The 144,179-nt window shown below is 38.1% G+C and overlaps 2 protein-coding genes and 2 pseudogenes across 2 annotated transcripts; 2 read left to right on the plus strand and 2 right to left on the minus strand.

The window, feature by feature from the left end:
* Positions 1–964: 964 nt before the first annotated feature.
* Positions 965–7,803, minus strand: LOC122147141 (annotated as a pseudogene).
* A 7,317-nt stretch (positions 7,804–15,120) lies between these two features.
* LOC109091846 (otoraplin) lies at positions 15,121–16,299 on the plus strand. Its single transcript, XM_019105630.2, has 4 exons — positions 15,121–15,338; positions 15,605–15,744; positions 15,827–15,937; positions 16,020–16,299. The coding sequence occupies exons 1-4, from the start codon at positions 15,215–15,217 to the stop codon at positions 16,041–16,043; spliced, it is 399 nt and encodes a 132-aa protein (XP_018961175.1). The 5' UTR covers positions 15,121–15,214; the 3' UTR covers positions 16,044–16,299.
* Positions 16,300–39,700: 23,401 nt separating this feature from the next.
* On the plus strand, positions 39,701–96,664 carry LOC109050932 (annotated as a pseudogene).
* A 2,492-nt stretch (positions 96,665–99,156) lies between these two features.
* Positions 99,157–115,817, minus strand: LOC109065369 (filensin). The gene is given in 8 exon segments (XM_042768290.1): positions 99,157–100,196; positions 105,569–105,660; positions 106,038–106,258; positions 107,200–107,313; positions 108,850–108,936; positions 112,298–112,395; positions 113,219–113,277; positions 115,322–115,817. Coding segments are annotated over 8 exon segments (2,100 nt in total). The 5' UTR covers positions 115,711–115,817.
* Positions 115,818–144,179: the final 28,362 nt, after the last annotated feature.

A 144,179-nucleotide genomic window follows, 5' to 3' on the forward strand; every position in this document is an offset into this window, starting at 1 on the left:
TGCGTCATTCTGTTGTTTATCTTTTATTATATCAGATTTTTAAATCTTGACAAATCAGTATCGGAAGGCGAGTCTATATTGTGTTAGAGCAACACTGCATACATATAATACAACAGAAATGATAAAAATCAAGAGTTGGTGTCAGACGAAATTACAATTTCTCAATGTTATGTTCTCAACTAACATTACTATATTGGCCTGTTGACCATCTAAGTGCATTATCTGCTTTCAGTCAATCTGAACTGTATCTTAATAGCTGACAATCATTGATGAGACCACAGCTTGTCTGAAGTTATATTGTTCATCTGTAGGTAGACAAGTAAATAGATAATATCAATTTACAACAGGAAAATGCATAAAAATATTCAAAGGAGTTTGGGTGTCACCTGGACTGACATATCCAAATTTCTCTCAACTGTTTATGTTCCCTTCAAACATAAACATTACTATATTTATGTTTGACCATCTAAGTGCATAATCTGCCTTTCAGGTCCATTGGAAGCTAGCTAATCTTAATAGCTGGACTATTCATTGATATGAGACCACAGCTTGTCTGAAAGAAGATACTGTCATCTGTAAGGGAAGACAAGTAAATAAAAATGGAAAAGACAAAGCAGCAGACAGAGACTTTTCCATCAAACAGAAAGACTGTCAGAAAATCACACAATGTTAGCTAGTCAGCCGTTTATCTAGCCATCGTTCAGTTCAGAATATGGAGGAAGACTCACCTTTCCCTGCGGCCCCAGTGGCCGTCTGGTCTAATGTTGCCCACGTGCCCGTCACCTGGAACCCGTTGTGGAAAGGTTGGGCATGGAAGGTAAAACGATTCAGCCTTCCAAAGCGCCACGCAGATAGTGGGGTTCATCTCTGGGGCTGACCATCACCATGCCCTGCCAAAAACACTCGTCACCTGCTGTCTGGAAACCATTAACATGTGCTCATAAGTGTAAACAATACATCCGGTTCACGTTTGAAGGAGCTCGTGTTTAAGATCTGGTTCCGTTTTCATGGGAGTCATCCACGCCTTTTTCGGAACTAATGACGAAACTCGAAGTCTACCGCGACCAGAGTAGCGGCCTGGACCGGCTCTCAGCCACCCTGCAAATCCGGAGCGGATTCTCTGGATACTGCACACCGCCAGCTCCCGAAACTTCCCCTCGTCTGTGGGTCCCACCACCCCAGCTGATCGGCACTCGCGGGCAGATCCCACTGCACACCGAGAACAGTCAGAGTTACACATAGTGCCTGTGTCTGTAATCGGCCGCCACAGACAAGAGGACGTACTGGATCAGAGTCCCACCATACTACTGTCCCACATCCTGGCACCGTGTAGATCTCATCACATCTACAGGATCACAAACCCACACAAACTCAGAACGAGACAGACAATGATCGACAACAACAAACAAAAAACATATTTTGCCTTAAGGGATGCACCTTAATATCAGAAGTCATCAGAACTTGAAGTTACCAGCTTTAAAACGCAAACATCGCTACGGCCGATATGCACGTACGCTAATCTGCCTTGCCGATGAGCCCAATAAAGGGCTGAGCTTTAGGAACTTTTCGCACCTGCATGGTGATTGATTCACTTTTTTTTGGAAGCACCATCCTACACCTTAACACTATTGCCACTTATATTAGATGGGTTTAGGTTACATTGTATTTTAGTGATTGATTTTATTACATGTTTCAAAGCTTTCAATGCACTCTCATTATGAGAAGAACTTTAATCAGGCATGTGATCAGCTAGAGACAAAACTGACCACGCCCCAGCACTCATTATTAAAAATATATATTTTAGCACATTAAAAGATATATCTTGAATTGTAAAAATACATACTGTCCTGTAAAAAAAAAAAAGCAGCATTTAATAATCATATATTGTATATTATAGTAAATATATAGAATTATTATTATTATTAAAGTACCTGCCTTAAGTTTTGGAAACTTAATTAGTTATTTAATGATTTTGAAATAACGATCTTCTGATCATCAAGGCTGAATTTATTTGATCAAAAAAAAAAAAAAGCTGAATTTATTACATATTCCAATGCAAAAAAAAGTGTTTCCATTTGAAACATTATAAAATGTATAGTTATTCCTGTGATGCAAATCAGGAACTTTTCTTCTCAGTACTCCAGTTTCCGGTACACATGATCTTTTAGAAAATCATTACAATAATTTGACTTCAAGAAACATTTATGATTATTACAATGTTGTGAAACAATTTTTGCTGCTTGTCATTATTTTTGTGGGAAAATGCTGATGCAATTTTATTCTTTCAGGACCTTTGTGATAAATTATCAAGTTTTAATGAAACAGCATTTATGTTGCATTTATCCAAATCTATTTAATTAAAGTGTTGAACTAGAGTGAATTTAGTTAACATAGGAAATCTTTTTCAATAGATGTCTTCACTAACACTTTTTTGTTCACGTTTCAATGCATTTATGGAATAAAATTATTAATCTTCTCTGCTCTTTTAAATCTTATACAAATGTTTGAGTGGTTATTATTGTCTCACAAAAATATGAAGCAGCAAAAACTGTTTACTAAACATTTTTAATAAAAATGGAGAAAAGGTTTCTCTTGGAGCAGCAATCTCAGCTTACGGAACTAGAGAGATGATTTTCTGGAAGCCAATCCATAGTGACAACCGATGTAAATTCTTTTGAAAACAGCAAACAGATTTTATAAACGTTTATAAATGAAGAAATGTTGCGTTCCCAAAATGCAAATTAAAAGCCGTCTTCAAACCAAGCAATCATGTTTAATAATGTGTATGTAGGTTCTAACAAAGGTATTTGGTTTGCGTAAAAGGATAAGCAAAATTCAAATTAATGTTGTTCATAATTCCTCCTCTTGCACAGTTTGGGGGGGGGGGGGGGGGGCGACGCAGTGTGTTGAGTTCCAAACAAAAGGCAAATATTCACTGGTATCAGCAGCTGGAGTTATCGTCCGAAATGAGTTGAAAAATACGAAATGAGTTGAAAAATAGCAGCAAAAGCTAATTTGAGATTTGCCTATCCGGTGTTTGTGTCGCATGCTGACAGGAATATGTGTGTCGAAAGAATAGATTGAAAAACTATCAAAGTGGAGAGGAGACCTGTGAACCTGTCTGCAGTGAATATAAACATCTTTTAAAAGAGGCTCTTTTTAATACAAAGTTTAGTTCACGTTTTGTCACGGTCTGTGTGTTTTCTTGACAGCACTCAAAGCCTAAACAATATATATAAACAATAATAAACTGGTCAAATTTGTTATAAAACGCAAAGTATTCACTAAAATGTTTAGTGGAACTGTGTAAAAGCAACTTTGTTTAACTGTTAGAAACTCTTGATTTGGTATTCTGGTCTCCACCCTTTTTCTCACTCACAAACATGCCAAACCCTTTAAGGAAACAATTCAAGACCTTTAATGAGGAATCATATAAGATTCCGTGTGAAGTGCACAGCTGTAACTGAAACGCTTTGTGAGCTGCTGAATGAGCTCCTCCTGCTCCTTGCTGTTGCTGAGGGGAGGCAGACTGTTAAAGACGACCTTCAGCAGATCCAGACTCTCTCCTGATACACTGGACAGGTGCGTGGTGAAGATGGGGGTGATGACTGCAGGAGTAAGCAGACGACAGATTCTGTGAGTTTAAAGCAGCAGTTTAAAGTCAAATCACGAGAACATCTCACAGCTATGTCTTCTTTATGTGGTTGCGGATGACCTGGGTGACTGCAAACTTCCTGGGGCCTAACGGCGTGTTCTGGGGCGGAACACCAGCAATGGGGCACCTTGTTGCCGCACGGCTGCTTGAGGATGCGCTCCAGCTGCGACGGTGCGCTCACCGTAGCCTTTGGTGCACAGGTACACTTTACTCACACAATGAAGCATGGGCACCTTCAGAGCATGGCCAGACACAGGTGCTCCCGCGTCGTCCGCGGAGAGACGAGCAAGGACACATGGAGGAAAGTGTGCGTTTAATAGGCAGCGAACGTGTTGTGTGGATACCAGAACAAGCTTCAGAGAACAAGCAACCAGGTAATACGTTTGTAACTCTGATCTGGTCAGTACTGCAAGTTTCACATTCTTTAAAATCATTAGTGCAATGGTAACGCCTACTGACTGACACAAACAATAGATGTTCCTGATCGAGGAACTGTCTTGACCAGGCCAAGGTGAAGTGACACCCACGTTATTCATCTCGTGAGAAGTACAGGAACCGTTTTGGAAAGCAGTATTATTAATATTTTGGTAGGGCGATCGTGTTCTCCTTCCCTTCGCCCAATCTATCTGCTCTTATTTCTTGACTCAACTACTGTCCCCAAACCAAAAACAACATCGTGGCATGTCAGCGTACGCTCCAGGACAAGAACGGCCACACCTCCTCTACACAATTTAGTCAAGATTTTTAAGCAAAAAATGTTGCAAACTATCACTCATGAAAACTAACTGGTCTGGTTAGGGAAATGATAGGGTTATTATATGGTTAATGGCAGCATGAAGATGCTTTACACCATGTTTGTGTCCACATTACACAGTGAAATCACTCAATCATAGGCAAAACTGAACATATTTGATGTTTAACACGCAGCTTTTGCCTTCTCAGATGTTACTTATGGACGACGGCACCCATTCACTGCAGAGCAAGTGATGCAATGCTACATTTCCTCCAAATCTGATGATAGAAACAAACTCATCTACATCTCGGATGGCCGATGGTGAGCACATTTTCAAGCTTATCGTTAAGCTTTTAGGTGAAATGTGTTCCTTTGAAGGGTAATGAAACCCGACAAATGGCTTGCGTACAGCTCTCTGCACCAGGAAGATGGAGTAAATTACAGGCCCTGCGGCCTGCAGTCACAACTAGACTGCCACGTCTCAAGTTTCCCTATACTTTCATTCAAGACCCGCTTTGGTCCAGGACCAGAGCAGCCCTGAGGTATTTTGGTGTTTGGAAGATTGAAGGATTGGGGGGGGGGGTGGGCACTTAAGAGTGTACATAAATTATATGCTAGGATTATTGAGTAGCCAGAGAACATCTGATTTATTGCTCCATGCCAAAAACATTATGAGGTTTATTTGTGTCACTAGACCTGCGTGACGTTGACATTTATTTGAACACCGCCACGTTATCTGAGATAAACAGCAGCACAATGTCAGACGTGCTGTAATGCTTAACGATGCCGGTGGTTGGCGTGCCCACGAGCATGGCAAAGTCTGGACAGTAGCATGTGTTAAGCCAAAGATGGTGGTCTTGAGATATTTGTGGTGGCCTGCCAGGTCTATGAAGGTGATTCATCTTTGAGCGGCACTCTTCACAGATTTCCTCCGCCGTTCGAGGACTCACTGTAGTTCACCACCTAGATTAAGAACAGACCTGATGATGATCCAGGGCTGCATGGACATTTAAACAGTTGAATCACAATTATCTGCTCCAAATTAAATCACTATTTAGTTTATCATTTAAAAATGTGTAACTTTAATCAGAAATTACTGCAATGGTCACATAAGCAAAATTAAAAGAAGGTAAACTTGCATGGTTGCTTTTAGATTTAGTAAACGACTGCATGAAAGGAAAAACAGACTGCCTGTATTAACACTTGTTTTATTTTATACTCCAGCTTACATGTTTAACTCTGTATTTTTCAAGCTCATGAGTGCTTTTTTCTGTAATGTAGAGCAGAGTGTGTGCGCATGCTTGCCAGGTTGGAAAGAGTAAGTAAACCAATGTGCAAAAAGGTCTGATTTAGGAAACAGGTCTGTTTGGGGGATTTAAACTCTTGACATCTGGCAACCCAAACCATGAACGCGCAACCATGAACACTCCAATGCAACATAACACAAAAGTCAAAGTAAAATAATATGTTGTCAGGATAAATAACCATCAGGCAAATATCAAAAAGGATTATGATTAATAACCGAGAGAAGCATAAATCTTAACTCATAGATTAAATGTGATTTATTTCTGCAGCCCTATGATAAATCCATAATACACCTTCAGGGTGAAGTTACGGCTGGCAGTATGTAAGTGTGGCAATTGACAGTAGAAAGGGTGTAAACCATGATACAACAGTAAATATATATTTGTGTGGGCTAGACAAGACTACTGCTGCAAAAACACAAATCGGGACACGTCCAGACAAGTGTCCAGACAGGCAAGAACTTGATATAAAAGGTGTTAGGCACATTTTGAGCTTAGTTTGTTTACAGTTTGGCAAGCAACAATGAAACTTGATCTTATCGTAGAAATGAACTGAGGTGTGATCACGGAAAGAGAACACTCTTTCCACTTTACGGGTTGTCTGAGGCACACAGTGCAGCAGTCCTCACCTCTTCCCTCTGCTGTCGAAGCCCAGGATCTCAATACTGATACTCGAGGTCCGTCCCGTCTGGATTTCATGGAGGTGTCTGAAGAGGTTTAGTCGGCTCTCCTCCTCTCCCGTTGTCCAGCTCTCCTTGTGTAAGCACACCAAGCAGAGTGGACTTCCCCGAGTCCACGTTACCCAGCACTGCTACCCGCAGGTCCAAGAACTGCAGACGGGTCACATGATGCCATTAACACACACCCGAGGCATCCAACACATCATGACACACTAAACACGCGATCGTCTTACCTGCTGATCATCTGGCACTTTTCCTGATGAGCACCTCAGCTATTCTGTGAGGCTCGGTCCGAGTCGTAATCCACCTCCCTCTCTGCTGAGAACCGTGATGTCTGCACCCACCCTGAACACACACACACACACACACACAGCATTCACACACGACTCTAAAACACGCGTCCCATTACCCTCAGCCAAGCTTCTCGTCAAAACAAGTACACTTCAGCAGACTTTAGAAGTTTGCTAATTACTGAAATACAGAATATACTTCAGCAGCAACGGAATATAAACTGACCCATCGTTTATATTTTGAATATGGTTAAAGTACTGTGGAATGTACTGACAAGGCATTTATGATAAACTAAAAAACAAAAAATACTTTAATGTAATTTCTATTGAAACATGCGTGTCATGTAGTTTAAATATATTTGTAATTACACATTCATAATGGTGGAATTTGCAATTAAGTACATTTAAATACATATCTTTTAATGAATAATAACATATTATGGTTACAATTAATACTAAGGACTTAAAATATGTTTTAGTATGTTACTCAATGCATCAAAATAAGTGCATTTCTTCAAAGCACAACAAAGATTGATAAAACAAAGATTTAAAATGTACTTTTTGAACATTACAAAGTGCACTTTTAAAAAATGTGTATTAAGTGCAGTTAAGAACAGTGTGTGCAAGTGTCTCTCTTTAAGTGTACTTTCAAGACCTTTTATTCATTAACGTGATCTAAAAAAAAAAAAAAAACACTTTTAAAAATACTTTTAATAATTGACGTACAATACAAATGCACCAATCAATACAATAGCAGTCGCATTATTTTTTTCACAATTTGTGCATTATTTTTTTAATATATATGCAGTACAAAAAACAGTACAACATGCATAAATATTTTACAAGGATATTATTATAACTGCATGAGAACTTCCTCTGTTTACTGTTTCGTGGTGAGTGTGACCTATGCACGCTCCTGACACGCTTCGTGAGATTCAGCTTGGATCTGACACATTTATGAGACAAAATGAGTGTGTGTGGTGTGTGTGTGTGTGTGTGTACTTCTCAGCCATCCTGCGCAGTGTTTTGAGAGAGGCCTTCATGTCTTCCTCTGTCAGGCCCACCACAGCCCGTTGTCCTCCACCCCGATCTGATACACGGCCTCGCCGCGGCCCGCCTGCAAGCGCCACTCCAAATTCATTCATCTGCGTGGACCATTGCTGCGAAGCGGGTACGGTACATTCTGCTGTATGAGGTTCCACCACTTCAGCTAAAACACACACACACACACACCCACTGAAGATAACACAACACAGTCTGGCTGAAGGTAGACATGGGAGTTGTTTTCATTGCGATTTGGGCCTCAGCAGTACGAACATAATGCAGTAATGATGGGTGTGTCAGCACTGTTTTGTTAAAGTGTATAAAAAGCTCTGCTAATCTACTGCTGCATACATTTACACAGACGCTCGGCTTGCTAGCTACTAACAATGCATTGTGGGTAACCTATGCATGCATAAAAAGCAATACAAAATATTATTGACCAGGTGTAACAAACACTGATGCACAGCCTCTCGCTCTGCTGTGGTTCGGTGACACATCTGGTAAAAATATGTAAATAAGGGGAGTTTACCTTGTACTCAATGTTTCCCTCTTCAGCCTGAAACACAAGACAGCACAGAGTTAATGCTGAACCCAGCTCAAAAACGTCACACAGTTCAGGATTCATGGAAGCACAAAGACAGAAGAGAATCAGTCTCTTACTGTACATGTCTTACTGCCTTAATTTGAGATGCACTTCCCTCACATTTTAAGTGCAGGTCAGATCAGTTAAAGCAAGCTCTGCTATTGCTAACTTCACAACGCGTCACAGTTTAAGCACAGACAGAATGAACAGGGCAGTGCTGAACACAAGCCCTGGGCATGATTCATTTGCTTTAACTAAAGTTGTAACAGTCTGGTTCAGCGAGTCCAGCTGAGGACTCCAGTAATCTCACTGAACCAGCGTTCATCACCTCTCTCTCTCTCTCTCTCTCTGACAGTCAAACACAGCTGCTGCGGTGAAACAACACAGACACAGTGATGATTCAACAGACTGGAGTTCACAGGAGCGGCCCAACCTCTCATCACACTCCTTTCCTCTCATCTTTATTGATGTCTGACGTCCACGTCTTGCTTTGTCTTTCTACAGAAGCTCTCCTTTATTTCCAGCCAAACAAAAGAGTGACAGCCATGAATTTCTCTCAAGCGTTCTGCAGTGTGAGATGCTATAATCCAACATAATTACATAATTATCACACATACAAGCAGTTTTATAAGTAAAGATCATGCTCCATGAATATATTTTGTAAATTCCCTACCGTAAATATATCAAAACATATTTTTTTATTAGTAATATGCATTGCTGAGAGCTTCATTTGGACAACTTTAAAGGCGATTTTCTCAATATTTAGATTTTTCTATACCCTCAGATTCTTTAATTTTCAAATATTGTCCTTTCCTAACAAACCATACATCAGTGGAAGCTTATTTATTCAGCTTTCAGATTATATATTTTCATCTGTCTTAATATTAGCACATATTTTCATACACCGATCAGGTGTGTTGACATTATAAGGGGTGTTATCAACATTTCTTCACGTTATGCTTAAAAACTTTATCACTGCATTTGCATTCACAACTCCTGAACTCTGAAAAATACAGAACTCATAATCTCGATAGAAGGAAACATTGTTGAATGCAGTATCGTTAAAGCGGAAGTGGGGCGACAGTTTAAAAGCAGACATATGTGTTTGTGCTCAGCTAAACAGAGCAGACTCACCTCTGGAGGTAGATAAGGCGGATTATTGCTTGCTTTTGGATATCTAGCGGAGCGGTTTTTTTGCACTTTTTTGCTTCCATTTTTGGCGTTTTTTTTTTCTGCCGGCGGATCCCGTTAGGAGAGCCGGACTTTTTGTGCGGCGCAGCGGCCCCGAAGAGCTCGGACAAACCGCGGTCCATCCCTGCCCAAACCCTGAAATAACAATGACCGGTCTGTCCTACGCCATTCACCCCGCTGCTTCAGAGAGACACAAACACACAGACAGGCGGCGAAGCATCCTAAATAAGCTCGAGCCGACGGGGCTCAACCCCCCACACAACAACAAACCAACGTCCGGTTCAAGTTTGCGGAAGTGCGTCATGCAAACTTTTCTGTTCATTACGTCAGGCTAAAGGGAATAAAATATAAAATATATTTTCTTGTACTGTATTGTATAACGTTATTGCTAATTGAAACGTTGTCATAAGAGTATATAGAATAGAATAGAATAGAATAGAATAGAATAGAACACTAGAAGTGGATCCACAACATTCTGAAGAAACAATACGGAAGTGTTGTTATAATCTGGCTGGTTGATGAATATTCATCATCTCGGCATATGCTGCAATCACCACGTAACCTTACACGAGTCACATAACACACCGTGAAACAAAACATTGCACTGCTTTTACATCAGTTTTGAAATTTGACACACTGAGTCAAAACTTTTTCTCTCGGGACATTTGACTTTCTATTTCCTTTGAAGACGAAATATATTTTTATACATGTCTACATGAGCATTTCTTTATTTAGCATGGTTACACTTTATTTGAAGGTGTCCTTGTTACAGTGGTAATTATACAATTAAGTAATGAGTAAATAATTAACTATTAACTACAAATGTTACTTAATTTTAGGGTTAGGATTAGGGTTTGGTTTAGGGGTTAATTGCATGTTATTATGCATAATTAATTGTTAATAATTAATTGTTATTAAAATGGTAAGTACATGTAACGTGTAACAAGGACACCTAAAAATACCATTTTAAGTGGACAATATAATTGTTACCATTTAGCTTTCTCTGAAATTTTTATAGCATTTTGTTGCATTTGAGAACCTTTGAAATTGTTCTAAAAATGGTAAAAATTGTGGACAGATGCCTAAGAGTATAATAATTAGGCCTATAATTAAAAACTGTGGAAGAAGAAGCCCCCTGGGGCAAGAAGACTCTCACACGTTTAATTTTCCTCTTGAGGAAAATAAATAACTAAATTTATTAATTAATAGGAAAATAAATGAATGAATAAATAAATAAATGACTTGGTAAAACAAATATAGTTATTTTTAATAGAAATCAATCCTGAATTTATTTTTTTTATTAGTTTTTTCCTTTATGTATTATTTTCTGTATTAATCTGTATCTATTTTTAAATGTATTTATTTATTCATGCATTTATTTATTTATTTATTTAATATTTGTGTATTCCCACATGTATTTATTTCCAGATTTATTTATTCATTTATTTCTTTTTACTCTTCTGTGTGTAACATGGAAATGAGCGAGGCGGTCCTTGTGGAGCTCCGGCAAAAGGCCCCTGGGGATGTCTTGCCCCAAAATATAAGCTCACTTGAAAATATTAAAGATAACGTGTTAAAGAGTGAGTGAGAATGAATAAGAGGTATTAGTTTTACCTTACCACCACCTCAGGATGAAATAGTCTGAGGGAAAAGTATTATGGGGGAAAGTGTGTGTGTGTGTGTGTGTGTGTGATATGTTCTTGTTTATTCTACATTGAGGGGACCAAAGGTCTCCACAAGGATAGTAAAACCTGAAATTTTTGACAATGTGGGTACCAATTATGGACTATGAAACTATGGACTCTCTTTTTTCTAGCATTTTAAATACAGTTGCTCCTTTACGCTTAAGGAAGATTAAGGAAAACAGTCTGACACCGTGGTGTAATGAGCACACTCGCACCCTAAAGAGAGCAGCCCGAAAATGGAGCGCAGCTGGAGGAAAACAAAACTAGAGGTATTTCGTATTGCTTGGAGGGAAAGTAACCTATCCTACAGGAAAGCATTAAAAAGTGCTAGATCTGATTACTTTTCATCTCTTTTAGAAGAAAACAAACATAACCCCAAGTATTTATTCAATACAGTGGCTAAATTAACGAAAAATAAAGCATCAACAGGTGTTGAGATTTCCCAACATCAAAGCAGGAATGACTTTATGAACTACTTTACTTCCAAGATCGATACTATTAGAGATACAATTGTAACCATGCAGTCGTCAGCTACAGTATCACATCAGACAGTGCACTATAGATCCCCTGAGGAACAGTTCCATTCATTCTCTACTATAGGAGAGGAAGAATTGTATAAAGTTGTTAAATCATCTAAACCAACAACATGTATGTTAGACCCTATTCCATCTAAGCTCCTATAAGAGGTGGTTTTTTAAGTAGTAGATCCTCTTCTGACTATTATTAATTCCTCATTGTTATTAGGATATGGTCCCCAACACCTTCAAACTGGCTGTTATTAAGCCTTTCATCAAAAACCCACAACTTGACCCCCAAAGAACTAGTTAATTATAGACCGATCTCGAATCTCCCTTTTCTGTCCAAGATACTAGAATAGGTATTATCCTCACAATTATATTCCTTCTTAGAGAAAAATGGTATCTGTGAGGGTTTCCAGTCAGGATTTAGACCGTATCATAGTACTGAGACTGCTCTCCTTAGAGTTACAAATGACCTGCTCTTATCATCTGATCATGGTTGTATCTCTCTATTAGTGCTATTGGATCTTAGTGCTGCTTTCGTGATTTTTGACAACACCATTCTTTTGTATAGACTAGAAAACTTTGTTGGCATTAGTGGAAGTGCATTAGCATGGTTTAAATCATACTTATATGACCGACATCAATTCGTAGCAGTGAATGAAGAGCTTTCATATCGATCACAAGTGCAGTATGGAGTACCTCAAGGCTCAGTACCAGGGCCGTTACTTTTCACGCTTTACATGTTACCCTTGGGAGATATCATCAGGAAACATGGTGTTAGCTTTCACTGTTATGCTGATGATACACAGCTCTATATTTCTTCGCAGCCCGGTGAAATATACTCATTTGAAAAACTAATGGAATGCATAGTCGATATTAAAAACCCTATGATGAGTAATTTCTTACTGCTAAATTCTGAAAAAACAGAGGTGTTAATTATAGGACCTAAAAACTCTCCATGTAATAACCTAGAACACTGTCTAAGACTTGATGGCTGCTCTGTCAATTCTTCGTCATCAGTTAGGAGGGTGTGCTATTTGATAGCAATCTTTCCTTAGAAAGCCACATTTCTAGCATTTGTAAAACTGCATTTTTCCATCTCAAAAATATATCTAAATTATGACCTATGCTCTCAATGTCAAATGCAGAAATGTTAATCCATGCGTTTATGACCTCAAGATTAGTTTATTGTAATGCTTTATTGGGTGGTTGTTCTGCACGCTTAATAAACAAACTCCAGCTGGTCCAAAATGCAGCAGCTAGAGTTCTTACTAGAACCAGGTAGTATGATCATATTAGCCCGGTCCTGTCAACACTGCACTGGCTCCCTATCAAACATCGTATAGATTTTAAAATCTTGCTTATTACTTATAAAGCCCTGAATGGTTTAGCACCTCAGTATTTGAACGAGCTCTTGTTACATTATAGTCCTCCACGTCCACTGCTTTCTCAAAATTCTGGCAATTTGATAATACCTAGAATATCAAAGTCAACTGCGGGCGGCAGATCCTTTTCCTATTTGGCGCCCTAAACTCTGGAATAACCTACTTAACATTGTTCAGGAGGTAGACACACTCTTGCAGTTTAAATCTAGATTTAAGACCCATCTCTTTAACCTGGCTTACACATAACATACTAATACACTTCTAACATTCAAATCCATTAAAGGATTTTTAGGCTGCATTAATCAGGACAATCGGAACTGGGAACACTTCCGATAACACCTGATGTACTTGCTACATCGTTAGAAGAATGGCATCTACGCTAATATTAGTCTGTTTCTCTCTTATTCCGAGGTCACCGTAGCCACCAGATCCAGTCTGTATACAGATCAGAGGGTCTCTACAGTCACCCGGATCCAGTACATATCCAGCTCAGATGGTGGATCAGCACCTAGAAAGAACCTATACAGCCCTGAAAGACATTGGAGACCAGGACAACTAGAGCCCCAGATACAGATCCCCTGTAAAGACCTTGTCTCAGACGACCACCGGGACAAGACCACAGAAACAGATGATTCTTCTGCACAATCTGACTTTGCTGCAGACTGTAATTAAACTGCTGGTTTCGTCTGGTCAGAGGAGAACTGGCCCCCCGACTGAGCCTGGTTTCTCCCAAGGTTTTTTCTCCATTCTGTCACCGATGGAGTTTTGGTTCCTTGCTGCTGTCGCCTCTGGCTTGCTTAGTTGGGGACACTTCATTTACAGCGATATCGTTGACTTGATTGCAAATGATTGCACAGATACTATTTAAACTGAACTGGGATGAATGACATCACTGAATCCAATGATGAATTGCCTTTAAAGCGCTATATAAATAAAGGTGACTTGACTTGACCAACTGCCAAGATGCATAATTTTTTACCAATTTGGTTAGATTTTGCAAAAATACAATTATTAAGATTAATTTGGCCTTTAGATAAAATGTTCTGTAAAAGTCAGATGCCCCCGGGCTTCTTGCCCCAGGTAGGGGGTCATTTTGCCCCAACAGTGGGGCAAGATGACCACATTTCATAATTGTAATTTTTGTGGCATTACAAGATTGTTCATTGTTTCCATTTGATTTTCATAATAGTATGATGGGTGATGCATAACGATCTTCTATGTGTATATGGAGATTGTTCATGGGATTCTTCTCCCATCAAAGTAAGTGATCACCAATCAAACAGCGCAACAGCGCCACCCGTCTGCGATAAGAGAAATAGGAAATATTTCACATTGACCAAGCAGAAAAATTATAAAAATTATTACAAGTTTGCTGACCTGATCAGTTATCTTAAAACAAACAAACAGAGTAATCCAGTAGTCAAGCAGTCACAGTCTGGACCTTGTTTTCTGTGCTTCCCTGTTCTCCCGCCTTGCTTTTGTTCATTGACCTATAGTTTCCATCTCCCCTTGATTTCATTAGTTAGTTCACCTGTGTCTTGTTAATTATCCTCATTTGGTCTGTGTACTTTTCAGTTCAGTTCTTTGTCAGTTATTATCGTTGAGTATGCTGCTTGTGCTGTGTGTCTATTGAATCTTCTTCATCTTGGGTTATTATTAAATGCTTACTGAATTATCTTTGTCTCCGTGCTCCTATCTCTCACAAGAGCGTGACACAAGCATCCCAGTGTCTGACTGTGCCCTCCACAGTATATACTGCCTTTACTGTGTTATTTCTACAGGCTTCAGTGATCATTACAAGTTACTTGAGTGCATTTACACTGCTAGAAATGACAAGGATTTATGCTGCTATTGTTAATTTTTGGAGGGCACTTTATTTGTGGTTTAAATTGCAGATATGGAAATGTGTAATGTGTTGTGAATGTACACAAACAGTGTTATAAACTGTATTGCCTTCATTTATTTCCATACATATTCAGACTGCAGTTCATGAAGCAGCAGAAATGCGAGTCTGTGTTTGTCTGGAGAGTGAGTGTGAGTCCGGAAGCGGACGGTTTTCCCTGAAGCTGGAATGTGCAGCTGGACTCTCAGCAGGGAATGTGCATGCAGTGAGAAGTGATTCCTCCCTTACAATTATCTGAAGATGGACAAATCACTCGGCCTGATCTTCCTGTTGATCTGTGTGGGGTTAGTGGGTCACATGACACACGCCGCTTTCATGGAGAAACTGGCAAACTCTAAGATCTGTGCAGACAAGGACTGTTCATGTGAGTTACACTATTCTTCACAGTACACAACTAATACTGCAATGACTTGGAAACAATATTAAGTTAGCTGTTAATTACTGTTGTCCAAAGCTATTTCTGTTTCATAGATGTTTGTAGCTTACATTTTGTTGTCTTAGTGACAGCTTACACCACACGTTGGTCAACTTGTTTTCAACAAACTGCATATATTCAGTTATTGTTTTATTTTGCTACCTCTATTATCTGTTCCTGTTCTTTGTTTATGAAGTCTGGTTTCTGCCTCACAGACGTGATTTCAATGGCTCAAGCTCTTGAAGACTATGTGGCTTCAGACTGCAGATACATCAACCTGAGACGTGGCCAGATGATCTATGTGTTTTCTAAACTCAAGCCTGCAGAGGGAGCCGGAGTCTTCTGGTCTGGAAGTGTGCGTGTCTTTACATTTGACATTCCTCTCAGCTGATCTGACTGCAAACCCCAGAAATCACAGCAGCAGCTTTGCTTTTCAGGTCTACGGTGAGCGCTATGTGTACCAGATGGGTGTGATTGGATATTTCCCCAGTAACTATGTCAATGAGACACATGTTTTTCAGAAGAAAACGGTTGAGATCCCAACCACTGTGAGTAGTTATCTACTGCTTTTCACATCATAGCCTACTTTTTAGTCTGATAATGCATATTTTGTTTTCTCTCTCTCTGTAGGGCATGGACTTCTTCTGTGCTTGAAGAAAGCAACTTACACTACCGTTTCGACTCTGAGGCCATTGTCCATAGCTCACAACAATATTCAAATAGGCCTAGTTTTGTCTTCAAAACTTATTTTAATCTACTTCCTAGTTTCTGTAAAGTAAAATAAGTCACTAAAATAATACTAATTAAAATAAGAGCTTAACTTTCTTTAGGGATCACACTCTTTATAACTTATTATTTTACACAACTTTTCCAGTCGTTTGTAATAAGAATAAAGGATTGAGGTTTTAAATTCATTGTTTCTCGCAATTTCTACATAAGAAAATTCTTTAGAGCTTGGCATAAGAAAAATTAATGCTCTTTATAAAAGTGCCCAAAACTTTTGTAATTAGCCTACCTCAAATATCAAGACATTCTTCAAAGGGAAAAGAAAAAAAAAGTTGAGGGAAAGAATTGAAATTTTAATTTGAGTTGTTTTAGCTTATTTTCAGGCAGTTTTGTCTTATTTCAAATCACTTTAAGCCATCTTGAGGCACATTTGGAGGTTCGCCCCAGACGCCGGTTGCTTTATGTAATCGTGGTTTTTTTTTTTTTTTTTTTTTACGCATTTCAACTAAATATTTTACTTTGCATCTGAAACTAGCTATGGGACTGTTGCCTTTCTGAACCTTTTCATTTGCTATATTGAGGATGAACTGAATGAGTTATACCTGTTTTTGAAAAATCATTAAGTATTTTATTATTTGGAGCAAATTTTAAATGAATAATGTGACTAAATGGCATTGCCTGGAATAGAAAAGTACCAGAAAGTATTTCCAGACTTGTATATTATGGTGTATCTTTTGGCTATATCTCTATGCACAGTAAACATTATGCGCTGAAACTCTGGAGTAGATCTGAATGACTTCTTTAGCAGGCTGCTTGTGTAAAGTACACAGAGCTTCAAAACTCTTCAGACTCATGTGACACATTTTATAAACTGAACCTACTGCTTCAGAATATTTCACACAAAAGACACATAAAAACAAATTCATCCTTATTTTTCTAAATGTTGACCATGTATTTGCATTTCAAGATATTCACTACTTCATTAGCTCGTAGAAGTCTGCGTGTAAATAAAGGTTGTTCCTGTGCGGATGTGGACGCCGTGGAGGCCAGCGCTCTCTGAATGTGTGTAGATTCATCTCTGATATGCGCTCTGTCCATTCTGATGGAGTTTAATAGCAGAAAATTGAAGGTAATTACCTTGAAGAGCATTCTCTCTCTCTCTCCCTCTTGCTGTAGTGACATTAATGGATATTACCAAATTCAATTTGCCGTCTTCAATGGAGCTTTTGTTTTCCAGTGTCAAGCCTTTCAGTTACTTACTGCTGTGTAGGCAACTATAACCTTATTTCGTGTTTTGTATGTGGATCATATTTTTGTCCGTAGCAAAAGGAACAGAGATAAAGATGCTGCGAAAGACCAACAGTGACTCAAACTCTTCCAGAATATTATAAAAGGGCTCATGAGATATAAAAGAGTAAAAAAAAATCACAAATACAACATCCTTTAGTCTCGCTATAAAAGTCTATTTTTTTGCTGCATCCTGAAATAAAACCCTTTACAAAGGGAACCTTAATGTAACGTTACCCTGATGTCAAACCCAACTCAAGCTAATGGCGCCATATTCATTTGAAGAGCCACAAGTCATCTACACTTTCATGACACGTTTATGATGCCTTTTTTCCTCATTTTGGAGCATTATAGTATCTTTCCCTGTACTATGGCAGTCTGTTTATGCCACAGAATAAAAAAATAATTAAAAAGCAATCACAGATTTTTATATTTCTGTTTTTTTTTTTTTATTTTGATTTGAAAAAAGTTAAGTTTGAAAGATATAAAGTATCAAGATATAAAGATATAAAAAGAGTTTATGACTTGCAGTTAAGAGAAAAAAAAGAAAAATAATCACAGTTACTTATTTATTTACTATTCTGTGGCAGAAACGGGCTTCCATACTATTTACTGTTGTTATTATGTGCAAAAAGCAACCCATATATTCCTAAAACAGGTACCTCGAGGGGGAGAAAATGATGGCAGAGAGTGCTGTAGACACACAGATCACACTCATCTGAAGTCTGAATATTCATTAGGGATGAAGGGGCCGTGTGTGTGTGAAGGCTGAAAGAGATCACATGGAGAGGTATGGTAATGTCCAGTCTGTCAACAAGGACATGTCACCCTTGAAGCTATGCAAATCATTTCCAGCGATGAATAAAAATAGTTTAATAGAATATCAAAACTCACAAAGCTTTATTTTACCATGGCAGTGAATCCATTATAGTGTCACTAATGTTCAGGGCTCCAGCATCTTTCCAGGATTTTTAGACATGTGATTACTAGATGAGGATTTTTCAAGATATCATATAATATTGATATTTACAGAAATTTCATGATGGAAATAATGAAAAAGAACCACATGAAACCGATAATAATGTTCGTTTAAGAATAATGATAAATATAAATCATATTATCTGATTCCCTGTCTGGCAAATAAACATATTTTACATTCTGTGTAACTGGAAACAGCCAGGAATCGTGTGTGAGGATTAAAGTGGTGACGTGGTTTGTGAAAGCAATAACTTTTTCGGTAGCTGATTTTATGGGTGTCTAACGATGTGAGTCAGAAGCCGTTGCTTTCACACACAGATGCGTATGGTCTGCCCTCCGGGCTGGTTATACATGGCCTGACATTTCCTGCTTCATTTAGTAGACCGACTGCAGGAGCGTACTGGATCATCACAGCTCCCCTCCATGTTGATTAACGCTGAATTTTCAATTTCCCTCCCGCGTCATTCATGCTGGGATGTCACTGATGTCAGATCTATGTCTGCTCAGCGGCGTACATCATTATTAACATTGTCTTAATCTGCCTGAATCTGTGTTATTGTAAAGAGGATTTATGAAAGTGTGGCACACAATTGTTCTCTAATTCCTGGCTGATTTTGAGATTCCAACACCTGTTGTTTTATGACGCTAGTGGGAGAAACTTACTTATTACATACTTATTCACTAAATTAAATTCTCAATAAAGTATAATTGTATGTCTCTTTAACTAAAATGAGTTTTTCTAATACTTGAGACAGGTCTTAAGACCATTTTTTCTGTCTTGACCTCATTTGTACTCAGTCTTGTCTCGGTCTCAGACTAAAAGGACTTGGGATTTCATTTCAAGGCCGGTAAAGATCCCAGCTGTGGGGATATCACTAAATTGCTGGTGCATTGTCTGCTTTGTTTGTTAAAATCATTAATGTGATTAATGGTGGAAATGCAATCAGTAATTTATTTTTAATTTTATTTCTTTTGAATTTCCTAAAAATTACTGTGTCAAAAATGTCACAACATTTTAAACAAATGCTCCCAAAAATCAAGATATGATTGCAAAAAGTACTTGTATGAGAACTTGTTTTTCATATTATAAAATATAAAATTAAACAATTCCACAAGAGCAAGAGTGTTGTTTTCATGAATATTAGCATGATTGCAAGATGTGATATTGATTTTATACAAACTGTCACAATCCCTGTCTTGTGTTGAAGGACTTTTAAGTTGAAAGTTCATGCAATTATATTCTGACACTTTAAAAGGTTACACTTTATTACAATAGTCTACTCAATAGTCACACATTCTGGTTACTATAGGTAACTTTGCAACTACATGTCACTTATAGTAAGTAGAATGTCTAAAGAGACTATAAAATAAAATTGCCATTAAAATGTACTATTAGTCTGAGATTTCACAATTCTTTTAAACACATTAATTGTCTGACAGAATGTTTTAAACTTAAATGAACTTTAGATGTACTTACCTGTTCAGAATGGCTCCACAGGGTGACCCAGCTGGGATTTTTGTGTCAATGCTGTTTTGTTTGCCTCTTCAGCCTCTAGAGGGAGCTAACTTGTTTAGCATTTTTAATGGTTTGCATCCACATGAGAAAACAACTCTTTAAAAAAACTTTTAAAGGGCTTTGCAGTAGCACTTTTGCATAAATACATCTTTTTTTTTTTTTTTAAGTATATACTTTAATACATAACATGACAGAATTGCTGCCATGATTGTAAGTTACACATGTTTGGTATATAGTGCAAACACCTTGCTTTTTGTTTTTTCGAGAGTTTCTCTACCTCATATTGTTTTTTTTTCTGGATTTCTCTAAAATGCCAGCCGTACCTGTTCACTCTCTGTGTGCTACAGCCCTGTGCGTCCATGAGTTGATATAGCCAATATCCCATCCCAGCATGCTACATCTCTTTCAAGCCAGTGTCGATCATCAGTTCGCCAGCATCAGCATTGGAGCGTTTCCATGGATACGGAGGGTCCACGAGCAGAGCGGAGCAACAGAGTGATGGCGAGACCTCGATGTGTGTGTGTGTGTGTGTGTGTGTGTGTGTGTGTGTGTGTGTGTGTGTGTGTGTGTGTGTGTGTGTGAAAATGAGGGCAGCAGCTGTGCTCCTTCAGCCTGCACAGTCCACAACTGAGGGGCTCACAAAGAAAATCAATCTCAATCTCATCAGAAAGCATCTGAATCCATTACAGTCAGCCTGATGTAAATATGCCATTCACCAGACTCTGCTCTTTGATTGTTTGTGGGCTGGGAAAATACTTAAAAAGCAAATCCCCAGCACTGTAGTCGGCATTATGCTCGGAATCACAGCTGCAAGCACGTTTTTCTTTTCTGATCTTACCAAAGGGACATGCATACACACCAAAGTCTGACTGACATGAATACTAATGATGGAATGGATTGATATTTGGCCATTTTGAAATGATTGCATTGGCTAATTTCTATGTGCACTTAGCTGATTAACACAAGTGTTCGCTTGCTTCTGTGTCACTTCCCAAATGTACTGACTCTCTGGATGCAGTTGAATAGTTTTTAAGTGAGAAACCCATAGTCAAACCCAAGACAAAAAGTATTCCCACAAAACATCTCATTATTTTTCAAAGTAAACTGTGTAAAAGTACCATGGTGCTACAATATAGCTGTCTGCAGTTGGAAAGTAATTGCCAGTTGTGTCTAGACCCGGAGAGTTTCTATCGAGGTCTGGCTTAATCTAGAGAGCCTTTGTGTTTAAGGAGAGCAGATGCCATTGATAACTGGTCTAGCGGGAGTCTGGCTTGTCATGGTCTGTAGATTACACAAATAAACAGAAGGTCAGAAACAGGGTCATAAATCCTGGCATGGGAATCCAGCGGAATGTGATGTGAATCTCTCTGGAGAACAGAGGTCAGGATCATGGACTCACCGGATAAACCACACCGGGACACAACAACTGTGTGACTTTCCACAGTGAAGAGTAGGTAGGGGTGATACGACTGATCTCTGCACAAAGACAGAAGTTGCTGATCAACACGGCTATTTGGAGAAAGACATTAAAGTGATTGCTTGAACACTTAGGCTCTGGCTTGTTTGCAGGATAATAAGTGTGGGTGTTATGATAGCAGGAACAGCTCTTTCTCCCAGCAGGCCAGTCATACAAGCCTTTGTCTCCGGATGACAGGGATTTCCTCAGCGCTGAGGCTTGAGAAGGATCTCTTTCTCTCAGCTGCTTCCACCAGTAAATTCCCTTACAATATACTATATATGTATATAATGGTAAATTTTGTATAACATTTTGTATATTGTATGATGGTAAAATATGCAGTCAAACACACACACACACACACACACACACACACACACACACATATATGATTTTCTCATCAGCACCTGTGTTTTTTGATGTTTATCAGTGTATTATTGTATAAAGGATATTAAAAAGGTACAGAATTACAAATGTATAAAACAGATTTGAGTACTAGGTTTGTTTTCTAACAATATGTCAGTTAATGAAATATATATTTACTGTAATTTTAAATTCAATCCATGAAACAGTAAAATGTTGCTACCATATTTTTTACCGTAAATTTAACGGATCTTTTTTTTTCACATCTACCATCTGATCAGATTCCTAACATGTGTGCTGCCGCTGTTCACAGGCCTTTTTAGGCCACAAAATAAATTAAACACTTTTATGGTATGCCTGTTGTGAATAATGCATAAGTGAAATCAGAAAAAAACTATCATGACTCAAATCATTATATGAGTGCAATCTTCAAATGAGCCAGCCATCACCATTAGAAAAAGGAAACAACAACATTTTAGGTTTTGTGAAAGCCCACTGAAGCTTTTCATGACAGGAACAAGGATACAAAATGAGTGTGTGTTTATAGCACAGACAGATATAGACATGGAAAAAAGTGTTTTATTGGACATATTATGGGTGTTATTTTCTAAAGCAATGTTACTTACACCTGATGAAATCCTGCCCTGGTCACCATAGTAACGGCCGTGTTTGAGGACGCGTCGCGGTCTAAATGCACTGTGCTCATTGAGAGAAATGGGCCAGAAACAGGTAATGGCAGGCTTCAGTCCTTCCAAGACCAGGACAACTGCTTTCCTCTACCAATGCAAAACAGCACGGTCGTCAAGGGAAAGTCATTACAGGCAGTTTCTTGAGTGAAATAATTTCTTCCGATTCGTAAAGTCACACGTCGTTTAGCGTTTGCCAAAATAAAGCATGTGGCAGGACCTGTGAAATCTGACTGGACTGCAAAACACTTGCCCTTTCCCGCTTCACACGCCTCCTTAGTATTGATTTGTGGGTTTTGCCAGCAATTTGCATTGCAACCAGGCCTTGTTGGTTCCTCAGTGACTTGAACTAAAGGCCAAAACCACCATTGTGACAAATAAGACTGATATCTCGCACTGCTAATGACATTACTTGTGTCTGGTGTGTGAATAGAAGCTCAAAATCTTCTGTGATGCTCCAGTTTTGGTTGCATTTAGATCACTATGCAGTTCAACATTTTAAAAAGATATAGACCATACCTATATGGGTACCAGCTGATTGCATGTAATCTGGTTTACGTTATCAGATTCAAAAATTGAGTGCTTGTGACTGGATTATATTACATGCTATAAAAATGCTCATAATCAGATTACAGTTCATTCTTATGGATTGCATGACTACATATTATGCATTAAATGGCAGTAAATCATTTATAATTGATTGATTTTCCCTAATTCTTCTTTTTCCTCTTTTAAAAGTTTTCTTTCCGAAGATCTCACTGTTTCATACCATTTAGCTTTGACTATATTCACATTATAGAATGGCCGGGTAAATGTCATGTAAAAAAAGCACCTTTGATATAAAGTATTAATATGCCTGAGGAAGTTGATATTTTAATAATTTAACAAGGCATTCACGTGTTCACAGTTCTCTGATGTCGGTTAATGGTCACATTGACATGCTTAAACAAATGAAATATTTCTATCTTTACTGTTCAAGTGTCTTATTTAGATGAGTTTTTTTTTTTTAAGAATTTATTTTTAAGACTGAATTAATTATTAATAGCTTTTTATTAACTCAGAAGCCCTCTTACATTAACTCAAGTTAGAGAAATCCTGCTGAAATATCATGTTTAATGCTCAGCATGATGTTGATTTCAAATAATGGGATACATTTTCTTTCATTTATTATTATTATTTTTTTTATATCAGTATGCTATATTTAATGGTAAGTTTATAACAAGGTATTTAAAAATGTAATCTAAAGTAGTCAGAATACATTAGCTAAAATAAGTAACATAATTACATTACTAAATACCATTTTCATCATGCTAATATGGTATTGGCAGCCATTCACAGCAGTCTAAAGTTTGTGTTCCATAGAAGAAGATTTTGAACAACATGAGGGTGAGTAAATGACAGAATTGCCATTTCTGGGTGAACTATCCTTTTAAGTGAACATCAGAAGTCTGTCTGACATCTTTCAGACACATGGAGGTCTTCAGAAATGACAAGTAGCTACACAATTAATGAAAGCTAATTAACATTCGGGATAAGCTGTTCAGTTGTCACACTGTACGCTCATTTTATTGACAGCCAAGCGTTAATTAAACTACGCTGTTGCTTCTGTGTCCTCAAAAGACTTTCTTGTACAGTTTCTTACTTCTTTCCATTCTGTCTTTTCACATCTCTTATTCTCGGTTCTGTGTATAAATGAATCCTGACTGGAGGGTTTGCATTAGCAGCACATTAATCTAAAATATTGACATCCCATAATGTACAGAAGAGAAAAGAACAAGGATGAGTCATTCATTCGAAGGGTATTTCGTGTGTCTCTCCTGCTCTGCGGGAATAATTACATCACATTCATCTGTCTTTATTCAAAATGCTTATGGAGACCCTGAATCTCACACGGATTCACACACAGTATGAGGATTTCTCTCTCCATAAAACAAGTTCATTTAAAGTCCCTAAAGCATTCTGTGTTCGCTGGATATGAAAACCTCAGGATGAATCGTATCAAAATCTCTTACAATATGCATTACAACAACTGACAGCAGTCATTTTCATTACATATAGACATTTTTTCAACTTAAAAAACACAATATTTAAAAATTATATTGAAAATTTATAAATTACTATCCTTAATTCAACATAATAAATCGACTGAAAGAGTCTCTCAGTTGCCCTGCTGAAGACTGACCTGTTAGGGAGACTCAGGTCTGTGATTCAGTCTGACCTGGATCTAACTGTTTTCAGCTGTTTTGAGTCCACCACAGTAACAATAATGTGCAAACTGTTTTAGGGGCATCCAGCATTTTCCTTTCAGTTTGTTTGGATTCATGTGGGGGGTTGACAAAATCAATAAAACATACTAATCCATACTAAACTTTCTCACCAGTTGAGTATGTCTTTTTTTCAGTTTAAATACTATTTCACAGCTTAACAAAGAATACTTCACATATAAAGCCTTATTCTGACACTAATTGATCCGAATTGATTTGCATGAGTCTTTTGTGGTTATACTCATGCTTTCAGACAGTTATTTATTTACGGTGAATGAGTGAGTTTTGGGATCTATGAACTTGAGAAATCTGCTTCACATGATTGGGGTTCATTTAAATATCTTATGTAATAATAGGAAAATTGACATACTAGCGTTTAAATGGTTTTCTGTCTTCTCTCTCAGATTGATGAATGTCATTTTTAAAATGTGGAAATAATCAAATTAACACAACCTTAAGGTAAACATTTGACCTGGTTACTCTCGGAAGAGTTTGACATGATAATGGATATAAAAATGCAACACATACATGAAATTAGCTGAAGCAGATCTAGACAGGTGGAGTTGGGGAGGTGGAGGGTTTCTGATAGCGTGCTGTAATATGTGCTTACTGAAAATGCAGAAGCACACCATTTAAATGTTAAAGGGGCTGTATGTAAGATTTTGACTCTACTAAAGCATAAAAATCATAATATGTTTGCAGATATTTAAGAAACATGCTAAGTTAACATACTCGTTTATCTGAAAAACAATGCTATGGTCAGTTATTCTTCTTTGAAAATGTGCGTTGCGGCTGGAATGTCTGTGTTTGTTTTGGTTTGTGAAACCCGTCCACTGCCAGTTTACACAATTGTATTTCGGCACCACGGGTTGCCAGTTGGCCGAAAACACAGCGTATTTCATTTCGTTTATCGTCAAGTGCGCTCGTTCCTGTTTGTGTCGTCAATCTGGCAAACTACCTGTGTGTCAAGTCTGAGGAGGAGGGGCCGGGTGAAAAACCCCTCTCCAATATTTTGAATTTGTACTGCAATACCTAGTTCAACCACTCGGTGTCAATCCTGCATACAGCACCTTTAAGCAGCAGATGTAACAGAGACCAATGAGCTCATGCCAGGTTGGGGTGATGTGATTGTTAGCAGACTGCATTAAAGACCTATCAGCCTGCACCATCTACAGTTTCATCAATGAACTAGATATGTAGCCTACACATTTAAAGAAAGTTTTAAAAGTTTGTGTTTTGATATGTGTTATAACAGCTTCTACTTGTTATAACGGAGCAGTGACTTAGTTTTCAGCATTTCTGTAATAGTGTTCATGTTTAAAGTGCGAGCACATTCACACAAAGTGCAAGAGATACTGTACGGTGCTGGCAGTGGTCAAACAAGGATTTACAAACCGACTTCTGGATTGATCCCTTCTTCTAAACTCAGAGATGTGGATTCAGATGGCAATTAAAGTATCACACTACCTTGGTGTTTGTAAAAAAACTGTAATTTGGCCGTGAATTTTTTACGCAGGTGATAGGAGAAAAACACTGACATTCTGTATTTGGACAGCCATAAAATAACAGACTAGACCCTGTAATGTTAAAATCACTTTACCTCCCTATGAGAAACAATTACTGTCTGAACAGTGCAGAATTCATAAGCTTGATTTGTCCTGAAAATTGCAAGCCATGCCCCAGTCATCTTCACTTCATCCAAAAACCTAGTATTTTATTCAAATACTAAAAGTTCAGTAGTCAGTAACTAATTATATTAAGCATTACTCAAACTGAATGAGTTACAGTAGATTTGATTTTCCCAGCATGCTTTGCTTTTGACTGTTAAAGGAGAGGAGAACAGATGAAATAATGTCTTGTTTTGTGTTTTTGCTCAAGATTAATATCTACGGTATCTAATATCTGAATAAGTCTAAAATTAAAGTTGTAGTATTTTTGAGAATAAAGTCTATTACGAGAATTAAATCATAGCATACGAGAATATTAAAGGCATAGTATTTTGAGAATAAAAAAAAATAATTAGAATAAAGTCGTAGCAATAGAACATTAATTGGTTATAGGCATAGCTGTTCACTGATCCCTGGTAGATAGTTCTTTTGGTGACACTACTAGAGCAGAATTTACATGTACTTGCTCACTGACCATCACCACCACAGACACATAACAAGAGCTCCACTCAGCTGCCCTGCAGGCTGCATCTTAATGAAAATGGAAGTGACTCATTTGGAAAGCTCTGCATAAACAGCAACTCATGCATAAACAAAGTCATAATAATAGGCATAATTATATTTAAATAAAGTATGATTTGCTATGCCTACTTCATTACTAAGTTGATACAAAAAATGTAAAATAGATCAGTGGTATATTTACATTTTATTTCAAAGTATAAAATAATATATATATATATACATACATATATATATATATATATATATATATAGATAGATAGATAGATAGATAGATAGATAGATAGATAGATAGATAGACAGATAGATAGATATGTGCGTCATAAATGATCAAATGCACTTCTTGGCCATATGGTAGCAGTGTCTTAGGAAGAAAAACATAGTCAGATATGTTTTTAGTGATTGTAAATCTGATTTGTGTCAAAATATTAGATCCATGCATCAGGTCTTGGAGTGCAAATGCAGCCTAATAGATGCTTCTGCCTCTGTCTATTATGCTGCAAGAAAAAACAAAAGCACTCTACTGCTCTTAATGTTTCATTCCTTTACAAATAAAGAAAAAATGCATTCTTTTGTTTTATTTTCATTTATATATTTTATTCTAGTTTTCTTTTTACTTTTAATATCGGTCTATATTCGATTTTTGATGTTTACTGACATTTTTGTATTTTGACCCTATACTTCTCACACACTGCAGAAACATCAGGTGGCATTTGTCAGATGAAATCACACTTGTCCATCACAGCAGAAGGCCAGCAATGAGAGCCATTCTTCACCTGTGACAAGTGTCTGAACGTCCACAAGCCCAGCTGGACTCATCTGGACTTTAGCAGGACTTCTTCAGCACTGACGTGCCACACGTCTCGATGTGGGACAGTCAGTTCTCTTGGCTACTCTAATCTTCTTTAGTCATGCTGGCTTTTGCGATTTTTCTTTCCCTCGCTGCTGCATGTGAAGTTCGTCATGACAACCAATTAAACATAGCAAGGAGAACAAGCCTAAGTAAAGCAATTAAGAGCTGATGCCGAATTGCGTGCTAACGGCTGTGAGTGATATTTAATTTTTGTGCTTACATAAAGAGGAGCAATTAGAGGAAAAGAATCCAGTGGAAAGACTGAGAGTGTTGAGTCAGACTTTGGTTAGCACTTCACAAAAACGACGACCCACACAAGCGCTCTATGGATGCACAGAAGCAATGCAGTAAAACACTTCCAAATGAGACTGTGAGGTAGACAAAATTGGAGAGCTGAAATGGAGAATTTGGATTTGTCTTGGAGTTGTCTTAACTATTGCTTTAATAATTGCACTATGTAACACTTTGTTTTGTCAGTTTGAATTTGCTCATTCACTAAATGAGTCAATCAAATCATCAAGACAACAACAGATTTCTTGTTTAGCCAATTTTCATCATTTAATCATCAGCTGATTAAACCATACTGACAAACTCTACTGGGTTATTTTTAGTGCCTTAAACCAGAGGTCCCCAACCACCGGGTCGTGACCCACTACCGGAAGAATTGCTACCGGGTCGCAAGAACATTCTGGGAAAAATGTGTATAGATATGACACTCTGTTATTTATTGTGTGTTAATGATTGTTCTTAATATTCAGTATTTTTGTTGTATGTGATTGACATGGAGTAGCAAACTCATGATTTCATGTTAAATAAGTAATTGATTGTGTGTGAGAACAGCGCATATAGAGACGTGTTTCACGACAGTGCAGAAATACAGAGTTGCATATATGTACACTTAAAATAAACGCGTCAAAAACGCTTCACGACAGTGTTATTTGTGCTTTAAACATTTTTTTCTTGCTTATCCGAAAAAATTATCAGATCTGTGACTCAAAAAAAAAACAAACAAACAAAAAAAAAAAAAGACCAATATAATGCTTTGAACCACTATAATACTATATAATAGCCAAATATATGTATATATATTTAGATATATCCACCCCCCACCACCACGTCCAGCCAGTCTGTGAGAAAATTGTCCAAATGTAAACCGGTCCGTGGGTGTAAAAAAGGTTGGAGACCCCTGCCTTTAACTGTCCCACATCTGAGTAAATGTTTTCTAGCCGTTACTCCAGCTGTGCTTTTATTTATTTTCAAGAGTCAGTAGAGCATTTATAGATCCTGCAGGTTTGTTCGGCTTAATGGCCTTTTCATTGATTGAGCTGCAGCTACTTGGTGGACGAGAGCCAGCAATATTCTTTTAAATAAGGATATCTAGGCACCTTTTTGCTCTCTGGTTTTTATAGCTCAGGTTGTGTTTAATGCACGGTTTGTTTTGAGTGCTGCAAAATAGCCTTTATGAGAGTGTTATTTATTCGGCAGATGTCTGATTAAGCCTGGTTTCTGAAGAGGGTATTGAACCAGCGTGCTTTTCATTGCTGTGTTGCTGAGCCTGCCAACAGGGATTCAACTCAATAATGAAATTGTCTTTCCCTGCACTGCAGCTGATCTGTGTGTAGTATTAGTTTTAGTAACATCCAAAACCATTTATTTCTTAAACACACAAATGAGGATCTGCTGACCTGAACGAGAGGGGCCACGTTGTTCATTCAGTTTGGCATATGAGTCACAAAAGGAGAGAGAGATGACCATAGATTATTACAAATATTTAATTTATTTAGGCTGTTGTTGTTGTTGTTCTTCCTCTAGATTAATAAAAGTCAACCTGCTTGTGTTTCATGGATAATGAAATGATAACTAAGTTCCTAGAACTACCTGGTGCAAAAGCCCTATCTGTGTATTAATATCCCTGGTATACCCATTTTTGTTCATTGTACGTTTTTAAAGTCATATGCATAGGATGGTTTCACGATTATGAGTTTAATCTGTACTGCAGAGTGTTTTTGTTTCATTAATGTTGAAAGTTTGAAAAAAAAGCTTAATGAAAGGGCACAAAACTACAAAACAAATCCAAAAACATGAGAATGGCAGTCTACATTTAAATGTAAATGTAATGAAAGAAACAAGACCAGACAAAGAACTGAAGAAACCAGTCACGCCCCTAATTACTCATTCTGTTCACCTGTGTTCCTCACAGTTCCCTCGTTATCCTGTGTATTTGAGCCCCAGTCTGTTCAGTTTGTGTTGGTCGGGTCTACCAGTTGTGTGCGTGTGTCTTTCTTCCCTTCCAAGTGTGGAGTTACCCTGTGTGTTGGATTTAATAAATCACATTTTCGTTTATCCACAGCTCCTTCGTTCCTTCCGGCAGCGTATCGTGACAAAACCAAGGGCTAAAAATATAAAAGAAAACAAGGTGGTCTACAAGACACAGAAACAACAAATAACAGGAGCTGAACAGACTGCAAACTAAAAAGCACAACAAGAACTGGAAGAACATGCAACTCTCATAATTTCTTTCATATATAGTGTATATATTATATAAAGTTTGCATCTGCATATTCTAATGACCTTTTACATTTGCTAAACTCTGCATTGTGGCACATGTATGCTATCATGAGCATAGCTGGGGTCGAACAGGGACACCGTCCCTCCATGTGGAGATTGTTTAATCTGACAGGGCTCGTTTTACCGCCCTCACATCTCTCTGCTAAGAGCTCGTCCTGTCAGAAAGCCTCAGTGTCACTGTTGCTTCTTCACAGAGACTCAAGCTTGACCTCTCGGCTCGCTCTGCTAATGACAGCAGGAGTCGATCCAGGCATGCACTCCACAGGTTTGCATAAAACCTGATGATCATATCAATGTATGTGATTTTTGGAAATCAGTTCAAAAGTGTTCACATGATCGGTGCTGCAAATTTGCTCATTTAAACAGTGAATTGGAGACGTTGTTGTGATAAAACATTTGTAATAACATGCTTTCCATTTCTGTCTCGGTTCATTTTGTCCATTGTTTTATAAACAGGCTTATCAGTGCCGGCTGAACAAACACGCAGTGTCTGTGTACTGCGCTGGGGAGAAGCGGAAACCTACTTAAGCTTTGTGCCTTGGGTTGTCTGTAAAAACCCTGTTTGCTTTTCTAATGGAGTGTGCTCTTGTGCGCTCAGGTGTTGCCTGTGATAGCGTGAGTACCGCGAGCAGACAGAGAACAGTGAGGTGCCATTACCATTTCTGCTAATGTAATTTGGAGGTGGAAAAGAACATCAGCCCACACACGTCTCTGGTGATTTGTAACGCTCCCGTGATGATGATCATTGGCTTTGACCCAAACCATAGGTCAGATGTCTGACATTGCAGTCGATTTCTCTCATTAACCTGAGCATTAGTTTCACCGTCTTATTTTCAGTAACACTAGCAAACAATGTTTCATAATTGATCAACCTTCTAACATTTACCCTATTGAACTAAACTGCATTAACAATGAACTGAATTGAGCTGAATAATCACACTATTGGGCTCTGATTTAAGGTTGTTTCATAACTGATAAACTGTGCAACGTTGAGACTGTTATTGAATTAAATTGGATCAAACCGAGCTGAATAAAGGCTCTATGTTTATTTTTTAGAACAAAAGTAACATTGAATTAATGTGAAATTTAGAAGTAGAAATATTTTAATAATATTTTTTTCTTGTAATACCTACTCCAATAATCTTTGTTCAAAAGTAATTTTTAAAGTGCAGTTTGGAATGAAATATTAACAGCCTGTTCTAAGTTATAATCCAGTCGATTTACATATTTTTTAAGCAGTATTTTTGAGCTGCCTTGCCCCATATACTTCCTTTGTGACTGCATTACTGTAAACATGATTAAACATAATTTACTGAAATGGTTTTGCAACATGTGAATTGTGGGTTTAGGCTTGGGTGCTTTTATATTAAGGTGCTGTTATTTTGGCAAGCATCTTATCATGCACCTAACAGGATATTACTGTTGTGTTTTGGTTCTGTTTTTATCTGGCTGATACAGAATGAGATTATTTTCCTGGAGCATATTCTCTGATGTCAGTTTTATCTTGACGGAGTGAAACAGACCCTGCCGCTCACATATCACCTGCTTTTAAAGGAGTCATTTTCAAAGAGCGGCCCCAAAGTGTCGTATCCTTTCATCCGTGTACAACACAGATGGAGCTCGGAGGACACTTTGTCTTTGAGTCGATCCTCCCAAGCTGTCTCAGAGTTATGACCAGCACTGCCCTTCAGTCACTGCACTGAAGCCTGAGCTGAAGGAGAGCACTATATAAAGCATCTACAACACATGTGAAAGACTCCAGATTCATCTCACTTACAAAGACAACATACGATCCTGAACTGGATATTTTATAGCCGCAGACAGAGCAAGAGTGATTATTGGAGGCATTCATCATTATCATCTGATGTGTTGTCTGAGAATACACTTTTTTTTTCATCGAAACTGAAAAATAATCTAAAGATAATCTACAATTTAATTTATTACATGCAGTGAAAAAATCCATCAATTCTTACTCAAACTCAAAACTAAATGAAGGAACTCCTGAAGCAAGTAAATGGGCCAAAGGCAACATTGTGTCTGTAGGATCCATTAGATGCCAAAGGCAGTAATTTTTTTTTTTTTTCTTCCCCAATCTAAATTTTAATAATCTTGGCATTAAAAAATCTTGGTTTTAAAAAGCTTTACTCTGACATCATAACAATTTTCTTTGATTAGTATAACATTTTTCCTAAAATATGTTAATTGTGTTCTGTGGAACGCCACTGGTTCATTCATTCGAGCCACAAGTGCTATAGAAAACAAGTGCATGCTGGGAGTTAGTCTGATTATTCATTACTCACCATTCCTGTTTTCTTTTCTTCAATTATCCTAAATTCACACAAAGAGCATATACCAAGAATAACAGTGGGGCATCATTTTCATGGAATTTTCCCCTTCCTTCCTTCCTTCCTTCCTTCCTTTCTTGTATACTACATTTATTTAAATTAGTCTATTAAACTAAAGATCAACTGAAAAATATATTGTAATTGAAGGTCAACACAATTTAACATTAACATTTAACATGAAAAGTGCTTTGTTAAAGCTTATTTTAAAGTGAAAATTTGCAGTTATTGTGTTTATATAATTTTATTCCCATTTTAAGGCTGTGTGTCCACCAAAACTTTTCTAGCCAACTGAAAACAGCATGCGCTCTTTTGAAAACGCCTAGATGTGTGCCCTTGAGAGCATTTTGGAGGCACAGCCCCTAGTAATAAAGTAATATATTTAAAATACATTCATTTCACACTTAGAATGGTTCAAATCTGTCAACATATTTACCAACATATTGATTTATTGTTTGTGATTTAATGATTTTTATTTTATTTTTTTGGTTTTTTTGGTTTTGTTCTTTTGATAATTTCACACTTTTTAATATTAAGGTTTTTTAGTGTTTTTATTTATGTGTTTTTTATGATTTTCATATCGATAACATCGGTATTCGGTATAATATCAGTATAATATCAGTATAATATCGGTAAATGTTTAAAGTGTACCTGAAGTATACTTGCAATAGTTCCACTTTAGCACAATCAGATACACTTCAGTATCTTCTGCTAAATTTGAGTTGATTATGTTTGGAATTGTTTGACTTTAGCACAACAAAGTATACTTAAATTTGTTTTTGTTTTTGTAGTATACTTAACATTAAATAAATGTATTTTAAATAGCTTTTAGTAAATTTATTTTTCACTGGGGGCATTTAGCTTGACTCATGGTGTATGAAATGTTCTTCCAAGCATTATTTTCCATATTAATAATGTTGTAGTCCACAGATTTAGTTTCCTGAGAGAGGGAAGCGAGACGGATGGATTCAATTTAATCTACCTCAACCAGTGTTGTGTCACATGACAAATCGTCAGTCACCGTCTTCCACTACAAACTCAATGAAGAGGTGTTTTCTGCAGTCTGAAGGGTCCTGCAGTCTTCTGGATGTGATAGGGCTCCAACAAAACCCAGAGGAGCAACACAAAGCTGACTGACAGCTATGTTGTTAGAAAAGACATGAGGTGCCATTGGTTTATGTTAACTATGGACTGGATGATCAAGTGCATGATTATAATGAGCTGACTGTTTTGATTTTTAAGAACAAGGAATGATACTGGCATGTGATAAGAGTCTGGATCTTCTTCAGCTCCTCTTTTAACCCTCCTTACATTTGGGTCAGTTATGACCTGGAAGAATTACATAAAAATGCTGAAAAGCATTTTAATACTTGAACAAGTCTTTAGAAATGGATTAAGATGAAAATATGCATCATTTATTTGAGTGTGATTTCTGTGCATTGTCCAAAAATAAAAAAGTGGAAAAAATGCATTGTAAATTGTACACCTATTTTTTTCTTCTTCTTTTTTTTTGTCTTTTAGATTGGTCTCAAAAAGTTATTTCCCATATCTCACAAACACTTTTAGCACTGAATTTTGATGGTAAATATGAATCTACAAACATACAAAAGATGTAAGTGGGGATTTTTTACCGCCACCTATTGATGACCCATTGCAGCATAAAACATTCATATTGTTTTTACCATGAAAGTTAAAGTTTCTGCAAGTAAAATGAATATATTCCATTTTAAAAACATTCCAGAGTAATATTTTTGTTGTTTTTGTTAGAAAAAGTCTAAGTCTAGACTTTTTCAAGCAGTCATGTGCTTCAAAGTGTTTTTGATTAAATCAAGTTGATATAATTCTCATAATGTTCCTATAAATTTCAAATCAAATTTCTCATGAATATTTGGGAGAAATTTTTTTTTTATTATTTTTTCCTCATGCTGTAGTTTTGCTGTAGTTCATGTAAAAATGCGAAATTTCAAAGAATTTCTTAATTTTTAATTAATAAAAGTGTATAGTAATAACATGGTAATAACACTGTAATATCTAAAACTGACATTTTTACACAATCATTTATTAATGAGAAGTTATTTGATATAAGATAAGTGTTTTATAAACTCACATTCCGAAGGGCCAGAGTTGAAACAAAAAATGCAAGCTGTCTGCTGTTTTTGAATGAAAGAGAAAGTGAGATAGACATTAGACCCGAAGAAAGGCAATGACGTGCACACAAACCTGCAGTCAGTGTGGATGTGATGGCTGTGATTAAGTGTGTACACAGAGATCAGTCTGAACCCTCACCTCTCACTTAATCTACCATTCAGAGTCAAAGAAAGAAGTCGACGCCTCCAAAGAAGGAATGCTTCTGTCTCTCCAGATGTTAAAGTCCAGCTTGTTTCCCAGGCAACTAACAGTGATTATGCTTTCACAAGTTTTTATTTAGATGCTGTTTGGTGATGTTGCTGTACATCTGAAATCAGCATCTGAGGAAAGATTTAAATGAAACCGCATTCAAAATAAAACGAAGCTACTAAGCTCTGTAGGATATCCAACGATGGCTGCTCAGTGAAAACATCTGATCAATGTGTTGTTATTTTCGGCAAAAGGTCAGAGTGACCAGGTGATATGAATCTGATAGAGAGAAAGGTCAGTGCTCTTCCGCTTCACTCCCAGCTCTGTCACACTGCTGGAGTTTTGTTCGTGTCATGTGATTATGACTGATTCCTGCAGCCGTCTGCAAGCTTTCCTGCATCACTGAACTAGCCCAACCAACCTACAATTAAATTAACTTCAAAATATATTCTGGGTGTGGCAGTGAAGAATTAAACTATAAATGAGCCTTTAATATATTTTATAGCCTATTCCATCCTCAAGTTACTAAATTTAAATGAGGTTTAAATACAACCGTGTTTACACACTTCATAATGATTCCGCTCTCAGCATCATAATGGTTAATAAAATGTACATCAAAAGGTGAAGAAGAATCCATAATATAGACAATTATTCTGAATACTAAATACTATCCCTCTCTACTGCTTCTCTCGGTAATAAAATTAAATAATAAACATTTACAATATTCTCCATGATATGACCTTTTCTTGACCATAGATGAAAATGCTAATCGTCTTTGATGGATTTGTTTATTACAAACATGCAGGTTTTGACTTCTCAAGCCGTTTAATCGATTGCTGGAGTGGCTGTGGGATTATTGTGATGGTTTTTACCAGCTGTTTGAAACTCTCATTCTGATGGCACCCATTCACTACCTAGCATGCATTGGTGAAAACAGTGATTGCCATTGATACATTCATCCAAATCTGATGAAGAAACAAACTCATCTACATTCTGGATGCCCCGAGGGTCAACACATTTTCAGCATTTTTTTTTTTGTTGTGTGAACTATTCTTGTTAATAAAATAGTATCATTAATTACTTGATTAATTATTTTATTATTACTAACTAAAGATGCATGGCTTTTTTCTTTAGTTCACTAATGCTGATGGATTGTTAAACAGAATTCCTGCAAATAGCCCTGTTTCTTTCACTCTCCCTAAACAGAAACAGAAGAGCCCAACCCGCACAGATGACTGTCCTCTCTGCTGTAAATTGCAGGTGTGTGAGTATTTGTTTAAGTGCAATTCAACACGCTCATCAAGATTACGCGGCTACTGGCCCTTCCAGAGTGATTTACAATCGCGCTGCTCTGTTGTTCCATACTGTTATTGTAATACCGGACACACTGCATGGACTTTACCAACCATCAATATCTTGGAGCGCCCGGTGTACTGTAATGCAACTGGAGCTGCATATGGAGTGAGAACTGTGGAGGGAGATGGGATCATTACCATAAAGCTCCTCATGCACTAAACAATCAATGAAACATGCAAGTGCGAGACCACTTTTACATTCTAAAAGGGCACAATCCACATATGTCGATTTTGAGAAGAAGTCATTTAAAAGAGACTGCACTACAACGGTGAAACGATTTTTCAGTCTTCATGCATATAAGCATCCACAAGTAGACATTATTTGACACATTGTAAAGCAAATGTTCCTGTTTATTTTCTGTTGGGTCTCTGATTATCCATTTCATGGGTCCTCAAGAGAGTGACCTTTAGAAAGGGATTTTGTGAGTCACATCAGAAGCATCATCTCCACTCAACGCTCCGTAAATTGGTCCAACAACTAGTCACACTATACTAGTCATTAACTTGCCACAGAAAATGTTTATAGAGTTTGAAACTTCGGATTATCTATGTCAAGTAGAATCGATCACATGGCAACAACAGTACCTAAACTTAATTCTTTCCATGTAAAGCATTGTTCATTTTGATATTGTTGTCGTTGTATTTTATCGTAGACACAAATTCCTTGCTAATAAAAAGTAAAATCACCTCAATATATGTATTCAACATAGGTAAATTCTCTATCTCATCCCCTTACATAATTTAAGTATAATGATAAGAAATAACGCAATAGCCTTAAACAATAGCCTGTTTTCCGCTTAGAAGGACCGTAAAAAGTCCAGTATGATGATGGTGAGTTTTGTGCAGTGCACTACTCTTTTCTATTACAGAAGTGTTTAGGATGCAGCAACAGAGGACCGCTTTCAGAACACCAATCTGTTTGGACCTGCCTAATCCTTCTCTGCGCCTATGTGTTTGATATCTAACTGTTCTAGATATGTATGCGTGTTCTGATGAAAAGAAGCCTTCCGCGCCCTGAATATCATGACAGTGGAGTACCGTCACTGTGAGGGTGATGGATGTTTAACCCATTCTTTGCCTCATTTTACTATGAATAATGCCAAACCAGCAGAAAGCTTGATTTTCCACCATCGAAATCAACAATCTTAACACAGGAATTTCTCATGGAATTGATTATTCCACAAATTTATCTGTGCAACATTAAGTATCCAAGTAAAAAAAAATGGCTCTGTCGTGCATATCGCCATGCTTAAAATTGAAGGCTAACAACTTGCTAACCCCTGCCCAATGTACCGTTTCTGAAGACAGTACGCTTATTTTAAGAGGACATTTTAGTTATACCAACACTAGATTCCACGGTCGTTGCAGGGCCCTTTTCCTATTTCTTTCTTTTCGAATATTACTGTTAAAACAAAGGCAAGCTGCTGACTAACGCATTTGTGAGTGTGAGCTATGTGAGCTTAAGCTTGCACACTAAAACTCCATTAACAACGTAGCCTGGTAATGGCACAGTCTTATTTTGATTTGTAGTATATTTCCACTAATATTGCATGTACATCATTCCCATCATTTTGGAATGGCTACTCACGTGGTTCACAACAATTACGTTCACCGTGTCAATGGAACCAATGCAACACACGAACCCATTAGTGGTAAGTACTGCATACTCGAAAACCACTGACAATCTTAGCTCGACGCCCCCCCCCCTGAAGAAATGCATTTCCTGGTAGCATAGAGAACATATATGCACAACCACTCCCCTTTCAGTGCTAGTGTGGACAAGACATAATAGAAATCTGAATGGGCTAACGCGGTCAGTCACAGGACACCCATTTGAAATGGCTGCTAAATACCAGATAAAAAAACGGGACCTGGGTTTTAGGTCGCTGACTATTATGCTGATCAGACTCACCAACCCAAACACACATCGTACATTTCCAGGTTGGAGACAGGGATTTCTCTGGGTAGTATTGCTGACAAATTTTGGGAGATTCCGGAAATTTCTTGGAAGGAAGCGGTGGGATGTCTATCCAATATCATCTTCAGGCACGTGAATCCAGTGAGCATTTTGACTGTCATAGCTGGCAACATAAGCAAGTTAGTCTTTCAAAGGCTAATTGACCTGAGAAACTTAAGATGTGGGGTCGATTTTCACAGGTCAATGTTACTACTACAATCCCTAGCTCCAAGTTTCAGAACGATCAAACTTTTCTAGCTAGTTCATACTATCTATATTATTAATTGATTCTTTATGAAATTATGTCCAATATTGGTACAAACAGACACATCTCAGAGCCAATATGAAAACAGGCAACAACAACAAACAAAAAAACGTACATTACATACGAAAGAACATGAGAAAGAAAAACATTACATAACCCAATTAACGTGAGTTGTCAGACCTATGTTTTGTTGTGTTTCCCTTCCCGTGACCTAGTTTTCCCATTGTGTTTATTGGTGTTCATTGATTCTCCGGTGTGTCCCATTAATTCCCTCATAAGTTGAGCATTTAAAGTGTGTTCTGCCCTGTACGTCCGGTGTAATGTCTATTCTAAGTTCATTGTGTGCTCCCCCTCTCTTTTGGTTCATTTACAGATTTGGAAGCTGACTCTCCTGCGTTTTCCGTTTCTCCTTATTCCTGACACAGTAGAAGACCGTGACAGACATGTGCTTCATAAATCTTTTTAGCTTTTTTTTGTTTTAATTATTGATCAAATTAGTAACCATGTTGTTCATTTTCTTTAGCCATACTTATGAGAAAATTCACATATTTTGTTTAGCTGGTATTTAAAACTGGAAAGTTTGGACACTGGTTTTGAAATGGGAAGTCACTGATATCAAAGATATAAAAAGGACTTGGGGGGGGGTCGGGGTTTTAGGGTTTTTTACCAAACAAAAATAAAAAAAAAAACCAATACAGCACATAGAGAGAAAAAAAACAATCCCTCCCGATTACTACAAGTTCATCCAAGTCTGGATTCTGGGGGATCACCCCAAATGGGCGATTTATAGCTCAAACTACACAATGCCCTTGTGTGTGTTGGAATTAGCTAACTAGGCACTTCTTTACAACAGTACCAAGCTCATCATTTTATTTTTAAAGCCCTATCGTTTACAAAAATGAGGAACGAGTGGAAATTCTTTTTCCGATGGGTATTCAAGGCGCCAAATCTGAACTAGTCTGGATTCCATTCGATACGAGAGGGTAACTAACTGAGTCGGATGGAGGAATTCTCATGGTGCGAAAGTACACTTCATCCACACTATGATGGAGGAGGGGCGATCAGCCACACCCGTCAGCTTATTGGGCATCTTTCCGGGAAGTCACATGCAACAGCGCCCAAAGTTTATGCCGATGAATTATAGATTAAAGGGGCGGCTGGGAAAAGCAGATTCGGTCCAACACACAAACACGGAACTCGATCGACGCACGGTCCGACTGCGCGCGCCTCATCCACCGATGACTGAGGAGATGCGTCCTGACGAGCCCTGCTGAAGAGCCCCAGCGATCTCCGTTTGACAGCGTTCACTCACAAACAGCACGGCGAAGACAGAAGACCCGCACGATGCTTAGATTCTGTAGAGATGGGACAGCGGTGGCTCTCATCCTGCTCAATGCACTGGTGCTCATAGCTGCAGCAGACGAGGAGGTCATCTTTACTGATCATTTTCTGGTCCAGCTGCACGAGGGGACGAATGAAGACGCTCATCAACTTGCCCGGGAGCATGGCTTTGGGAGCGCAAGGAAGGTAAGTAGCAGTATGCACAGCAGAACGCCTTCAAAACTGCCACTTTGATGCGCTCATGTTCGTTTTATACTTTTATAATAATGCAATCACATATATATCAATCATATCAATCTAAGTACGAGGTGTTCTTGTGTACAACACAAAACAATGCAAATGGAATGAAGTGTACATTCTTCAACAAACAAGATAAGACGTTGAGATTTGGTGAATAAAACTGTCTTATGGTACAGTATGTCAAGTTACCAAGTCAAATGAATAGTTTTTTAATGGTCATATAAATCATTAGGCTTTCCTACGGAAAATAAGGAAAGTGTACAGGAGTCCTACTGGAACTGCAATCCTACAGGGAGTAATAAGAACAATTAAAAAAAATAGCTTTTATTAAATAATACATGTGAAACAGGAATGACAGTTTATCCAGTGGGATTTTTGCCCATATTTGATGTCATGATTGGTTCCAAATTATGATTCCAATAAAAATCTTGGACACATCGCTGTAAAATCATTAGACTAGTGTGGAACTAGGAGGTTGGAAATCTACTACTATCTAAGATATTCAGGTAATTATGAAAACAGCATCATTAGTATGTGGATTTTTAAAAGTCAACACAAATGAATTAAATTTAACAAATTTACAAAACACAATTTTAACTTTTTTTTTTTTTTTTTTTTTTTTTTTTTTCATTAATGGCAAAAAAAAAAAAAAAAAAAAAAAGCATGGCTTATGCTAATATTATTCAGTTGCGTAAGTGTTATGAGCAGTACGAAAATGACTGAGAACGATTCTAGTGTAAATAGTAAACATATCTTTCATCTGACCTCGCAGTGTTTCTTTATCCCATCTCCACGAAGGGCCGTTTATCACTGAACAGAGGACTTGATTAGCCTGACAAATCAGCCTTGTCAAATGTCAAAGCATGGCTGCTGCAGCTCTCACTGAAGTGGAACAGAGCTTCATGTGTGGCCATGCTAAGGAATAACACCTGACTGATTATCATATGTATAGCTTGTTATTTTGACTTTGTTTTTTTTTTTTATTGAAGAGATTTTGTCTGAGAGTCTTCAATTTTTTTAGTTACATCACTTGATCTCATTCAGGGATTTCCCTTTTTTCTTTAACATGGTAAGTCTCATAGAACAGGATTCTAATTTACAATGTCAGCCTGGTGAAATTACTCGGTCCTCCTGAAGTAAGGGAATGTTTAGGAACAAATAAAATGAATTACACCAAAAGGTAAATTAAAAGAGTTAATATTTCATATAAACTACAAAATTATAGTTTAAACTACAGCAAGACAGCTGAGATAAGATTAAAAATACAATACAGCTGCCAAAATATTGCAGGGTCAGAAAGCTCTCGGATTTCATAAAAAAATATCTTCATTTGTGTTACAAAGATGAACGAAGGTCTTACAGATTTGGAATGACATGAGGGTGAGTAATTAATGGTGAACTAGCCCTTTAACATTATCAGTCATATTTGCATCTAATGGGTTTCCATAATCATATTCCACACTTCTTAAGAGTCCAAACTCTCTGCTGCTCTTCTAATCAAGGTGCGTTTTATTGCAGCTTCCTTTTGGAGAGGGACTTTTTCATTTCTACCCATGGGAAATCCCTAAAACCAGGAGGAAACGCAGCCTTCAGCAACACCGACGCCTGGCGAAGGATCACCGGGTAAGACCAGAAACTCACCGTGTGTTTGTTCCCATAGAAACTAGCACCAGGCACTGGAAAACAATAGCCAATCTGATGCCAGAGCCATTGTTTGTAGAAGTTGAAGGCTAACATGCCAATCACCGAATGACTCTGTTTTGATTCGTACCTTGGTTTGATGCTTGAGTGGTATTTTATTAGGTATTATGACATCATGAAGTTTGATTGAGGTTACATTATGAAAATTCTTAGTTGCTGATGGTGCTCTAGTTGCGCTAAAATATAGAATATAGTAACAGAGATGTGTTTGTCTTTATGTTATGATGTGAATGGTTGAACAAAAAGTGTGTAGACTCCGTCCAATAAGTGCTGGTTATTTCACAGACACAAAAAGTGAAATATACACCTGTGCTCCTGGATGTCACCCACTACCATTTAAACACAGTTTTGGTTTCCAATCTGTCTGGAGCTACTACTTGACTGTAGAACTACTTGTTCATAAAAATAAATGAACCATGTTTTTTTGAGACAGAACATGGGAAGATTTCCTATAATCTACCTCCATAAATTCTGTGAGTGGCTACAGCACTGATTTGCACTCACATGAGAGGATCTGTTCACTTTCGGCACTTTTAATAACGAAACAGCTATTAATGTTCAATTGTGGTTTTCAATCGGCCTTGAAGAGTTGAATTATTTATTAGTCCGTTCATCAGGGCTGAGTGTGTTAACTCATCCATTCACATTAAATGAGGGAAAAAAAAGGCATTATAAGAAATTTGTGGATGAAATCAAGCACCACCTCCAACCACCTGACTAATGCCCACTCTTCAATATCCCCTCATTTCCTGATGGATAAAATCAAGTCCGACCCTGCATTTTTTCCTGATTGATTATAATCTCCCAAAATACATCACATGATGAAAAGAAAGAAAATTGTCTCCACTAACTAATGCCCCTGAAATTATACATTGGTAAATATCATGTTGTTAAGTATGTTGTACAGATGATGTCTGATAACTTCCCCAATCTGAGTTTGGATTCAATTAAAGACTGTTCCAACAACCAGGGTAATAAATTCAGAAGTGACAGACCTATCACATTCAATCCATTCATCATCTTGACAAATGACACCCGAGTCTCATTAACACACTGTGATGTGCTTTAGCTCAGCGGTTCTCACTGATGGGCCGAAACCTTAAAATGGACATCAGGTCATGGACAGCTGGGAAAAACTATTGCAAATGCAAATAATAGAAAAAAGTATAACTAACTGTGTGACCAATCAAACAAACAAACAAAAAAACAACAACAAAAAAATTGACTCAAACACTCAGACAGACATGGCCTCATCTGTACTCAGACGTGAACAAAACTACAGAATGTAAAGGAAAATATGACCCAAACTTTTTTTCAGTACATATTCAAATACAATAGGAATAAACACCTTTGCTGGTTTGTGCATGTACAAGAAATGTTCGAAGTGAAAGAGGACACGTGGTTGCATCGCTCTTGGTAGATTGTAGAGCCTATGCAGTGAACTGTTGAAATAATCTAATGGTCCAGTGTTGGGACTTTAAGACATGCTTGGTTTAAACTGGAACACTGCGGCGGAGTGCCACCTAATGCCCAATGGAAACCCAAAATCCGGAGAATAGAAGCAGTGGGCGCGGAGAACCCGTCCAGTGATGATTTACCCCAACAGTGGCGAGTGCGTTTACAGGGGCTCCCATTCATATTCGAACGAAAACGATGCCTTTCCGGTTGACCGCTAGAGACCCTTCCAGAAGCAGTGCTTTATCACGATGAAGGGTAGGTTCCTCAGCACCACAACGATCAATTTCCTCAAGTGTTGGCCCAGAGTGCGGGGGTCATGTGACTGTGCGTTCTTCTTGGGTTCAGTGCTCGTGCTCATTTCCGACACGATCCTCTCATGGCCTGTTTACAACTGAGGCCGCTCGCTAATGTGTGCTTTTGCGCGTCAGTTTTGACAGTCCGACTCCCCTTTCCTGTCCGGTTGAGATTGTATCGTAACAGTCGATTCTTTTCATTATGTTTTCTGAATGTCCTACCCAGAATTCCACAATACATGTCCGTAACGATGCAGTTGTCAATACGTCCGGATTTCTAGTTATGTATTAGTCAAGTCAAGTCTCCTATGACACTGTTATGGAAGGATCATACCGATAACATGCACTACCGGGATCGGTAGCGAAACAATAAGAAACCAGGACTGTATTTTTAAGTGTCATAACATTTTACGTCGATCGTTCTCTTAGAAGTAATCCAGTAGAATTGGTTATAGGAAGAGCGTGTTAAAAAGAGCCTGGCCTGCACAAGCTTTAGCCCCTTCCCCCTGGCCACAGGTCCTAAAGTAAATGGGGGCTTGTGAGACATTAAAAATTCACCAAACTGGACAAATAAGCCCCTGTCCCATTAAACAAAAATCTAGTAAGGAGTTCAATGAATAAAGTAAAAATGAAACCCCTGGTGGATTTGCGGGATTACATTTAGAGTCCTCTGTTAATGATGTCAAGATGCATCAACTTTTCCGTTTACGTGGTTTTCACAGTGTTGCTCATTTTGACCCAAGCACACCCATGTTTTTGGTGAGGTTATGAATGCAGTGGGCCAATCAGATAAGCGTCCCAGTGGTCGATCACTGAAATTTCAGTTACACGCATTGCTGACTGAATTTCTGCATGTGAATTCTCTGTCGATCCGAACCAACAAGGCCAATGATTAATCATAGTCGATGTAAACACGTAGTAAGAGATTAATTTTACACTGTAAGACGAGCTTCAGTGATTGATAACGGAAGAGTTTTTGAGCTTGGCTAAAGGGGGCCAGAACACATGTTTCTGCCAATCTTCTATTACTCTTATGTAACCGATGAGAGTAGTACGCCATCCTTCATTTAAAAAAAAAAAAAAAAACAAATAAAATCTCTGAAGAGTCTTTCGTTTTTATCAGAATTTATTCACGACAGATACAAGCTGTACCGCCCTTGGCTCATGGGATGAGGGCGTGAACTATATGGTGCGGGTAGCTAAAACCTATAGAGTCAACGAGCACTGTCACTTGTGATGATCGGGCCACTCTCCGCATCTGTTTGCTGTTTAGTGCTTGTGATTTTCCTGGAGAAAGTTTGCCCAACCAAGAAGTTCATGCCCTTTATGATCTGCGATCATAGCATGCTATACTTGAAAAAAAACAAAACGTTCCTTAAGGGTAGGTCAGGAGTAATTTTGAGCCACAGTCATACAGTCATACTAGTGTTTTGTGTTTTGAACCTTTGGCCAATGTTTGGCATGAGAAGCCAACTTTTTTTAAACAGTGTGGGGTGTAAAATAACTCAGAATGCATGAAATAGCATAGACATCCCCTTTAAACCTCTCGCTAGAACGAGAGTTCAGTATGGTTCTTTTGATTTAAATTGTCAATACAAATTCCTTTGTTCTCGCTGTGTGTATAAGACGAGCATATTCACTGTTTTGAATAAACCGTGGAAATGAGGGAAAGAAAGCATTTATTCAGTAATCTTACACTGTTTTTTATTCACGTGTTAATACATGAAGTTTAGTTTCATACTATACATAATTGGTGACCATGCAGTCTCTATACTCGGTACTTATGTTACGCTGTTTCCGTGCCCATGAAGTGAAAGTCTGCGCACATTGCCAAGTAATGGTAAACTCGAAACCATAATCCGGAATAATTGGTGCTGCATTTTTATTTAACCCATCCAAGTGCACACACAAAGCAGTGTGAACAGTGGAAGAACACAGCATTTTTCCATGAACACAATAAACTGTACCCAGAGCAAGTGGGCAGCCTCTATCCAGCGCCCAGGGAGCGAGCAAAATGGTGTGTGGCAGTGCCTTGAATCCATTGCACTTCAGCAATGGGTTATTGAGGGTGGGAACGAGAGAGCTGTTGTATTCACTACCTCACACCGACAACTCCCGGCCAGCACCGAGACTCGAACCGTGGCGAATTTCCGGAGTTACAAGTCAAATCTCTAAATACCATTAGCCCCACAGCTGCCCCCGTGGAATGAATAATAATCATAAAAAAGGGAAAAAAGTGTAGGTCTTTTTTTTGCTCAATCTGTTAAAACATGCTAGTAGCTTTGCTAATCATGCTAGCAACATGCTAGTCCATTCTAACAACATGCTAGTAAACCTTGCACATCATGTTAGCACACATGTTAGTAAATTGCTACTCATCTTAACCACACATGCTAAATAACAGCATATAAACATGCTAGTAAAAACATACTACAACAACCTGTCATTGCCTTGCCAATACATCGGGTAACAACATGCTAATACTTAGCTAAGCATTCTCGCAACATGCTAGTAATTCTGGCAATCAGGCTAGTGGGCAATCATGTTAGTAACTTGTTTATCATGATGAGTGTGACATGCTAATTATGCTCGAAAAAACAGGCTGATGACTTGCTAGTAGCGTGCTTATACTCCTAGCGAACATGCTAGGCGCGAACGGCATAATCATTTTCGAAACACAGTGCTAAGTAATGTGCCTTATCAATACTAAAAACATGCTAGCATACATAGAAGAAATTAAGAAAATTATCATATGTTGCCTAAACTTTGGCAATGCTCGTATTTTCTTTATGGAATGCAAAATCTGGTACTTGTTTTTCTATCATTGTATTTCCTCTCCGTTAACTTATTTAACGTTGCGTTGGGTGAAATTGAAACGTGTGTGAAAATAAAAACTGAAGCTCGTTCAAAGAAAAAGGAAATTTACATATGGGGTGTACCTGCCACATATGAAGCGGTTAAGGCTGCCATTTTGAGAACGCCAGCATAATCTGAGTCCGCAGATGTGTGGTGAGAATGTGGGGCATATAGAGGGCTGCTTGTGTATGTTTTTCTTTCTTTGCCTGTACGGGTCTTCTCTTTTACACCGTACTCCGCGTTCTCCATCCACTTTCATACCGGCTATACTCCCTCTCTCCCCTTTCTTCCCCGTGCTTGACAGCTGTTCCTCCCTTGACTGAAGCATTCCACATAGCTTTACGTGCCCGCCTCTTCTCCCCCTTATTTATTTTCTATTTTTCTCAGTCGGCATTACCTCGCCCCCCTTCCTTCATTCTCTCTCTTGCCTCTGTAACTTTCTCTCTCTCCCCCTCCCATGTTTGGGGCCATCCTGCTGTAGGACTCTTCTCTCGACTAGTGCTGTCCTACTCTAATTAACAAAGAAACGATAAGTACATCAATGTTTACATAATCTTCCCTGTCCCACTCCCTTGTTTTTTTGGGATCTAAACCGCTGTTCATTCGGTAAAATTTTTTCACCCCCCAAACCCTTTGCGCGATCTCTCCCTCCCTGATTGGCAAAAATTGGTGTTGTAAATGAATTGAACAAAGGGTAATGTGTGTCGTCCGTCTCCGGCTGTCTTCCTTCCTGGGATGACAGGGTGCTAGTCGATTAAGTTATTTAAGTGGTGAAATTGTCTGCCAAACATGAGGGAAGTCTTAACGATAGAACCCATGTAACCAACCCATATAAAATCCCATGAAGCAACAATTGAATCCACGAGAGAACAGCCACCTTGCTATGCCTGGCACGTTCACCTCCTTTCAGCTCACATTGTCGTACAACGCAAGTTAGCATGTCCCTTCGACATCCCACGTGCCTTGGGTAGAGGCTGCGATTTACACCTCTTTGCGAAAAAGAACGCACGACTTGCCTCTCTAAATTGGCACTATAAAGTAGACATGTGCACAATTGACTAATAATCTCCATATAAGTATTATGACGGTCATTTTTTAACTCACGGTTATATCATGATTATATATTATTTCCTCGAGATTCTGAGGAGGAAGGAAAAGTGGTTATGCCAGAGCGATTTATATTAAAATGGTTTACTTGAAAATATACAACCCAACAGCTACAAAGAGTTAACACTACCCGCAATGAATTCTTTTTCTCTTTTTCCAGATTGTGTTCTACCCTGGCCCCTCGCCCCTCTTATAAGATCCTCTGTGCAATAAACCGCCTTGGGCGACTCCCAGTCTCCCTCTTGAAATCCATGAACGTAAAATACACTGAGGAGTAACAAGGGCATACTTGACCCATACTACGCTACTACCATGCAAAACTCTCCACCATTACCCAATCTGCGTTCATCGTTCTCAAACTAACGTGCTTCTAACTCGAGCTCTCACTATTTTCTATCCACTGTCTTATTTTCACCGTTTATTTCCTGGCGGGGCGGCAATCCAAATGTGCTACACCATTCGCCAGAAAATTACACATGTGGGTTTAGCATGAAATTCTAGAGTTACTAAGCCATGTTGTTAAGCCTGAACTAGCAAGTCTAACTAGCAATGTTGCTTAACATGTTGTTTAAGCCTGTGATTAGCATGTCACTAGCATAATTACACACGTCCAAATTCTGAGGAAAAAAAAGTCTGACGCCTGTATTGGCTTTGCAATTGCAGGGAAAAGAGTCATAATTATTTCAAGTGAATATCAACACAATTCTGAGGAAAAAAAACGTCACGGAACTGTAAGTATCTGTAAAACTCACAAATTGCGAGGGGCAAAGGATAGGAGGGGACTGGAGAAAACCTTTTTGAATTTCAGGTGGCCCGTTTTGGAAGGAGTAAGGGGGGAAAAGGGAAGAGGGATTGGGGAGGAGCGACAAACCCAGATATGGGTCCTGTCTTGTCAACAAAATCTTTTTTAATGCGGAATGAACCACCATTTGTATTTAATATGAAGTAAATTATGATTCATTTTACATTATCAAAGAGAACATGTACTGACATTCAGTCTAGTGCAAGTTTAAACAGGGGAGGGTCTAATGCTATTTCATGCATCATCAAGTTATTTAACTACACCGTTAAAAGAGTTGGAATTCTCATGACTAAACACCGCCCAAAGTAAAAAAAAAAAAAAAAAAAAAAAAAAAAAAAAAAAAAAAAAAAAAAAAAAAAAAAAAAAAAAAAAAAAAAAAAAAATTAGTTGAAAAAAAAAAAAAAAAAAAAAAAAAAATTAGTTGTAGAACAACTTTTTTCAAAGTATGGGCCCTGTATGACATCATAAAGGGCGGGTAATATACTATTCCTTGTAATAACTTAATCCAGAAATCCGATAGTAAATGAGATTGTAGACATTCATGTTGACCTTAGGGAGACATTCGCAGCCTAATTGAAAGAAACGGACGTGTTACATAAACATCTAAACCAGACACAGAGCAGGGAGGAGAGACCAGAGACTGTCCAAATGTAAGAACAAAGCAAACATTAGCAGAGTCACAAAGTCGTAAACAGCCAGAGAGGGATGAGTGTGTGTGTATGTGAATGAGCAGAGCACAAAAAACAAGCAAACAGATCCAATACACCGCGCTCTGTGACAACACTGAGCTGTGTCTAAATGATTGTGGTGATGGAGCAACCTTCTGTAATCAAACGTTCGTAGATCGGGAATAAGAAAGGAGGAGCGGAAACCAGTGCTTAGATGGAGGACACGGGAAAACGACTGGGAAGGGAAACCAAAAAACAAGTCCAGGATTAATCTTGAACAGGGAAGGGTCGGGTAGGGAGGAAAGGGTAGATGGTTACGCCAAGTGTGCTGGATGGGGAAAAGACAAGAGCCACACGGAATAGAGCAATGGTCGGAAGAAAGCAGCAAGACCAGATGTACCTCATGGAGGATGATGGCAACCCTAAGAGATGGAGCCCACCAGACGTAGCTGGAGAGCCAATGAAGAGGAGAGACATTGACTGTCTGCTGGCAGGCTGTGACGAGCCACAGTGATGACCCCTGAGCCAGAAGCAGCGGATCTGGGTGTCAGTGGTTGAACTGGGAGCGACTGACGGGTGGGCCAGCCGAAGCCGAAGGGGTGGAAGGGCCAGCCAAGGCAGTCGCGAATGTCGACCTTTGTGGAGACGAATGACGCAGGAAGCCCCAGTGAGAGCCGCTAATGGCCTGATGTTCTCTGATTACATTGAGGCTGGAAGAAGTTGCAGGCGTAGGAGTCGAGGACAAATGGGTCGAGGTGGAATGGAGCACTCAGAGGCTCGAGGTGTAGGCAGAGCTCAGCAGAACAGAGGTGTAATCACATGACTCTTGAGGAGGATGGGCATGATGGGGAGACAGGAGATGATTGGGTAGCAGGAGTGGCTGAGGGCTGAAGGGGAGAATGAAGAACAATGCCAAAACCACTGAAAAAACAAAGCGCTGCAGATTCGAGAGGTGGTGGAGTTTGGAGGGAGGCTAGACAGAGTTTGCATGACCCAAGACGATTCACATTCTGGTCAAACCAAGGAAACGGTGATTCCTCTCTCCACAATCATCAAAACAATCCAATAAATCCAACCAGTACTCATACTAGTGTTAGGGGCTCGCTCGCTTCTCTGATGTTGGCTCCAGCATCGTAAATGAGGTGCCCTTACCGTTTGCGGCGGGTCGGAAGGGATATAGTCGCTCCTTGCAGCAGGGCGGGCGGTGCTGGTTGGCTTGGCACTGGGTTGGGAGTGGGGCTGGCATTGTCATCTGCTGGTGAACATATTAGGTGAACAGCAGGGATGTCCAAGATGAAAACAAAAGTTAAAAAAAGTCACAAAAGAAAAAAAAAAAAAAGTCTTCAATGCTAACCACTTTTTTTTTAGGTGGGGTATTATGTCAAAGCTCTGGTTGAACAAAGCATCTGCATGACGAGGAAGAAGATACTGTAGGTAATCCAAACAGTCTTTAATAGTCCACAGGTAAATTAATTAAAGATACAGGATGACAACCAAAGCACAAGCTTTAACAATACCCAACAATGAAGAGTGCCAGACATGAAACTTAAATACACTGAGAAAACAAGGGTAATTAATAATACACACCTGAACTAAATGACAACCAATCTGAAAACCATGACAACAAACTTGGTGCAAACTGAAAACAAAGTCCAAAACACTGTGAGAGTGTGACAGTTGTCCAGATTACTGTACTGTGTTTGTAGTCTGAATTATTACTTTAAATAATCTATATTAAGCTATGACATACATTCATCATAACCTTAAGTCATAATTTTCAGTAATGTATTGATAAATAACCTTCTATCGCTCATAATTGTATAAACCACATGGTTCTGTATTTGTGAGGGGTCTTTCCAATTTGTTTGATATTTACAATTCAAAAATGGGCCCAGTTTTCTATTTTTCCCAGTATGGCTTTATGTATCTTAGCATGACCCTTACTTGCAGAGACATCAACTACAGGAGACAAGCTGATTGAATGACTGAATCTGAGAGACTCTGAATGAGTGTTTCATCTGTTGATTTTACTCTCACACTGGGATCAATGGGGTCAAACCGTTCTGAGCTCTCCTGCGTCTCCAGCTGCTGTCATTTATTTGCACGACTAAGAGTTATTTATAATCTCACAGAGAGCTTTGTGTATTCGTTGTTAGTGTTTTTGTTTTTGGTAATGATATTTTAATGGATGTAAAGGTCCAAAAGTAATTACAATAATTGCCACATATTGTGCTCAATGAACAGATTTTATTCCAACATGAGTTGCAAAATTTATAAATGTAGCTACATAATCTGTGTCCTTATTTAATTTATTTTTTTTGCTATAAACATTATCTTCTTACACATTAGTTATGATGTATAGAAGTAAATTAAAACATGTTTCATCCTTTTGCTAGAAGCATGGCCGTGCTATGAAGTCATCAAAGCCCAGACCTCAGGAATTTTTCTGTTCAAAAAAAAAAATTGTTCTCTGAAAGACTAATAATTTGCTGTAAAAAAAAAAAAAAAGTGTTGCGAGATCCAGATCCAGCTATTATAAGCGTTGTTGGACTTGTCTTTTTCCACTTAATTTGACGGTTTAGAAAGGTAATAAAGTGGGAAGTTCAGTTTTAGGGGTTAGCGATATCTTTATCTTATCTCATTTGCAAAAGATTTGAACTAATTTCATTTTATTTTTTGTTTATTTTTCGGTTTGTATTTGTTTTCATAACAATATCTTGCAACACTGCATTGATGGCACTTAAACTGAGAGTAAAATCAAAAAACCCACGGACAGGTTATTGCTGACAGGATACCACATTCAGTAAGGCAAATGCAAAAATCATCATGTTATTATCTGTCAGAAATATTATCAATGCTATCAAGAACAGTAGCATTTAACACTAGTACACAGATCTGTAGGTTACAGAATGAAATGAAATGAAATGAAATATGCAAACACTAGCTATCAGCTATCAGTGTTTTGAGCATTAAAATGTTCTTAAATCTGTTTGTCTTTACACTTGGCGATGCAACCAAGATCAAAAATCTAAATTAACAATCAAAATGGCTGTGAAAATGAAGATGCTCAATTGATGCCAGTATTTTGGTTGTCTGGAGGGCCGGTTAGTGCCACCATCAAAGCTCTCTTTGAATGCTAGTGCAGACTTTGATCTGTTATCTGTGGCTGCGAGTGCACATGCTAATGTGCAAGTGTCATTGGGGTTTTCTTTGTCTGTGTGCAATGGCTGACGTCATGTTTTACAGTGGTGGGCTTCAGTGGCTTCTGCTGCTGCTGAGGTGAAAGGTCACGCTGTGAAGCTGCTTTTAAAGGACAGCCATCCAGCCATGAGTAATCCTGCACTCTGAGCCTCTACAGGCTGTGAATATTGTGCTGTGCTCGGCTGATAAGACTTCATGGCTGATCACCAGCAGATGTTGTGTTTTGGATGCTGGGTGTTTCCCAATAGGTTTTTTACTAGCTTGGGGGACTATAGATTCTACTTAATGAATTTGCTCAATACAAGGCAAGAACAAAAACATTGTTTTTGGGGAGCAGTTAGGGGTTCGGTGCCTTACTCAAGGGCACCTCAGTCGTGGTATTGCCGGCCCGAAACTTGAACCCACAACCTTAGGGTTAGGAGTCAAGCTCTCTAACCACTAGGCCACAACTTCCCCAATTAAGTGTTTATTTTATTGCACTTCTATTTGTATCTGTAGATTTCATTTACAATACACATCTTCAAAGGCTGTGAGGTTTTTCCCCCTCCATTTCAGCAGCACATACATTCATATACTATATTCTGAGGGGTTTGTTCACATAGCATTTGTCTGGTTATATATAACATTTTATTTATTCCAAAAAAACATGCATTTTTTTTTTTGACAGTATTTTTCCGATTTGTTGAGTGATAAAACAAAGAGAAAACCAAAATCCTCTGTATAAAACCTTTAATATGTCAGCAAAACCAAATAAGAATTTTGAACCTGGCTTCATCAAATGTTCAGATTTCTGTAATATATGCAAATTTGTGCTTATTTAATAAGATAATACCTAATTTGCAAATTTAAAACATAAATAATTACAAAAAATTGTAATACAAAAATATTTGCAATTTGTAATGTAAACAGTCAACTAGATAAGTATGGTGATAACCATTAGTTACTACTGTCTTTAACAAAACAAAAGAAAAAAAAAAGAAAAATGAGCACAGAAACATGCTCTCTTATGACTGCACTTTGCTTCATGCTAGCTTATTGCTTGGTACACAATTTGTTGAATGAAAACGTGATATTCAAGCAAAGAACTCTGAGCCTGGAAGGCTGAAATCCAAGGAAATCCAATGAAAGTTGTCTTTGCTTTGTTTTTCAGGTGAAAAATGTGTATCCTCAGGAGGGTTTTGGCCGTCAAAAGAGGGGCTACAGAGAAATCAGTAACATTGACGTCAATATGAGTGACCCGCTTTTCACCAAGCAGTGGTATCTTGTAAGTAATTACAGTTCGTAATGCCTTCATTTGATTTGACCTTCAGCATTGGAACTGATTGCATTGGATTAGCCGGGATCGCTGATACTCTTCATTTAAACCATTTTCCTCATTAGCCGTCACCGTCAACATTGGTGTGTGAATCAGCATCAAAACACACTGATATCTTCCTTATTTCTCTAGGGCTAATCGTGACAGGCATCCCTGTCTGTTTTGCCAGGGAGAACAGTCTTTAATTTTGTTTGTCAGTTATAAACACTGCACAGCAGGGTTTCAGCCACGTGTAATATCTGTGTGACATTTATTTTCCCTCCCGCACCACTTCCCTCATAACATCTCATTTTCGACGCATTGGGTGCTCTGCTTGTGTGACGGTTTGGTTTTGTTTGATTAGATAAATACAGGCCAAGCGGATGGGACCCCAGGGCTGGATCTCAACGTGGCAGAAGCCTGGAACATGGGCTTCACCGGCAAAGGTGTTACCATCGCCATCATGGACGACGGTGTGTGAAATCTGGCAACCATAGACCAGTTATTTAAGACTTAAAGGCTTGATAATATGCAATAATGTAAACACTAAATGTGCAGTAATGTACCATTTTGCCATCACCTTGCAGGTATTGATTACCTACATCCAGATCTCGCCTCAAATTACGTAAGTGGTTTTTTTTTCTCCATCATTTGATCCACATGTTTAATATGATTTGAATCAACCTTTTTGGATGGATGGATAAATTCTATATTGTCATTGAGCACCTTTACTTGCACACCAATACAATGATAACTCACAAAAATCAGCTTATTGAAATAACCAGCTGTCCCAGTTTACATGCAAACCCATAACCCGGCAATGCAATTAAAACACATTTACTTTATTAATAAAACAGTTTATTTCCCAGTAGTGACATCAGTTGATTAGTTTCAGTAAAGTTAACATGGTATTAGATGACTTATATCATGTGAAACAAGAGTCTTGAGTTGTCCTCGGCTCGTGACAGATTTCCCAACTGGCTGTTTAAGGTTAATGTAGAGCGCTAAAAAAGAGCAAATGACAGTGTCGTTTTGCGATTTTCAACCTAATTAATGTTTAATATTCATGTGGCTTATGAAGCAATGCAGCATGTACACAGTGGACTTAATCCAGCGTATGGCAATGATCCCCGTTCTAATGGGTTGCAAAGACAGGCTTTCTTTTGCTCAAAACAGATGACACATTTGCATCCTGTGTGCGATTAAATATGCAGCTGATGGTGGATTTATCTTCTCCTCTGAAATGGGAGTTTGAGGCACATCATCAATTAAGAGATGCTGCCACACAGCAAACCATACATACAGCAGATCTCTTTCCATTTTTTACTTCACCCTGTGTCTCTGAAAACATGCTTCTGTTTTTCAGTCTTGACTTTTCATTGATGTGGACATGCCAAAATACTCTTACAGTGTTTCCTGCACTCATGTTGAGGGCAATGTCACGGCAAAAGCAGTAATGTTTTAGTTATGATGTTTTGAGTTGTGAGCTTGTTAGTCTGATTTGAATGGGATGAGAAAGAGTGATTCTGTGCCACAAAGTCTATGTGTTTCCTTTGCATTGTCCTCACAAACATAACAGCACGACCAGTGTGGTCCAATTCATGAACAAATTGATTATTATGAACCAGCTCTTTTTAAAGAATCTTAAAAATAACTAAAATGTATCCATCAACAATACAGTTTATACATATCCAAAAATTCAGTCATAATTTACTCACCCTTATATCATTCCAAGCCAATAAATCTTTTATGTTTGAAACAGAAATTAAGGTATTTTTAATGAAACCTGACAGATTTCTCACCTTCTGAAGAGACATGTCACAGCCAGTGTTGGCAGATTAGATTGATGATTTCCAGCCCCAAAGCTCTCCAAGACCTGGTCAAAAAATTCACAGCCAAAGGCATGTGATAGAAAGTTTCACCAAACTGCTCCCAAACCAGCCTAAATGTAGTCAACCTGCAAAGTCAAAATCAAAAAAGATTGGTTGCGACTATCTGTTTGTCTGACCAGTGAAAGATAGGGAGAGCGTTTGAAAACATTTTTTTTTTTTTTTAGTTCTGTTTATGTAACAATAAAAGTGTTCTTGTGTTGATTTCTTATTTAGTATATAAAGTATTTACTGGGGAGGTTCTCCTTCCAGACCTGAAAGGAATCACGATGCAATTGAAATATGAGTCGGAAGCAGAATTGCATCCCTGCAAAGTATTTCACAAATGAAATGTGCTAGATATCTGCCAGTGAAATAGAGACATTATTGTTTTGAGACCCGCTGAGCTCAGTAAGCCGCAGGAGCCGTGAAATGTGCACCACAGATGAGTTTAAAACCCAAAAATAATCTGGCTTTGACTGCGGTGGGGGATGATGCTGACGTCTCCAGCCGGGCCCAGATGAGGCAGTAACTCAGCATGTCCTCCCCTGCTACTGTTTTATTTAGCACCAATTACTTCCAGACTTCCCTCACCAGAACTGCTGTTTTTTTTTTTTTTTAGCAGAGCTATACTCGCCGAAAGAGAGAATGTATACGTTCGTTTTAGTGTGTGCATGTGGCTGAAGTGAGTGGGGTTAAAAACAGATTCAGGATAATTGGCCTAATAAGGACTAATGTGGGATGAGGAGTGAATTAGCATAATCGTTTGAAGGATTTTTTTGACAGGGGACTGGATTTAATTCATCGCTTGCTAACTGCAGTCTCCAGGCAGCAGCCAAACGGAGACTTGCCAAAGAACAGAGCGCATCATGCTCAGCTGCTTTCCTCGATGGTATTCAGTTTCCATGGTGATTAACATGTTGTCATACACACATAAGGCCCTCAGAGATATTTACCATGAGACTAGAGTTTATAGGCCCTCCACTTCCCTTTAATTGTGGGAAAATCAAACTGTTTATCTTTAATAAACTTCTTCAGAGTGATACAAGACTAAATTTATTGGGTATAATTTTGCAGGAATAGCTGAGTGCACATTATGTATTTTTCAGCCAAATAACTGCTGAAACTGTATGTATGTAAACAGTATATTTATGACATTTGGAAGTGCTGATGTGGTTTCATGGTTTGGTCTTGCTCTCCATTAATGTGAATGTCATGATTGTGATGTGATGGATTATGGAGACAGACTCAGCAAACTGGTGTGTGTCATTAGTTCCTGTGCTCTCACTGTGTGCAGGGGCTCTGGTAGCCGTACATCTTGGGACCGCTGGCCATTATCATGCTCTACTTTCTCTCAGCGCAGACTCACAGAAAAGATTGGCCTCTCTCTCTTTTTTAAATGTTTTATTCGGTGGCAGTGACTGGCTGGTAGAGATCTAATGGTCTTTAATTGAACAGGTCTTGCGAACTCAGGTCTCATGAAATTTCACATTCGCAACCCCATACGACTTACATTTCAAACCCATTCAACATTTGTTTTTGTTTTTTTCTATGGAACACAAAAGCAGAAATACTGGGAGGAAATCTTTAGTAGTAGTAAAAATTAGAAGTTGTATTAATGATGAGAGTCACAATGAATGGAAGTAGAGACAGATCTTTTCTTCTAAATTGTACATCTGAGTGAAACAGATTATCAAAAAAGATAAGAACTATATTGTCTGGTTTTTGCTCTTTTTTTGCCATCAGTAGGCTAATTATGCCAAACAAAGCCATGGTTTTTGATAATCCACTGTAGACATTCTAGTTACTATGAGTAACTTGAAACTACATGTCAACTAGCATTCATTAGAGTATTAGTTGACTGTTAGGTTAGGGTTAGGGTTAGTAGAATAACAAATGCAATAATAATAATTCAAAGTTACTTGTAGTCAGTAGAATGTGACCATCAAAATAAAGTGTAAGCAGATATTCAGCAGACTGCTAGTTGATGTTTAGCTGCAAAGTTGTTTATAGTTATTAGAATATTTAACATGGACTATCAAAATAAAGCCACAGCAGAACCATTATGATTCTCTGAGCGAAATGCAGTGGTGTTTTGTTACTGAATGAATTTGCTTTTCTGAACTTAAGGAAAAGCGTTGTGAGTTAGTGGTCCAGGACAGGCATTAAACCAGCCGCAAAAACACACTGAGCAAAATACTGTCTAGATGATTTTGACAAAATCCCGGAAAAAATACATATTTTTATTTATTTATTTTTTGGCAATATCGCACTCCTAAGTCTGATATATGTCAACAGAGAGAAACTTGACTCAACAATTCTGATGATGCTTCATGTTCTTGGCAGCCAATAATTAAAAGCTCTGAACATTTGTGGCTGGATAAGGGCATACTGTAGGTCATCATCTACCAGACTTGTTCATTGCATACATTTGGCTTTTCCTAATAGTTAACATGTAGCTGATGCTCATCAATGGTTCCACTAGGATCTCATTTCTGAGGGTCCAGTGTCCATGATCTGCATCATCTCTAGACGGGCAGGATGAAAACCTCCCCCAAGCCATTCTGTCCTCCCAGTTACCTGCTCCAAACACGTCATTAAGCCGAGCCTGGGGAACGAAAGGCCTTGCTTTTGTCTCCCACTGAGTCATCCTGGTAAATGCCAGACTGCATCCTTATCAGCCTGGAGCCACTGACTACCCAAAGTCAAGCATCTTTTCAACTGTGGCCTAACGAAGGTGGCACTCGGGCTCTCCGGATAATGAATGCTTCGGATAATGAAAGAGCATATGGTGGCCCAGACCGTGCTGAGAAAAAGCTGTTAAGACCAGAGCTACAGAGCGAGCGATCATTGATGAGTGAGACTGGGGAAGGTTCTCCGGAGGTTTCTGTCAGCCTCTGCTGGATCCGCTCTGAAGATGAGTTCACTGGCTGAATTTATGAGAGATGTTTAAGGCTCCTGCATCTTTCCTAGTTTTAGGACTGGGTTGTATATTCTGTGTGACAGTAGATAGAGAGATTTCACATCTTTTATGCTGCAGTAAGATATGTCTGAATGGCCATCAGGACAAATTTATACAAGAATGTCATGAAGAAGCACAGAGTAATGCCAAGTTTTTGCACTGATGCCAGACTTTATACATGTATACAATGCCGTTTAAAAGTTTAATGTATTTAAAAAGACGTTTCTTATGCTCATCAAGGCTGTATTTATTTGATCAAAAATACAGTAAACTGTAATATTGTGAAATATTAATGCAATTTAAGTATCAGTTTTATATATATATATATATATAGGCAACTGATGCAAATCTAAATTTTCAGTCTTCAGTGTTACATGATCCTTCAGAAATCAGTCTAATATGCTGATTTATTATCAATGTTGAAAAAAGTACCAAAAAGTACCAATTTTTTATTTTATTTTTTATTCTTTTTTCAGGATTCTTTGATACTGAGATAATTTAAGAGATTCTTTGACAAGAACAAATATTTTGTAATATACTATACCATTCAAAAGCTTGGGGACAGTAATTTTTTCTTTTTTGAAAAAAAAAACAAAAAACTTTTACATGTTAAACACGTATATTGTTAGAAAAGAATGGCAGTGTGTGGTGTGTGTGTCTATATACATATGGCATGAACAACATGAACTTTTAGTTTGCTTAAAATAGAATTAAACATTTTTAATTAACTGGATTATATAAAATGAGTCTTAACATTTGTTCATAAAATTTTCATGCATATTGTTATACCATTACTGTGACCCAATGACTCATACAGTGGTATTAGATTTTTTCAAATCTCGGCCAGACCAGAATAAAGTTCCTCAAGTAATTTAGGTTTCAGTGTCATGTTTCCAGCCGTGCTCAAACATATTACTTCTGAGAGCGGTTGGATAGTTAATTAATGAATAGCTAGACGAATGCTTGATGAGGGGCAATGGAAACACACAGGGATGTGAGCACAATGGAAATTCCAGAGTTGGTTTCAAAATAATGAATGACTAATTATTCAAATAAGGCTCATTGTTTGTTTTGACATAACTGGCTAATTTGTAAGTCTGCAAAGCTTTATGACGGATGTTTTATTTCTTGTCGATGTTTCAGAATGCAGAAGCCAGCTTTGACTTCAGTAGCAACGACCCGTACCCGTACCCGCGCTACACGGACGACTGGTTTTAACAGGTAATGAGCTCAGTGTCGTGCCGCTGTTTCCTGCAGGTGGTAGAGCGGAGCAGTGTGTGACAGCATGGACTGTGTGAATACAGTTCTGATGTGTGTTTGAGTGGATATCAGAGGCCAGGACTCGTTGATTTTCATGTGATGTGAGCATATGGAGTGGGAACAATGCACTGCTTGTGCAGCGTTGCAGGTTTATATTTACTATTTTACAGCTTTGAATGTGACTCATCCAATTGGATTTTTTTTTTTTTAACACTAGTTTTAGTTTTTAGTCTTTTTAAAGTTGTTATGCAACTTGGGTTGAATATTGTGAAGCCACACAATATTCTATAAGATAATGCTATCTCTATCTCTCTCTCTCTCTCTCTCTCTCTCTTTCTCTATGACTTTATATATTCAATAACTATATCATTAATTATTTATTTCACAGTAGCATTGAATTTGGGTTAGTAAGATTTTTAAATTCTTTTGAAAGAAGTCTCTTACCAGTATCTGCTCAATAAGGCTGTTTTTATATGATCAAACATCCAGTAAAAAACAGCAATATTGTGAAAAAGTATCACAAAATTATGTATATATTTGATATTGTTTACACACACACACACTCTCACACAAACACACACGCACACTTTCACACACACACACACACACACACACACACACACACACACACAGACACACACTGTCATTCCTTTCTAACAATGTCATATTTTTTCACAGAATTAAAATAAATGTCTTCTATGTGAATATCTGTTAAACTGTAATTTATTTCTCTGAACAAAGCTGAATTTGCAGCATCATTACTCCAGTCTTCAGTGTCACATGATTCTTCAGAAATCATTCTGTTATGCTGATTTGCTGCTCAAGAATTTCTGATTATTTTTATTGTTGTAAATAATTTTGTGCTGCCCAGTAATTTTGTGGAAACAGTGATGCATTTTATTTTTCTGTATTCTTTGCTGAATAGAAAGTTCAAAAGAACAGCATTTATTTGGAATACAAATATTCCGTAAGATTTTACATGTCTTTAGTTGCTTTTGATCAATTTAATGCATCCTTAATGAATAAAACTATAATTTTTTTTATAATTTTAGAGAGAGAGAGAGAGAATTGCACTGACCCCAAACTTTTAAACAGTAGTTTGCACTACATGCCATATAAGATATAAGATTACTCCTAGCGTGCTGAAGGATTTTGCTCGATCCGCTCTCACCCCTCGCAGGCAGGCAGTGCATTGACCTGCAACTGTGTTTCTCAGCAGTTTCAAAGAAGGACTCCTTGCCTCTCTGTATTGATTTTCCTTACACGTAGCCCCATTAAGTCATCTCTGACTGGCTCTCAGCCCAGCTGCATTAACACAGCAGTCGTGACACAGTGTGCCGAGCTTTTCCTTCTGCACTCTTATCAGAGCAGTATAGGACTGACCAAAACTGTCCAGAGGTGAAGATTAAGAGCTAAACTGTGCCATCATGTCAAGTCGTGTTTCAAAACCAGTGCCAATGCTAACTCTGATTCAGTATTCAGGAGATTTTACTTCACAATAAACTGTAATTCATGCTTTGTGTGATGCAAATAGTTAAATCAATGCTTTCCTCCATTTTCTCTGAATAAATCATTTGATGCTGTGCATGCTGAAACTAGGCAAATCTGAGATGTGTATGTGAGTGAGGGCGTGTGGACAAAAAAGGAACAAAATCTCACCATAAAAATACAGTCCAGTTGATCACATTCTGGACCTCACTGCTCAAGAGTGTGATGGACTTCACTTTAAATCTCTGAGCCAAACTGCATGTGTTATTATTCAGGTAGCTAGCCATAAACATGTGAACAGTTTAAAGGAATAGTTTTACCAATAGAAAATTGGCTGAAAATGTGCTCACCCTCAGGCTGTTCAAGATGTAGACGAGTTTGTTTCTTCAACAGATTTGGATGCTTGCTCACCAATGGATCCTGTGCGGTGAATGGGTGGCATCAGAATGAGAGTCCAGACAGCTGATAAAAACATCACAATGATGGATTTGTTTCTCACAAACACGCACGTTTTGGCTACTCAAGACATTAACTGATGGACTGGAGTGCTGTGGATTACTTGTGGATTATTGTGATGTTTTTATCACCTGTTTGAACTCTCATTCTGATGGCACCCATTCACTGCAGAGCATCCATTGGTGAACAAGTTATGCAATGCTACATTTCTCCAAATCTGAAAGATGTCTGAAAAAGAACTAACAGTAGATTAAGACGGGTTAAATGCTAATGTCTTTGATAGACTTTGATACATTTCCTAATGCAATGGCAAAGCTTGCAGCTACAGTAGGTGGACAACCAGAATGGGTATTACCACCACGTGTACTGCCGCTGCAGGGCCGCGGTGTTAACTGCAAGTCTGTCGCGTGTTAAAATAATTCGCGAAACTACCGCCAGGTGGCGCAAAGGGACGGATTGCAAACTGACTGTAATTATAAAATGTTGGTTTGTAAACGGAGATGAAAGGACGAATTAAAACAACAATAACATTGTAATATTACATTGTAACATCATTAAAAACCATTAGAAAATTTACAGTGAGTTAATTTCAATAGTCTTAGGCTACAGTCTATGTTTTAAAAATTAAAAGAAAGACCTTTACACAAAGGCTCTTACTGCATGCTATTGTTATTAAACAGTCATTACATATATAGGCCTATATGTGTGTGTGTGTGTGTGTGTGTGTGTGTGTGTGTATATATATATATATATATATTATATATATATATATATATATATATATATATATATATATATATATATATATATATTGAATACACAGATTAAAAGTTAAATGTTTTCATTTCGGTTCATTCCTGGTAAAAATAAATAAATAAATAAATAAATAAATAAATAAATAAATCCTTCAGGTTCCATATGCAGAGCGGAATGAGAACGGTCCAGCATTTAGAAATAATTCTTATTAACTCTGCTATTATTCTTGATTTTTCAAACTGCTAATACTTTGGATTTTCGAATTATGCCTTTACTGCGTGACCAATAAATGGAGTATTATCTGTTTCAGCTGTTTGATCGCGCTGGTGCCTCGCACACATATTCATTGGAAAAAGCGCAGCTGTTCACCGTTCCATTCGGCGTGAGCAGGGGCATATTTGGCATATTTTTACTCATTATGATTTTTTTCCGTCGATACTGAAACACGAGTTAACTACAAAGTCTATTTTACCTAATGAATAATAGTTTAGCTTCAAAATGGGCAACATCAGGATTTTGGAAATGTTTGGATTTGTCCTGAATGAGAGAGGTAGCCTTACCTTATGTTTCGCTTTAAATTATTATTATTATTATTATTATTATTATTTATAGCTAAGCCTATATTATTATATACTGAAATTATATTTATCCATTAGAATTATATATTTTAAATTCTTGTTCTGTTCTGATAGTTAAATTTAAAGGATTTGTTGTAAAGTGAGGGGCACTAAAAATATCCTATAGTGTTTATAATGTTGGTACATACCAATGGAAAATAAGGGCTAATTGTGATTCTTTCTCTTTTATTCTTTAAGAAAATAGTGTTTATTCCTGTAGAAAATAAGTGTTTATTCTTTAAGAAAATAAGGGACAGAATAAGTCCAAATCCAAATATTTGTAATGTACAATAATGTAGGCCTATATCTGCCTGCAGTTAAAAAGTTATTTGAAATAACTGTGTTTGTTTAAAACAGTTTTTAAGTTGTATCTCAATGTAATTAGCTCCATAAATTTTTTCAAGTTCACGTTTCAGGTTCCCAGCATACTTTGCATGTGACTGAATAATGAGTGGTAATGTAAAAATAAACTCTATTTTATGCATTTCTATTCAAGATCAGAACAGGAGAAGATTTAATAATGTTCAGTGTTCAGTTCTTTTAGTATTTAAAAGTGTTTTTGTTATGTTGTTGGTTTTTATGAGATTATTGTGCTGAAGAGTAGAGTGTTTGCTAAGATTGAAAACAGACTCACTGGGCATCCTCTTATATGCTGTTTCAATCAGAAAGCATTTGGTTGAAAGTGCTAAAAAAATGGTTATTTCAGTATTGTTTCAACAAAAACCAGTTTCCGTAACCAGTGTCCATGATTGAATCAAATGTAAAACAATGTAAAAAAAAAGCAACTTAGGACAGCTTAGTTAGAACAACTTAATTTTTCTGAGTATTCAACTTAGTAAATTGTGTTAAAACTAACAATTATTAAGTATGTACAGTAACATTTGAAGTGGATCAAAAAAGTTGTCCTAAGATAAGAACACATTTTGGTTTTAGGTTTTAGGACTCCGAAGAATGGTTTTGATTCACTTTAAATGTTGACTACTATATAGCACAATATAGTTTATTAGTTATTGTGACTTATTTTCTGAAGAAGTTGCCTTAACTCAAAAAATAAAATAAAAAATGGTGCAAACTGTTGTGTAATTTTTTTTGTTTTTTTTTGCTGCGTCCAAACAATATTTTTTTAGAATGTGAAATATAAATTCTCACAGAATGTAGCCTATTCATTACCAATATATTGAACCATCTCTTTATGTTTTTCTAAATCCCAAACAGGGTCCAGACATCAGAAAAGTATCCGTCTATGAACATGTTTTATATGACTATTTTAGATTTGGGAAATACACTTGCATTATGGACGTGACAAAAAAGACCCAAGTTTTTGGGAGACAAGATTTTGTAGACTTTCTGTGATTTACAATGCACAAACCAGAAGCAACAATATCTGCAGAATGGAGAAGGGTTGGCCATTCTCAAAACATAAAATATCAATTTTATTTCAAATTTCGTTTTTGTGTTTCAAAAGGAAAAATCACTGTTAAGGCATCTCTCCATTACGGTCCGTTCTGAAAGCAGAATTTATGCAAACGTATAAAATGCTTTAAAAACTTAAACAGAGATGTCTAGAGGGTATTTAATAGGTCTGACCCCTCCCCCCACGTAGATTTTTTTCTAGTTCATTTAAGTCATTATTCAACTAATCACACATTAATATTAAATTTACATCTATAATCCATAATGAGCCTTAATAAGAAGGACCTGTATTACACGCTCAAGCACACGCATTAAGTTTGCCAGAAAAAAACAGGAAGAAGTAGCCTAAAAATTGTGAAAAAGGAGACATTTTAATTATTTATTAATAAATGATTGTTTTCTTGTCGGCTGCAAGATGAAATTCACAGTGCTGACTCTCATCTCCACAGTATACTGTACGCGCCTTTAAAGAGAAATGCAACCTTCACAGATTACATAATCAGGGAGTATTTGCTTTCGTTTTGAATTGGTTCGTTTAAAAGTAGACATTTCAAGCTTTCTGTAGATATATTTCTCATGTATGTGAGACGACCCCATTTTAAGTTATTTCATTATCAGGAAAAAAACCAAGTGATCGAGAGTGCGTCTCCCTGTCATGCATGTGAATTAATAATTTTCGCACAAACACTTGAATATGAATAATAACAGAGCACATTTCTTTTAGGTTACAATATGGGATCCACATTAAAAATAAATCTTCACAAGTCTACATCTGAGACAGATGCAGTTATAACCTGTAAATTGAAGGCTATTTGATGTTTTAAATTTATCTAATGCTGATGTCGCTCCAATTCGTTGATCATTAGTTGTTCTTGATCAAGATTAAACGGATGCATGACTCTTATAAACTTGTTTTAATAAATCTATTTTGCATTAAATAATAAAAAATATAAAGCAGGTTAAATATTATTGTACAAATAATTATAAAATGCTATTGGCTCTGAATAAGATTGCAGTTTCACATTTTGCATATGCATTACAAAGTAAATCATTTTTTACATGCAATTATTAAATTAAAATTAAATTAAATTTATGCATTTAGCAGACGCTTTTATCCAAAGGGACTTACAGTGCATTCAGGCTATCAATTTTTACCTAGCATGTATTCCCGGGGAATCGAACCCCCAACCTTGTGCTTGTTAACACAATGCTCTACCACCTGTAGCTCAAGTGGATCCAAAATAAAACCAAACAAGATTTTTAATGAAGATAAAATATGTAGACCAATAAGAATAAATGCTGCGCATTGCACTCAGCATCATGCACGCTGCGCAAATCTTGCACTCTGATATTTTAACGAATATGATACACACTTGCATTTAAATGCAGCTGCATTCTTTTTTTTTTTTTTACTTTACTCAAATTGTGTGCTCAAGCAGAGAAGGCTCCCTTTAAAATCACTTAAGTTGTCAATTAATCAAGCTCCTTTTTACATTGTGTGCACTTTGTTGATTATAATGGGAGAACTTGAATTTAAACATGAGGACGTTTTATTAATCAGTCCATTCTTTAGATTTTCAATGATTTAGCTAATTCGTGCAGGGTTAAATTTATTCATTTCTTGTTGTAATTAGGTCTAAATAATGGGAGAGAAATTATACAGTGCCTCACGTTTTACTAAAATAAAGGAAATAATATATAAAACACAACAGTTTCTTAATCAGTGTACAGACAGATATCTATTTCCCAAGAAGTTATCTGTCAAAATAAAGGACAGGTAACGAATAACAAAGTAGTGCGTGACAAAAATGCATGCTGTTTTATTAAAGGAAATTTAAAATATAAATTAAAAATGTATTTGTTTAAAGGAAATTTAATTAGAAAATTTAATTGTGTATTATTTTTTGATGTTTTGATTATAAGTAAACCACCATTTCTTTAGGATAACACATAATTCATATTATATAAATATTAATGCACACCTATTAAGTGATGCAGATGTGGCGGTGGCACTCGCGGTGGCAAAAAGCTCATTTTGGTTGGCCACCTACTGTAGAAGCTTTTGCATTCACATAGGAAAAAACATTAAAAGCATAAAAAATATGAGTAGTAAAAGTGCATCAACTAAGAAACAAACAAACAAACAAAAAATCAACAGATAAATGCACTGAATATTTTTTAATAATATATTAAACATTATGTATGTTGTTTGTTTGTAGTTCAGTTTCTCATGATTGAGTGTCACATTTGGAGCCCCATACAGCAGCTTGTCTACAAAAGTGTGTAATTTCTGTGCCACTAGCAAACCAGCTTCTGGAAGCCCTGTTATTGGTTGGACAAATATTTAGTCCCTCCCCAAATTCATGCCATTGGTTGAGCCAGTGTTTCTGATACTCTAACAATAATAGCCTACTTCAGTAGTGATGCAGAGCCAAAACGGTTATACTTTTACAGCTAGAGAAATAAGAAATGAGACTGGAAAATTACATTTAACTGAGCACATCCCTTCTGCTCCCATAAAGGCCCATATAGTGCTATATTCACCACACTAGCCTGATTAAACCTTATTAAAAAGCAATATTCACTCAAGAGAGCCACAATTCCCAGCTATGAACCTGTTCAAAACTGAAAATTATCCAAAACTACAGGGTAGATGTTTTCTTGGCTTGGACGCAGAGCAGTTTATTGTGGAGGTTTGTGCAGCAGGCAGCCTACGCTTTGCGTGATATTTCTCCTGCAGACAGTATGCATGGAGGACAGAAGGTGCCCTACGGGAGGAAGGTCAGTGAAGATTGGCAAGCCTTCTGTCAGTGTGCCGCACTGCTCAAACAGCACACTATCACACCTTCAGAAACGCTCATTGTGCCAAAGACACACTGTAACAAATGCTAATAGTTGCTGTTTTTTATGGGAATTTCTTTTGGTAGTAGTTAAAGTACAGTACATACTTTGATTTGTGATGATATCTGTGCCTTTCTGGTTTAAAACCTGCACTATTTTAAAAACGGTATTTATGATCAAACTTCAGATACATGATGACAAATAAACAAACAACGACATGTCAGATCGAGGTCAGGTGACCAGCCTTATTATACAAGGCTTTCTTAGTACTGGTGAATCTTTCTCAGACTAAAAAAAATTATAAATAAATAATAATAAAAATAACGTAACCTGCACTGATTTCTGAGTTCAGGTCTGAATACAGCATTCTTTAGAATGATACTACATCTAAACCTTGGCGTTATTGATATTGTGTACAGTGCACATCAAGGACAGACACAATCTTATAGAAGGAAGACAAGTGGCTCTTGTGTTTCTCCAGTGTCGGTTGCGGGTGTGAAGCATGCTGGGGCGTGTGCTGAGAGCAGCAGTAATATCATCCGAGCTGCAGACCCACAGCATAATCAGACGCTTATATATAAATAGAAACGCTGTCTGTCTGAGTGCAGGGGAGGAGGACGCACTGCTGTGGCTCTTCCTGAGGACTCTCTGTTCTCCAGACCATCTTAGCAGCTCGTCTTGTGCATTTGTAGGTTGTTATTTAAGAAGTAAAAGGGGTCAAAATCAATCATTTCATTTACATGCACATGAATTCAGATTAATATCGGAATATCATCATATTCTGATCGCCCAAGTGTCGTAAACATATTGACCCTATTACTATTCCCCAGTTAAGCCAATATTCCAGTTTCATTTAGAAATTTAACTGTTGGTAAAAAGGTAAACACCTTATTGCCAATGTATTATTCAATTATGTGTCCACACAAAAGTCTTGCTACATGATGCAGGCAATTTCTGACAGACAGATTTAGACTATGCACATTTAGAGAAATATAATGGAGCAAATAAGCATATTTATCTGAGTAATGGCCTTAATGAACAAATATATATGAATAGACTCTTACTAACCTGTTTTGCCAAGCCCTCCATAAAATCAAGCAAAATAATCACTGAGTTGATAAAAGAACATATGTACACAATTCATATTAAAATGGTATTTCATTATTTGTTGAGTGTGTTTAATAGATTACCTTTTTAATCAAATATTTGCTATTGGTTTGTAAAAGGTTTTTTTTTTTTTTTTTTGGTTTTTTTTTTTTTTTTTGACCAGCAGTCATGAGACATTTTAGACGTTTTAGAATAGTGAAATATTTTGCAAAGTAATTGGTTCAATGAGTTTAGAATAGGTTTGTTTCTCCCATCACTAGTTTGAGCTTCAGGAAGATTAATATCAGGCATTGGGCTTATATGTGATTTTATGACATAAATGCTTATTTCACAAATCCAACTTGTCTAACTTATCTATTTTCTTTTTTTTATTTTCATTTCCCCATGGTTTTGACTGGTCCTGCACCCGCTTGATTGTTTTAGGGATGTTTATTTTTATATTTAGCTGTTCTATATTTCATATTTAATTTTTCTATCACGTGAAACCATTGTGAAATCTGTGATCTCTGAATGGTGTTTTTCAGTCATGGAACCAGGTGTGCTGGAGAGGTGTCTGCAGTTTCAAACAACAACATCTGTGGGGTGGGCGTGGCCTACAACTCCAAGGTAGCAGGTATGTTTCTGATGACCTCATAATAACTTTAATGTTCCTAACAACAGCGTCTCATTTGAGATGTCAAGCGACTCGTCTTGAAAGTCGATCAAAGTAGGCGTCACAGTCAAGGGAGGAACCAGAAAAGCACTGTCAGGTCAGACATAGGCACTTGTCATAGTACCCAGCTGATAAACTTTCAGTGAATGCGGCTTAATTAGTGCTGCTTTTATTTGAAGATGAATTCTGAGAAGAAGAAAAAAATCTGTCCTGATCTGTTTTTCATCCATTTTAGATTTCAGAAAAATCACTGTGTACACAGACATTATTCACTCATATATAATATTACTGATATTAAAGTGCTAAAAAATTAGACAAAGTGTCACAGTTGTCGTAAAGGTATTCTGTGTTTTGTAATGTGGACTTGTAGTTTGTAGTCATGTTTCAGTTTCCTGTTCCCCTCGGTAACCCCTGATCGTTTGCATCTGTAAAGTCTTTTTACTCTGTGTATATAAGCTTTCAGTGTTGCTAACTGAGAGAGTTTAGGAGCTTTTGCACCAGAGGAAGCTTTTCATAGTTCCTAGAACTATTGGCAGAAGTTCTCGCTTTTTGGCGTGTTTGCACTGTAGGAACTAGGAATGGTTTAGTTCTAGGATCTCCATTTGGGGGAACTAAATTAGCCCCTACTTCACAGTAGGGTCTAAAACAGTTCTATAGGAACTATCAGTGACGTAAGTGTACATTGATTGGCCAAACGCATAAACAAAACACCGGCTATCCGGCATTTATAAAAAGCCATGTAAACATATTTACTCCACAAATGCGGAAAACAGTGATAATGGCATTAACCTGTTGTCTGCAGTGTTGTTTTCTTTTCTAAGCCTCGATGATATGTAACACTGCAAGTTGTCATAGGAACGTTTTGCCCTTTCAATGGTATAAATTGTGCATTTATATTTCCATCTGCGTTATCACGAAACCCACGACACAACAAAAACCGCTCCGATCATAGTCGTCCTCCATTCACCGGTTGTTGATTTTTGTAAATGCAGCACATAAAGACATTGCTGTCGGCCGCTTCAGAGTTCCTGCTGCAGGTGCGAATGCAACCAGGAAAACAGCCTAAGAGGGGAATTGGTTCTCTAGGACCCACCCTGCTGGCTAGTTACTATAACTAAGTTACTATAACTAAGTTCCTAGAACTACACAGTGCAAAAGCCCCTTTTGTCACCTTTCCAGACAACTTTAGTGACTTTTTCAAACAAATGACTTGTTGGATAAAGCTTTTCTAGTTTCCACCATTATGACGTCATCGAGCCACAATTAGTGAGCGAGTTTTAGCTTTTTTTCATTGAAAGTTGTTGGTAACCGTCTCCTGGTGTTTCGATTTTGTGCTTTTTGTACTGGCTATTAGATTATTAGGCTTGCTCGCATCAGCATGAAATCACAACAACTGTTTCTGTGCAGAATCTGCTTCTCATACAAACCTAATAACATCAAGAACATATATTCCGTTGCACATGGTGCAGGCAAATTCAGCATGCAATTCAATTCATGTTCATTTGTTTCACGCTTTTTTTAGATGCATAATGTAAGCTTTACAGAAATGTTACAATATACAGGATACAGTATGTTTACAATATACAGTATGTTTCAAATGTTACAATCAAGAAGCAGATTCCATTCAGAAACCATATTCTCCTTAACATGTTTGGTGCTATCAAGACAGGGTTTTATTTAGAATACTTGTATGCTTTATCAGGTTTGTTCTGTGCAGTCAGTAAATATGATGAATGACTTGTCTCCTTTTGAGACATCGCGTTGTTTCTTAGCCTAATGGAATATCAGCTAAATTGATCATTTCTACCCTTCCCCTCTTCCACAACATCCAGCAGCCAACACCAACAGCAGCATCAATAAAAACATCATTTGCGCTCTGCAGCACATTGATTTTTTTTTTTCTTTTCAAAAGGCCACAAAAGAAAAGGAGAGTAACTGATAGCCAGCGAATGTCTTTTGTCCCTCACAAAGGGACACACACATGACTCTAGTTTTACCTCTTCAGCTCACAGAAGGTTTTCTTCCAGGAAGAGGTCAGTATGACGAGTCTTAGTCTAACAGCCACTGGTATCTCAAGACACAGAGCAGTGATATTCCTGGAGTGCCTTCATACATGGATTTAAGCTTAGACTTTTCTGTTTAGTTGTATACAGTCTTTTCTATATACTCTTATCATATACTCCACTTTTGACCAAGATTACATTTAAGCTTGCAGTATAAAAACTACTGAACTACTGTATGACTTTCATAGACAAAAAAAATGGGTTAGAAGTATACAACTAGTTAACTGTATACCAATAAGTTTACTTAAAGTAAACTTTCAGGAGTAAAAAGTTTGATGTAAACTAGTTTCGCATATACTGAAAGTTTACTACTGTTACACTTAAAAGGATACTTTTATAAGCTAAAAAGTGGGTCAGTTTTCCAGAGGAATCTAGTGAATTGATATTAGTATACCTTCTAGTACTATTCTATGCTTAGAATATTAACTATTATTATAGTTAATACTGTACATAAAGTATACTTGAAAATGCTTGAGAATAGTGCGAGTAATATGTTCACACTGAAAATTTGGAAAAGCAAAAAGGGCACTTAAAATACCTGGATGATGCACTTAATTAACTGAAACAATGAAGTATGGAATGTTGGACACTTCATGCACTGAACTGTTGCAGCTTTAAGTATGTAGCGAAGGGGAAGGGGCTATCAGACTCCGATTGTACAAAGTGCATAAGTACATAGTCTACTGTATAAGTGTATAGTGTAGAGTGCATCATTTGGGACACAACTTTGAACTTTACTTAAGTTTTCTTAATAAAATAAACTTCTTTTTTAAAAACTTTTTTATTCCACTTTGAAGCTGATTTGAAACCTTGAAGTTACTCTGAGCTTGAACACAGAGGATTATCAGATAGATTGTAAAACATATGCTATCTCAAAAAAAGCTAATGTGTATGAAAAATAGGTTACTCTATTACAACATTAAACACAACTACAAGCCAAGTATACTTAGAATACTAAATTATACTTTAAATATATACAGTATCAATCAAAAAATTAATACAAGTATAGGCCAAGTGTACTTAGACTTTTCTGTATACTTGCTAGCATTAAAGCATTTATAAACTAAAAAGTAAGCCAGTTGAGTCCCAAGATGACATAATACACATACAAGTATACTAAAGTACAATTATTTTAGTCTACTTTCTAAATAAAGTTTACTTTACTTTAGAATACTTGAACTTTACGTAAGTTTGCTTAATAAAATTAACTTGCAGTATACACTTTTGTAAGTTCATTTTCAGCAGGTTTGGTAGATGAGAGAGAAAAGCAAAGTTAAGGTTAAATCTCGTTTGTGCTTGATAAAGTACCAAAGCCATTACGTTCAGTCATTGCCAGTGAATCTCAACCACTCTCACCCCAGCACTCATCACCACAGAGCGTGAATAGAGTACAATCGGTCCGTGTATCATCCTATCTTTCAATTATCCCATTCAATCTGGCAAACGAAAAACTGTAAAAACTGATCAATATTTAATTTTTCCATTTTTCTGTATGAACCAAGTTGCTGTTCCCTGGAGGAATACACTAAAGAAATGGAAAGATGGCTCGTTATGTTTAAAAACAGATTTATTTTTTATTTTGTTTGTGGGTTACTAATCGGTTAATGGCTTCAATATTTCATCCGCTCATGTGGGCAGCGCTGAAATGCCCCTTTCATTTGATTGATCAAACAGCCACGTCTTCTGCACGGTATTAATTCATAAAGAGTTGTTACGCTACTGCCAATGTTTTTACACTTGAAGAAAAGGATTGACGCACATCACCACTCACTGTTAACTGTGCATGCAATTTTAAGATGAAATATGTTGCTGGGCACATAATTATATGCTGATGTAACTAGTAATCAAGATAAAGTCAATTACAGTGACATACAGAATTAGTACATGCATCTGTTCTTATATATAGAATTTAAATTTCATCTCAGGAGCTCCATGAGAAAAGGCAAATAACAGACAAATAAAGGACCTGAATTAAAAATTTGGTGACATTAAAAATATTTACAAATAGAATAATTGATACACAGACCAATATGAGGGGTTTTACTGCTGTTGGCATGCTCTCAATCCTGTAATTTCACAGGCATTCGTATGCTGGACCAGCCCTTCATGACGGACATCATCGAGGCCTCATCCATCAGCCACATGCCACAGGTTATTGACATCTACAGCGCCAGCTGGGGTCCCACCGATGATGGCAAAACAGTGGACGGCCCACGTGAGCTTACCCTGCAGGCTATGGCTGACGGAGTCAATAAGGTACCTCATGTTCCAAAGCCACAGAGGTTTCTTGGAGGATAAGCGTAGCTAAATTGATTCCCTTGTAAATCACCTGAGAGAAAAAAGAAAGAAAAAACAGAGGTACAGAATTGTAACATCTTGTCCAATCAGATTAAACCTTTTAGAGTCTTCCTGGTCTCTCTGCCATTTTAGATCAACTTAAACACCAGACAACTGGGCAACTAATGCTACGCTTCAGAAAATATGAGTGTATGTAGAGATTCAAATTCAAAATAAAACGAGTTTCACAATTTTCATTTTCAGAAGGAAATCTCTATATATATTCCCTAAATCCCCCAAACAAATCACAGTTAAGTATGCAGATATTACAGCAATGTTATCAATGCTGACTCTCTTTTGAACTGCAAATATCAGTGTAATCATATATATATATATATATATATCCCAAACAAATCACAGTTAAGTATGCAGATATTACAGCATATATATATATATATATATATATATATATATATATGCATGTATGCATGTATGTATGTATGGTAGCAAAATTTGGAGTTTTACAGATTGAATTATACCAAATTAATAAAATCATATTTTTTTACCTTTATTATATATTGGCAACCACCTTCAAAACATGTGGTGATGAGAAAGCCACATGATGAATCAAACCTCAATACAAGGTGAATATCAATATATAGAAGGTGCACACAGTGTCATACACACAAATACTAAACACCTTCATGCTAATACACGCTCCACAAAAATGAATAAAATTAAATGCTTTGACTCCCCAACACTCTCCAGGAGTTCTCCAACATATGTCAACCTTGCAAAGTCTCATCGCTTCACACTAGACGTGTCATTTAGTTGCACATTCCCTGTTCGTGACTGCTGCCTTCACAAATTGCCTTGGCTAATGGGTATAAATGGTGCTGAGTGCTCCTCTGCTGAGCAGGATTTATGAGGGTGCTCCACTTGTCAAGCCGAGGCATCGCACAAAGTAATCGCTGTGTGTTTTGAACAGCCCTTTGCAATTGAAATCAGATTAGACAAGAATAGCAGTGATGGGTGAAGACTCCCTTTCTCTCTCCATCTGTCCCTCAGGTTTCCTCACTGCATTTCGAGAGGGCTGAGGTTGAGCCGGGGAGTAATACTGAGCGATGTTTAATCATTATGAGGGCTAGATGGCAAATACTTCTCGCATGCTTCATTTATTTATTTGTAGGCTGCCACACAGAGTGCTAATGAAATGGCAGATACAGTTCAGCATTGTGGTTTGTCTGCTGGTGACAGTGTGTTTGGCATAATGTCACTTTCCACAGAAAATCATCTCGACTTGTCAGTCAAAATTTGTGGTTACTGTACAGCAAGTATAATGGAAACACATGGGGCATTGCAATAGACATATAAAGTTATATCCCATCTCTCTCAGTGTCATGTTCTTGTAACACGGTATGATTATGTGCAGTATACACACATGATAGATAAAAGAGGAGAAAATTCTAGAATTGATGTAGCTGTACCTACCTGAAGGGCAGCATTCACATATCTGCTTTTAAACCCTGTGGAATGATGGCTTTGTGGAAGAATCTGGGATCAGTCCCAATGATTTTCTTGTTTTTCTGAAACTTGCTGTCAATAGAACCGAAGACAAATTAAAGCAAGAACATTCCTTTAATCAGCTGACCTTTGATCAACGAGTTTTGCTGATGAACACCATGGCAATTCTGGTCCACCACTAGCAAATAATTCAAGTAATAAAATATACAGTATAACCAGGATTACACATGTTGTGTAAGTAGTTATAAAACATATCCAATTATTTAACCCTTGCACTGTGTTGAAAATCCTTTACCTTATGATCCCTGCTGAAAATTACATTTTGAAAATCGCTTGTTAAGCTCTCATTATGCTATATTATCACTCAGTCTTTTATCAACTTGTTTTCTTTTAATTGGGACAGGTTTGTATTACTTTGAGGAATTAATTGATCTAAACACATTAGATTTTGAGTAAAAAAAGCAATAATTGAGGATAATTCTATCAATATTCCCTCAAAAACATGGTGCACAATCTTAGATCAATATGGCCAAAAAGATCAATATTATCAAATCAGTTCCAAAAAAGAAATAGAAAACTGTGCTAATTGAAAGAAGACAAGTTCTCTTCACTCTCTGAGGCAGAAGTCTCCAAACTCATCCTTTCTAATCATCCTACTACTTGTCCGCTTGATCCTATTCCATCTCATCTCCTTCAAGACATTTCTCCTGCAGTTGTACCTGCACTCACTCACACCATTAACATAGCCCTCCTCACTGGTGTTTTTCCCTCAACATTTAGACAGGCTCGTATAACTCCACTCCTTAAAAAACCCACCCTCAACCCATCTCTTTTAGAGAACTAAAGACCAGTTTCCCTTCTTCCTTTCATTGCAGAAAACACTTGAACGAGCTGTATTCAACCAAGTCTCTACCTTTCTCATACAGAACAACCTCCTTGACAGCAAACCAATCTTGCTTCAGAAGTGGACATTCAACTGAGACTGCCTTGCTCTCAGTTGTTGAAGCCCTAAGACTGGCAAGAGCGGAATCCAAATCTTCAATACTTATACTTGCTTGATCTATCTGCTGCTTTTGACACGCTTAACCACCAGATCCTCCTGTCAACCCTACTGACAAAGGGCATCTCAGGAACCGCACTCCAGTGGTTTGAGTCGTACCTCTCAGGATAGGCCTTCAAAGTAACATTTTGGAGAGGTGAGGTGTCCAAGTCGCAACATCTAACTACTGGGCTGCCTCAGGGCTCAGTTCTTGGACCACTTCTCTTCTCTGTCTATATGGCATCATTAGGTTCTGTCATTCAGAAACATGGCTTTTCATACCATTGCTATGCTGATGACACTCAGCTTTACCTCCCATTCCATCCTGATGATCCATCGGTAGCTGCTCGCATCTCAGCTTGGCTAACAGACATTTCTTGCTGGAGAAGGACTATCACCTTCAACTCACCTTGCCAAGACAGAACTGGCTTGTGGTTCCAGCAAACCCATCGTTTCATCACAATTTCACCATCAATTAGGCACATCAACATAACTCCTTCACAAACAGCCAGAAACCTTGGAGTTATGATTGATGATCAGCTAACTTTCTCAGGACCACGTCACACCTCTGTTTATCAGTTTTGGACTGGCTACCAATAGCTGCTCGCATAAAATTCATAGGCATTGATGTTTGCATACAAAACCACCCACTGGCTCTGCACCCCTTTACCTGAAATTCATGTACTTCAGGCTTATGTGCCCTCTAGAAGCTTGCTTTCTGCAAGTGAACGTCCGCTTGATTGTGCCATCCCAAGAAGCACAAAGTCACTTTTACGGACTTTTAAATTAAATGTTCCCTCCTGGTGGAATGACCTGCCCAACTCAATCTGAGCAGCTAAGTCCTTAGCCATCTTCAAGAATTGGCTTAAAAGACATCTCTTCCATCTTTATTTGACCCTCTAACTTTTGCACTCACTATTCTAATTCTATTTAAAAAAAAATAATAAAAATCTAACTACCTTTCTAATCTTTTTGTTATTCTATCTATTTTCTTTTCATTTATTATACAATTATAAAAAAGACCTCTAACACTAGCTTGCTCTATTCTTTTTCTATGCTATCTGTTTTCTTTTTATTTATTATTTTATTTAAAAGCCCTTGCTACGTGTACTGCGTTTAAGCTAACTGAGACTGTTATAGCACTTATATATCATTGCTCTTTTGTTGTTTTTGATTGCTTCCATTGTCCTCATTTGTAAGTCACTTTGGATAAAAGCGTCTGCTAAATGACTAAATGTAAATGTAAGTTGATAAAACAACAACAACAGTATTTGGTAATAAAAGCATAACTAGATGAGTAAAGCTCGCAAACAAGCTTTGAAGTTGGCTTGAAAAGCAAATGCCTCGTACCTAAAAGATTTGAAGTAGCTGAAGTAGCTTGAAGTTTGAAAGCTAGATTAGATAGATGTAGATAGGATTTGGCTAGCATGATTTAGCACATTGCTAACACGATTTACCTTGTTGTTAGCATTAGAATGTTGTTAACCTGTTTCTAACATGATCTAGCATGTTATTAACATGTTTTAACATGATTAACATGTTGCTAGCAAGTTGTTAGCATGATTAACATGTTGATATTATGTTTCTACCATGGCAAGTTGTTATGTTTATTGAATTGTTGATATTTTGTTTGTTAGTTGTTTTTGATTTTGATAGTTATTTTTATATCGTGTTCATGTTTTAAAATGATCAACATGTAGCATGTTTCTAGCATGATTAGCATTTTTATAGCATTTTGCTAGCATGAGTAGTGTGTGTGTTACAAACATGCTGTTGATTTGCAAGTTACTTGCATGTTGCTAGCATGTTAAAAACCAGCTAAAAACCAGCTGAGGTTAGCAAGAACAGCTAAAAAGCAGCTAAAAAGCAGAACAGCTAAAACCAGTAAAAAACCAGCTGAGTGGTCAGCAAAAAACAAACAAACAAACAAGAGAAAAATAAATAAATACAGTAAATAAAACAGCTAAAAAAACCAGTTTGTTTTAGCAAAAACACAGGGTTTGTCTCAATCAGTTCCCTCAGTTCACGTGTCAGGGCAAGTGTAAGAACATGTACAAAAAAACAATGTGTTAAACAACAATAAAAATAATATCAAAAAAGTACAATTTGCACGTTCTACAATGACGTTGTCGTGTTGACGTTGTACGTTACTTCATGGTCATTCCTCCGGTATAATTGGTAGTTTGTTTATCACTGTCCTCATGTTGCAGCGAGCCAGGGATACATACAGTGACCGACCTTTGTGTTTTTTATTGACTTGTGACAGTAAACTGATTCACGAGCTCGGGAGCTAGGAGCTGATTAAACGGCACCCAATGTTAAAACATAAAAATCATAATTACTGTTAGCAACTTTTGACGTTGCCTCACATGCATGCAGCTCAGAGCAAGTCATCGTTTGTTTTAAGCTAATGTGGTTCTGGAGTTCAGCGCTGATGGGTCGTCCAGGATCAGAAAGAGCAGAAGAGAGGAAAGAGAAACAGAAGACGAGATGGAGAGGTTAGTGTGTCACCACTAGAGATGTGAGCACCAGTTGAAGTTGTTTGTGGTCTGTTATGTTAGATTTTTACTTTTACAGGAACCAGAATATTAATTTAATCAGTCAAGCGAAATGTAAAAAAGGTTGGATCATGGTCTAGGCCAATGGGGCCAGTAGAGGTCTGACACCCAGAAACAAGGCACTGCAATGTAAAGTTGATATTGATAGACAAACAACTCTGGAAAAGGTGCCTCTGAATGTTGCACAAGGTGAAAATAAACTAAGAAATGCAACATAAGCTCATTCAAATTCATGCTTCTACCTACCAAAATATAACAAAACAATAAAAACTAAACTATACATACAGTTCACTGGTGTTTATCTGCTGATTGAGCCAGCAGGTGTTCCCGATCGCCGCTCCTGTCGCACAGCAACGGTGCGAGAAGAGAGCTGCCCAGATGATTTTTTTTTGTTAATGAAAATGAAAATAACTGGAGAATTGTTAGTTTTTGACTGTTAATTACCGAATTACATTTTAATGTAAGATTGGATTTCGACTTACGCTTGAATATTGTAATGACATGAAAAAAATACAAAATATAAAGCAATTAAATGACTTATATCTTACCAAAATGTGATTTTATGTTGTTTATTGTATTATTGATTAGTTGTATGTACAGTACATAAATGGACCATGGTGAACATATTTAAACAGGTTTAGTTTTATGCAGCTGAATATAAAAAGTTCGCTTACAAACGTTACTGCCGCTCGTTTACGGCAGCTGTCGCAGTTGCTAGGCAAGCAAAAAACAGTCCTCCGTATAGGCTAGATGGTCCGAGGTGCTTCGGAAGCAGCCCCCCCCCCCCCCAAAAAATATATATATTATAAAATTGTATTATAAAAACATAAGTAAAAAGAGAAAATTGTATTTCTCAGTTGCACAAATCCTTAATTTGAACATTTGAAAAACACTTAAGAGAATCCAGAAAAAAAGGTTTTCTTCATGTCATCACATTGTTTAGAGCATAACAAACAAATGGTAAAAAAAAAAAAAAGCAATTTATGCAGTGGTTGTTCTGCTGTGTCCTCTGTAGTGGACACTAGAACTCAGTTGTTGTTAAAAATAAATAAAAATGACACAAAATTATATGTGTAGGCAAAAACAATGGGATTTTTTTTTTTTCATTCACCAATAACTTTTTGGGTATCAGGATTTTTTTTTTTTTTACCAAAATTTGAAATAAATAATAACTGAACTTGTAACAGTTTTGTTGCAAAGCACAATATTATGGTGAAATTAGATCATGTGTTTATTGAGTTGAAACTGAATTATTGTTGTATTAGCATAGCAAGCATTATAGCAAAAAGGATAACAAACTTAAGAGTTATACCCACCAATTAACATTAGCCCTTCATTCATGACATGGACAACCGTAATAATCATACAGAGAGAACATAGTTGAATACCTTTATTTTTGCGCGTTTATCCTCTTCATCTTTTCTTTTTTTTTCTAAATTGGGCCCCTGATGGCTTTTGACCTTTTTGCTGGTCCATCTCTGGGTTTATTTGGGCACTCGACAATCAACAGATTTCACATCCCCCCAACATTGTCACTCATGACCAGGAAGTCAAGACTAAAAACCAATGCACCTTGGTGGACCACAATAATCGTTTTTGTATTACCTATTTTATTAGCCATTTCACACATTCACTTCAGAAAACAGAAATGTGCAGGAACGATAGGCCTGTATTTAATAGTATTATGAAGGAATGTGTGTTATTTGAAAGAAGTCGATGTGGGACTGACTTAGCCCACTAATTCAATTAGAGTATTGCTCTATACAGTAGACCTTGTCCGTTCCATTTGGGAGAGACCCAGAGGTGAACTGTCCCCCGTGCCACGCCCCCGCTCCCCTTTCTTCTTCTCATACAACTTCTGAGCACGGCACCTTCTCATCAAGTAGGAGCGCCAATTTGCCAATTCCCCACATAGTGAAATGATAGATAATAGAAAACTGCTTCGCGGCGGCGCAGAGGATTATTTTTTATTTTTTTTTCAACTGCTTGTGCTACCCCCATGTATCATGAAAAAATGCCGCACCGGGCGTCTGCCCGGTCCGCCCGTGCCAAAAACCGCTACTGCATATAAATGAGAAGTAGGCTATGTTTTTTTTAAATGTCTTTCTGACAGGACAGCTACAATACAAAAACATGTTACTTTACAATATCATTCACTGTTGTACATTAAACTGCCCAACATGGTACTTTACAATATCATTCACTGTTGTACATTAAACTGCCCAACTCCACGTAAAATGCAACATACAGTACACTGTAGTGCATCATTAATATTAATGCAAGACCAATATGCTGCCCTACAAAGGCAAACGACCTTAACTCGCTAGAGTGTGAAACTGAGGGAAAAACGACTGTTTAAGTTTTTTACTTGTCCAGCCAAATTACTTATAGGTGGGACACTGGAAATTTAACAAATTAGATGTTTTAGTAATGAAAATTATCTACATAAAAAATTGGTGAGCTCAAACTTGATTTTTTACCCCCATTTTTAAGTTAATGTACTCTGCCTTTGCATTGTCTGCAAATCGTGAGAAGTCACACCAAGGCAAAAAGGCAGCAAATTCCACATTATCAATATTTGGTTACTGATCACCATTATAGTAACAAATGTATAAAAATCTAGCGATCATGGGCTGTCTCAGATAGGATATTGCATATTGTAATGTGACTGTATTAAGGTTTTTTTTTTTTTTTGATCGTACAAGCAGACTAAAATTTAAACACATGAGTGGATACCGTGGATAACAATTTATTTGCTAAGCGCAGTAACGTAAAAATAATGCTAGGCTAATTGCTTTTTATATTGATTTGTATGAAATAGCCTTTGAACCTAAAAGAATGACTTGTGGATTGATGTGAATGCCAACACAATGGGAAAAATGCTCAGAAGGAATGGTTGTGGATTAAAATCTCAATGATGTTCATCGCCATGGATTGATTTTCATCAGGTTACATGAAAAGGTAGGATATGGATTTAATTGCCGAACTGTTTAGTGGCAGCCTAGTCAGATCACGATCTATCTAATTCGTTTGTCTACACCATAAATAAAATGCAGCAGACTTTAAAATCCTTTTATCTATGGAGACGATTATTGCTCAGCTCACAGGCTGAATGCACTCACCTGTTTCATCATTATCAGCTCCCTATATATGCTCCCTTGTTTGTCTTGTGCCTTGCTAGATTGTTCTTTGTGGTCTCAGTGTGTTGCAGTACTGTCTACCATTTTGGTTGTTTAGCTCCAGTTCTTTCTAGTTTTTGTTTCCTGGTTAGTGTTTTTACTTGTTTTTTTTTGGATTTTCCCTCCCCCCTTTCTTTTTTTCACCCCCTCTGGTTCTAACACACTCTGCAGATCTCATGGGGGTTTTCTTCCGCCCAGTTAGTACCCAGTCCTTTGTTCTTCATCACTGCTGCAACCCACGGGGACTATAGTGTTTCTATTTGAACAGTTCTTCCCCTGAACATTCAATAAACTGTTTGCATTATTTCCGCTGCATTTGAGACTAATAAAACAATTGCAGATTAACATTCATTGTTTCTGATAACTGAATACATTTTCAGGGCCACTCACTGGACATTTGAACATGTTTGTAAAAATGCGCAAGAAGCGATGTAATATAATTTTGCAGAATGTTTGCTACAGGCACGTGTTTTCAACGATCTCCAGGGTTGAAGAAATGAGTTGTGTGTTATTGGTGCCTGGCACTCCCTCAGCTCTAATAAATGGCTTCTGAACACCCTTAGCAGAGCTCTGCTGTTTGATGAAGGTCTAAATTGTTTTTTCACCCTTTGCAATGTATTAAACACTTGGTGTGTAAATTGTGACTTTATTTTTATTAACACCGTGTTGAGACTTTATTCCTCATATTAGCAGATAAACGATTATCACGTTTTATTAGCCCCTTGACAAGTTCACATTTTCCAAACCTAACATTAGGGGTATTAGATGCTGATGAGTCCATTTTGCTATAAATCAAAATTATGAGAAGTCCTACAAGTTTCTGTAGCGATTGCAGATGTTAAAGACACCATCTTATTTTCTTATTTGTTTACTCCAAAAGAGGCTGATGCCCTGGGGTCTGGAAGCCCATAAATCGCTCCCGATGTGTAGTATGGTAAATGCACCGTTGTACTGTTCAAATAACAATAATCATGTACCCTTTTAAGATCACATTGCACTGTACAAAATTCCTCCCTGTCAGGTGCCTGCCACTATTAAAACACAAAGCCTAAAGAAAAGAGTGCTCTTGCATTCATCTAAAAGCATCAAATTACACGTTCAGACAAGAATCTTAAACACAGTGCCTGAATCATCCACACTCAAAGGAGAGCTTGTAGTCTTTAAAAGGTCTTGACGCCTCCCTGATGTCTCTCTTGAATTACTTGTGGTTATGTGAGTATAATTTGTATGATAAATGGAATAAATCTCAAAGGATTCTTAAGAGAAAATATCAAAGAGAGACAACTCTGCTCCTTGATTTGCAGCTGTTGCGGGTGTGAGTGCTGGTTGTAATCGTGCCGCTTTGTGTGTCCAACAGGGAGCCGAGGTGGCAAAGGGCAGCATCTATTGTGTGGGCCTCCGGAGATGGTGGTAGCTATGACGACTGTTGTAACGGCGACGGATACCTCTCCAGCATGTGGACCATCTCTATTAACTCTCGCCATCAATGACGGAACGGCACCGCGCTCTATGATGAAGCTGCTCCTCCACCCCTCGCCTCCACCTTCAGCAACGGCCGTAAACGAAACCCGAAGGCAGGCGTGGTGAGTGTGTATGTGTTGCAGTGGTATGACATTGAGTCTAGAAATTTTTACAACAGAATCGGTTTGGTGTGCAAGAGTGTGCATGTCATAGGTGCTTTAAAACATTGATTTGAAACGCAATCCCTTATTCCACAGAGTGATAAATACAGAGTATGACAGTGATAAAATGACGGGGAGTATTTAATTGTCATTTCAAATCCATTTTTGTGTCTGAAACATGACTCTCAGATGCAATTGGAGGGATGACATTCAACTAGGAACTTAATCAGAAAGTATCTGCAGACTCGTAAGAAAGCATATGAGATGAAGACTGTGGTTAGTCTGTCAGAGATCATCCAGTCAATGGAAAGGCAGGAATTGCCTTGTGTCAGTCCGGATTCTGTGACACCCCAGTTTATCGCTTTTCTCTGATTGAGCACTGAATGGTAGAAATAAGGAACCAAAAATACATGGTGCAGATGATTACCCTTTTCTTCTTTAAAAAAAAATTAAAAAGCGGTAGACTATAACCATGACTTATATTTTTATGAGTTTTTTACACAAAGCTATTGTTAATGTGGAAATAAACAATTTTTATGTTAATTCCATGGTGTATTTTTGGAACTTGAGAGACTACTTTAAATAATTTGAATAATATCCATAATAAATATGAAATATAGCAGACAGGTTTTGTAACAAATGATGGTGAATAAATAAAGACAGCATTTAATTTTTTTGGGTGAATGATTTCTTTTAAGACAAAATATAATAATATGTCTTGCTTTTAATATTTTGTGTTAGTATTTTACTTAGGGGTGATTTTTAAGACATGGGATTCAGTGATTACATTACGAAGCAATTGTCTTGATAGATGCCATCTGGATTTCTTGAAATAAATTTGCCATTAAGAAGGTGTTTCTTCATTGTTAACATTAAACTCGTGACAGTTTTGGAAAACCATACTCAGTATTTATTAACTGACAGTTTTTACAGACAATGATATTCAGTCAAATATATTTACACAGAGATTAGGCCTACATCAATAAAACAAAGCACTAAATACTACTATTTTGAATTTTAGTGAGGTTTGCTTACATCAGTCAAATTAGTTACAAGTACCAAACGTCCATGGCTCTGGAGGTTAAATATGGATGTTTCTTTTCATCTTCTTGCCTTTGATAGATCATGGAAATTCAGACTTCAAAATCGACATTACCTCAGTGTTGTTGGGACGAACAAAGATTTGGGATTTAGTAGGGATTTTTCCTTATTGTGGAACCAAGTGCTTCAATAACAAGTTCTGTTAATGATCAACAAAGTTCAAAATTTACGAATTGACTTCAATTCCATTGATGAGCTGGCCACAAAAAAAAAAAAAAACAACAACAAAAAAACTTTTTTTTCACAATGCATGGTTTGCTTCATCTTGGTTTGACTAATTGATGTTCTTCCGCCAGGTTAGTCCATAAAAAAAGATTAATGTATTAGAATTAAATACATTTGGAGATTGCTCACAATTTCTATACATTGTGCTGCGTGTATGATAAAATAATTTCTGGGCAATTTATATTTTATTCATATTAAATATGATTAACTTTTCTTAGAACAGCATCTAATCTCCTTGAATTTCATACATTCTTTTTAAATTTAACATAAAATTCCACATCCTCTTTGCTGCCTCTTAAATCAATTCAAAAATCAAGTGTAGCATTAGTTCTGGCATATCATGTGAGTAAAGCTTGCATCAGCTGATCCACATCTACCTATAGGAATACGACGCCTATCACAACATTCCTATATAAGGTCTATTCAGTATTATTCAGTAGCTTTATTGCTTTCTCAGGACCAAATTACCCTTCTCCATCCCCAACTCCTCCTGGACTTTGGCTTTCTATATTGCTTGTTTAATCAGACTCCTTTTATCTATTCCTTTTATGTTTGTACACTAAAATGTCATTAAGAAGAAACATTATGATATCTGCATTTGGTTCTGCTCTGTTTACCCTGGGGGGTTTAATGCTGCTCTCGCCCTGCTCATCATGAATCATGACAGGCTGCATGGGATGAGCGGCGAAGTTTTTACTCAAACAGAACAGAAGCATAACACCAATACAACCTGAATGCAAAGTGTCAGTCATTTTGACGTTGTGATTGTAGTCCTGACAGAACTGAATTAGAATTTCAAAGACATTTTTCACATGGTGTTTTTCACTGGCACGAATGTTTAATTAAGGCTTCTCTTTGTCTGTTTCTGTCTCCAGGCCACCACGGATCTGTATGGAAATTGCACACTGCGTCATTCGGGCCACAATCTGCCCGCCGCCCCTTGAGCTGCTGGCGTGTTTTGCCCCTGGCATTGGAGGCCAAAGTATGTACAACTTTTGTTTTCCCAGCGCACAACACTGATGAGTATTGAGCCTCTATCACAAGATTTATGAAACAATAAGACAGCAGCGCTGGCAGACGGCAGCTGAGATCGTAGATTACTGCTGACGAGGGTTGTGTCAGAGCGTAGCACAGCTCTCCTGCTCTAAAATGCCTCCCTCATGTATGATTGATTCCCTTTAAACACTGAAACGGTGCTGATGCCAGAGCCAAAGCTGCCTTCCCAGTGATTTGAGAGTTGAATGATGATGTTACAGCATGACCTGCCAACAAATAAAACATGCCGTTTCCATGCTCCTTTAATTATAAATCTTACTACTTGATTTGAAAACTTATCTTCCACCCGCAAGTCATTGGATTTTGTATCTTTATTCCTTAATAAGCAGCTTTTGTTGTAACGTTCATCCATCCATTCATTCTCCAAACTCCTTGCAACAGATGGCCAGTCTATCACAGTCAGAAGTTCAGTAAATAATTCATTTTGAAATGAACAAAAAGTAACTGGAGCAGCTTTGCAGCATGACAAAGACGATAAATGTGTGAATCAGGCTGAGATTGTGCTCTGGGCAGCAGCATGCGTTACCCTGCTGGAGGAAAGGAGGGTATCACTGGGAGACGCTGCACATACTTTTCAGCTGTTGATGAGGAATCAAACTGGCACGTACGTTGCTAATCACTTCACGAAAATGAATTGAAAGTCGCTCTTGGTTTCAAGCTAACACACTTACCCCATGTTTCTTTGAATGCCAGGAATCAATGAATATTTGGCTGCATCTGGTACTTTAGGCTCTTTAGAAGAGTGTGAAGCTCAAGACTCAATATTTCATGTTAAGAGGAACCACACTGACTGAGATCAACTACAAAGAGTTATGACTATCTCTTTTAAAGGGATCATATCGCACTGTTTTCTTCTTATTATTTTATTATAAAATGTGCCACACAAACACACACCAACACTGGCACCATTGTAAATAAACTTGCCATGCAGTCCTTACTAACAACGTTTCCTAACAAACCTATGCAGGGATGCAGCTTTCTGAAGCCAGAATAGTGCTGATTGGCAAGATTCCCTGACTTTTATTGATTTTTTATTCTTTGTCTCTAAAACCTAAATAAAGGTGTCAAGTCCCAGCACTTTCCCTATACACACTCTTCCTTATATTATCATGTTGATCAGAATTCATATACGTTTGATTCACATAGTCAGAAGAGTGCGATCTCGAGGTAGACAGTGATGTTCAACAGCAACACTTGGTTCATTAGACTTGATTGAGAAGCTTTGTAAGGAGCAACTGGTGGGAAATGACAGTTTCACCACATCATTTCTGCCTCCCATTCACACATTTCAGTAGGACGTATATGGTGTCAGGACTGGTGTTAATAGCTGTTGACACGGCCTTCCCTGTGTAAAGTCTTTGTGTTTGCTCAGTACTAAATAATGATGTAGGTGGCGAGAGAGCAGGTCTCATTTTGTTCAGCCAAATGTAAATACAAATCGTAAACTGCAGCTGATTTGCATGTGTTTGTATATTTGAGCATTACTCATGAAGAGTGTAGTGCAGTACAGCTCAGGGCTGGACTGGGACAAAAAAAATCAGCCCTGGAATTCATTTGGTCGAAGTCAGACCATTCCATACATACATACATATATATATATATATATATGTACACACACACATATGTATTTATGTGTGTATACCTACAGTCTGATTTTGATACCGATTGCCATTTTTGTCCTTTAGCCAAAAGACAATAAAGAATGAAAGAGTACATGCATGAACAAATATGTGAAAAAAAAAACTTTTGCAGGCTGAACTGCAAAGATCTGTAGCCATTTGAAATAAGAGGCAACACCACTGCATTTTAAAGGGGACATCAGATTGCCCATTTTCCACAAGTTGTGTGATTATTTAGTGTCTTCAAGAAACGTCTGCAACATACTTTTGTTAAATGTACTTAGTGGTCAAGTAAGCAACACCCTTTTTATCTTGTCAAAAACAGCTCTGATCACAGTGACCAGTTTCGTTGCATGTCTCTTTAAATGTTATATATCATATCTGCAACTTGATCCAGCTCTTCTTAATCTTCTGAGCTTCCTGTTTTGCCGCTGAATGCTGTGATTGAACATAATGAAGTATTCCAGAGAGCTTTGTATTAATAAAGTAAACCTCATGCCTCATATATAAGTTTAGTCTTACTGCCAATATCTAGGATTATTAGTCAGAGTGTGGTCAAAAAAAAAATTTAAAAAAAAGATTTAAAAATCAGTATACAGTCAACATCCGCTTCCTCTAGCGCTCGGCGCAAATTGCTCTTCATCTTGAGTCGAGCGCTCTTGAGGACAAACCATATGCAACTGTAAGGTTTTGTTGTTCTGTTGCTGTGTGCTCTTTTGCAGGAAATCATTCACTCAATAGTGCACATTTTATATTAAAATTGATATGGTAAACTATTAGGATCGGGAGCTTAAAGGATTCATGGTTAGGACAAACAGGAGTCATGCTAGTGATTTTTTTTTTTTTTATCCCTGGCTTGACATTGTTTCCTTCATTATGTTTGCCTGCAGTCCAAACTTGATGTGGAGGGACCTGCAGCACCTGACGGTCCTCACCTCTAAGAGAAAGAGGCTGCATGACGAGGTGCACCAGTGGAGGAGGAACGGTGTGGGCCTGGAGTTCAACCATCTGTTCGGATACGGCGTGCTGGATGCCGGAGGAATGGTCAAACTGGCCCGGGAGTGGAAGACCGTTCCGGAACGATTCCACTGTGTGGCGGGATCCGTGCAGGAGACACAGTGAGTACAGAAAACACGCCAGAGGAACAAACACTACGACTGTGGCCGTGAGGTTAACATACTGCTATTTCACTGCAGCAGTCCGACTGTAATATTTGCAAGTGAACAGGATGCTGGAGAAAAAATGTAGAATATAGATATCAGAAATTTACTCATTATTGCACAGAAATTTTTTTTTCTAATTTTCTAAATTATTTTTGAACGGTGTTTCTAATATAATGCTTTCTTCTGTATTTACACTGGTTTTTCAAAACTGATTTCTATGCTCTAGCCTTTTGTGCAACAGCAGCATGATCTAAAGCTCAAATCTAATTGGACAGCTTGTTTCATCATGGGGCGATGGGGGAAAAAATCGACTGATCACACCCAGGTGTGAATGGCTCCATAGGGATTCATTGTTTTGATTCAAGAACGTCATGGTGTCGTACATTAATGTCACTAAACCACACTTAGTGTGAAAGGCCCTGGAGTGCCTAAAACCCTTTTAAACCACATGACACAAGCTACACCCATCATACACACGTGTGATGCATATCAAAACAGAGGAAAAAAATAATACTTAAGACAGATTTGATTTCAGAAATAACTGTGGTGTTAAATATTATTTTCCCTCTGTTTTGATATGCATTACCTGTGTGTGATCGTGGTGTTATCCGGGCCGCTCTGACCCCCCCCTCTGTGCTCTGTGTGAAGGCATATTACATGTGTCGCCCTCCTGACTCTCCACACTCAATCTGCTGCTCTCGGCCACTCGTTTTCACATCTGCTATAATTAGTCCTCTCCCACTCACCGCTGGGCACTGCATGCTATGGCAACAGCTGCAATTACACTGAGACTGTGTGTGTGTGTGTGTGTGTGTGTGTGTGTGTGTGTGTGTGTGTGTGTGTGTGTGTGTGTGTGTGCATGCACTGTTTTTTTTTTAGGTTCCCTTGTCAAAACCTCCATCGACAAAGTGTCACCCCTCATATCATACCTGACACGGGGTTGGTAGGAGTTCTGGCGAGGCACAATTTAAGAACAGCAATCAAGCAGTGGTAGAGGAAAGATGTGAGCGTGAAGTGTAATGAGTGGAAGCAGGCAGAGCATTTGCCCGTTTATCCACACTGACTAATGAATGCCTACTCGCGGACAACTAAATACAGAACACATCACCAAGTGTCACTGGAGCCAGGAGAAATCAGGGTTTAATTGATTTCGCAGGAGTTCCCTGAATCTATTACTGTCTGAGTCATTACAGGATTTAGCCATACTTTCTCACCATCATGTGAAAAAGAATACATGATCATTTCTGTACCTTTTCAGTACATTACAATATTTTTTTTTTACTCTGTAAGTTAACAAAGTTTAACATTTAAAAAAAAAAATGCTTTTCTGTGTACTTTTCAGAACTTTGAGATATGCTTTGGTCAAACTCAAGCACTCCTAAAATGACTCAAAGCTGAACAGAAAAAACAAAACAAAACAAAACAAAAAACAAGCTATTCACAGGTGGCAAATGACATACAGTGGCCCACATTTTGTTCCAGAGCAGTAATTAAAACAAAAGCATGAGCTCACATTCCTCCTTGTTTCAGGTCAGGGCTCAGTTTGTTTCTCAGAGTTCCCTGTTCACTGATGTGTTATAAGCAAAGCTGTTAATTACATTTGCATAATATCAGATCACTGTTGTTCAGGTACTCTACGTTTTCATAAATTAATCCAGATTTGGTACTCACACCTTATTCGTAATTTGGCTGAGCTTCATAGACCTCATTGTACCGTGTTCAGTGTTCTGTCTGTAAATTGTTGCATGTAAATTATGAATTAAACTCACAATGGTTTTATGAATGAAATTTATTATTCTTACGTTTTACAAATGACACCCAATTACTTTGGAGGCCATGGAACGAAAAATAAATAAGTTTGTTAACTTGTGAGATATAAACTCTAAATTGCGAGATATAAACCCAGATTTGTGAGATAAACACGGAATTGCAGTTTTAAAAAAAAGTCTGTATGAGTTTTATATATTCACAATTCTGTCTTTTTCCACTGAATTCTGTTCTCACAATTTACACAGATTCCACAGATAAAAAAAGTAAAAAAGATAATTGCGACTTTTTATCTCACAATTTAGACTTTGAATTGCAAGAAAAAAAAGTCAGAATTTGTGAGATATAAACTCAGAATTCAGCGGAAAAAAGACAGAACTGAGATATAAACGTGTAGACTTTTTTTTCTGAATTATGAGCACAATTCTGGGTTTATATGTCACAATTTTGAGTTTGTATTTCGCAACTACCTTGTATAACTACTAGTTTTTGACATCTATGTGCTGAGTAGGTTTTCGCAAACACATAACCAACAGGTCTTACATTTTCTTCTTCGTCGATGTTTTGCATGGCTCTTTTTTAATAACTGTTGTTCTTTTCTTCGTGCACCAATCACATCCACAACCTTGTGTCCTCTTGTGTGGCCTTTGGATATTTCTATCAACTAGTTTCCTGGGGAACACTAGGCCTCTCAAAGACTGATGTGCACACAACACACCCACTAATGTGAGCACGTAATGGGCCAGGCTGGGAGACCTGCCTCTGATAATGCCATTATGTCCACTTTACACTCGCTCACTCAAGTCCTGTGCTGTTATCATCGCAGCAGCACAAAACAGGCTGTCAGCAGCGGCGGGCCTTTGTGCTCGCGCCACAACAAAGCAGCCTTATGTAGGGGAAAAACCCATCATCTGGCCAAAGCAATTGTTAGCAGCAAGATGGTACGCCATTGAAAATAGAGGAACTCTTTTTTTTTTTTCGTGGCCCAGTTTTGCTGCTTGTTTTGAAGTGTCAGTAGCTCAGAATGGCAGAAGTGCAGGGTTATTTCTGAAATATAAACACAGGCTTTGCATTAGAGCTCCAGCTCTTGCACACATACTCATTTTGGTAATTATTTATTTGACATTTTTGTAATTGTAGTGGAACACATTTGTCTGAGTCTGATGCCTGTACATTATGGTCAGAGAGGTCTTCACATTCTTACTGGTTTATTAGCTAACGACACTGAATTAATGTGAACTCTGTAAATGTCACCAGGAACAGATTCATCCATCTAATAGTAAAAAAAAAATATCTGCACTGATTTAAGTTTTAAAATGAGTGTGAATATTAATTGACACACTATCTTAACCCTTGTAAAAAAATAGGTAAATTTTAGCATCCTATAAAAAATAGCATTTACTACAGAAATAATGAAGAATATATTTTAATATGAAGTGTATGTTATTTAATGTTAAATGAAAATGTATTATAGTATACATGATATTAAATGCTATTAGGTGAGCATAAGAGAGCATTTTGACCCAATTTTAAATGAAAATGTATTATTTTGTATATTGTGTTAAATTTTATTATTTTAGATTATGTGTTGATTTTGATTAAACTTTCATATATCTTAGATTCATTGCACACCAACTGAAATATTTCAGGTCTTTTATTGTTTTAATACTGATGATTTTGACATACAGCTCATGAAAACCCAAAATTCCTATCTCTCAAAAAATTAGCATATTTCATCCGACCAATAAAAGAAAAGTGTTTTTTAAAACAAAAAAAGTCAACCTTCAAATAATTATGTTCAGTTATGCACTCAATACTTGGTCGGGAATCCTTTTGCAGAAATGACTGCTTCAATGCGGCGTGGCATGGAGGCAATCAGCCTGTGGAACTGCTGAGGTGTTATGGAGGCCCAGGATGCTTCGATAGCGGCCTTAAGCTCATCCAGAGTGTTGGGTCTTGCGTCTCTCAACTTTCTCTTCACAATATCCCACAGATTCTCTATGGGGTTCAGGTCAGGAGAGTTGGCAGGCCAATTGAGCACAGTAATACCATGGTCAGTAAACCATTTACCCAGTGGTTTTGGCACTGTGAGCAGGTGCCAGGTCGTGCTGAAAAAACGAAATCTTCATCTCCATAAAGCTTTTCAGCAGATGGAAGCATGAAGTGCTCCAAAATCTCCTGATAGCTAGCTGCATTGACCCTGCCCTTGATAAAACACAGTGGACCAACACCAGCAGCTGACATGCCCACCCCAGACCATCACTTGACTGTGGGTACTTGACACTGGACTTCAGGCATTTTGGCATTTCCTTCTCCCCAGTCTTTCCTCCAGACTCTGGCACCTTGATTTCTGAATGACATGCAAAATTTGCTTTCATCCGAAAAAAGTACTTTGGACCACTGAGCAACAGTCCAGTGCTGCTTCTCTGTAGCCCAGGTCAGGCGCTTCTGCCGCTGTTTTCTGGTTCAAAAAGCACACGCCTGTGCACGGTGGCTCTGGGTGTTTCTACTCCAGACTCAGTCCACTGCTTCCGCAGGTCCCCCAAGGTCTGGAATCGGTCCTTCTCCACAGTCATCCTCAGGGTCCGGTCACCCTCTTCTCGTTGTGCAGCGTTTTTTGCCACACTTTTTCCTTCCCACAGACTTCCCACTGAGGTGCCTTGATACAGCACTCTGGGAACAGCCTATTCCTTCAGAAATTTCTTTCTGTGTCTTACCCTCTCGCTTGAGGGTGTCAATGATGGCCTTCTGGACAGCAGTCAGGTCGGCAGTCTTACCCATGATTGCGGTTTTGAGTAATGAACCAGGCTGGGAGTTTTTTAAAAGCCTCAGGAATCTTTTGCAGGTGTTTAGAGTTAATTAGTTGATTCAGATGATTAGGTTAATAGCTCGTTTAGAGAACCTTATCATGATATGCTAATTTTTTTGAGATAGGAATTTTGGGTTTTCATGAGCTGTATGCCAAAATCATCAGTATTAAAACAATAAAAGACCTGAAATATTTCAGTTGGTGTGCAATGAATCTAAAATATATGAAAGTTTAATTTTTATCATTACATTATGGAAAATAATGAACTTTTTCACAATATGCTAATTTTTTGAGAAGGACCTGTAAGTAGGACTTCAGTACATTTTTTTTTTACAATTACAAGTACAATTACATCTGTTGTCTTTGAAATATGGTTAAAATACACTGCTGAATGTACTGACAAGCATTTATGATAAATTAAAATATATTTAAATACATGACATACAAGTTTCAATAGAAATTACATTATATAAGTATATTTACAATTGTACATTTGTAATTTTAGGTTAGGTTAGGTCTTTATTGTCATTGCAAATGTTTATACAATGACATTCTGTTTCAATCCAATTTGCAGCATAAAAAAAGAAAAGAAAGATTTTTACATTTTACATTAAAATACATTTTACCTGTAATATACAAAAAATACTCTAAAAATATAAAAATATAGGAGGGCAATGAAGCAAAAGCTATTGCATAATGGAGTTAAAATTTGGAGTTGAAATTTAGATCATTTAAATCATATTGATTTTAAATGTAATATCAAATAAGTGTACTTTAAAAATTATTAAAACATAATTTAATATGTACTTTGAAGTAAAACTTTTATTTTGGCATTGTTACAAATTGTACTTAAAAAATAAATGTGTGTTAAGAAACATCAAGGACACTTAAGTACCATTCATCATCTGCAAGTACAGCTTTTTAAAATGTACTTTTAAGATTTTGGTGCACATTCATTACAGTTAAACATACTTCTTTCTCACAAGGGAATGCATAGTGTTATTGTAAACAATCTATTAAAAATGTTGGTCTTGTATTGTTTATATATTATTTTATATAAATAGTCTACTTTGCATATTTCCACTTAATTTTAAACCCTTCTTATTCCTGTTTGTTACACCAGCCTTTCAGCAACAAATTCCCAGTGGATACAAACATCTAACCCACGTTTTTACTCATTCAGTATCCATTTAGACTCTGAAATATATCAGTTTCACATTTCACTGAGAGCACTGCACTCTTACTGATAGCTGAAAGCATCAAATCAAAACTAGATCTGTTTATATATATATATATACTGATAGCTGAAAGCATCAAATCAAAACTAGATCTGTTTATATATATATATATATATGAAAGCATCAAATCAAAACTATATATATATATATATATATATATATATATAAACAGATCTAGTTTTGATTTGATGCTTTCAGCTATCAGTAAGAGTGCAGTGCTCTCAGTGAATGTAACTTGGATGTAACTTGGATATGAGGGATCCAGAGTGATTTTCTGAGCCCTTATATATATATATAAGGGCTCAGAAAATCACTCTGGATCCCTCATATCCAAGTTACATCCAAGTTACCCCATCTTTGAACGTTTGCCATCTGGCCGGCACTTCAAAGCCACAAATACCAGGACAGTCAGGCACAAGAACAGTTTCTTCCCCCAGGCAATCTACCTCATGCACAGTTAAATGTTCCCCACTTATGCAATAAAAATGTGCAATATCCTTATGTTTATTTGTTACCCCTCCATCCTAGTACATCCCCGCTTATGTCACTAAAACAAATTCCTTGTATGCGCAAGCATACTTGGCAATAAAGCTCTTTCTGATTCTGATTCTGATATATATATATATATATATATATATATATATATATATATATATATATATATATATATAAATACATAACACAGAAGTATTGAAATGTAGACGGTTGTAAGTGACTTCTGTTTGATTCCTACAAAACCTCTGCAGAACTTTTCCACATGGCCTTTTTCTCATTTAGATGTTTGTGGTTTCCTTTTGCTCTTGCTCTTCTGCAGTGTTAAAATGCAAGTTTTATAAAATCTCATTCTCTTGCTCTCTTTCTTTGCACAGCAAAATACAGTCGGGCAACAAACTGGTGCTGAGCATCACGACTGATGCCTGCCAGGGCAAAGACAACTTTGTGCGCTACCTGGAGCATGTGCAGGCCGTTATTACCATCAATGCCAGCCGCCGCGGGGACCTCAACGTCAACATGACTTCACCAATGGGGACCAAGTCCATCCTACTGAGCCGCCGACCCCGGGATGATGACGCCAAGGTGGGCTTCGACAAATGGCCCTTCATGACCACCCACACATGGGGCGAGGACCCTCGAGGAACCTGGCTGCTGGAGGTGGGTTTCCAGGGCGAAGCCTCACAGAGCGGCGTGCTGAAAGAGTGGACCCTCATGCTGCATGGAACACAAAGTGCCCCTTACATAGACCAAGTGGTGCGGGACTACCAGTCCAAACTGGCCATGTCCAAAAAAGAAGAGCTTGAGGAGGAATTAGATGAAGCTGTGGAGAGAAGCCTTAAAAGCCTTTTGAGTAAAAATAACTAGCCATCTGCATGATAATATCCTCTCTGTATTAGCATATTACTTGCCTGTTCTCTCTCTGCTTTCTCTCTTTTCTTGTGATTATTTGATGAATGTTTGACGTGAGTCTCTCATATTAAAGTGCATTCTCTGAATGATACAGCGGCCGTGAAAACCATTTCAACACTTAAGACACACTTAGAAATGTTTGAACATCACTGTGCCAAATATCAAAGAAAGTGGCATTTACATTAATGAAAGAGTGCGTTTTACACAGTGTTCCTGTGGCTTAGTGGTAGAGCATTGGGTTAGCAGCACAAAAGGTTGTGGGTTCAATTCCCAGGGAATACACAAACAAAATGTATAGCTTGAATGCACTGTAAGTCGCTTTGGATAAAAGCGTCTGCTAAATGCATAAATGTAAATGTAAAATTTAAATGTAAAGACAGCACAAGCACACTTTACAAGCAAAAACATTCCACAAAAAGACCTTTGTGTAACAGACGTGCGTAGCAACGGAGTTGGAGATCCAAATGCAGGCTTTATTTGAAAGAGCGCAATCAAAACAGGCAGGGTCAAACACCAGCAAACAACAATGTCCAAGGGCAAGGCAAAAAGAGTAATCTAGATAACAGGCGAGGGTTAGGGCAGGCAGCAAATCATCAGAAAACAGCACAAAGTCAAAAAACACAGGCTAGGCAAGTCAAAGACAAGGATACCAGGAAACACTTAGAATTGTAGCTAACACAAACAATACTTTGTAAGCTGTGTGTCAATGAGAGCATCTCTTATAGTTCTACTGACAGGAAACAGGTGGGTGAGTGATCAGGTGATGGTGAAAAGGTGATGGAGACCTTGTGAGTGGGAGGAACAGCAGGGACCGGATTACTGACACTTTGTCAGGTTTCAAATAAATATACTGAGTTCATATATCTACAATAAATCATATGGACTGCAGCTGGTTAAAAGTCATTACAACAGTACCTCAGAAAGTAAGTTCTGAGAAAACATCTAGCATCATTTTGTATATATTTTGTTTTTAAATGCAGTGACATTCAGACTATAAAGTGTGACTTGAGTGTCCAAATGTGTATTTTGGCACCGCTGTATGTCCCATTGAGAAAGTAGTACATCTTACTCTCAATGTTCCTTTTTTACCCTTTACAGAAATGTATATAAACCAAATATATCTATACGTTATTATGTTCTTGCTTACCCCAAATGTGTATTTCCTCTGCTGTACAGTTTGTCACTGTAAATCATTTTGTGTGATTCTCCTTTAAAGTTTAGTATCTTGCAAACAGAGCGGTGATATTTCTTTGTTTTTTTTGTTTTTTTTTATGAAGAGATTAAATGTGCGTGATTCAACTACTTATGGCCAAACAAAGAATATTTCATAGCATTGTCTATATATAATAAATCTATTTAGCTGTTTGCTAAAGCACCTGACTGATTAAGACAGTAATTTCTCCAGTGGTTTGGTTGATGTCGGGTACAGTGGTTTAGAATTAAAGTCTAACTTGGAAACTAATCGCTATGATAAATTGATTTACGGTTACCAAGAAGCTTAGCAACTAGCAATTTTACAGCTTTGAATACAGTTTTTGGTTGCCAGTGTAGCAACTTGCTGTGTCAATATTTGTTGTTTCAGGAGTGTTTATAGGCATTTTACAACTTGACGTTGAACCTGGATTATCTTAATTTGCATTTGTTTTTTTTTTAATAGTATAAACAAATACATCTCAAAAAAGTGCATTATGCCCAAGTCAAAATCCTCTACTTAATTCTAAATGTGACGTTTCAGTATTTTCTCTTCGCTTTGGACCTTGCATAGTAGATTATGCAAAGGTTAATCTGTATCCAGCAAGGTCAGTTTCATGAAAAATGGTTTCTTTTTGTAACTGACTCATGCAGAAAAAGTGAAAGAGATTTTTGCTTAATGGTTGAACTAACTGAACACCACAAGGGTCTGTTTTTAATAGTTTACTTCAGTGATATTTAAGGTTCTAATTTAACATATTTCATATGTTTAAAGCTACATTGTCATTTTTACTGCCTCTTAGTCATCTTTATAATCAATCAATACAATAGTGATCTTGGACTTTATATTGCCATCTATAATGGTGTGGATGCTCCGGCATACAAAGTTATCAATGGCACTGGAGACATACCTTTATCACAGACTAAATCAGGGGGTTTACCGAGTTACCAGAGTGAGTAGAATATAGCTGGTCATGTGATCTCAACACGGCAGCCACCATTTAGAATAAAACATCTTAGAACTCTCATCTCTTGTGAGAGTGAACATCATTTTAAACATTTCTCTTTGGGCTTGCTCCCATCAGGGGTCACCACAGCAGAATAATCTGCACAACCAATTTGGCACATTTTACATTGGATGTCTGTCCTGGTACATCCCAGCACTGAGAATGCACTAACTCATGCAATCCCAGTGCTAGGACACACTCACTCACACCTACATATGGTGCATGTCTTTGGACTGTGGGGTAAACCAGAAAACCTGGAGGAAACCCATGCAGACGTCGGGGGAACACACAAGAAACACACAGAACGCCTCCCTGGCTGAGACTCAAACCAGGGGCCTTCTTGCTGTGAGGCAACAGTGCTACCCACAGAGCCACAATGCTACACAAAGAGCAATTTAAACATAAGTGCCCCTCAGGAAAAAAAAAAAAAACTTTTAAAAAAAAAAAAAAAAAAAACTTTTCATTTGTTTTGATGAAAAACTTTAAACATTAATTTTCACTTGTGTCTAAAACAAGCACTGATTGTAATAAGAGTGACAGATAATGTAATATGACAACACACAGACAACACAAATTGAGATTTTGTTTGGTTTTGATATTTATTTGTGGTGCAGTTAATACACATCAAGACTGTGGTGGGCAATGCTGGTGTCTTAAATTGAACAAAATAGTAGCAAATAAAACTCTAAACATTTGCTTTGGTTTTACCTGAGGGTAAGGGCGAGATAGGGTGATATTGGACATGTAAATTGGGGTAGCTGTATGGCTCTATTCCACAACCTAGGGAACTGCCTATCTAGGCAGCATTTTAAGTCATCATAGGTGTACTTCCGATGATAAGGCTGTTCCAAAAGCTAGGCAGATTTCTGTTCACTGCCTCCTACGTACCGGGATGTGGAAAAATTAAGGCAGGGCTGCAATTATAGTTTTTTTTGGAGGGAAGTCAATGAGTGAGTTATATATCCATGATGGCAGATGAAGCAAAAGAAAATGCAGAATATATCATATAAAACTGAAAATTTACCATTTGTATGCGCCTGTTTTTTATTATTATAATTTTGAGCATACTTTGTTAGCTTAGCAACAAGGTAACACCAAACTCTTTTGAAATCATTTGTTGTGCAGATTCCCCTGTGCACTTTGTAAGTAGCTCTAGGTAGAATGTTCCAAATCAATCACTCAAGAAGTTCAGTTTCAGTACGCATGGTGCCCTAGAAGGCTCACTAAGGTTTTGAAATAGAGCCTGTTAATCCAATTGAAACTGGCAATTAATGTTTTCTCTGTCAAGGTTCTTAGTTACCAAATTTACTTTTGTGTGTGGGGGGGAATATGGGGCATTTCATTTTTGGCTTCCCAAGTTTTCAGACAGTAAAGGCCAAAGACAATGGTGCAATGCTGCAGGAAGTTAACAGCGCAGCACTAGGAATCTTGTCAGCAGCAGGCAGGAGGTAAAACTGGAGCAGGTCCGAGGCAGGAATGGATAGAACATGTGGAATGTTTGAGTGGTTTCAAGAAGATCTATCGGTGTGTTTCTTTTTCTGCTGGTCCTCTCGATCATGGTCTCCACCACCGTGGTTGTCTCTTCATAGCCCTTAACTCTTTTGTCAGGTGTGAGCTTCTCCACTGACTCCACTACTTCAACCTTCTCATAAGTCATGGAGTCGGGGGGGATGGAACTGGGCGATGGCATGGGTGGAGGGCCTCCAAAGCTGCTGGGATCATCCGAGGTCTTGCTTTTGCCGCCACGTTGGGGTGAGGGCTGCCTGGGGCCTGGAGGAGGTCTGGGGCCTTTGTCATCATGAGGGTCTGGTGGTGGACTGGGGCTCGGTTCTGGTTCTTTCACCTTTGGATGAGGCCATCCATTTTTGGCCTTTTCCCTCTCCCCATTTCCACCCTCCTTCCTATATCCATCATCTTTTCCTGTTTCTGGTTCTGAAGGTGTAGAAGGGGTTATGGGTGTTGGTCCAGATATGGGGCTTGGGACGGGTGAGGGTGTACCTCTCCAGTATGGATCATAAGGCATTATGCCATCTTGGATTGTGACATAGACGTGACTGGCAGAAGGGGTAGTCGAAAAGAAGCAGGGGTCAAGGTAGCTAGACTCACCTGTCACTAGTACATAGCGTCCCTTGGTGAAGAAGTCAGCGATTGGTTCTGGTCTCCTTACCCGCCTCATGCGGTCACGTATAATGTTACAGAGCGTGTCAAAGGCTTTGCTGATCTGGGCGCCATCAGGCACATCCTCACGAGGAACATGCTCTTGACTTCCCACCCCCTGCTCCTCCATCAACTGTTCTTTCACTTCCTCTTCAAATGCTTCTGCTGGCTTCTCCTCAAGTCCACTTGCTCCTTTGGATGTGATCTCTTTCTTTTTAGACACTTTCTTAACCAAGTACTTCTGACGAGGTTTTACACTGGTGATATCTTGGATGACTTGGGTGATATCTAAAAAGCAGATACAGACATGGCTTTAAAGAAATTTGGGTATAATCTTAGGGTCAGGCCTGTTAAGCAGAATGCTGTGAACAATGCAAAAATACTATGGTTGTGTTGTAATTAAAGAAAGTATTTCCGTAAAAACATATGCAAGACTTTTAATGAAAAAATACTATGGTTGTGTTGTAATTAAACATACACTAAAAAAAATTGTAGCTACAATTTTTTGCAGCGCAAAAGTATGCATTGTATTCTCAGCTGCCTAAATGGGCAACTATAGTGGGCATTCATGTAAACTTCGACAGCCAGTTTTTGGCACAGATATTTGTAGATAATTCCATAGGTTTATTTAACACCGCAGCACAGAGTGCACACAAGTATGCTCAATAGGACTATGTGCTTGCAATGCATTGGTGAGATGTCACTTCCTCGAGCTGGCTTTTTGTTAGTTAAAGGGGTGGTCTCAGCCTCAGACGTCCCCCCCCCATTGACCGCCCACTCTGCTATCATTGAAGGTTGGGCCCTGTCCCCAAATGGCACACTTTATGTGAACTTGCAGTCTTGTAAACTTACAATGGCCACCATGAATACATGTCCATTAAGTTCACAAGACCATAGGGTGTTCCATTCATCATTTTAGGTTACAGAAGTGTGCTTGTGAGTGCCCCCTTTGCAGCTGCTATGCGCCTTTGATGTGGACCCCAGACTTCTACCCAACAGTCAAAGTAACACTACATCATGACAGTGCGGACTCATAGGCAGACCAGAAGGGTTTAGAGTACCATTTGGGACAGGGCCTTAGATGTAAACTCCACACTAAACTGGAAATTCTTTTGCAAAGGCAAAACTCTAGATCACTCTAGATCAGACTTCTACATGTGTTCCAGGAACCTACTGTACCTAACGGTTCAGCAGGAAATAAATCTGTGTTTACACGTTCCAGGACTGCAGCAATGAGAGCTTCAGAGGAGCAGCTACTAAATGCCGTATTTAAAAAAAAGTTTGTGAAGTTCACAGCTTAAACTCTTTAAAAGACATTTAAATGTTTTAAGTTACTTAAATTAAAATTTAAAATAGATGTGTTTACATTTACTGTACCCACAGTATACAGGAAAAGTATCATTTTTCCAAGCTTGACCGACCCTTTGGATTCACAAGTGATTTCATTTTACTAGTCCTCTCACATCTATAATGGAAGATCAGGTGAAGTACCTCACTGAGAAGGGACTATCTGCACCATATGCAGGCAAACAAGTACTGATAGTCTATACAGTATAGTATAACGGCGTTTTAGTGGCACATTAAAAAAAAATTAAAAAGTACAAATTATGAGAATAAAGTTGAACTATTTTGAAAAATAAAGTCAAAATTACTTAATTAAAATTAAGTCATTACAAGATTAAAGTTATAATATTTTGAGAGTATAGCCTGTATTGCACATACAAAATGGTCCGGATTGGGAGTACTGAGAAATTGGAGCCTGGCAATTTATTTGAATATATGTGGGATTAATCAGAAATCATAACATGTGTCATATACTCGCAGGGGCAGTATGCTTGGAAATAATGTGACTTCTTAAGTCTTAAGTCGCCGGGGTACAGTTGTAGCAATAGCCAAAAATACATTGTATGGGTCAAAATAATAGATTTATTTTTTTTTAATGCCAAAAATTAGGTTATTAAGTAAAGATCATGTTGCATTAAGATATTGTCTAAATTTCCTACCATAAATATATTAAAAAGTAATTTTTTTTTGGTTATTTGTATTGATTGGGACTTCATTTGGATTACTTTAAAGGCGATTTTCTCAATATTTAGATTTTTTTGCACCCTCAGATTCCAGATATTCTGATAGTTGTATCTCGACCAAATATTGTCCTATACTAACAAACAAAGCTTATTTATTCAACTTTCAGATGATGTATAAATGTCAATTTTGAAAATTTTGTGGTTCAGGGTCACATATATCACGTCTTTGAATGCATTCATTATTTGCAGTGCGCCAGCCTACCAACAATTTAAAGTTTTCACGTGATGTCACACCCTTACAGGAATGCCCACATGGAGGGGGGAAAACAAGGCTTTACTCCACTGACCGCCAGTTTATTTTTATGAGGTTTGTATTTAGTAGTAATGTAGTAAGATCAAAAGGCCAAATTCAGTATAAACCTTATTGATGATCATTTTAGAATGTTCCACTGTTTTTTAATTGAAATTATGTTTTATATGTATTGCTAATGGCCAAACCCTGTATTTTGTTTATATAGATTTGTTTTATTCTTTTGAGAGGTGATCTCAATATTTTTGGATTATAACAGATAGAAAATTGAAGGGCTTGTGCTGCAGTTCTATGGATGTTTTGCCCGGCAGGTCTTCGAGCCAGTAACGTGACTGAAAACTGAATCAAGTAGCGATTTTCAAATTCTGTCAGTTTTATAGCGAAATACAAACAACATGTCTTACAATAATGTGATTTTCACTCTCTTTAATGTGGCGTGACAGATCGCCCCCAGTTTAAGCACATCAACATTCAATCATCTTTTCGATTATGAGACATTCATTTCATTAAATTATATATATATACAGTTTTTAACATTCAGTTAAAACACACACACACACACACACACACACACGAATAATATATCTATATAGCATATTGTGAAAAAGTTCATTATTTTCCATAATGTAATGATAAAAATTAAACTTTCATATATTTTTAGATTCATTGCACACCAACTGAAATATTTCAGGTCTTTTATTGTTTTAATACTGATGATTTTGGCATACAGCTCATGAAAATCCAAAATTCCTATCTCAAAAAATTAGCATATCATGAAAAGGTTCTCTAAACGAGCTATTAACCTAATCATCTGAATCAACTAATTAACTCTAAAACACCTGCAAAAGATTCCTGAGGCTTTTAAAAACTCCCAGCCTGGTTCATTACTCAAAACCGCAATCATGGGGTAAGACTGCCGACCTGACTGCTGTCCAGAAGGCCATCATTGACACCCTCAAGCGAGAGGGTAAGACACAGAAAGAAATTTCTGAACGAATAGGCTGTTCCCAGAGTGCTGTATCAAGGCACCTCAGTGGGAAGTCTGTGAGAAAGAAAAAGTGTGGCAAAAAACGCTGCACAACGAGAAGAGGTGACCGGACCCTGAGGAAGATTGTGGAGAAGGACCGATTCCAGACCTTGGGGGACCTGCGGAAGCAGTGAACTGAGTCTGGAGTAGAAACATCCAGAGCCACTGTGCACAGGCGTGTGCTTTTGAACCAGAAACAGCGGCAGAAGCGCCTGACCTGGGCTACAGAGAAGCAGCACTGGACTGTTGCTCAGTGGTCCAAAGTACTTTTTTTCGGATGAAAGCAAATTTTGCATGTCATTCGGAAATCAAGGTGCCAGAGTCTGGAGGAAGACTGGGGAGAAGGAAATGCCAAAATGCCTGAAGTCCAGTGTCAAGTACCCACAGTCAGTGATGGTCTGTGGTGCCATGTCAGCTGCTGGTGTTGGTCCACTGTGTTTTATCAAGGGCATGGTCAATGCAGCTAGCTATCAGGAGATTTTGGAGCACTTCATGCTTCCATCTGCTGAAAAGCTTTATGGAGATGAAGATTTTCGTTTTTTCAGCACGACCTGGCACCTGCTCACAGTGCCAAAACCACTGGTAAAATGGTTTACTGACCATGGTATTACTGTGCTCAATTGGCCTGCCAACTCTCCTGACCTGAACCCCATAGAGAATCTGTGGGATATTGTGAAGAGAGAAAGTTGAGAGACGCAAGACCCAACACTCTGGATGAGCTTAAGGCCGCTATCGAAGCATCCTGGGCCTCCATAACACCTCAGCAGTGCCACAGGCTGATTGCCTCCATGCCACGCCGCATTGAAGCAGTCATTTCTGTAAAAGGATTCCCGACCAAGTATTGAGTGCATAACTGAACATAATTATTTGAAGGTTGACTTTTTTTGTATTAAAAACACTTTTCTTTTCTTGGTCGGATGAAATATGCTAATTTTTTGAGATAGGTATTTTGGGTTTTCATGAGCTGTATGCCAAAATCATCAGTATTAAAACAATAAAAGACCTGAAATATTTCAGTTGGTGTGCAATGAATCTAAAATAATAATCATCAGTTTAATTTTTATCATTACATTATGGAAAATAATGAACTTTTTCACAATATGCTAATTTTTTGAGAAGGACCTGTATAATGAATGCATTTAAGAAATATTATTTCCAAACTGCGAGTATATGACACATGGTATGATTTCTACTAATAATCCCACATATATTCAAATAAATTACCAGGCCACCCAAATTTCTCACAGTGCTCCCAATCTGGGCCATTTGGTTGCACAATATAGGCTACAACATATTATAACTTTAATCTCGTAATTGCTATGATTTAATTCTTGTAATTTTGTCATTCACTTCATTTTCAAAATATTTCGACTTTTATTCCTGTATTGCTACAATTTTATTCTTGTCATTTTGACTTTATTCTCAAAATATTTAGACTTTGTTCTCGTAATTTCAATTTAATTCTCAGAATATTTCTAATTTATTCTTGTAATTTTGACTAATTTCTGAAATTATTACAACTGTAATTGCATATAATCTTAGATTTTTTTCTACATGGCACTAAAACATTGCCATAATAACGCCATCATACCACCGTAATATATAGCATGTAAGTCTATAATTTTTTATTATTTTTAGCCTGCCTCATTTCAACAGACGAGGTCTGGCTACATTAGTCCTTTAAAGGGGCTAACAGGATTGAACTGATATTGATGACATAGGGCAAATCTATAATGCAACACCAATATTTACACCCCGTCTTTTGGTTTTAAAAATTTCATTAGAGAAAGGAAACATTTTAGAAACATATAATGGAATATTTCTTAATGAACTGGCTTTTTTTCTTAGAATGTTAAAAATAGCTCTGGGACATCGCAACATCCACTAACACCAAACAGAGAAATTATTTCAGCTTTATTTACATTCTTATGTTTAATTACTTATTTTTTTTTAGGGACGGTGTGATGTTACAGTCTTTTTTGTTATTTTATCTTACTGTATATATTTAAGCCAACATAAAAAGACAAATGTACTGGACAAAGTGTAACCTAAATCAACAGTACCATGACCGCAGACATAAAGGTTTGTCATTGTTAACAGGGCCGATGCATGGATCTTAAATGCAATTTTATTATGTTTCTACATTCAAGTAGCTGGAGAGGGTCTAAGTGAGACAGAGTGGGTGTAAATCTTCATTCTGGCCAGCAGGTGCTCGCTGCTGATTTGTTGCCTGTTAAGACTATCACAAAGATGCAGTCATGTTACATAATAGCCCACCCCCAGCCCAGACGCTCACCTTTTCCTTTCCTGGTCATGCTAGGACTATGGCTGTATTTATAATTGGTTGTGAGCAGAGTAATGGGTGTCCCAATTATTGCTTAGTTCAATCTGTGATAGTGAAAGGGAGAAAGCAAATTAAGCAGGCATATTAAAGACCCGAGAAAGATTCCAGAGGAAAGAATGGCAAATATTATAAATATAAAAAGCTTTTAAACATTGAGTGTGTTAATGAATGATGTTGGAAAATATTTATGCTTACATATCTGTAAATGATTTAACCACAGTAGATGAAGAAGAAATTGTCAAGAAAGAACAAATTAAGCTGGGTTTATTGGGTAAGATGATAATGTAGTTATACTGCCACTGTGTGGCAGCGAGAGTCCTAAACCAAATAAAAATCTGCATGCATTTGCACAAAAAAAAAGCCACTGTGTACAGATAACAGATGAGGAGGAGAAGACTAAACACTCGTGCCACTGTCTCACCTGTTGTCTTCATTCTCGATGATTCTCTTGTAGCGCTCAAGCTCGTTGTCCAGAGAGGTCTGGTACATGGCCAGCTGTCGACACTTATCAGTGTACTTCTCCAGTGACCTCTCAGCCTCCTCCATCTCCTTCCTGAGGGTCTCGATTTTTTCATTGTACTGCTGGATCTCCTCATCGTAGCTCTCTTGTGTGGTCTTGATGGTTTGTTCCAACACAGAGGTCTAGTAAAACAGATACATTACATTAGAGGTATACATTACAGATCAGTAAGATGTTGTGTGATGTTGCGTTTGAAAGAAGTCTCTTCTGCTCACCAAATGCATTTATTTAATCAGAAACACAGTAAAAGCAGTGAAATATCATGACAGTTTCAGACAGGTGTTTTCTATTGTAATATTGTAAACTGTAATTTTTTCCAGTAATTTATTCAGCATCATTACTACAGTCGTCAGTATCATGTGATTCTAATATACTGATTTGTTGCTCAAGAAACATTTCTGATGATTATCAATGTGGAAAACAGTTGTGCTGCTTCAAATTGTGGAAACTGTGATACATTTTTTTTTCTCAGGATTCTTTGATTAATAGGAAGTTCAAAAGAACAGCATTTTATTTGTAATAGAAATCTTTTGCAACATATAAATGATTTTACTGTCACTTTTGATCAATATAATGCATCCTTGCTGAATAAAAGTATTAATTTCTCAGAGAAAAAAAAAACGTACTGACTTACAAACGTTTAAACTATATTATGTATATTTAACAATATAACAATATATATTGCTAATAGTGGACAATAACATTGAAACTGACCTTTTTCAGCTGTTACAGAGATAATTGTATTTAGGGTTTTTATATTCAGTATACTATGGGTAATACTTGCATATTGTTTGGCCTATGCCATTAGTAGTAATATTAACTAATCTTAAAGTTACATTGTAAAAACATTGGTTATGCAGTACTACTGTGTTGGATCTCAACCTCATCTATGATTGAGGTGAAAATGAAAACCAGGGTTACAAATTCTGTCCATCATTAATTTGGTCACTTTGGCTATTACATCACAGGCTAGTGACACTTTGTTAGGTTCACGTCATGCTCAGAGCATTCTGAACTGGTGGTATGGTTAGTGATCTGTGCCTGAGTGTAAGAGATCTCCCACCTCTGTGTGCAGCCGCTGTTTCTGCGCCTGGAGCTGGCAGATGGCGCTCTTGTACTCCTCCAGCTGACTGCGCAGCGCTGGAACGCGCCTCTGAGCCATCAGCCTCTCCTGATCCTGCCAAGAAGAGCAGGTGAGACTGCTGAGCAGTTATGTTCAAAGATGGCTTGTAATCTCCTCACACTAAGGTCGAACGTGTTTCACTCTGACTCACGTCACTGTACACCTTTCAAATCCAGGCAATGACTTTTCTAAAAGGGCTGAAGGTCAGACATGCCCGAGAGTCTTTATTAAGAGAAGACGTCCAAAAGCAAGACTTGGACTCAGTTATCAATGTATTGTTTAAAAATAAAAAGGCAAAACAATAACGTTTTAAAGCTGACAAAAAACAAACAAACAAACAAACAAAAAAAAAACATCCAATTGTTTAAAATATATTCAGTTTTAAAGGTATGAAATATTTTTTCTTTTTCTTTTTTTTTTTTTACTGTTTCTAAAAATAGCTTTTTTTATTCAATGTGATTGCTGTGCAACCAACTAAAATAATGTACAAGTGTTACTACGTTTCATCAGTCCAAATGAACAACTTAGACTCCGCTTTATCTGGCTTCTACATATAATAAAATACAAGTATAGGCTAAATCACAAGTAGCCTAATAACACTGCAGAATCCAGATTTCATTTTCTGTCTAAAGCTAGCACAGGTTTTATTGGTTGTGTATGTTATTGAAAAGCAAAGAAAATGTCTTTGAAAGATTGAATTTGATAGTTTTTCACCATCAGCACCAATTACCATAGACACTAAGATTGAACAAGACATTACCGTAGAGATTGAATGTCAGAATTTTTGCTATTACTAAGTGTCAGTAATTTTGAACAAACACCTAAAGCATCAAGGCCTGTTCACAGCAAGGACAACAACTAGCCTATAAAGGTAACAATAAAATTTAGTTTTTTTTTTTTAATTGTTCTAACTGTAAGGGAATAGTGCAGCTCACACCATGGATTATAATGATAAGCACACAGAGAAATTATATAATTGGAATCACTTTCAGAATTATTATTATTTAGTATTTTATTGTTATAATTTTTAGAATTGTTAATATTTACCTTTTAAGTTGGAAATTTTGAATAGGGAAATAAAAAGATAGATTTAAAGTGAACTACGATGAAAGAGGGACAAACACCTTAGCAACCACATAGCAGGGCCTTGACAACCCATTTTAAAAAGTCACCATGCATACTTTGTATTCTTTATATATATACTAATACAAGACCGTATAATTGCTTGGTTACTAGCATGCTTCTGATGGTTCTGATGGCTGTACATTGTTGCTAATAAAACCCAAGAAGCAAAGCATACATGAACGCAACAATCTTTCCTCTAGGTTCCTGCAGTACCAAAGTGAATACATGCGCTTCATACAGTGTGTCTGTGAGGAAGAGTGTGAGAAGCCCTGCTGCTCTAGAGCGCACAAGAGCGGCGATACAGGAAGATAAAGAGTGTCATCGCTCAGGGAGACTGATCACTCAGGGCACATTCAGAGCGCCGCGCTAATTTCACTGGCACCGCCGCCGCACAATTCTTATTGCATGTGACACCCAGAGAGTCAGCAAGGGCCCGCGGCGCTGTGAGCCACAAGGTCACCCTACCTCTGAGACGGACGCGCTCGCCATGAGGGGAATAGTCTGGTTGATCTGGTGCAGGATGTTTAGATACGTCTGGATTTCAGCAAGGTTCTGTGGAGGAAACAGACATAAGAGACAGAAATCAATGGAGGTGGACGTGACGAGCGCCGGAGACTGCTGAAAGGTCAATTTCATTACAGAGGAGACCTGCACACCAGGAGGATGCTTCCCTTGCTTCACTGTAATTGAGAAAACCCTAAAATGTTGTGCCCTAAGGAGACCTGCACACCAGGAGGATGCTTCCCTTGCTTCACTGTAATTGAGATTATTTTAAGATTTCTTTCCTTTGAGGATTTTAATTGAAGTTTAGTATGAAAAGTAATGATGCTAGTTCAGCGGTTTTTTATTGTCTGCGGTTTATTAATATATGAAGTCAAGTTAACCACAAAGCAGAGGAACCACGGGACTAATTGTACTAATTCATGCAAATTAGCCACTAATTTGAACAAAACATGAAATTGAGATTGAGGTGGAAAAACCAGATGATATTCAGTGTTTACAAACCTGAGATTTGGCTTGATTATTGTACAAACTCAGAAAAAAAAGAAAAGATACAAAAACTGACACGGGGATGGTACCCTATCATCACTGCTGGTTAGTAACTGATTACATGTCTTCTGGATTACGCAATCATATTCTAAATAGTGCTTGTAATTATATTATTTTACATTTTAAAATACTCGCAATCAGACTAAAGTTTCTTTTTATTGATTATTGAATACATATTATTCACACAATAGACACTTCTTCTTTTCATATTTTTAATGATGCTTTCTAAAATATCCTACCACTTTTTTACATTCAGAAAGTCTTCTAGTTTTGTGGACAATCACATAAAGATCAGTCACTAGTCAGCTGGCTATAATTACACAGAAATTTGAGAGGCCACACAGCATTTGACCACCGGATTTACAAAAATTCAATTTTAAGAAGTGTTTTCTCAACATTTCAACACTGCATCAACTACAGTGAACACATTCATTTTTAATTTCATTATCACTCAGTGGGTTATTTAACCATTGTGTCTTTGGAAGGCTTTTTTTCTTTTTCTTTTTTTTCGTTCAAACACATTAAAATGCACAAATTAGTTTTTCTTATTTCCATGTAATACAGGGATTCCCAAACTTTTTTGTCAGCTGAACATATATTTACTTGAATTACTCCCTTTAAGGAAATAAGTTGCATGTTCACAGTTCTCTGTCATTAGTTAATGTTCACATGGCATGCAAACAAATAAAATATTTCATCTTATTTAGCACACTTTTTTTTTTTTATGATTTATTTTTATTTGACATTTTCCTTCAAGAATCCCAGATTGGAAAACCTCAAAATAATGTAAAGTTTAATGCATTTAATGTTGTTGGTAACAATGAATGGAATACATTTTCTTTCTCTTTGTATTTTTATATTAATATATTAATGGTATCTTATTTAAACCAGTGTGATAAATGAGTTAGGTCAAAAGTAATCAACTAATCAAAAAGTATATTTCCTAAAATCTGTAATGTAATAGATTGTTACTAACTACAATTTTTGTCACGTAATTTGGAATCAGCAATGTGCAAGTAATCTGCTCAGCTCTGCCTGTCATAATGTACTAATACAGTCCTGCAGCGGTGGAGCCCCAACACTACACATTTTGCATGTCTCGTTAATCAAACTCACCTGATTCATAGCGTCACTGTGCCTCCGGAAACAGGGTTGGGAATCACTGCTTTAAGATAGGCAGGAAATAAGGAACAAAGGTGTACCTTTTGAAATAGTACCACCCTAGTTTTTGTACCTTTTATTCCTGAGAGTGCACAATTAAAGTTGAATATTATGGAATGGATCTTAGTTTGAACGTTCAGATCAGAAGTAGTTGTTTTTGTTGTTAGGGATGTGACGCACATGTAACGGAACATAAAGTTGCATCCAAACACACTTGCACATTTCATTTACTCTTTCTTCATATATGTCAAATTCACACGCTGTAAACCGCAAATGATTAACTGAGCCAGTGCCTTTAGACACGGTATATGCATGACTGCGTAAAAAGCATCTGTTCTCAAGCGCCTCATGAGATGTACTACACATGAGCAGAAGAACAGCTTCAGTTTTCTGTCCTCTCTTTCTCAGAGGCTAACAGTACATCATTACTATTGCAATTGATAGATAAACTGAAGTACTATATATAATATATATATATATATATATATATAGATATATATATATATATATATATATATATATTATATATATATATATATTGTACTTCCAACTAGCATTAGCACTGCTATGTTCCACCATCAATAATACCAGTAAGACATCAATCACTGCTATAAATGTAAGTGCCAAAAGCAATATTTTGGCTGCTGTGTCATATGTCTATGTTTGTGTGTTGGACAATGTGTGTGGATGTGTTTTTGTGCTTCCGGCTGCTGTTCTAGCTTCTGAAATAATGTACATGTTGATTAGAAACTTCTGGCATTCAGATGCTGAATGTGATGTCCAGCAGTGCTGATTAAACATAATGCAGGACCACACAATAGCCTGTCACTGTACGGCTCAGAAAAACACTGCTGACATCACATTTAAAAGATGGTCCAGTTCTGTCCTCTGAGTGAACAGATGTAAGCTCAGCAAAAAAAAGCACACCTCTCAACAACAACCATATTACACCATATTTCTGAGAATATTTGAAAAAAATAAGGGAATATGAGTATATTCATTTAGAAAAAAAACGGTCCCACATTAGTATGGGGACCACTTCTCACTACCAACTATTAACTAGGGCTTTTTTCCTCAATAAAGTCATAATTTGCTGCTTATTAATAGTTAGTTATTAAGTTTAGGTATGGTGTAGAATTAAGGGATGTAGAATATGGTCATGCAGAATAAAGCATTAATATGCACTTTGTAAGTAGGCCTACTAATAAACAGGCAATATGCTTGTAATATGCATGCTAATAAGCAAGTTACTAGTGCAGGGGTCGGCAGCGTTGCCAACAAGTTTCTGTGCTCCTGAAATCCTGAAAAAAATGCTTCAGAAACTATTTGTATGATAATCAAATATAGATTTGTAACTGAACATTAAAAAATTATTATGTACTTTATAAATACAGCATGCATTTAAAAAAAAAAAAAACCTGCTGGGATGAATCGTTGGCAATAAGAACAAAAACATGGCGTAAAAGTTAAACAGGGCCATGTTTTACTTTATGATGCCTCATATTGTGCAAGGTGTGATCTTTTGTAAAAGTGTAATTGCTGTAGTTTCAATTTGATGTCCTATAAAAGAAGAATCCACACACGCTTTAAAACATCATTAAAAGTGGATTTACCATGGTTTGTCTTTCACTTCTGCTGCCAACTGACAATTTCGCAGAAGAGCTTTTAAGAAGTGCAAATAGGAGTTGTGGTCGCCTCTTGCCTTTTTGTGCCTCTCTTTGGTGGCGTTGACGTCATCTTGCAGGAACTGCAGCTGGATTTGGTACTCAAGGTTTTTCAATAGAACTGTGTCGGCTTCCTGCAACCATAAGAGCAAAGGACTCATCCTCATAATCATGTTTATGTGAGAGACTTTCTCTGGAAAAATGAACAGTGCATTTTCCTTTCTTGGACTGCTGTTAGCTCTGTTACATTGCACATTTGAGCAGATAAACAGAAGTGGGTTTTTAAAGCATTGAAGCACTCCAGGGAATGCATTAGAGACGGGCTGATCTTAAACCAGAAACCAGTATGTGACACAAACGCAGATGCTTGGCCAGCACATTTGTAAGCTTTTGGTCAAACATGAGTGGTCATGCATTTCTGATCATACTAGAAATCCCCAAAACTCAAGGGAGTTAACTTTAAATATCTGTGCCAATAAAACATGTTATTATCTGGGTAGCTATAAGTTTCACTAATACAATACTTCCATTACAGTAGTTGACCTGAAAGCAAAAAATAAATAAATAAATAATAATCAAAAAGGGGTGTCTACTATAGCAACTCTTTTGATTTTACTGAAAATGCGATGTGCTACAAAACAAACCGTACCAACACATAGATTTAAGCTTAGCAAATTTGCAAGTTCTTGCATATGTTTCTGGCCTTAGGCTTCATGCAAAAGTTGTAGCTTACAGTGCAAAAGGCCTCAAGTAGTGTTGCATTTATAAAAGAATGGTAAGTCACCTGAGTCGGTGTTATGGTGATTTTAGCACTGCTGAGGGTTTGAGCTTAGGTGCTGAGCCTAAGAGCAGCCCTGGCCTGTGGTTATGTTACTGAAAAGCATCATCTCTTGTGGATTATTGCTTTATAATTGCCTGAGAAATTTTAGGTCAGAAAAAGGAACAGTTTATTTGTAAATTATTGGTTTGTTTTGTAGTTTGTTGAGGTTTTTCTTGATATTCACATTCATTTCTATATCTGTAGACAACAGAGAGTGTTTCAAGCACAGTTCATCATGTGTTCATGGTTTTCATTTCAAGGCTCTTTCTATCTGTGACCTGGGTGCACTACAACATTCAGCAAATCAAAACCCATGCACATGTTCTTCATGAAGAAGGTTTGAAACCTGTTTAGGAGATTTTTCTAGTTGATCCAACTGTTGATATTCACTGTCATTGATGTGTCCTAAACTCTTAGTACCATTAACTACTCTATAATCAGTGACAAATGATAGGCTGTTAGGAATATTGTAAATCCCAAACCTCAATCCTAACCATGATCCTAATATTTGGATGATGGGAATGTTTTTCTAGGACTAAAATGGTGATGCCATAACTATGACATTTCCACCATGGGATAAAAAATAAATAAGGTAGTTGTGACTTTTTATCTCATAATTCAGACTTTATCACAATCTGAGAAAAAACAACAACAAAAAAAAAAAAAACTGTGAGATGTTAACTACCGATTATAACTAAATTGTGAGTTTATCTTGTGTTCATTGAATTGTTATTTTATAATGCAAGAGACGTAAACTGTTAATTCTGACATGAAAAGTCTTAATTGGGAGACAAAAAAAAAAAAAAAATGCCCATGATGAAAAAATATGTTATAAAATGTAAACATGCTACTTAAAGCCCACCATGTATTTCTTGTTCATTTGATGCATATTACACATACATTTTAAGTGCTCTGGCTGACTGACTTTACATTACTTCAGTATAATTGGTCCATGTGGAAAGTTTTCTCAATGCCTGTAAGACAGAATCTTTCTCATTGTGTCACTGAGCACCTTTGAGGAAGAACTAATTACAGGATTCACCAAAGTTTACCAGGTTAGTGGCATCAAATCTTAGAAATTCACAGTTTTACGCAGTCTGTATTTTTGCAGCAGCGTTACTTAAACAGCTTTTTTCTGTTGTCTGTTTAATGGTATAATCTATTTCAGGTAAACCGGCCCCTATACCAACCTGTCCTCCAACCAATACGCCCGTATAGGTCGTTTGCCAAAATCCCTGAAAATATGACCCATCATAGCATATACTACAATTGTGCCCCTTTCACTAGTTCACGCTTACATATTATTAGCTGAGGTATGGAATGCATATTTGGCGTGCTGTCCGGGGAAGGGCTCCGAGCTCGGGAATGGCCCAAACCTAGAGTACCCCCCCTTCCCCGTTTAGTTGTAAAGTGAACTTGAAGTGAGGAGTTGGAGTGGCGGAGGGATGCTGATAAACCGTTAATGGATAGAAGTAAGTCAGTGGTATTCATACTGTGGTATTGATTACTTGATTGTGGTCCACTGGTGTTGGTTAGGCTAATTATCTGACGCGCTCCTCCCGAACCTTGTTAATAAAACATCATTTAGACAACAGGACGTTTTCATATTAATGTTTTGTACTCTTTTATTTGCATTATAATTTGCGTTTCGTGTAGCTCAGTTGGTAGAGTATTGCGTTATACGATGATATGTAATCATGTGACCATGGGTTCGATCCCACAGAATGCACATGCTCATAAAACGTATATGATCTATAAATCATGATTTTGCATGATTTCTGTGAGGGTTAGGTTTAGGGGACGGGTTAGGGGTGGTCATTCAAACGAATTAGCCACCTAGTAAAATATGTACAAATTACCGTGAGATCGGTGTAAAAAGTCCACACATTACATTTAAATAAACGCGCATTTTGATTGGTAATGAGAGTTATACGTCATTTCATGACGACAGACGCAACACGACAATGTCATTATTTTTACACCCGCTAGGCAATTAACTTAAAAACGTAAATATAGGTCGTAATAAGGTGCTTGCACAAATGGCCTATATGGTTGTTTTTTGTTGGAGGACAGGCTCCCCTATACAGTAATTAAAACCTCTTTACATGTACATGTCATCAGACAGTCCCTTTCATGCTTGAATATTGTCTGATGTAATTAAATGTTCTTGTGTTTTAATCTATAGTAGTAAGTCGTTAGCAATCAACCACAGCCTATACTTCTGTTAAGGCCATTTTCTAACCTCCTGTTGTACTCATCCAGCATGCGTTCGGCGTCTTTGAGCTCCCTCTCCAGCTTAGCTCGGTCCGACAGCAGTTCCCTGATGCGCTGTCTGTTGACGCTGATCTGCTCGCTGAAGGCCTCCTCCAGCCCTGGCGCCTCCTCCATGCGCTGAAGAGTCTCCAGCTGTTTGCGGAACACAGCGTTGCGCTGCTCCAGCACGCGCGCCCGGTTGATGTAACGCGCAAAGCGGCTGTTCAGCTCCTGTAGGCTTTCCCAGCCCTGGACGGTTGCTGTCGAGGGCCTGCTGGCCGGAGTCGATTCCGTCTCTGGGCTGCTGGGCTCCTCGAAGACATCAGTGTGTTCGTACTTCTGCTTGCGCACCTCATGCCGGTAGCTGGTCTTGAACATACTGCGTGTGTGATGGTTTCCACCTCCGCAATCTTTGGCTTAGTGCTTTAGTGGCCCTCAGCACCTTTAATGTGTGAAAACTGGGGTGCTCACCTCTGCTGTCTCATGCTAGACTAAACCCTGCCCATTTGGGCAATGGGGGACAAATAGCTAAAAAACTTTTCATCCTGGTGTTTCACATGATATCTTCTATGGATTCTTCCAGTAGAGTCCCGTGCACAAGGCCACCATTGTTGGAGGGCTTTGTTGTGTTGAATGATCTTTTGAGATCTGCTTTTGTTTCCAGATCAGCAGCTCTGTCTGTGATCACAATGATGCGCTTCCACGGCTTTCTGTTCGACAATGAAAAATTGCAGGGCTTGCTGTTTCAGAGCACTTCTCGACTGCAGTCTGGAAAAGGCATACGCACTGCCAATACTACTGTTAAGTGCATGTAAATACATCAACTGATGCACCTATACTGATAAACCTCTTTATGTGGCTATCATGGAATATCACACTTTGCGCATGGGAATAGGATTATAATTCTTATTAAAAACGATTTTCTTTCAAGAAATCTGTATGGTCACACTTTACATTAGGTGGCCTTAACTACTATGTACTAACATTAAAAGGTTGTGGATACAAAGCTGTTTCATGCATTCATAGTTGTTTACACATTTAAAGAGTTGCATTCTCATGCTTAGCATGGACAAAGTTTCAAAAAATAATTTGGACATATGACAGAGTATTTCTGTGCCAAAAATCTTACTTTCGGGTTTGTACAAGTTTCGGAGAGTCTTCATGACGTAGACGAGGGTGGAACTCCTTATATGGGCATTTCTTCCAGAAAACCACGCTCGTGCACGCATCGACCAGAGCGAGAGCGAGATCACACCCATCAACATGCTTCATCTGGTGGCAGCGCTGCATGGGACTTGCTGGGGAAGAATGTCTCCAAAGAAATGTTTTTGGTTGTAAGGGAAATATAACTTTGTTCAGCTTCCTAAAGGACCCAGTGTTATGTAAACAGTGGATATGGTTTGTTTTTCCGGAACAGCAATGGAGTTTCACAAGTGTGTTTGTTGACGAATGTTTTATAAGCAAGGCCCAGTTCGACGCTGGATTTGCACATCATTTGATACTGAAAGATGGAGCGGTCCCAGCTATGAAAGATCCCGGTCATGATTCAGAACTGTTGTTTACTAATAGTAATTATACTGTATTGTATCAAATTGTTAAGGCCACCTAATATAAAGTGTGACCAACAAGTTTAGTGATTATGTGTTAATAATGATCATAAAACAGCATACTTCAGGTTTTTTTAAAGTTATATAAGTTTTATGAGTTATAAAATATCAATATGGTGACCAATAGAAAGCGAACATTATGGAAGTTATAATCTCAACGATTGTTAAAGTAATGGGTAAAGGGTTATTCTTAAACGTCCTAGCCCATGGTAAACTCAAGTTCAAAACACAGTCTCTGTGGTTCATTGCTTTATTAAATGGCATCAACAGAAAATAAAGACATCTAGCAAAGCAAAGTGTATCAAGATGGTTTGTTTGACAACGCCTTGTCTGAATGTTTCAAAAAGTTTGAAGGTCAGTTTGAAAACGGAATGCCTTTATGGGGTTTGAATGCTTGGTAAGTTTGAAGAGAAGATTCAAGCCTGGAGGACATATAGTAAATCTTCTGTACTATTAATACTTTTGCAGTTTTTAAAAGGGATTTTAAAGTTTGAATGGAAGTACAGGCAGAAGATATTGCATTTGGCTGGAAAAATAACCTACTTTATAATTTGTAAAGTAGAAATTATTTGCAGAATTACATTTATTTATGTAGTTGCTGCCAGTTACTGACTGACATAAACTTGAAAAAACATGTATCTATATTGTTGATACCATCAGAAATGATCTGACCTAATTTCAACTATAAACAAAACATTGTAATGACCTAATATCTCTTTTTGATAGAAGCTCAGTTTTTGGTAAGAAAATAAATCCATCCATCCATTCTCCAAAATGCTTGTCGTTTGTTGGGTCTATCCCAACATCTCAGGTCAAAGGCAGGGAAACACCCTGGATGCATTGTCAGTCCATCACAGATTCATACACACTCACTCCTGCATGCAATTTATTGTCTTACAGGCAATTTAATGCATGCCTTTGGACTGTGAGAGTAACCGGAGCACCTGAATGAATGGGTGCTCAACAGGAAAACTCCACACAGAAAGGCATCCAGGAATCAATAGTTTCCATTTTTGTGCTTACAAGCTCAATTTATGGTTTATAATATATATTAAAAGGAATTATTATGATATGATAACAATTATATGATCTGAACCAACAAATTTGTTATGGACGTTTAGAACTGCTAGAATTATTTAGGACTTTCTCTATTCATTCCAGTGTATTTATGGTCTATGGTCTTTGGTCTTTATGGAACTAAGGAAACTGAGGGCATATAAACACACAGGTAAACGATAAACTTAACAAGACACGTGGTAGTTACGTGTAACCACTGAAACAAACTAGCAAATGGAACCAAGGGAACTAAAAACAGGAACAGAAACAAAAGCAGAATGTGATGCACAGGAATAAATTACATTTTACAATATATTACAATAGAAACAGTTCAATATATTACTGTTTTAGTGTATTTTAATCAAATAAGTGCAGACTTGATAAGAGACTTTCAAAAACACAATTATTCCAACAACACTTTAGAGATAGAATTTAGAGTCCACTTTTGTTAAAAGCGGTTTGGAGCTAATCAGCTGTATGTCTGGCACACCAGGGGCTCTGTGGCTCTGCTCAGGTGAAGCAGTGCATGGGTGAGTCATCCACATCAGGGCTTTGGGGTCTCTGCCATGCTCTGATTGGAGATGGAGCTCCTCTCTGTCATTATGAATTATTATCACACTGGAGCATCCTAAAGTGATTGCTCAAAGCATAGGCAGGCAGAGCTGCCCTCTCCTGTTTTAATGGGAGGAACAGTATGCTTTCCAAATGATGAACATGCTCTCTTCTGACATCGTGAGAGACGTGACTGGTTAGAAGCAAGGGGGGGGGGTGTGTAAAGGTGTCGAGTGAACAGAACTGTGTTTAATGAGTGTTCATTCTCTTCCTTGTGCATACTGTGTTGTGTGAGTGTGTGTGTAGCTATTGAATCCTCACTGGGAGATCAATGGTGTTTTTGTCATTTGGAATTGATATTCCACAATGTGGAATATTCTAGTGTCAGACACTGTTAGCTTTCACAGTTATACACAGAACTTTGCCAAAACATGACAGCTGAACAGACAGCAATTTTCAAAGAGTGATCAAGCACTTTCAAGAGCACTTGTAGCATGTCCACAGAGCAACATGAAACGCTTGTGTAAAGGGTTGCATTGAATAGCACATAGAGCTCTATGATGGTCAGGTTTTGGCTTTTATAACACCCTAAATAAATGATACTATTGTGTACGCTTCATGGGCGTAGGTTAAGAAAAATATCTGTACAAAATTTGAGTGTCTTTTTGTACCTGCTATTTAAAACAACATCCTACCTTAGTGAAGGGCTAAACCTTGTGTTAAGTATTGCAATGCCTGACAGTCTCTCCTGGCTCATTGTGTTTTTAGTCGGAGCAAGCAAGAAAATTTTCTGACAATGCACTGTTCACTGGCACAGTCAAGAATAGCTTTAAAAGGTTGCCAGTGTTTACTAGACTAGCTTTGACTTTTTGAATACTGACAATTGTTGATCAAAACTTGCTTGTCCTGTCAATATAACGTTAAAAAGTGACAGTTCTACACTCGTCTTCTCTTCCTTGGAAACAAATAAATGACAGGTCCTCTTCGGTGCACATACTAGAGCTGAGGATGTTGTTAAGTGCAATTAATGTGTTCATGTCATTTTCCTGAAATTGCTCATGGATCTCATTTTTATAGTATCCAGTGCACAGAAATGCAACTCCTTATGATAGTCCTGAGCTGAGGCTGGATTCGATCCATGCACCGTTGCTCTGTTTGTTCTCCTCCATGGATGTTGAGGGCCATGGTAGTTGTTTTTATTCGCACAGCTCGACCGTGAACTCCCAAAGCTGCTGAAAGTGGTGATCAGTTCTCATTGCTAAAAGAGCATATGTAATCAGTAATAAGTAATATAAGTGGCATATGTAATAAGTTGCTGTTTCATTCTCGCCAATTAATAAAAAAACGCATGTTCAATTTTTGTTCTGTGAACCAGCTCTCTCTCAGGACACACGTTGTCTGTGGAGGCTTGGCTAACCACCCCATGGCTGACATTGGCTCACAGAGAGATTTTTCATCTTCTGAACGACTGACACTTGTCTGCTCAATTACCAGTCCTCCATCAGCAATATCTGTTTTTTTTTTTTTTTTTTTGGAGAAGCATGTTATCCAGCATAGTTTCCTCTGATTTTCATACCAAGAACAATAAACTAATGTGAATAATGCTTATTTTGTTCTGCCGCCCCCTATCAACACGGAGATGTACAATAGATATTGTTAAACAGTATGTTAACAGTAAAATCTGAAATTCCGTGATGGCAGTATGGGGGTCCAAGCACCCCAAAAGGGAACAGAGATCCCAAACTCGGCAGGATGGTCCACTCAGATGCACAGACACACATCCATCCAACCAGGGACGGACTGGGAGTAAAAACGGCCCTGGATTTTCTCCCAAAAAGCCCACCACAAGTACAAGCAGTCAATACTATCTCACAATATAACAGCAATCCTATCACATTTAGAACAAATAACATCACAAAAAAAAAAACCCATGGTGACCCTGGTGACAAAAACAATAGAGACCATCACAGAAATTCGAATGATTTCCACTACAAATACCATCCAATACATTACAAACCATCAACCATTAAAACCATTAAATAATGGTTTCCTGGAGTGTGTTTTTGGGACATATTACATTAGAATTTAGTGGTTTTAACAAAAGCCACTAACAGAAGGCAACCAATTACTAGTAGAGACCCACAGGCACCATTACAGTTTCCATCAAAACCAATAATAATAAAAATAAAATAAAATATAAATCAGCGGGGATTGAAATAAATGTATTATTGTATAAACTAAAATACTTGAAATCTACATAAAAAGAGCAGAATGCAAAATGTATAATATGACAATGATAAACATAAACCTAGAATCTAGAAACCTGAAAAAAATGTATACAATTTTGAGTATTCATACAGTATGTCTGTGTGTGTCAAGTCAAGTCAACTTTATTTATTTAGTGCCTTTAACAGTACAGATTGTGTCAAAGCACTTTACAGTTTTAAACAGGAAAACAGTGTGTCAATAATGCAAAATGACAATAGTAAACACTCAGTTTTCAGTTAAAGGCAGTTCATAATTGAATTCTGTGATGTCATCATCCAGCTCAGTTCAGTTTAAATAGTATCTTTGCAATAATTTGCAATCAAGTCAACGATATTGCTGGATATTAAGTGTCCCCTACTAAGCAAGCCATAGGTGACAGCGGCAAGGGAACCAAATCTCCAATGGTGACAGAATGGAGAAAAAACCTTGGGAGAAACCAGGGCTCAGTTGGGGGGCCAGTTCTCCTCTGACCAGACGAAACCAGCAGTTGAATTCCAGGCTGCAGCAAAGTCAGATTGTGCAGAAGAATCATCTGTTTCCTGTGGTCTGTCCCGGTGGTCGTCTGAGACAAGGTCTTTACAGGGGATCTGTCTCTGGGTCTCATGTAGTTGTCCTGGTCTCTGCTGTCTTTCAGGGCTGTAGAGGTCCTTTCTAGGTGCTGATCCACCGTCTGGGCTGGATACGTACTGGATCCGGGTGACTGCAGTGACCCTCTGACTTGGATACAGACTGGATCTGGTGGCTACGGTGACCTCGGAATAAGAGAGAAACAGACTAATATTAGTGTAGATGCCATTCTTCTAACGATGTAGCAAGTACATTGTGTTTATTGGAAGTGTTCCCAGTTCCAGTTTACCTATTAATCTAACGGATTTGAAATATTAGAAATGTGTTAGTGTGTTATGTGTAAGCAAGGTTAAAGAGATCGGTTATGTAATATAGATTTAAACTGCAAGAATGTGTCTGCCTCCCGAAAAAATGTTAGGTAGGTTATTCCAGAGTTTTGGCGCTAAACAGGAAAAGGGTCTGCTTAATGCAGTTGACTTTGATATTCTAGGTATTATCAAATTGCCAGAGTTTTGAGAACTCAGGCGGAGATGGAGGACTATAATGTAATAAGAGCTCATTCAAATACTGAGGTGCTAAGCCACTCAGGGTTTTATAAGTAATATAAAAGTAAGATTTACAATCTATACGATGTTTAATAGGGAGCCAGTGTTGACAGAAATGGCTAATATGGTCATACTTTCCTGGTTCTAGTAAGAACTTTAGCTGCTGCATTTTGGACCAGCTGGAGTTTGTTTATTAGTTTGTTTTTTGTGTGTGTGTGTGTCATGGTTAATCAGACTAATCATATTATAGGCTACTTCATTTAGGCTACTCTATTTTCTAACTCAGTATCTCTCAAATATAATCCGCTGTAGAATCGCTGCTGTTTCTTTATGAATGAATGGAATATTCATGTCAGACAATGCGGAGTAAAAAATAGCAATGAACGTTCAGACTAGGGGTGTCCTGGGATTTTATTATAGTGCTATAGGCTAAATGATCTAGTCTTAATAGTGAGATTGGAGGGCAAAGGCAACCTTATGTAACCGTTCGCTTTTTTTTTTTCTTTTAGCTTCTCCCAATCGCATTTATCTTCATGTTTTTGCTTGCCATCAGGAGCCACTCTCCTTCACGTCAGTTTTGGTTTCTCATAAGCATTAAGCAAAAATAGATTGCATTAGCTCCCCTTTAGTTGGCCATCAACTTCACTTAATCTGACACTTTTCTTTGATGATGAACCCAGCCCAGGCCGACGGCTGTTTTTGGACTTCTCCAGAACATCCAGATGGCCAGTCCGCCCCTGCATCCAACACTAGGTAGTGCTAAAATAAGGCAATTTGCATTTTGGACCATAACTTTGTAACCTTAAGGGCTGAATTATCGATTTTGGGTCCCACAAAATGTATAATGTATGATGATATGAAAAACCTAATGTTTTAGAACTCCTAGAACGTTGGTCCAATCTTCACCAAATTTTGCACACAGCAGCTAGGGACAGTGGTGACAAAAATCAGCCATTTTAGCTGAATTTTTAGCTACAATTCACTGAAAAAAATGAGCTTCGAATTTACTTAATTTTTAATGTGTATATTGGTCCCACATGATCAGAATGTTTTTCAACTGTCATAATTGTCCTTATTTTCTCAATGACTTATTGCTTGCCAAACCAAAATATTTAATTCACATTAGACTACTTAAGTCATGTTGTTTCAAGATATTATTTGTGCCAAACCAAAATATTTAATTCACATTAGACTACTTAAGTCATGTTGTTTCAAGATATTATTTGTCATTACTGTTTCACAAATGCTTACTTGCTTTATTCAATTCTACATGTACTGTAGACATGTTCAAATGTGTGAATACAAAATCAAAGTTCTAATATTGTATCTGGCATTGACAATAAAGGCAAAAAGCAAGAGTTGGTAATTAAAATTTTGTTGTATTGAGTTGTCAAACTTTACAAATTTACAAAGTGGAGGACTGAGCACAGTTGCCATTAATTGATTACACAGAAGAATAATACAAAAACACTTTAAATGCTTCATCAGCAGCGTATTCATGTAAGACCTTTGTTCATCTTCGGAACACAAATTACAGATTACTTTTTTATGAGATTCGAGAGCTTTCTGACCCCTCCATAGACAGCAATACAACTAAAATGTCCCCAGTCCCAGAAATGTAGTAAGGACATCAGTAAAATAATCCATGTGAACCATCAGTGGTTCAACCGAAATTTTATAAAGCTTATACGAGAATATTTTTTGTGTGCAAAGAAAACAATAATAACAATTTTATTTCAAAATTCTTCTCCACCGCAGTCACCTTCTGCCCTCCATTATGGAGAGTATCACAAGGCATGCGAGTGATGCTGGTGATTGTAGAACATGCATAAGCTGCACCTTGTTTACAAGCAGAGGAAAGCACACAAATGAATCATGGTAATCTCCATAATGGAGGAAATCAAAAATAGACTTAATTTGTTTTCTGAAGATGAATGAAAGTCTTACAGGGTTGGAACGACATGAGGGTGAGTGATTAATGACAATTAAACATTTTTGAGTGAACTATTCTCTTTAATGCCTTCAAGGACAACACCAACGTCCTCTGGTTCATTCAGAAGATGTCATTTGAGAATGTAAATCCCAACAGTACTGTCTTCAATGGCCTCATTGATGCAGGCTTCATTCATGCCCTGCACAAAACAAACAAAGTAAATGAATGGAAATAAGTCCTATTTAGCAAAGGCCTAACTACTGAGAAAAATCTATTCTAAAAACTGTTTTTAATTATTTCTGATGTTGAAGATTTATTTGGAATGACAAAATTTATAATGCAACTGTATATTCTGAATTATGTATAACTTTGTAACAAAACTAAAGATTTAGGGCTTTAACAGCAATACAAAAGTAAATTAAAATACTTACCCATATAAAGCTTGAGTGTGTGCTCAAAGATGGAACTATGAAATATATATTTTTTCATAATCAGTAAATAACTGAAAGACAACATACAAATTCCCAAAGTGAAGATGAACAGACTTGTTTTAATGTTTTGGCATACGGCAATGAAAACACAAAAAACAAAATGAAAAACCATACTAAATCTAATAATCAGAACACTGCATCATATTATTATATTATATTATTATTATTGTAGTACATTATTTTTATTTTATTTTATTATATTTTTATTATTATGTGAGAGATGGCGAATAAGCCCAATTAGTCAACGTGACAATAATAAACAGGGCTTTTTATGCTGGTTGGCATCCAAAAAGTTCCAGTTGTACCTTTTGTTACAGTTGTGGTGGTTGGGGAGTTACAGACGGTGGAAACGACTCGCGGCTGCAGCTTGTCTCTCATAGCAGCAGAAGCGTTTTGGGTATATTGTAAATTAAGTATTTTATATTTATATTTATTTTCAATATATTATAAATATTTTAACCGTGAAGAGATATAGCTTATGAATGCCGGGTGCAGGAGCCCCCTCTTTTTCACCATCTCTACGCCGCATGCAGCGAAACCCAACGCCTGCGTTTTGGACTCTCTCGTAAATATATCTCATTGAAAATTAGCTAGAAAAAAAAAAAATTGTTTTAAAAGTTAGACACTTATGACGGGCACAGTCCCATGTGGAAGGGCAATTACAATGTCAAGCAAAGTTTCAATGTAAGACAGGCAAAATGTAGAAAATAAACAACAACATTTACTTTATGAAAAAATACACTCCTTTTAAAAAGGCCTACTGACTTTGTTGGCCACCGGTGTTGTGACGACTTACTGATAAAAACTAGCATGGAGTGTTAATAGTTGTTGGTAATGACCATCATATACACTACAAAAACGTATCTACTGTAATATCGCCTATTTGAAACCTTTTTTTTTTCACAAATATAAAACAATTTGCTGAACTTACTTTTCAGTAAATTGTTGTTCGTCTGAGATGAGGTTGACTGCTGACTCAGCTGCCAAATCGTTTTCACGGACTGCATCCGAAAAATTAGGCTGCTGTCTTGCTGCCTCGCTTGCCGGTATCAGGCAATGACTTTGGAGGCGCAGCCTTTTTGCATGAAGGCACCTTATGAAAAATGATTTCGGACAGACTTCTGAGTTGGCAGTGTAACGGTTTGATGATCTTACAACAAAAATAGAACAAGTTTTTGTGTGATAACTAATGACTATTTAATTACTAATATAAATATATTACGAATATACTAATAATATGATTTCAATGTGTGTGATGCATCAATGTAATTAGGACAAACACAACTAAGAAATCTTTTAAACATTTTAGTCATTTTGTATTAGAAGGATAGTGCTAGAACATCATAAATTACAATTTGGTAATGAACACAAGTGTCAGTGTTATTATAATTAACATAAACAATAAATATTTAAAATAAAATTCTAAGACTGGAGTGCAAATAAAAAGTACAGCAACATTCAAATTACAGATTAACAAAATAAACGGTTTACAAAAACAATGTTTCACAACAGTGCAATTGAACATGACATTGTTACTGTGTAAAGGGAATTATGCCATCAAGAAAGTCGTATTGCTGTCAAGGCCTAAATTCTTGCCCGTCTTGCCTTTTTGTTTGCAAAATAATTATTATATCACATGATAACTGGTTGCCAACCTAATGATTGATGCTAAATTATGGCAAGAGTCACTTAGACGGTCTTGTTGCCATTGAGGATCTGAGGTAGGTTTTAATAAGCTGTCGACCTTTGAGAAGCTTCGCTCTGCTGATCGCCACTGTCACTGGGAGGGTGAAATGTGAAGAGCTACCCAAAGGTTTGGGTACAGCCCTCACATATCCCTTTATCTAAGCAGGAATGCAGTAGTTCCAGGAGCTGTCATTGTTGTGTTTAGGGAAAGTTGGAAGGCTTTCTAATTCCATGACAAGGTCGTTCCAATCAATGTCAGACTCATTCCAGTGCTCAGTTGTTTCTACCACGCTGCTCAACATTGATGCTTATTGTCTGAGCATCAAGATTTTGAAAGTTTATTTTAGGCACTCAAAGTTGTCTCTCACTTTACTCAGGGAGCTTGAAACGGTCCCTCCCTTCTTTAAGAGCACCGGACTCTGGCTCATCAGTTGCTTCATAACTGAAAGTGTCTCTTTGTGGTTCTTAACTTCCTCTCCTGAGCACTGCGCTTTAACATTTATTTCTTCACACTTTTTGGTTGCTGATCTTGACTGCATAATAAAGGCCAGTAGCTCTGTAGCTCATGAGAGAAAATTTTTGTCTGATGGATGTGATCTACAGCAACATCCTGCTGGGCATGGTAGCAGACTGAAGGAGTTTGCTGGTGACATTAATTTTTCTCAGAATATTGTATAGACAACAGGAAAGATTTGAAATGCTGAAGGATCCAATTGGCGAGGGCCATTACCATCCACTCCCATATAAGCATGCATGGATTAGCTGAACATTGTTTATATAACTCCAATTGTGTCGTCTAAAAAAAAAGAATGTCATATACATCTAGGATGGCTTGAGGGTGAGTAAATCATAGGGTAATTAAAATTTTTTGGGTGAACTATCCCTTTAAAAGATGATTTTGGTTAACTTTTTCTAGTTTAAGCTGCTCGTGAGGACTGAGAAAAAAAGACACCAAGTTAACAACAAAAAAAAAAAAAAAAAATCGGTTAGAGACATTAAACAACTTACTTTTCTTACCTATTGGTCGTCATGGTAACGTTGCCAGGTCTGCGAAACAAACACCAGCCCAATTGCTAATCCAAGACTACTAGCTGGACTGGCAACACACTGGTCATTTGTGTTTAACTGTAGTACTGTCGAAAATGTGTTTTTATGTGTATTATTTATTTGATTTCTTATTTGCTTATTTTGATTTTTGATGCCAAAACATTTTTTTTTTCAATTATATTGTCAATAGTTATGCGTATTGGATGCGTAAATAAATATGATTTCCACCTCCCCCCGTGAGTGTAAATTGGTTTGACAACCTGAGACAGACAAGCTTGTATTTGGTCCGTCTACTAAAGCAGTGTGTGCCAAAGTCTGCATTTTTTCTACGGGAATTCGCGGGCTAATGTGTTGCCTCTTAGTCCAGCACAGTGCACCACATTTATCTTGAGGGCAGGGGTTTTCCCCTGTTTGGAAAGTCAGTTGTGTCTCTTGACAGCAGTGTGTATTGATGTAGTTCATGATTCATCATTTCCTTGACTATCACCGAAAAGATTGGAGTTACTGTACAAACCCATCAATAAGATACACATCTAGTTGGATTTCGCTATAGCCATTCACATGGTGTCACTGTGGTGCTTGGAACATGCTGAAGCCGCTTTGCAGTCATATCTTCTTGTTTGTTTTTGTCTTTACTGTATGTCACTTATGATGTACTGCACTTTGATAGCAGCTGCCGATGTAGGTGTAGAGAGCCACCCGCTTGTCCTTTGAACACAGTCTCTAAGTGCCCATTTTGTCACAATGATAATAGCAGATCAAATAAATATCTGCCTTTCTATGATATTACCCTGCAGATGCAGTGTTTTGAGTTTCTTGAAATGACTTTCAGGACTGATAAAAAAAACTCACTAAAAAATTAGTGATGTCCGCTGGCTTGGCTCTGTGTATGTGCCGCGAAAGCCCCTATAACTACTACAGTTTTTCCAGCATTAATCACAGGACTAGCAGGCAATAGTGATAAATCAATATTAAACGGGTTAGTTTCACGGCCACAAATGAAAAATTAGCTTGTGTTTTACTCACCCTCGAGGCATCCTAGCTGTAAATACCTTTTCTTCGTCCTGGCTTCACGGAAGATGAAGCACAGTCGAAGTTAATATTAAAAAATTGCCCTGGCTAGTTCCAAAAAGCGTTATTATTGCAGTCAGTGGGGTATTACAGTTGAACAGTCCAGACGTCAAATAAAATGCACGCATCCATAATAAAACGTGCCCTCACACGGCTCTGGGGGGCTGTGAATAACGGCCTTCTTCCTGTAGTTATCGAATCCTGCCCATTTCATGAGAAAAATATCCCATATTTTCCAAACGTAATAAACAACCTTTCTCTCCACTTCGAATATCTGTCATACACGCGGAAAAATCCTGTAACTGGCTTACAGTGAGGGCACTGCCTATATAAATGCCTAATGTTAATTAATTAATGTATAAATAGTGTTTTTCAATTATAATTAATTGTTTTATAATTACATTTTATAATCAGTTATACATTTGACAGGCAGATTTATCACATTAACCATTTTTGCCAAAATACAATTAAGAAAATTTTCATGTGAGAATGAGGGAGTTCACATGAAAACTTTGAAATGAAAAAAAACCCCAAAGACTCGACAAGAATTTTTTTTTTTTTTTTTTAAAAAAATTAACAGGATGGATCTACTGCTCAATCTCTCTTCAGAAGGAAGGATCAATACAAAACAGAGAGAAACTCAAATCAAAACTGTTGTTTTTGAAAACAATCATCGCCGAAAAAAACACAAATAACTTTAATAAGAGAACATCATACCTCAGAGAACGTATTGGATGCTACCATGATTGCCTGAATGTGAAGAATCACCAAAAAATGAAATATTTAAAAATTTAAAGGGGGAACAATCATGTCCTTTGTCTTTTCCATTTGCCATTTTTTGCAATTGGAGTCCTTTCAACTCCTTCAATTCTGGCTAGAGTCCTTCACAGACTCCATCTTTCATTCATCCCTCCATCGGTGTCACTAAAAGGATTGCTCCGTGTCCGCCTCAGAAGACAAGTTTTGACCTCTGAAGGTATGTTGATCACACGCACTGACCTACTGTGACACCCCAGAGCTACTGCCTGGACTGTGACATTCCTTCCCGCACCCTCCACCCACTGTGGACTTGCCTCGATATCTCCACACTCCGCTGGACCCCAACCTTTAGCACTCAACCCCGTGGGCCAGTGTAGGTCAGTCCCGGTCCTACCTCAATTCCACAAGAGCCTGAAAACACAAACCACAATCTGCAGGGGTTTCCCACATGGATACACACACTCAGAAAGAGCTGAGAAGATTGTAGCACTGTTTATTTTGTTATGCAGTCCGACCCTTTTAATTTACCGCTGGAACTAATGTGTAAAAATATGTTTACCCCTTGTCATTTTGAGGGATGAGGAGCGGAACCTCACCTTACTTGTTATTTGACGCCGATATCATCTTAAAATGGGATCCCCCACACAACCCTTTATTTATCTTCATTGAGTGCACAAAGCATAAATTGGAGAAAAAAAATTATGATTGTTTGGTGTGGCCTATCAAATGGAATCCTGTTGATAAAATTTCATATCGACCGTGTTGCTGCAGGAGAAATTGGTCTCGCGGACCCTTCGACAGCAGCATGAGGATGAGACTGGTGGTGGAGAAGAGGTTTGAGCCTCAGCAAATGCAGCGCAATGATAAGCCATCATGGACTTTTAAAGCTACAGCACACCTGTGATAGGCTACATTTATATGATGAATGAGTAATGGAGTACAAGTCTTTCTGCCAGGAATACCTCTTATGCTCCGTTTCTCTGCTCTGTGTGTAATTTTATCAAGCAGGATGAAATGTCTTAATGAGACAAAAACCAACAAAAAAAAAAAAAATATATATATATATATATTATATATATATATGGAATATTTCTCAAAAGGATTCTATTCTGTGTTCAAATTTCAAATCAAGCTGAGCTCAATAAACAGCACTTGTGGCACAAAATTGCTACGTGTTACTACAACAAAATTAATTTGACTTGTCCTCGGACCTGGGTACTAGCGACGGAGAAAATTACAATGGACAAGTACAATTGAACCAATTTTTTAAGAGGGATGTTCATAAAATGTGAAGCTAATGATTTAATAAAAACATATTTGATTTTTTTTGTGAAAAATGTGTATAACTTATAAATGTTTGGACTTGTTTTAAGGCCATTTTTCGTGTTTTTTTGGCTTTATGTTGTCATGAAAATTGCCTCTATTCACTGGTAATACAGATCTTCCCTTCTTTATTTATTTATTTCATTTTAATTTTTTAAAAAGATGGAAGTTGGGAGGGACAAGGTTCAAATTATGTTTGTGGTCATCAACATTATTCCACATGTGCTGATGTCACGGAGTCAACAGCAACGCCAGATCCTTCAGGCTTCTCTCATTCTCCCAAATTATGCACTCCAACCTGTCAACTCCAATCAAGCCCGGATAAAGCCACTATCACATCCCTTCTACAGAAGTCAGTTTCTCATCTTCCACAGTACATAAAAGTTCGGTATATGCGACTTCTGGTACTTCAGACTTCGCAAGTTCGAGTCATGGAGTGCCGAACTGCTGGGGATGGGAGGACACAAGGTCCAGTAAATCTGCAAATGGAACCGCAGTGTACTTGATGAACGTCAGTCAGCTCACCTTGGCTACTCTGGTATCTACACTGTCATGTATAAAACAATTAGACGAAATATGATATCAAACGACATCACCGTGCCTCTTTTCGTTTTCATTTAAACATAATAGCCACAAAAATGTAGTTCAGGAATGTACATACATCTTAGTGACCAGGACTAAATATTATATCAAACAGCAGTTGCCTCTTTTCTGTTTCATTTTAACAATATTAATAGGCTCACAAAAATGTGGTTCATAGCAACGAAATACACGCATTACAATAAAATGAAAGATATCAAGGTTAGGTTTGTATCATGGTCTTTATAGTCACAGTTTCGGTATGGTTCGGTATGTGCTATGTTTCTGGAAAAACTATACTTTCAAATAAAAATAAAGATTTCAAACCAAGGCAACGAGCACAAATAACATACCTAAAGAGTAACGAGATACAGATAAAATAAACAGTTACTTTTCAGGTTTTTTTTAGGTAGGTCTTAGCATTAGTTTTTAAGGTCAGAAATTGAATAAAGGTAATCACATGTTAATACCAGCATTGCATATTTTTGACTGTAATACATTAAAGATTAATCTTTATTAACAGCAAACAAATGTCCTATTCAAGGTCAAGAGGCAAGTGAGTTGAGTCTTATGTTTCGTTTCTTGTTGATTAATATTAACCTGTCACTCTTAAGAGAATGCACTAATCCAAGTGCACTGATCCACGTATGTTTCAGCCGGATATTTTGCTATAGGAATACTTACACACCGACGGGTGAGGCTTTTTGGGAGGCATAATCGTTGTGTTAATTTGTCCATTCAAACCACAATACTCCAGAGAGAGCCTATATTTGCGCTGTTCTGAGACACTGTCTTGTAATGTACTTGGGAAGGCAAGAATGCGCATCACATCAACAGATAGATCATACATAGTAGCCAAACCCTGTTTTTGTTCTGTGTTATGTGTTATTTATTAAGAAACCATAGTCATATAACAGATACGTTGTCAGATTTATTTGAGTTGACACCGTCGCAGTCTTCATGGATTGTGTGGAGACACGAGAACAGGATTGTTGACACATTTTCCTGCGCCCTAGCACAAATTATGACCGTTGTGTTAAATGTTTGTAGTTTAATGAAGCACAATACCATTATAAAAGAAGTAACGTATAAAGTAAACAAGACATGTTTGTAATAGGAATACCGACAAAAGCAAGAGGACTATCTGAATAAAATGTATGCCAACAAAATATCAGCGTTGTTATTACGCTTAATAGATAAATATTTTATTTACACATAAGCTGTGATCGCATGCCAAAACGATATGACCTGAAGAAAATAGTAGATCCTTGAGACCAAAGATTGTCTGTATACAATTTACCAAAACAATTTTACCTGTTATCCACCACACAGAGGACACTGGCAGAGCCGCAGGACAAATGTGTACGCAAAAAAAGAGACAATAACAATCCCAGTGAAGGACGGACTACTTAGGGGAAACATGGCAACCACTCAGCCCCTAACAGGTGATTGTGTGGGAGCTGAACAACTCAACAGCGAATCGGCGAAAAGCCATTTGTCAGTAAACCTATCTGGATAACACCACAATGGGGGTGAAACAACGCAGGTCGCGACCGGCCGAAGACGCGAACTTCAGTTCTGACCATAACAGTGATATGTTGGGACAATCATAATACAACCAGGGACGCCTGTTGGATACGCACTATGACGTTGGGGTGAAAGAGCCTTCTGGGCGGGAGCCGGACTGCCTGCAGGTCACCCCAAGGCACCCTCCTTGGATGCATCCTTGGTAAACGGACAGAGCAAAGAAACCACAGCCATTTGAAACCTGGACTTGTGCAAAGCTAAACGTGAGCGGGACAGGACTGGCACAAAGCCCCCATAAACACAAGTACAGACAAGAAGGGCACTATGTGAGACCGCTGTATGTCTTCTATGTTGTGAGGGGGGATCAAGACGAAGGCTTCTTACGGTTGAGCGGACAAAACAGGATTACGGCACTCGTGTGAATAATCAAGCTACACGGACCTTACCTTACCTTACCAGGACCCCCTAGCGGTGAAGGGCCCAGGCCCACCGCAAACAAACCACCAAGACACTCTAGGACAGTCATCGTTTCAAAACATGTGGTTTTTTTGGTAAGTCGGCACTAAGCAGACACACATGTGCAACACAGACAAGATGGACACCAAAAGACCCGACAAAGCAATTTTACTGTGCTAGTCGAAAGAATATTGTTGCCCGTCAAATTGAAGACGTTTGACGGTTCCTTCACTGAACCAGGAACGCTGGAGACTCACGACGTCGGATATGCACCTCGGTTGCTCCGGCCGAGCCTCTGCTGTCAGCGAATCAAAACGGACAGGAAAAAAAGGCTTAAGTAACTTGCAGCGACGAGATGGTCCAAACAAAATATGGCAGTAAGCGTTGATAATAATGGCTCGCATCTGAAGGGCTACCGACCGAAAAAGGGGATGTTGCCCCAGCTATGCCACAAGTACGTCAGTCGAAATTTATGCTGTCAGAAGAAAATGCGCACAACCGCCATGACATTGCTCGACCACAGATAGACATGGAGTAATGGCCCAGAGCTACCGGGCTGGCGCCCGCGCCCCTTCGGCGCCACCTTGGAAAGCGCGAGTTGTTAGCCGAGGCTATGTGGTCCCACTTCTGGTGCATCACACACGAACGTGTTACGAGTCTGACAGCGGTTAACGGGTTAACTGTTCCAGCTCACCGTAACAGGCCGAGTCGGGACAGTAGAGTCGTCGCCAACTTATGACAAACCGCTTGGCTCGTCAGGCAGTATATGCGTTACAAGTAAATACTGCAAGAAAGTAACCAAACTGTGTTAAAACGGGACTGAAAGAGTCTTAAAACAGTATCAATTGCGTAAAGGTGCACTAAACGTTTAATGTGAATTGGTCAAAAAAAAATACTAGAAGCAATTGCTGTAAATTTGCAGCCAATGGGCCACAGTATAAATACGGTGTTCCAGGGTAAACAGTTGGTACGGGGGAGTGGACCAAATGCACTGAGGGTGCGGAGTTAACTTGAAGCAACAAGACAGACCGCCGAAACAGGATGCTGAGGTTGTAATTACGGACACTACAGTACGTGGGCGAGAAACTGAAGCAACGGTGGACTGAAAACTGGGGCAGCACGGTAGCACATGCGCTAGGGCGGGGGGGGAATTTGCGTGTGAATAAATACAGACAGAAGGTGCCATGAACTCCTGGAGGGACAACTCGGAAGCGCATACATTTGGATAGGAGATTTTCCAGACGAGGCGCACAATGTAGAGTGACGTGGTGCACAACACGGGGCAAAGAATCAGTTGCGTACAATCCAAGGCAAAGGCGGATACAGCATCGACAGGTGCAAGAAGCGGAATAATTCAATTATGCAGATATGAGATCGAATACAAAGAATACTATGTCGTGGAGTTAATCAGCAGACACAGGATGTTGGGTCGATGACACACAGTAACAAATGCTAATTGCAGCGGGACGAGGTCCTGGGCAGGGCATACAAAATGGCAACATACAGTACAAGCTGAATACTGGCATTATCACTAACAAATACATACAATAGAATTAAACAAGGATCATTTAAACTCGAAGGCAAAGGGTTTAAAGGAAAAGCTAACCAAAAACCCACCACAACCCCAAAAAGTATACAAGACATCGTCAAACAGGTGACCGTCCGCACTAATACACATGCCTAAACTTGACAGAAGAATGGCACAGCGAGACGGGGTGACATCGTAACTGGTGGTGAGCTGGGGGGGGGATGCTCGGAAGGGGGCGAGAAAAAGGGGCAGACGCGACAGAACAACTTTTAGACTGGGTAGAGAGGGAGGATCCAGTGGGTGACGGGTTGGACAAAACTCACACCAGCTGCTCTGGGCAAAAGGCAGAGGAGGCGCTGCAGGTAGCACAGGAGCTGTGAGGAGACAATGGGACGTCGGGCGGTGGGGGGCGAAGAAAGGTGTAGGATTTGGGGCAGTGGGGGGCGAGGCGATATTAAGAACAATTTTGAAAATGGTTCTTAACATTTGTAGATTATTTTGAAGGGTGAGGGGACTAAGGAAGATTGCAGGGATGATAGAAGGGGCGGGTGCTGGCTGAAGGACGGTGTAACGCCCCCCCGAGCCCCCATGAATGAGAGACCGAATCGGAGTCGGGGTGAGGGGGGAGCCGGGGGCCGAGACCAACAGGACACACAGTAGGTGATGTGTGGACGATCATTGGACTTAAAAATACATGAAAGGATCTGGCAACAGTTGTCAAAAAACTAATTCCTTAATGTGTCGAAAGATTGGATTTTTTTATATTTATAGAATTGCACATCTGTGAAGATTTTGATGTGAAAACTGAGAGTGTGGTCCAAGGGACACCTAGAAAGGGTAGCTCGGTCACAAGGTGAGGGTGTTGTCTATCTGAACATAAACTGGTAGGCAGATTCTTTAAACCTATTGGACTTAGCGAAATACAATGCCAACAGGGTGGGGGGGTCGAGAGGGAGGTTAACACGATTTAAAGCAAATTACTTATTTTGGCCATGGCTAAGATCAAATGGATTGTCGAACACGATTCCATATCGCCTCCCAATGGGAGGCCACGTAGATGACGGCATCATCTGCGGTTACATGATGAGGGCTACACCCCTTTGCCCCCAGCCAAGAGTGCACTGATAAATGGTAGAGTACTGAACAACAAGGTCCACAATGAGTACACACGCTATGAGGGGACACCGGTTGTGCCGGGCGTCGAGAGAGGACAATACAATATATAAACTATACCAACATCAAAACACATAATGCAGTCCAGATTTGAGAGCTATGCTGTAGTCACGACCAATGCAATGTCTCCATGGACAGAGTATTACTTAGGCAGGCGGACACGCTGTCGAGATAGTGCCAATGAATGCTATCAAACATGAATAGGAGCGTGGCTTGCTAGCGGAGGTGAACTACGTCCCACTTAAACGTGAGGCTGTAGAGGTGACTAGCCAAAATCAAGAGTAATTGGTTGGGTGGGACTTGGTTGAATTATTTGCGGTAACGTTAGCTGACGTCTGCATCCATAAACAAAGAGTAAACACATGTTACCTGGCGAGAGAGAGAGCAGCCAATCGGCAGATGGGGCAGACAGGAAAATAGCATTAGTATACAGTATAAGTCATTAGCCTACATTCTTGCCACAGTGTCTAATGAGTTTTTCACAAATCCATAACCCATAGGATGAGTGTAACAGCGGGCAACCAAGGGGGGGTGGGTGCGGTCTTGAAGAGGGTTGGTGTCTGACAACTAGGCGCTACGAAGGAAAGGGTGGTACAAACAGTTAACAAGAAAATGACGCGAGATTTTTGTAGCAGCGGACTGCTCATAAGGACAGGGAAAGCGGCAAGGCTTATGGCATTTTTCTGTTTGAACGGCAACTTGGTGTGACCGAGAGGGGCCTTAGGTGCATACACCCGCCGCAAAAGCGACACGAGGCTCACACGTGCAAGGTTGTGTTTCGCTAGTTGCAGTCCCGGCGGTGTTCGCATGTGCCCCGTCAAGCGCCACGTGGTTTAATTAGCAAATGCATTTGAGCTCGTTGTGCGCCCATGGGTACAGGCCTGTCTACAAAAAAGACGCGCTCTCCGGTGTTCAGGAGCATTGCTTGGCACATGTCTATTTTAAGGAGCTGAAAATAGACTGCGCCATAGAACAACTTCAAGTCTAAAGTCAAAGGCGCAATTATTTGAAGTTATAAATGGGAATGTACAGAGAGGAGGGGAGGTACCTTAAAGACGTGTCGTAGAAATACGCCTAGTGGCTGCGGGTCAGTCAGTGCACGTTAAGTTTAAACACAAGGGATGCGCATCACAACCAACATGCCAAATATTAGAGACACAAGGGATTACAGTTGTTCAAATATATTATGGTGTAGACTACAGAAATATCCAAATGACCATGAAAATAAAAAATAATGTCATTGCTTGTTTTAGGATTAGGCTACCTATTTGGCCAATTCCAGGCGCGTATTACATACTTATAAGGATGGACATGAAAATATCCTACACACTAAGAGATTCACTGAACCCCAGGGGCGCCGTCTTCACCTCGCGGAAGCTGGTTCTGGATTTGCTCGCTTGTCCCGTAGATGAGTCTGGCTCGTGTGCTGTTAACTTGCTTTCACAGCTTTTTCCACCAACAAATTCCGTCAGGTAAATAGCGATCACAACCGCCATAAGCGCGCGAGGTGCAATCTCGCGGTATAGCTTAAAGGTAATGGGAGATGACCAACTCTGGATTTGGTTTTTCGGCTGGTGGTAGCGGGACGCTGTACGGCCCTCATAATACAAGATGGGCAACCACCATTCCAAAAGTTTCCCTGCGCGCATGCGGGACAGTTGCGACAGGGGCGGGGAAAAAAAAAAAAAAACGCGGGCTTTAGTGCACCGTGCGCCATGTCCTTTAGATGTGTACCTGGCTTTTTAGAGACGATTAAATAACGCGCCCTATGTCTTTCTGTACAGTCCGTTTGTCCACTCGCAGGTTGGGGGGGAGTTGTGATTCAGTAAGTAATACGGCTGGTCGCTGTTGCATCGACCCAAGCAACTTCTTAACTGTTTTAGGAGTATAGGAAAAATGTGTCACAACCGTTTTGCAGCATCTGTGCCAGTTTCTGTCACAATACATAAACGGTTGGTGCGTGGCCGTGGGTAACAGCGTACAACATTTCATGCGTGAAGAACTGAGAAGTTGGCACTAAAAGTCCGCCAATAGTGCGTAAGCAAGACTAACCATGCATGGTTGCAGTAAATGACAAATTTTCAAGTTCACCGCGAATTTATACCATCGGGCACTAACAAAATGTATGTTAAGTATTTGGTCAAGACTATGGTTATGGGCACTCTTGTCACTTACCTTTAAAGAGCTTTAGCCTCAGTGGGGTTACCCGGTCATAGATGGAAAGGTTTACCAGAGGACTGTGCTGTGCCATGGTCGCCGGCGTCCACATAGGGCTCACATAAAATAGGAGGCTGTTGGGGAACATCATCATTTCAGGAGCTCACACACGTCTGCAATCAATAATGGGTGATAGCAGCAGAAGAAGCATTCCATGCAGAGCATCGTATCCAGAGCACAAAAACGCACAGGGCAGTCGTACAGGGTCCATGTTTCAGGAGCAGTGAAGGACTTAATACGTTAACATCTATGGAGGTGTTAATTTGACTCTGCATTTCATAACTCAAATACTTCCATGTAGGCTCAGCCAGGGGTTCGAAATCTCTAAATGGTGCCTCTGGCCACAATCTTTTTGAAGGTATGTAATCCCTCTGCTCTGCATTGTACCTTACCCATCTTGTTAAGGTGATAAATGTTTATCTATTCTTGAAGTCTGAATCGTATCTCGCGTGGGCATGCAATGACAAACCTTTGAGTTTAATCCAGAGGGTGGCAAACTTGGGGGACAATGCTGGGCAGAATTGTTTTTATACTACTATTGGCCTACACAGGTTTGCACTAACTCTGTTTGAATCGGAGAAGACGAAAGTAAAAGCCAGAGTGAACACCAGGTTTGGTTTTTGGCCAACTTAGAGAAGTCGCTGGACCGCAGGTCTATGCAACCTGCGATTTTCAAAATTGCCAGATAGCCCGACCTAAGAGTCGGGATTGATTAATATTTGCATTGCCTGAATTCAAAACCTTTCCTGACAACACCACTGAAGCCCTAAACATCATGTCCATGACATTATCCTGAGTCTCATTATCATCAGTATTCTGCTCCACTTATTCGCCTATACGGAAACTGTAAAGTCGGACGTAGCAACACACATATTGTAAGCCGTGCTTGAGAACTCTTGCATAACGTTCAAGAACTCCAAACATGTTCTCACTCTGCTGTCGAGATGGACTACTCCAAGCTTCCGCAGGCCGCTGTTTCTTGATTGCCTGGTACCCTTCTTCCCCGTCCAGAGTGCCAGTCAGTGGAGATGCGGGCCACAGGAGATTTGTTCTCCATATTGCTTACAACTGACTGGTAATTTCATAGAAGTGCAGGTGTTCGCCCCTCACACATTTTTCTATGTCCACAATACACACGACTTGGAGATCTCACTTAATGTGACTTTGGAAGGTGACAACATACAGAAAGAACATGATCATTGGGAGATTGAGGGTGGGGGATGCGTTGTAGGAGGTTCTTCTATTCTCGAAAAATTCATAAACATGGCGTCGGTCTCGTCCTTTGAAACTATGCCGAAAGTAATTTTATTGCTGAAGCTAGTATCCATGTCCCTGCGTATTCCTGACATTGGGGTGGTTACAGCCTCAGCACAGTGATTGCAGAGAAGCGCTCCGGTGTATTCAGTTGTAGAAATCTGCTTGATTTGCTATCCAGTGCCTGAGTACTACTGTCCCATGGCACGACTCTCCGATTTTTTTTTCCCTCTAGTCCAGAATGCTGCCGAATCATGATTGTACAGAAACCAAAGAGATCAATCTGCAAGAACCTTGGCAACTTCTGTTCTGAAGTAGACCCATGCAAATAATATGGAAACGTCAGAGCTCCGACTGGGAATCATAAGAGGACTTAACAATATGTACAACAGGAAGACATTTGCGATCTGTTCACCTGTTAGCCCAGCGCAGAACAACTCCTGATGCATTTAAATTAGGTAATGTATTTTTTAATTTAAGTGTGGCATTCTGCATTGTTATATATATCTTGTTTATTCAGTTGTGGAATTTTCCTTTCGTTTTGCTTGAATACTACATACTGCACCTTTAAACTTTTCAAAGACTCTTATTAATCACCAGAGTTCTAGGCGACTTTTGCGCAATGTATACAGTGACTCTGGTAAGCTTTAGTAGTTTATGTGCCCAATTTAATTTTTTTTTGTTTGTTTTGTGTTTTTAGAAAACCGAGACAGAGTTTGCTGGGGGGGATTGACAAGTCTGCTACCCACGCGTCACCGCTACGATTATGATTGGTCGGGGTCTGGGTCTTGCATCACCAACATGAAGGCACTCCTGCCTAATTCTAGCTCATCACAGCTACTCGGATCCCTTCATCATGGTCAAGCCCGGGCAAGAACAACAGGTGAGCCATGCCAATCAGACCTTCCACATCTCAGAATACTGAAAACATGCAGAAATATTCTCAGGTCCCTTGGGAACAAATGCCACAGGAAATTCGTTCGGCAATTGCAAGATTGGCAAGAGGGCCTAAACCATTGGAGGGACGCCAGTTGTTACGAGTACGCCGCGGGATGAAAATGTGAAGGTATGAATCTATACCGCCAGTCACGCCCAATGCCTAACGTGTGGTTCGAACGTCAGCAGGCAGGCATTACCCACAAGATTGTGTGCTGTGATCTTTTTTTTGCACCACAGAGGTCACGTCTGTGTGGAGGAGGTATACATCACGTTGGATTCAATTCTAAAAAAATTCATTGAGACATACGAACCGTGATGGAAGCTTCGCATGCCACAATCCTATACAGGCAAGAGGGGTCCAACTGACACATATGGATGTCACACCCGAGTTCAGCCAGAGCTCCCCCCATAAGAAAAACGTATGAAAACTGTGGACGGGCAGGCACCGGCCAGAGACTGGTAGGAAAAGGGGGATTACAGGACAGGAGGGTGGCAGGTGGAGCAGAAAGCAGCATAAGTTAAAATCTAATGGAGGCTCACATTTCTCTCTACAACGTCGCCATATAAGTCACTTCCAACACCTGACCATTGAATAAACTGTGAAAAGCAAATGCCTTTTCCATTTCACGCCAAGGTATAGATACGGCCCATTTTGAGTGTGCTCAACCAGTATCATCAATGTGCTTCGTTAGCTTGGAACTCAGTATGGAAGGAAAGGTGGAAGAGCCATCTACAGAACATATCTTAGGGGGAAAACCGTACCCAAAAAAACCCAAGCTGGCACGGATATCCTCTCTAATGGTGAAGATAATGAGATGGCACGTTTAGTGTTTGGTCAGTCTGACTCGATGGCCCACTTTGGAGAGGACCGAACCATGATGATCCTTCTTTACAGATGGCTCTCGTTTTATTTTTTCTTTCTAACCGCGCCAGTTTTTAAAGGTACGCCTACCCATAAGTCTTCAGTGCCAGACCACCTACATGCTGTGCGCGACCTTATTTTTGTGTATTTGCGTGTGGAGTACTACGACATATGTGTAAACAGCACGTGTAAATTATTTTGGTGGCTCAGAGGAAGCGAGGGGGTAAGTGGCTGATTAAATTCCCTCCCCTGGTGCACACAATAGATGGCTAAATTGCATTATGGTTAAAGTAGGTGACAAGGTTGTAAAAAGTATTTCACTTGTCTTCTTTGCACTTACAATGACACTGTGGCATGTTTTAAAAAGCAAATGATCTAATCAATACAGCAGAAACACAAATATTAACCTTTTTATTCCACATATTCTTATTCCTTTTCAAAACCTGGTGCCTACATTATCCACAATGCAACTTGACCACTGAGTGACATCACTGGAGGCAATTTATCAGATTATATGCAGTTTCCTCTAGAGCCACAAAAGGGTTCATACTACTTTTTAGATGTTTGCAGTAGAACTCCCAAGACCTGTAAAAATAAAATTGTTACCCTTTAAATTTTAAATGCCAAATCTATTTAGCAGTTTGATTGTAGGTACTTCAGAAGCCTACCTCATTCGCCTCTAGGTTACTCTCACCTAGTGTTTACTAATTATTGTCCTTTTTATAAAATTTCTTCTTAAAAATCTTATTATGGTAAGGATAATGTATTTGTTCCCTTCAGGTGTCTGCCACTGCAGCTGACGTTGAGACAACTCTCAGTCTTCCTGCAAGTCCTCGCCTGATACTGCCTGGTAATATACATTTAATTTTAGATTCATGATAGACAGATTGTATATCTCAGTATCAAGCCATTCATCTTGCGTGTACAAAGGCCTTACAAAGGTAACAAGTATTCCCATTTTGCTGAGGACAAGTCACAATTAAGGGTGGGATGATCCACTTTGAGGGCCGTGTAATCTCTGAGAGCATCACACCAACATTTGCAATGGGACTTGCTGCTATGTTTGCAATTATACATTATTCCAACCTTAGTATCAAGATGAGGCAGGTCCTGCACTCTGGAATTCATTCAAAGGTAAACCCCTTCATTCCCCATGTCTCATTAATGGACATATTACACTATTTTTCAAGCCCTAATGTGTTCATATTTTTATTTACCCCCCCTCCCGCGCTTCTTTGCATAAAATGGATATTAGTACTGTACATTTCCAAGCCCAACACCACACACACACACACCTCCACACTTACACAAACCACACCTACACATACACAACATGTTTCACTGTACCACAAAAAAATCGGTGACAGTTACAGTGTAAAATACCGGCAGGCTGTGGTTGCCAAAAAAAAAAAAAAAAAAAAATTTCACCGATAAAATTAGGTGCAACTTGTAGGCTTTACATACTTAACTTCAATCACTAAAAAAAAATGTATGTCATTAACGGATTGTAATGTTCATAAACCAGCAAAATCTGAGTACTAATATCTGTGTTTGAACCCATTTTAAATACTGATAACGACCACAACAGGTGGTGAAGGAGGAAGTCACATGATGAATCAAAGCTCATCACACAACCGCGCTTCCACAACTGAGAAGGGATATACTAATAGAGAAGAGAGAAGAGAGAGAGAGGAGAGAAGAGAGAAGAGAGAAGAGAGCGAGAGAGGTGTAACAGTGTCCTTCACACAACCACTAAACACCATCATGGGAACACACAGCATAATTAAATAAAGGCAATAAAACATTATCTTTAACAACCTGAGATGTAAGATAAAACATACTGTACACCACTGATAAGAATAAAAACTAAGACGAATGGTGTATTTTAAAAAAAAAAAAAAAAAAAAAAAAAAATTAAAACATGAAGTGTCATGGCAGGGACTTTCTGGGAGTGTCAATTTACTGTTTTTCACTTGTAAATTGTAAAAATTAACTTTTTCGTTTTCACTTCCAAGACTTAATTTTAAACAGTATTTGTTACTGTAAAATTACATTACATGGAATTACAGTTATTTCACCGTATATAGTATGGATAATGTTACCTGATAACCAATTACCAGATTTTTTACTGTAGCATTTTACAGTCCTTTTTATTATTAAAAAATCCCAATAATTGGTTTTACAGTGTACTAGGGCTTTATTATAATTCCATTTAGGATGTCATCATCAATCCACTCTGTTTGTACAATGAAGAAAGAAAAAAAACAATAATAAGATTAATTCCATTGCATTTAATTGCATGTACCAAACAGTACCCTATTTGGTGGCAAACCCTCCTCTGATCTTAGACTATTTTGATTTCAGGTGCTTCATGGTATAAATCCAGAGAGGAGGGACCAAGGCCAAAAGGGCAAGGTTGTTTTCCAGAAGATAAGGTGTGATCGTCCAGAAGAAGTCTTTTGCAGTCAAAATAACACACATTCCGCCATGCTACTGAGAACAATCTCCTTAGACTTTGAATGGAACATTCATATAAATGCATTCGGGATGAGCTCTTACTATCTTCTCTATTGTTTTTGACAGATCTGGCATTGCCCACAATTCACCTGCAAGAATAAGCTGTTATTATTAACAAAAGGTTTACATAGCATATAGCTTGAGTAAGTCTACCTGTACAATCCCTGATTGTAATAGTTTATTTTTATTATGATTATTATGTGTTTGTTGGTTGGTTTTACAGGGCAGCACTGCGAATAACTGCTGCACGAGAGGCAGAGGCGGCTTCCAAAGTCGATGATCATCGCTTCTTGATCCAACAGAACTAAGATTGTTAACAAACAAGCAAGCACATCTCACATGACAAGTGTTTAGAGGTAACCATTGGCAAGTCTAGCTTTCAGTGGGCACAAAGGTTACCACCACGACATTAACAGTGTCATACCCTAAAGGTGGTTTATTGATGCGATTTATTGAGACCATCCTGCCAAAATGGTGCTACTATTCTATAATAGTTTTTCAAAATGGCCCCCTCTTAATGAACTATTTTCAAAATTTCTTAAGTCTGTTTTCAAAATGGTCAATGCCCAATTCTGCATATGTGTTCAATATGTTAGTATGAAAGTATATTTTTTACAGAACCCCAGAGATTTTTGCAGATGAACATATATGCAACCTGTTTTAATTGACTTTTGAGGCATGGAGTTTTAAATCTAATCTGCCCGAGACCTATTGTTAAAGGAGGAAAAACACGAGCCTTGGGGCGTTTTCCGCCAACATGTGACCAAAGATGCTTGCAATGCTGAATGTTCTTATGTCATGGGACATTCCAACGAAGGTTCTTAATGGTTCCTTTTAATAGTGTGTCTTAATAGTGTAAATCGTTTGACATATTGTTGTTAGGTCGAGGG

Source organism: Cyprinus carpio, chromosome A13 (genome assembly GCF_018340385.1).
Source record: "Cyprinus carpio isolate SPL01 chromosome A13, ASM1834038v1, whole genome shotgun sequence".
Classification (NCBI taxonomy): domain Eukaryota; kingdom Metazoa; phylum Chordata; class Actinopteri; order Cypriniformes; family Cyprinidae; genus Cyprinus; species Cyprinus carpio.

Excerpts from the sequence above, each read along its gene's own strand:
- LOC109091846 (XM_019105630.2), top strand. The coding sequence starts at position 15,215 with ATGGACAAATCACTCGGCCTGATCTTCCTGTTGATCTGTGTGGGGTTA. Across the intron at positions 15,339-15,604 it reads TGCAGACAAGGACTGTTCAT|ACGTGATTTCAATGGCTCAA; the intron begins GTGAGTTACACT and ends TCTGCCTCACAG. Across the intron at positions 15,938-16,019 it reads CGGTTGAGATCCCAACCACT|GGCATGGACTTCTTCTGTGC; the intron begins GTGAGTAGTTAT and ends CTCTCTCTGTAG.